The sequence below is a fragment of the Oreochromis niloticus genome, linkage group LG1 (genome assembly GCF_001858045.2).
Source record: "Oreochromis niloticus isolate F11D_XX linkage group LG1, O_niloticus_UMD_NMBU, whole genome shotgun sequence".
NCBI lineage: Eukaryota > Metazoa > Chordata > Actinopteri > Cichliformes > Cichlidae > Oreochromis > Oreochromis niloticus.
This window is the reverse complement of record NC_031965.2, coordinates 36,016,341-36,160,519: the sequence shown is the minus strand read 5'-3', so window position 1 is coordinate 36,160,519 and position 144,179 is coordinate 36,016,341. Positions and strand designations below refer to the sequence as shown.

The 144,179-nt window shown below is 41.0% G+C and overlaps 3 protein-coding genes and 2 long non-coding RNA genes across 6 annotated transcripts in view; 4 read left to right on the top strand and 1 right to left on the bottom strand.

Moving 5' to 3' along the window:
* Positions 1-13,854: 13,854 nt before the first annotated feature.
* On the top strand, positions 13,855-28,126 carry LOC109202805 (adhesion G-protein coupled receptor G5-like). Its single transcript, XM_025908146.1, has 14 exons — positions 13,855-14,001; positions 16,668-16,795; positions 17,000-17,063; positions 17,240-17,384; positions 17,971-18,090; positions 20,698-20,823; positions 20,963-21,008; positions 21,175-21,269; positions 23,238-23,353; positions 23,711-23,979; positions 24,052-24,148; positions 24,439-24,568; positions 25,416-25,572; positions 27,546-28,126. The coding sequence occupies exons 1-14, from the start codon at positions 13,961-13,963 to the stop codon at positions 27,638-27,640; spliced, it is 1,629 nt and encodes a 542-aa protein (XP_025763931.1). The 5' UTR covers positions 13,855-13,960; the 3' UTR covers positions 27,641-28,126.
* An 11,152-nt stretch (positions 28,127-39,278) lies between these two features.
* LOC100706608 (adhesion G-protein coupled receptor G2) lies at positions 39,279-96,314 on the top strand. The gene is made up of 15 exons (XM_013268368.3): positions 39,279-39,364; positions 61,754-61,893; positions 62,090-62,164; positions 62,373-62,442; positions 63,617-63,761; positions 64,250-64,369; positions 79,296-79,403; positions 79,541-79,586; positions 79,740-79,834; positions 91,526-91,662; positions 91,958-92,226; positions 92,299-92,395; positions 92,924-93,053; positions 93,935-94,091; positions 95,181-96,314. The coding sequence occupies exons 1-15, from the start codon at positions 39,357-39,359 to the stop codon at positions 95,273-95,275; spliced, it is 1,692 nt and encodes a 563-aa protein (XP_013123822.2). The 5' UTR covers positions 39,279-39,356; the 3' UTR covers positions 95,276-96,314.
* A 7,269-nt stretch (positions 96,315-103,583) lies between these two features.
* LOC106097842 (uncharacterized) lies at positions 103,584-103,950 on the bottom strand. The gene is made up of 2 exons (XR_001223895.3): positions 103,897-103,950; positions 103,584-103,664 (listed from the first exon to the last, which is right to left on the bottom strand). It is a non-coding gene; the product is annotated as an uncharacterized LOC106097842 (long non-coding RNA).
* Positions 103,951-112,769: 8,819 nt separating this feature from the next.
* Positions 112,770-116,725, top strand: LOC112847160 (uncharacterized). The gene is made up of 4 exons (XR_003220541.1): positions 112,770-112,891; positions 116,186-116,311; positions 116,453-116,498; positions 116,641-116,725. It is a non-coding gene; the product is annotated as an uncharacterized LOC112847160 (long non-coding RNA).
* A 14,988-nt stretch (positions 116,726-131,713) lies between these two features.
* The window catches only part of LOC109202808 (adhesion G-protein coupled receptor G1), a 14,248-nt gene continuing 1,782 nt past the window's right edge, over positions 131,714-144,179 (top strand). Inside the window, exons 1-13 of one of the 2 annotated variants that reach the window (XM_025908141.1) lie at positions 131,714-131,839; positions 133,113-133,231; positions 135,448-135,523; positions 135,684-135,825; positions 136,516-136,630; positions 138,007-138,134; positions 138,256-138,301; positions 139,355-139,449; positions 141,366-141,484; positions 141,749-142,017; positions 142,100-142,187; positions 142,478-142,607; positions 142,767-142,923. In XM_025908141.1, the coding sequence (XP_025763926.1) occupies positions 131,724-131,839; positions 133,113-133,231; positions 135,448-135,523; positions 135,684-135,825; positions 136,516-136,630; positions 138,007-138,134; positions 138,256-138,301; positions 139,355-139,449; positions 141,366-141,484; positions 141,749-142,017; positions 142,100-142,187; positions 142,478-142,607; positions 142,767-142,923 (1,600 nt within the window). In that variant the 5' untranslated portion in view covers positions 131,714-131,723. Of the gene's footprint in view, positions 131,840-133,112; positions 133,232-135,447; positions 135,524-135,683; positions 135,826-136,515; positions 136,636-138,006; positions 138,135-138,255; positions 138,302-139,354; positions 139,450-141,365; positions 141,485-141,748; positions 142,018-142,099; positions 142,188-142,477; positions 142,608-142,766; positions 142,924-144,179 lie in introns of both variants that reach the window. The other variant, XM_025908137.1, reaches the window with a different exon arrangement.

The window sequence follows — 144,179 nt, the reverse complement described above, 5'->3', positions numbered from 1 at the left end:
TCAGTTTATCTCAGGATGGCAAAAACATACCCTCTTAGATGAACCTTGGCTAGATGTAGAACAAGCACTTTGCAATAATCTAGAGATTTCAGATCTACCATTTATCAGCTCAAACATCCAACGACATGAATGCTTCAAAAGCATCAACATCAGCTCTTCTCTGACAGCATGGTGGGAGTTTCTGAAGTTGACAGAGTCTTCATTAATCCCATGCAAACGTACACCTATCTGGAACAACCCTGACATATTACAAAACAATAATATGATAAACTTTTCAGATTGGAGTAGTAAAGGAATCAAATATTTAGAACATATACTAGAAGGAACAGAATTTATTTCATTTGACAGACTAGTTGCACAATATGGGATCAACAAGAAAAGTTTTTTAGAATATCAACAAATTAAATCCATAATAAAAAAGAGATTTAAACCGGGTCAAGTTGAACTACAAACACCACCAAGTGTGGTTCAGTTTCTTACTCTTAAAACCCCCAAATTACTATCCAAAATATACAGAATGCTTTCTAAAACAGATGAATCAATATCACTTCCTATTGCAAAATGGGAAGCGGATTTATCAGTTAACTTTGACCAAAACTTCTGGTCTCAGATTTGCTTAAAAACCTTTCATCTAATTAGAAATCCCAGTCTTCAATTAATTCAATACAAAATACTACATAGAGTGCACTATACAGGCCATCGGATGTTCAAGATGGGCTTTACGTCTACCAACAACTGCTCACACTGCCAAACCAATTCACCGGACAATTATATCCACGCTCTTTGGTTCTGTCCACCAGATCAGAAGTTTTGGCGCGAGATATGTGAAGACTTATCAAAGTGTCTGAAATGTAACATTCCAACTTCTCCTTTAGTATGTTTGTTGGGCAGTTTAGATAATGTCACTACGGAAAAGAATATAGCCCATATGGTTTTCACTGCACTATGCATAGCCAAGAAAACAGTCCTCATGAACTGGAAAAATAAAAATAATCTTAATTCTAACCAATATAGAAATTATCTATTAGATTACATTAGTCTTGATACAGCCTCTGCCACCACATCAGATCAATTGCTCTGGGCTCCTTTGATCAGCTCCATCACCTAGTGGGGGTGGGGGGGTCATAGTTTGGTCCCACCTTCACTGTTGTGATTGGTGTGGGGGTAGGGACAGGCTTAGGGCATCGGGGGTTCCCCGGGAGCATCTTCCTTGGGGGGCTCAACCCGGGGTAGCGGTCATGGTCAATTAGGGGCTCTGTTGGCTCTTAGGTGACGGTTTCCTCGTGGCTGCGTGCAGCGGGGCTAGGGGAGGGTCTGTGCTGACGGACGTGGGTTACTGACCTGGTAGCCTGGCTGCCCCTGGGTGGGTCCGGGATGGGCGTGAGGTTCTGGGGGCGCTCCGTCTCTGGGCTGGGGCCCTGGCCGGGCCTCAGGGGCTTGGGTCCTGGTTGGTGTGTTGCCGAGGTTGTGGGCAGGTGGGTGTATGGGGGCCCGGCCCTGGCGCAGGGTGCCGCCGGTGCATCGAGCCACCTGGGGGGCTATTCAACTGGTGGGGAGGTTGTCACATCTTGCAGGAGCTTTCCTCTCTACAGGAACTCTCTCTGCAGGAGGGGGAGATACAGGAGAGGTGGAGGAAGATCTCAGCCTGGGCGTCTATTGTCTTGTGTAGTCTGGAAGATGAGTGGATGATGGGGTGGGCGCAGTTTTCTCTGTGGTGGGGTCAGGTGGACTGTCCCGGGCTCTGTGGGGCCGGGCGGCGCTGCTGCACTGGGCCCCGGTCCGGATGGGCCTGGGCCCCCTTTCCCTGGCGGGTTGCAGAGCATGGGGGTGCCTACAGGGTCAGCGGGGGAGCTGGCCCCAGGGAGGGGTCACTTGCCCCTCCCTTCCTTCCCTCCCCATCTCCAGCGGCCTCCCTCTTCCCGCTCCACCACAATCACCCACACATGCAGGGCCTTGGGGTAGGGGTGTGTCACCAGGGTGCAGGAGAGGCATCCCCCCCCCGTCCCGTTCTGGCTGCCTCTGCCTCAATTTTATCCCACAACTTAGACATTCACATTACTCACACTCTCATTACACATACATATAGGATCTTGGGGGTGGGCACGCTACACGGATTCCAAATTACCATCATGGTGTACACCTCACCCCTGGCGTCGTTCCCCACTTCTCAATTTTAAATACACGTAGACATTGAGGGCTAGCAGGAGGGGCTATACGCTTACCTGCTGCTCTGGCAGGTAGCTCCATGCCCTCCTGGGTTTTAAATGCACCTTAGAACACACATACATCAACACTACATATGCGCGGGTGGAAGGAGGTTTGGAGTCTTCCTACACCCCCGTTCTCTGCGGCCTGCTGGAGCGGGGGGGCTAGGAGGAGGAGTTGGCCGTCCGACTGGGGTCTGGTGTATGGGGCCTCCCTGCTGCTGCGGAGTCGGGGCGGTCTGCTTCTCCCCACCGCAGGGAAAAGGGTAACACCACCTGAGTCTGGGTGCAGTTTCCCCCTCCAGGGGCAAGGGTACCTAGACTCGGGGCTTAGAGTACGCTTGGGGAGTGTGATTGTGTGTACAGTGTCTCTCTATGTCTGTCTCCACGTTGGGTGAGTGTTGAGTAATTGTATATGAGAGCATGAGGGTGGGAATAGATGTTTGTATCTGTGTGTGCCTGTTTGTCTGTGTCTATATGTCAGGTTGGGTATCAGACGCCACCTCTCTGGGGACATCTCAGGCCCTCCAAGGTTTGGAGGCCTATCTCCCCCCACCACTTCCCCTGCCGGTGGCGGACGCCCTCAGACATCGGTGCGTTGGTGGTTCTTTGTGTCCGGAGGTGGGCGCCCAGGTACCCACCGGCTCACTCCTTGGCGGCTGCTTATCGGGGCCTGGAGCCTGGGGCTCGCTCGGGCCACTTCGGGGATGGGGTGCCCTCGGCCTCACGGCCCGGGCCTCGGCCACTCAGGCACAGCTGGCTGCCGGCGGAGCTCACGGGCACGTCACTGCAACCCCCCCTGGCTTCTGCTCCGCGGCTGCTGAGTGACCACTCATCTGGGACTCTCCTCAGCTCTTTCTGGGATAGTGGCGCGGCTGCCCCTCTGTTGGTCTTCCTTGGTCTCTTGTGTTCTGGGGGCCTCTGGATGTCTGGAGTTTTGATCTCCTCCATACCTGCTTCATGCCCTGGAGGTCGGGGCAGTGGCCCCCCATACCCTCTAGCAGATCATTACATGAAGGAACCTTTTAAATACAAGCGCGTTCATGCTCACAGGTGTACACACGGGTGATCACACACACAAACTACACCCTTTTTGGCTCCTACCTCAAAGCACACTGTGCGCTGTCGATCTCACGTGCTGCACAATAATGTTTAATATTTAGTATTTACTGTCATATTCCCATATATCATTGTGATCTTGTTTATTACTCTCGTTTTCTTCTGCTTGCTTTCTTTTTTCTTTCTCAACAGGTGATCCAGATGATCGATATATGTATTTTTTGTCTGCTTATTCTGTTGGTTTTTGTTTTTTGCCCTTTTTCCCCGTCCCTCTTCTCAGGTTTTTTTCTTTCCCTCTTTCTTTCTCCCCTTTCTTTCCACCAGTCAAGTCTGTCCCATATTCAGCAAGTGAAAATAAAATAAACAATAAAAGGTGAATCAAATGGACCATTACGGCAAGGCTGGGATGGTCCATTTGGTAAAGTAAATCCGTTGGGCATCTTTCTTCACCTTTAGACAATAATTCTGATGGCAAAAGAACCAAACGGGACAGGTTATTAAAAAAAAAAAAAAAAAAAAAAAAGATTTTTATTTTTACTTAATTTCATGTTTACAAAACAGAGTAAAAGAATAAAATACAAGAATCCTGGATATCTGTTAAGTGGAGAAAACTTAAAACATTTTTGGATAAATTTGGGTAAATTTCCATTGGTCATATAAGATGAGGAGTGAGTGAAAGCGATGTCTCTCCTTTCTCTTTTTCTTTTGTAAAAAGGCACGTGTGGGCAATGGTTCCACCTCTGCTGCACAGTTGTATTGAACTAGCTGGGCATAACAAGCTTCCCAAGTACCAACTGTGGCCACAAGAGGGAGCCAATTCATAGAGTTTTAGGAAGATTACTTTTTTTATGCTATCAGGGTTAAAAAAAATAAGATGGATTCACCATTGGGATATCAATAGGATAGAAATGATGTGCATATATTTTGATTGCCTTTGCTCTGACTTTCCCTGAGCGAAACAAGAAGTTACTTATATTATGAAATAACACAACGTTTGCTTTATGCATTAAACTTTGCTGCTGGTTTGCATTTTGAAATCTGTGAATCTTCATGACTCGTACTCTAGTTCCACAAATTTGGCATCATTTTGACTAACATAACTAAACAGCACTGGATGGATTACCATGAAATTTAGTATACACATTTAGGTATGTGCTAAATTACATTTAACCATTGTTCTATCATCACTGATCATTTTAGTTTGTCCTGGAACACAAAACTCATATCCATCAACCTTAGTTGAGTTTCACTGTGCTATTGTTTTGTTTTACTTCCTGTTTTTGGCACATTGATGCTGATTCAGGTAAAACCAGACAAGCCTCTTCCCAGCACTGAGTGTTCAGCTGTCAAGAGATTTGAATGTTGGATCGAAAAACAAGATTGTGTTCTGCAGTATTAAGCGGCCTGAAAAAAACTAGGTCAGAGATTAAACTTGGTTATATAAAATATAAAAACAGACTGAAAAGTCAAATCAAACAGTCTTTATTTACAACACTTAGTGCACTATTTACAAAAGTGAGGGGGGAAGGACAGGGGCTTCAGGGATCCACAGTCAGGAGGGACAAATTCTTCACACTTGCTCAGGAATCCACACTCCACTCCTTCCACTCAATCCATGCACTAGCTCCGCACTAACACTCCACACTGCTCTGCCAAACACTCACGCTTAGGTATCCAGGAAAAGGGTTCAAAGGAGGGTCCAGGGAATCTATTTACAAACAGTTGGAGGGAAAAGCAAAACTAGGAAGCTACGAGAAATACACAACAGATTGTAAGAGCTGGTGTTACACTAACATATGTCTATACAACAGTCCAGCAACGAGAACCTCTGAGCCACCACCTTAAGTAGCAGCCAGAAAACTGCTGGATGATGAGCCTCGGGTGTGTAATTGCCTGCAGGTGCGTGGACCAAAGACAGGAGCCCGTGACAGGGAGGAGACAGGAGAAGTCAAGACAAAAACAAACAAAAACAATAACATGTAGCCTCACTGTGCTGGCTGGGCAGACACAGGAACCAATTCAAAAAGCCTGGAAAATTATTGCTGAAGACTTTAAAATACAATCAAATCTGGCTCATTGGAAGCAAAGTCAATGACAAGAGGGAAGGTTCAAGAACTTTGCGCACTTATGTGTATGTGGGACTGTATTCATAACTTACAACCGTCATCTGTTCCTGTTAAAAAAATGTTAAAAACGTGGCTTCACTGAGTGTGCCTTACATATCTGTGTCATTCCTGATACTACCACTAGATGCCACAAAAGTAAATAAAAAATCTCCACATGGTCGTCTTTCCCTGCTCCAAATGACCATTTTAAAACTGATGACTGAAATTTGTATTCCTCTGTTAGTGCCATCTGTTGTCAGCCACTGTTAAATGGCTCACTGATTTGACCCAATCTTATCTGTGTCATTTTTTTAAATCTGCATCTGCTCTTTACAACATGCTGCTCACTTTAAATTTCATACAACGTCCTCAAACAAAGAAAAAAATAGTCTGTTGTCATTTTAAGTTTCTGCTGCCAAAGACTGTCTGATGACCTGCAAAAAAACAATAAACATGAAAAAGCAGACTGTATTTGACCAGTGCAGTGTTTCCCCAACCATCTGTCTGCCTCCTGCTTATGGAATTGTGTTAAATTGTTTAGCTCGATGCATTTTCTGTTGCTTATTTTGTATTGACTGTTTTACTGTTTGTGTGACTTTATGTTTTTGACTTCAACTCTCTGACTACTTGTCAAAATAGAAATACTGCAAAACAATGTGAAAATGCATTTTCTCCACAGGTGGCTGATTCCAGGTGTTAGTGTTAGAATTTCCCAGTTTAGCTTTGTATTGTTGATTCCAGGTGTTAGTGTTAGAATTTCCCAGTTTAGCTTTGTATTGTTTTGTATCCCCTTTTCCCCCATTCAGCAAATAAAGCTGTATTTTGAGTTTAGGTCCCATTTTCCGTGAGTTTGCGTTTGGGTCCTCTCCTGCCTGCACACAGCCAGTTCGTTACATTTATGGCTATGCCATTCTGGGCAGATCTAACTCTGACAATATTCCAATGTAAGAAACAAATTTCCATGCATGCAACATCTTTGTTTTGCCTTGTTTTGCTTTGCCAGCATGCAAAATCTAAATTTACTTTATATTTATTAACTGCTTTGCATATGCATCAGAGTTTCTATATTTGCATGTTGAGAAGGAAAAAGAATCTAATTTGTTTATGCATCTACATATTTGTTGATAAACTACACCTACACCTACATCTTTGCTAGAGAATGAATTTCTCACTTTTCATAAAATCATCATTACTTGCTTCTTTATAGATGTTACATTACCAAAAACATGGCGAATAAGGTGATCACAATGGGATCTTTCATCACTGTGTTCCTCTTTAACATAAATATATTTGTGGTGACAGTCAAGTGCGTTTTCATGGCTGAGCAAAGCAAAGAGGTAATTTGGTAATTATTTTTTTTATGATCTGTAAATCTGGATAACTCCATTTCTGAATTTTCTACAGCCTGTCTTATCAACATCATTCTTGATTATTTTTTTTTTAATTTAAGATGTCTGTCTTCTTTATTCATGATACAAATAATGTATGATGGTTTGTGAAATTTGGCTTTAAAAAAAGAGTCATGCACTGGTAATATTTTACAATCTAGCATGCAAACACAGTATAAGTGAACAAAAGACTGCAGAGAACACATTTTTTTTTGTTTTTTGCCTGTCCTGTTTGGTACTTAAGCAATCAGAATTGTTGTCTGAAGGCCAGGAAAGATGTCCAACAGATTTATTTCTTCATGTGGAGAAAATATGGCAATGCAGTATTGGTCCACTTGATATTATTACTGATTATTTATGTATTTTATTTTAAGTTCTTACAAACTTAAAATAAGCCCCAGATGTTGGATCTCCCAGAAGCCACAGGGGGCTGACAAGCCCGCAGGCCCTGTCGGCAGCCAGAGCAGAAAGAGCCCCGGTCCCAGTGACCCGAGGGCACCCCACCCCCAGACATACATGAGCACTCAGTCCCGGACACCGAGAACCACCAACGCACCGACGGCTGAGGGATTCAGCCTAGTGATGGTAAATTTGATTCTTTTTACTGAATCGAGTTTTAATGAGTCACTCACCAAAGTGAATCGGGTTTTTTGAGTCATTTGATTCACTGAGTCAGTTGACCAGAGAGTGCAAAAAATGTACATTTTCACTCAAACTTAATTTCTTTTCTCTTTTCATGTATATCCTACTGCTAAGATGGGTGATTCTAAAAGAAAACAACTATTTTATAGAGCAAAAAAGAGCAAAAAAATTTCTAAAGGGAACATTTATTTTGTTTATTTTTATTTTATTAGTATTTTCCTTAAATGTGTCAAATATATATTTTCTCATCTAAATGTCCACTGAGCTGTGAGCCAGGGGGCGGTAATGCGCCTTAACATTGGTTGCCAAGAAGAAGAAGAAGCTGTGAGCCAAGAGGGAGGGGGTGAGTGAGTCCTGAGTGATTCGCTTACGCTTACGATTCAGCACAGGAGGGAGGGGGTTAGTGAGTCCTGAGTGATTCGCTTGCTCTATGATTCAGCACAGGAGGGAGGGGGTGAGTGAGTGAGTGATTCGTTCGCTCTATGAGTAGCTCAAATGTGCTGTTAGCATTTTAGCAGAGCGATGCTACTGTGAACCAAGGAGCTATCGTCTTGATGTGAGCTTCTACTCAGGGTTTTTTTTTCCAGTTCAGAGCAGAAATGTTTTTGTTAAGATACTGGATGTTGTGTTTTTCTCCACAATTTTAATTATAAGCTAGATATATTGCTGCTAACAGCAACAGGGATGAGTCAGTGAGTCAGTTGGGCTTGTGAATCATGATTCATGAGTCAGTAAAGTGATTCTCAAGTATTGAACGATTCGTTCATGATTCGCGCATCACTAATTCAGCCAGAGAACACAATTTTAAACAAACAGTTTTATGGTCACTCTTAAAATTCATTTCAATGGCTCTGTTAGTTTCAGGTCATCTATAACCTGCAGTGTCACGTTTCATTCTCTATTTGTTAAATCATTTTGGACAGATTCACTGCAAAAGAGTCATGCAAAGTATTTGTCCCCTGCTGGGAGTCGGCGTTCTACTTGGCCTTATCTGGGGTCTGGTCTTCTTCATCCACACCTCTCCTCAGCAGGGCCTCTAGGCGACTCAGGTGCAACATCACAACAAATCACATGATCAAATTAAACTGCTAAAATACTCAAATATACCTATAAACATATATAACAAATCAAAATGCACTGCATCGTGACCATATTAGTGATGTGTCAGTCGCGAATGAAACGGCTCTTAGAGCCAGATCTTTTAAGTGAACGACGCGAGTCGTTTTGTTTTTTTTTCTTTCTCTCACTCTCGCTCTCGCACTTCTTTTCGCTTCACTCCGCACGTGAGCCTTGTGCTTGCGCTGAGCAGAGGGGGGAGGGGCGGTAGTTACAGTCGCAGTAGCACAGGAATAGAGTGGGAGGGAAAGAGAGAAAGAGAGCCAGGGACAACAACAACAGACAACATCGTCACATTAGAAAGGTATAGTAATCATTCACAATTATTTTCAGTTGCAGATGATAAAGGATTCAGAAAGTTTATTCATGCAGTGAATCCTATGTATGCAATTCCAAGCAGGAAAACACTCTCCCAAAAAATCATCCCATGCCTATAGGACAGAGAATGTGCATCTTGTTTTTGTTTGTTTTAATTTATATTTTATTGTGTTGTGGTTTGCAGTGTTTTGTGTTGTTTCACTTTAAATTTGTCTAAAAGGAAAAAGCTGAAAATTTAAATAGTTAAAAGTTGAAATGTAAATAGTTGGTTTTTGTATTTTATAATTTATTTATTATATTTTATGTGGAGTGAATAAATAAAAGTATATTTATGGTGGCCCCTAGAGACAAGGCACGTACAAACTATTTAACTATTTAAATTTTCAGCTTATTCCTTTTAAACAAATTTGTAGTGAAACAACAAAACACTGCACATCACAACACAATAAAATATAAATTAAAATATGCAAAACAAAAAGAAGATGCACATTCTCTGTGATATAGGCCTGGGATGATTTTTTGGGAGAGTGTTTTCCTGCTTGGAATTGCATACATAGGATTCACTGCATGAATAAACTTTCTGAATCCTTTATCATCCGCAACTGAAATTAATTGTGGATGATTACTATACCTTTCTAATGTGACGATGTTGTCTCTTGTTGTTGTCCTTGGCTCTCTTTCTTTCTGCTTTGTCTCTAGGGGCCACCGTATATATTTATATATAAACATATATAAACAAAACCAAGTGGTTTTTACATTTGTAATTCCTTTCTTGCATAATTTTATATTGTTGTTGATAATAAATTAATTAAAGCAACAAAACAACCTGAAGAGCCGGTTGGGAGCTGAAAGAGCCGGTTCTCTAAAAAGAGCCGGAATTCCCATCACTAGACCATACAGCAACAATTTTGTCATCAACAAAATTATGTTTTAGGGATGCCCCATATACCAGTGGCAATTTTATATATTTTTTAGTGATATATGTATGTATATATACATATATATATATATATATATATATTAGGGGTGCAACGATACTCGTATCGATATTGAACCGTTCGATACAGTGCTTTCGGTTCGGTACGCATGTGTATCGAACAATACAACATTTTTAATTTATTTTATCAACTTTTCTTCTGACGATGCTGTCTGTGTTGAGAGCTCAGTGGATCTGCGTTCGACTACTCCGCCTAGGCTGCACTGTCAAGCGCAGATCCACTGAGCGCGGCGCAAGCTAGCAAGACAGAAGCTAAGCTCATTGCAACATGGCAAATTGAACCTCCCCCGCCCGCATTCAGATCTGGCTTTTGGAACTATTTTGGTCTTCATGTGAAGTATGACCCTGAAGGTAAGCGCGTCATGGACAAAAGTAAAACAGTATGTCGGATGTGCCACGCAATGCTCAATTACATGGGTGGGAACTACTGCGTTGGCGCAGTTTGCTCGTTAACGTGTTGACGCCGTCCAGCCCCACGCACGGGTCGATCCGCGGTAGCTCGTTAACGGAGATTTGCCGTGTTGTGGTGTTAACGTCATTTCAGATTAACGCTGATAGCACTAGTGGGAACACAATGAATATGACTGCACATTTACGCCGACATCATCCTAGTGCAAAGACAAGTGGAAGCAGACAAAAACAACAAGCACGCATGCTACAAACTTTACCTGAGTCATTTAGACAGCCGTTAGCACATGATTCTCCTTATGGGGACCTGATATGTTTAATATGCTGCTGAGAATATACCCCAGAAGAAGCGTATAGTATAGCTTTTATTTTGGAAAGAGCCATTTCTCTGTAATAAACTCTCTTTTCCAAAGATGAGGGATTTCTCGATCAGTTAGATTTATTTTTTTATTACTTTGTTGTTTCAGCAACATTAAATTTAAAAACTGTACTTTTGAGTTAAAATATATATTTATAATTTTAATAAATGACAAATTAAAGAAGCATGAACATTTTTTTGTATCGAAAAAATATCGAACCGTGACACCAAAGTATCGAACCGAACCGAACCGTGAATTTTGTGTATCGTTGCTCCCCTAATATATATATATATATATATATATATATATGTATATATATGTATATAACAATAGGATGAAACAGTGAACATGGATTACAAAAAGAACTACAAACCAACAAAAGATATAACCAATATACATGACACAAAAAAGAGGGAGCTCACATACCTGTTGAAAAATAAAAACAAACTCAGTACAGCGACTTCATATTACTGGGATTACTGGGATCAGCAGATTAGCATGTTACAATAAAGTCCTGTACTCGACAGGGAAGCAACAGTTCACACTAAAACATTTAACAACATTGTGAGACAAAATGCATAAAGGGAACAAGCAATCTTTGAATCACTATTGTTTACTTTAACTGTGCGTAATCGCTCTGTAACCAGGAACACTAGCTTGCGCTCACCTCTCCTCAGCAGGGCCTCCAGGCGACTGAGGAGAATAGCGCAACTACATGAAGTGACTTCATGAGAAGTCAAAGGTCACACAAAGTAAAAGCTCCCTAAAATTAAACACAGAAAATAAATATATAGACATACACATGTACATAAACAATACTGACAAACCAAAATAACACTAGAGCATGGAGCTTTGGTGAAATATAAATGATTTTTTTAATACACCCATTACATCGCAAATAAATGAGATAGTATAAAAATTTCAGTTATGCTGTTTTATATGAAAATTTCTTATTCATATAAATCTTATCATTCCAAGAACTGCTTACATAGGATGGCCACACATTTGAACTTTTGTCATTTCATGAAACTTCTGAGAGTAAAAATTGATTCAAGAGAGTGACTGGAAGAGAGAGAATAGATCAAATACCTTCTTGTGCATCAACTCCCATCCAGAAAAATCCTTACTATGTTTCTCCTTGAAGTTGCATGTCCAGTTTTCTCTTGGTTTTAAATGTAACTCACTCTCCACTGGTTTAGTGCTTTGAGAAATTTGAAACATGAAGTGCAACAAACACAAAGTCAATAAATATATGGTTGGTCTATAAATCAAATTGTAACTTGGGCTCATGACTTGAATTCAAGTTCACATGATAACAATACCAGGTTCATACATCTCCCATCATAATCTTGTTTCTGGTCTGGCATCAGACTCCCGCATTTTGTTGCCACAGGGGAAAGGAGATCTCATTCACTATTAAAAAAATGTGAAAAAATGTTAATAATTTACAATGTAAAAAATAAATTGTGGTATGAAGGACCTGAAGCACACAGTGTTATGGACATCTGACTGATTTTTTTTATAATGTTCCTTACTTGTGCAGCTTTCCATCTGCCTCGCTCCGTGCAGCAGAGCTCTCTTGTCAGGTCCCATCGTCTAACTCAGAGGTTCTCAAAGTGGGGGGCATAGAGCCATTGCAGGGCGGTATGAATAAAATAAAAAGAACGCTTGGACACTGCTAGCATAATAGACAGGAATTTGACAGGGCTCCCACACAAACGCAAAGCAGAAGACGAAGCATCGCCAAATATATTTCCAAACCAAATTTCTTCCAAGCCAAATACTAGAAAATAGCTTTTGGCTTCACCTGCACAAGTGCTAAGGTAGGTCTCCCCGACAGAGTTTGTTTCCCCTCCGTCAGGAGCACGCGCAGGGCTGTCCAAATCACGGACAAACAGTATCCCACATTCTTGATTTTTAGTTCACAAACACTTCTTATAATGACTAACTACTCCTGATAGTTTGGAGATGTTAGCTCTTTATACAGTAAAGTTACAGTGGGATACAAACAATATCAGGCTGATCCTGCCACAATTTGTCCCCCCTGTCCATACTCCAGCCTCATCGGACTCTTCTTCTCCAGCTGGGATATCAAACGGATTGGTGAGGTCAAGAAGAAGTAAACCTCAACAATATGAACGTTTGAAGAGAATGTACGTGCAATGTCCAGTACACTTTGCACTGTTTTTCAGTGATTGAATGTAAGCCTATATTGCTGTTCACTCAGTGTTGATTCGGTAGAAAAAGAGATAAATGTATTTTTAGTTTTCTCTCACCTCATGCTTCCTCTTTCTTATCCACACAAAGTCATTTACATAAAACGTTAACAACTTCCTACAGATATATTTAGGGTTTCATTTGCTTATGTTCTGCTGTCACATCAGCTGTGCTCTGTATTCTTGTCAGACAAATCATTGTAACAGGAACTCTGCGACATACAAAGGTAGGCTATACTTTGGCTGTCTTTCTGTCAGAGATCTAATTCAGTGTTCTGTATTGATGCTAATATTACAGATGCAATACTATTGTTTTATACCTATACAAAAAAAATCTCTTTGCTAATATGCTTAGGTGTAAAGTGTTTGCCTGTGTGTTATATGTATTTTTATTACACACATACAAACCTATGATGTGATGTTAAATTACAATATATTTTAAAATTCAGTGGTTAGCACAGTCGCTTCACAGCAAGAAAGTCCTGAGTTCAATTCCTGCACCCTGAATTGGAGAAGTGGAAGAGGATGGATGGAGTAGTATTATTGCTACACCAAGATTTGCACAATGTGGGAGGCATCTATAAAATTTGGCTTGTTTTGGCCATTTCCTTTCCTACTTTGAAGGTTAGCTTTCTGTAGTGTCTTGTAGTTTTACTGACCTGATGTGTTAACATTAAGAGTCCTTACAGATGTGGAAACAGGCAGAAATATAATGCCGTTTGCACATATTTACTCAGCTCTGTACAGGAGCTAAAGAAGAGTCTATGCTGTTGTTCTGACAGTATAATACTCCTGAAGAACAGTAACAATAGCATTAATAAGTGACTGAGCAGCATGGTGACACTTCTCTGTTTCAGTGCCTCATGTTCAGCTGCTGCATGCCTTAACATCCTTCTCCGATTCAAGCTCTTAATACCATCTTGATGACTGAGAACCTACATTGACATACATTCTTCTGTACAGTCAGAGCAGCAGAGCAAATGTCTTAACTACAGCACTTGAAATTAATTAACATTTAAACACAACATAGGGATTTCTTTAGTCAGGATAAATGATATTCTTGTACACAGAATGGCTTTGTTAGGTCATGTTTTCTGCAGTCAATGGATGGACAGATTGACGAATGAGGTCAGGCAGAAGTGTAGTCTATGATCTTTGCTGGTGAAGCAGGTGGAAAAGAGCCTGAAAGGTTGGAGATGCTTTGTAGAGAAGATGAATAATAGTTAGTTTGTTTAGTTTGTTAATTTTTTCATAATTTACCCATATTCATTATTATGTTATTGTCTTTTCTTTGGTTAAAAAAAATTCATTTCAAATGAAAATTATTACAATGATTAAGCTAAATGTAACCCAGTCCTGAGTAAGTGCACCTTGGTTTAGGTTAAGTATGAGCCAAGTGTGAGTTCAAATGATCATAACACACAAAAGTTTCAGTTAACTCCAACTTTAGTTAATGAACCAAGTGGTAACAATTCCACAAAAGGAATTACATCCTGGGCCCTAAAAATAGAAAAAATAAATTCTTTTCCTGTGATAATTCTGGGTTTTGTACCCAGTGTTTTCTGTTTTGAACTTGATATATTCTGTTTGACGTTGTTGTAGTTTTCAGTTTGGATATTACCTTTGCCTAGGTTATGTTTTCATTTTGATCCTGTTGGTTATAAAGTTTTTCCTGTCCTCCCATTTTCCCCCATGCTTAGTCTATGTTTCTATGTTATCTTTCATGTTTAGTCAGTTTTGTCTTTGTGGTTACTTTGGCCTGTCAAGTTCATGTGCCTTAGTCTCAGTGTGCTTGTGCTTGTCACTTCCTGTCACTTCCTGTTTTATTTTGATAGTCACTTCCCAGTGTGCATCATGTTCGGTTTTGCTTCCCCTGCTCGTCAATTAGATTATGGCAAGCCATGTGCTTCCTCTCTGGCCTGATTTCTTCTTGTGTATATTGTCTGTGTCTCCCTCCATCCAGCGTTGTGATCGCTCTCATCTCTCTAGCTGTGTGCTCTGTTGGTTTGTATTCTGTTACTGGCACGTAGAATTGAGGTCAATTAGTTTGGAAATGAGGGAATTCAAATCAATTTAATTTTATTTATACAGCGCCAAATCACATAAACAGTTGCCTCAAGGTGTAAGGTAGAACCTACAATAACACAACAGAGTACATCCCAATAATCATTTGTTTAGTGTGTGCATATCCACTCTTTAAGTCTGACCTCATCACCGCTTTCTGGGTCCAAACTCCTCTTCAGGTCACAAAGTCAAACAAATGGTGCAGCATCAGAGTTAAAAGCTGTCTAAATTCTTTAATCCTTAGTAAAATGATCATTGTGGCTGCTCTACCAGGTGTAACAATTAGGTTTAACATCCAGGCATCCATGAAAAAGGGAGTTATGAAGTTTAACGGAGTTAGACATTAACGGGGAGTTAGCTCGGTATTTTCCATCTAAAGATGATATACCATGTTCTGACTTGGGGATTTCTGGTAATGATGTGCTACGTGGTGGCTAGCTACACAGCTATGATTAGTATAATATAAACACAGTGAAGCTGGAGGATGAAAGCTAACTTTTTTCCACTCGACAAAAGTTAACATGAGGGTTCCCGATGGTTGGGGACAAATGCAACTGCATGGCAGGAATAACATGCTGTAAACGGACCGAACTTCAGGCAGGAGAACTGAGATAATCCATCCACAATCAGAGGTTAGTCATAATTATGCTGCTGCATGGGCTGGGCTGTAGTTACGTTGTAAGGTTTTAAAAACGGAGCCTTAAAACATGCTGCCGGTGAATAGTGGAAATAAAAACCAAGAGGGGCCGACGGTGATCACAGACTTTTTTTAGGGCCTCGATAAAAAGCATTAAAGTGTTAAAAACACAACAGCCTAAATAAATGCAGTTTAGTTTGGACCTGGAAGCACGGTTCATACAATATCATTTAACAAACCGATAAGGACGTTTCCTGGTCAAAAATGACTCAAATCCCTCACGGTGTTTCTGTAGGTAAAAGTAATGCCATCCAGAGTTAGTATCTGTAACTCTACCTGCAAGATTTTTGGGGCCAAGTACAATAAACTCAATAAACATATTTATACAGCGTCGTCTCAAGATGCTTTATATCTTAAGCTAGACCCTACAAAAATACATACAGAGAAAAACGCAACAAGTCCTTTAGGTTCAAGCCTGTGACGAACTGGGAATAAATGTGTGTTTATTTTCAGCTACGACTTTTGTGGTTTATTTCAACTTGAAAAGGGACGTGCAAGTCCTGATTGCCAGCTAGTGTTTTTTGCAGTAACAGTCTGAATGAAATGGAGACAGCTGTAACAGTGAAGATCCAAATAGAAAAGGTAGTGAAGCTAGATGAGTTTAAATACCCGGTCAACCATTCAAAGCAACAGTGCACAAGAAAGGTGAAGAACAGTGTGCAGGCAGGCTGGAGTAGGTGGAACCGAGGGTCAGTGGTGATTTGTGGCAGAAGGAAAGTTGTGAAAGAGAAGATGGTAGTAGGGTATGCAGGGGGTTGATGTGACAGAGGAGGATATTACGGTTTGGTTGAGAGGAAGGAAGATGATCCACTGTGGCGACCCCTTAGTGAAGCAGCTGTTGCTCTTGTCACATCAGTACAGCTTAAGATTTAATGTGTTTTTCCCAAGAAAGTCTAGTAACAACTGTACTCTTCATAGACTCTAGGCTGTTAGAACCCACAGAATTCACACAAATTTGACTCTTAAATTCAAAAGTCAGAAACTTAAAGCTCATCAGGCAGTATTTGCTTTGACAAAGAACCAACTTCTTCCATAGCCCATGATTGCTTGTAAAGCACAGATACTGTTTCAAATTAATTTTATGCTTGTCACAGGATGAAGTGGTGGATTCTATGGTGGCTGATGTTTTTTCTGTCACGCCAACACTCTGCATGTCCTTGTCAAATATCGGTTAGAAATTCAGGGGGTCAGGGTTCCTGCAAGAAGCATTGTAACACAAATGGTAAGATGCTGTAATATTGACATACATCTATTGTTTTTAATACTTCAGGTTAAGTGTCTCACCCACACATCTTTGTGGTTGGATAATACAGTAATTAGGAATGTATCAGTTTACAGGTGAAACCCGCTCAGGTACATTTTCTACAACTATTAATAGCTTGAATGTAGTGAAAATGTGTATTTGATCCTTTATTGTAATTTACAGGCAGATGCTGTGGGTCGCATGTAGACAACATTTTGAAAAATGGAAACTACAATGAGCATATTGAGTAAACATTTTCATTCTAAATATTAATCTCTTGAATTTTTATATTTGCAAAAACTCTTTGATCAAATATCTATATAGGAGCAACAACAGACAGTTGATATTTTAAGGTATATATAATATGTAATTAATGAGGGATCACATCAAAATGCTAATGTTTTTTTTGTCTTTTTCCACAAGGGCCATCAAGAGCCTACAAGAGGTTCTAGAGGAAGAAGAAATAAATGGAACTAATTCACCAATGAGTTTTGACAATGTTGTTGCTCTCCAGTATAAACCCAATAGTACCTTCGAAGGCCTCAACATTTATGCCAGTAATAAAAGGGTATTTAAAATTATGGATTTCAGAAAATTACTGTGACGCTTATATTTTAACTTGCTGGTAGATTTTTAGCAGCATAAGTGACCTACTTTAAAATGATCTGCATACAGGCTTTGGTATTCTGATGATGAATTCTTCTTATATTAAAATGTGCATTATCTCTGCAAAGAAATTGGAAAATCAATAGGATACAAACAGTATACATGTATTTTGATTGCTTTTGACCCAAGTTATAGTAAGTATATTCATATATAATATACTATTATATTAAAGTATATTCATTACCAATGCTAAGAACTTCACAGTTCACACACTATGAATCTTAATGACCTGTCCTATATTTCTACAAGTTTCTCATCATTTTCGCTAAAATATCAACAGCAGCGATGGTTTCCCATGAGCATACACATTTAGGTGTATGGTAAATTAAGTTTAACCATTTCCCTAATCATCACTGTCAGATCATAATTTTAGTTTTTTCCGCAACACGAAACTATCCATTAGCCTTTGTTGAGAGTTTCATTGTGTTATTAAAGGTATTCATATGCAATGTTTCTTTTCTTGTTTTGGCATTGTGCCAATAATATAGGAAATATCATACAACCCTCCTCACAGCAGCACAGTGAGTGTTCACCTGCCGAGTGAACTGAAACCTGAACTGGGCAAAAAGATTGTGTTCCTCATGATTAAGTGGCCTGAAACAAACCAGGTCAGGGAGTATACCTTTATATTATATAATATTATTAATTTTTGTGTGTGCTTAGATTTTACAGTGTTGAACTTCTTAGTTATTTTTTTTTAGCCCAGTAAGACTATTTTTTAAAAATCTATTATTTTACTTTAAGAAAACTTTATCTCACACCTTGATGAATCCATGTGTTTAAAATCACTCTTAAGCAGGGTCAGCAGCAGACCATATGAACTACATGGGCAACCAACTTTGACAGGGGGGCATGTATACCACTATGCAACCATATACGCAGCCTAAACTCTCCAAGAAATGTAGCCCCAGTTATACGATTTCTATTGCAGAGAAATTGAAAAATTAAACATATGTCTCATTGCAGTGCAATTAAAGATATTGCACTTATTTGCCACAAGTTTTCCATTACCAAAAAATATGAATTATTTATTAACTTATGCTTGAAATGTATCAGTAGATTTCAGTATAGGAGCGCAGTGACTTTATTTGGAGAGCATAGACTCACAATAATTTAAATGTTGCTGCTTTTTGGAGCAACATTAAAAGAACTCCAAAGGACACAAATTTCCTACCACTCCTACAAATAAAAAGTTTGGCCACACCTTCTCATTTAATTGTTTATTTTTACAACTTTCTACATTGTAGATACATACTGAAGATATCAAATATATGAAGAAAGGTATGTGGAATTATGTAGCAAAGAAAGAATTGAATGGAAAGAACAGATAAATAACTGATTCCTGAAAGTAGCCACCCTTTGCTTTGTTGACAGTGCTGCAAACCCTTGGCCTTCTCTTAATGAGCTTCATGATGTAGTCATGAAATTGTTTTCACTTCACAGGTGTGCCTAGTCAGGGTTCATCTGTGGAATTTCTTGCCTTCTTAATACGGTTGGGACCGTCAGTTGTGTTGTGCAGAAGTACAAACAAAAGCGCAACCCCTAACTCCCTGCTTCACTGGTTATTTAAAAGTGAAACTACACACTATATACAAAACCTAACGATTCTGTGACGCAAAAATTTGTCACAGATGGTTTGGAGGCCAAGGGCAGGTCTGCTGCTGTTGTCAGTTACTGCCAGGGGACAACTGCTGGAGAGGGTTTTTGAAACAGCCACTTGATTATGGAAACCAATTAGCAGCTGCCAGCTCTCCAATCAAGAAGGACCTGCAGAGACACTTAAAGGCACAGGACACACACATGGAACAAAATCCAGACACCATGATCCAAAATATGGCAAGGGCCATATTAACAGTCCCCAAGTAGTCCCCAAGTGCATTTGTTAAAACCATTAACTGCTATGATGAAACTGACTCACATGAGGGCCGCCCCAGGAAAGGAAGACCAAGAGTCACCTCTGCTGCTGAGAATAAATTTATCCACCAACGTTGCAAGTTAACAGCAACTCAGACTAGAGCCCAGATAAATCCCACACAGAGTTCCAGTAGCAGACACATTTCTTCATCAACTGTTCAGAGGAGACTAATCAGGCCTTTATAACCAATTAGCTTTCATGAAACCAATTCTAAGTAAAATCAACAACCAGAAAAGAATTGTTTGGGCCAAGAAACACAAGTTGAACCAGTGGAAATCTGCAGTGTGATGGTGTGGGGATGCTTTCCTGGTGACACTGTTTGGCAATTATTCAAAATTCACAGTGAACCAGCATGGCTACTAGGGCTGGGTATCGTCTCTGATTTCTAGAATCGATTCAATTCTGATTCACAAGGTCCCAATTTGATTCAATCCATGATTCGATTCGAATCATTTATCAGTACTGACACTTGTGAGACTTCATCTGAGGTGTAAGCATCACAGCAGATGTCTTTGTGTCAAAGTAAATGAGGATAAACTGAGGATTACCTGCTCTCATTTACTATTTTAGGTGTTTAGTGATTGTTGAAATAGTTTTGTGATGTTTAACCTCAGATTCTGGCATTTCAGGCAAAATAAATTTATATTTAAAAATCGATTCAATATTGCTTTAATCAAGCTAAAATCGATTTTAATCGGAAAATCGATTATCAAAACCCACCCCTAATGGCTACCACAGGATCCTGCAGCGACATCATTTCATGTGTTCATTCATAGTTTTGATGGCTTCAGTGAGAACCTACAATGTTAATAGTCATGAAAATAAAGAAAAAACATTAAATGAGAAGGTGTGTCCAAACTTTTGACTGGTAGTGTATGTAAAAATTATTGTATTATTAGAGCAACAGAGTTTAAAGGGATCATCTGAGTTGCTTTTACTGTATGTTTATGTTAAGACCACATAAATATTATTATAAATAATTGGTTTTACCAAGGATGTATTTGGAATCTGCTGGATTTCTGCACGTCATTTCTGCAGACACATCAATACAAAACAGGAAGTGCTATATTCAAACACAGCTGTGCAGAAAGAGATCCTCTTCAGCTCTTTGCAATAATCCTCAAAAGGTGAAAACAGCAAATCCACTTAATGTACAGTTTTATGTAGGAAGGTTTGTGCTAAAGGGAAAAATCAAAACTTTTAAAAACGATGCAGATAATATTATATTTCAGAATAGACAACAGAGCTTACATTAATCTTTCCCGTGAAAACCTACTAATGAATGTGTGTTATACTGAAGAATATTTTAGGATCCCCATATGACGTGTATGATCGAGCACTGGTTGGCCTGAGTGTGCAGGGCAGGAAGATATCAGGACTAAAGGAGAGTGTCAACATCACCATCAACCTTACCAAGGAAATAAATGTAACTGCTTCTGAATTTTGACATTTAATCCAGTTTTGCCTGTTAACATTATATTATTAAATACATTTTTTTATTTTGTTCCACAAAGTTCACAAAAATTATGCATAATAAAAGCATTTTAAAGATTTTTGTTTCATAGGAAACCCAAAAGCCCTCATGCCACTTCTTTAACTTCTCCACACACAGTGAGTAACCAAGCTTCACATCATCATTAGTGTCTAACATGAATATTTATTTTTTAAACTGTAGTCATTGTTGTTTATGTTTTTTTCAAGATCACAAAGATGAGCTGATTTGACCTGGATGTAAAAGCATTTTATACATAACTGATCTCTTTGTTTGACTCACCAGATTTTAGTGAGGATGGCTGCATCACCCTATGGAAACGTAAGGAGAATCATCTCACCTGTTCCTGTGACCACCTCACATACTTTGCAGTGCTCATGGTAGGAGTCAACATTTTCATTATGCAGAGTGGAATTCAGGAGTTACATGTCTTTAGACTCAACAAAATGAAAAAAACACCTCAGTAATAAAATGTGAAAACTCTCTTCGTCCATTTTTCAATATCTCAACAACCATTTTATTATCTGCTTAAGAGCTAGCAGGTGTGTAGCTAACAGTGCTGATTTTACAGCATTAACTTAGTTTAGTGGTTCTAATGCTTTGATAAAATTTTGTTCTGTGACTTGTTTCCCAGGTAGTGACACACTGTGTGTGGGAGTGGTAAATGTGCTTCTCTGAATGTAATCTGTTTAATTGTAAAGTTAATCATAAGAAGTCCAGTGGTAAATAAAACTTTGATTTGATTTTGATTTTGATTTTTTAACCCTTTAATAGGGATTTACTGAAAAACTTGGAAAGTCAACATTTCAACCCTGAAGTGTTTTAAGGATATTACAGTACTTCTCTCTCTTTTCTTTACATTTTCACGTTGTAGAAGTTGCTCTGTATGGTTCCTGACCCATCTGGGCTAAAACATTTTTCAAAAACGCCTTCAGCCTAAACTCAAACTTTCTAGTAATAGTTGCTATTAAATAAGCTGCCCACAGGGGGCGCTCGGGAATGGATAAGACAATAGAAGAAAGCAGGAAGGTCTAGAAATAAATTCTTAATTTACAAATTTACTTAATGTAATGTTTTATTCATAGATGAATAAAACATTACAGTCCTCAGGTTTTCAAAAAATATCTTCTTGAAGGACATTCAAAGCTGTTTTGGATGTCCTTTTGCTACACTCTGTATCAGGATGAGTCTATAATAATGCTTCAATAATGCTGTGTTTTTTTTTCTATCTAGGTACTCTTTAACTGTAGTAATAGTATCTTGGAGTTCATGCTGAAATACAAAACAGTCAGCAGATGGTATTGCATGATTGATCAAAATCTGACAGTACCTTTAGTGTGTTCATAATTACATCAGCTTTGTTACGATTCACAACACCACTGGCTGAAGTGTAAACATGACAGAGCCCCCGCTGTGTCTTACAGACAGCTGCAGACACTCACTGTTGTACCTCTCTCCTGACATCTTACATTTCAAAAACAATTGAACCAAAAAATGTCATCACATCATCAGAAAGTTTACCACTGATTTTAGTTCAGTTCTTACAAGCTATGTCGGCCTTTTCTCAAGTATAGCTTCTTGACAGCCATCCGTCCACTCAGACCATTTCTTATGACACTTTTGGAAACTGAAGGATCAACTGAAGGGCAAGAAGCATCTGTCATGTCCTGTGTCAGGTCTTTCCTCTTTTTTTGTTCTACTTCTTAAAGACATTATTTTCACATACTGGCCTGCTGCTTCTTCTTCAGTCCAAGTTCCTCTTTTAAGGATGCACCACACCATGCTGAGATATGCCATGCTTTTTGCTAATAGGTTGTTGGGAATCAGTTTGTTGGTGCAAATATACTATTCAATGCCCTTAAACCTGTGTTACTTTTGCCATTTTTCATAGGTTTAACTTGATGGCTTTTGCAACAAGCTGCTACTAACAAAGTTTAATTTAAAAAGAATTATAAGAAGAATCTTTAGAAGCTAAATATAAAGAAATGAGGGGCGCTTAAGACTTTCATGATACTGATATTACTGCATGCTGTTTTAAAATAGAAAGATGTCTTTGAACTGTGTCATTCCTGATGCTACCACAATATGCCACAACAAAATCTCCACACAGTCATCTTTTCCTGCTACAAATGCTCCCTTTACATCTCATGAGTGCAGTCTTTATTCCTCTGTTAGTGCCATCTGTACTCATCCACTGTTCATATGTTCATTGATTTGTCCCAATCTTATCTGTATCATTTTTTTTCTAATCTACATCAGCTCTTCATTGTTTGTGTGTCTTTTTCTTTTGAATTTTAACTCACAATGGAGATGATGCAAAATAATGTGAAAGTGTGTTTTCTGCACAGGTGGCTGCTTCGCCATCACCTAAAGACCAAAAGATTTTAACATACATCACTCTGATTGGCTGCAGTCTCTCTCTTTTTACCCTGGTCATCACTGTTTTGCTCTTCATCACAAATAGGTAATTATCTGTTTTCTGCTTGATGACATCCTTCAAAATTTAATCCTCCCTATTTCTAGTAGCATCCTCCTGTCCTGCTCCCATCAACTCTTCAGCATCTGCTCTCATTATCCAGTCTCGCCTGACTTTTTGTCAATTAGTTATCCTTTTTTGTCTTTTTTCATTATTCTAATCTTTTTCTCTTATGCCACTGTTTCTCATCTGCATTATCTTTATTCTTCATTCTCTTTCCTTTATTTAGATTATCCATTCTTTCTTCCTTACTGGATTTTCCAATTTTTACCAAACAAAATATGACCAAATAATCTGCTTGAAAGTTGTCACTTAACCATGAATCGTATCTACTGCATTTTCCAGAAAAGTCAGAGAAGATGTTTCTATGAGAGTCCACATCAACCTTGTGATTGCACTGATCCTCCTCAACCTGCATTTCCTGCTAAGTTCCACCGTAGCAGCAGTGTCCTCCGCTGGGCTCTGTTTATACATGGCTCTTGCCCTTCACTACTCTCTCCTGGCCACTTTTACCTGGATGACCTTAGAGGGATTCCACCTCTACCTTCTCTTAGTCAAAGTCTTCAACATCTACATCAAGAGATATCTACTCAAACTCAGCATGGTGGGATGGGGTGAGTGGAATAATTTAAGCAAGAAGCTGTTATTATCGTCATCTGAATAACTGTTCAGTTCTTGTGTTTCAGGTGTTCCTGCAGTCATTGTGTCAGTGGTGGTGATCATAGACAGAGGCTTTTATGGCCATGTCCCTTTGGACACGTCTAACTCCAACAACACTGCAATGTAATTCATATTTATTCATAAAATGCTGCTATATGCATCATACTTTCTGTGTCTCTTCATGTTCACACTGTAGTCCTTTGTCATAAACGTAACATAAACGTTAGGCAGCAAACCCAGTTTCACCAAGCATCTAACTTGCCAAAATTAAAATACTGATTAGTTTCTGGTATATTTAACCACATGTATCTAAATCATCTGCAGTAACATCTCTATGAAGTACAGAATGTACTTTTTAATTTCACAGTGTGAGAGACTAAAACATGGATCACCTAAACTCCCTTTTTTTTTAGATGCTATATAACCAATAACACTGTAAAGATGGGGACTACATTGGGACCGTTCAGCTTGGTGTTCCTCTTTAATATGTTCATGTTAGGAGCGACAATCAGACGTGTTTGGATTCTACGCAAAAGCACAGAGGTACGGGCAGTTTAAAATTGACGTTTTCTCTGTCAATATGTTCTGTGAAAACTCAAAAAACATCAAGAAATGTGTCTATTTAACAAGAAAAATAAAGACTATTCCTCGTCATCACTATTGTTCATTTTTATTTAATGTATAGAGGTTCCTTTTAAAGGTTAGACTGTAGGTTGGGTTGTCTGTTAGTTTTTAAGAGCAAGTAAAATCTCAGAAAAATAAAGGAACATTTCTTAATCAGAGTTTGATGAAGTGAACTTCTGGGATATTGAACTGATCAGTTAAGTAGCAGAGGGAGTTCAGTTTCAGCTGCTTTGATGTTGATGAAATTAACAACAGGAACCCTGACTTTCATTAGGTATAAGGATGAAATCCTTGGTCCCATTGTCAGACCCTAAATTGGATCAGTGGGTCCTGGGTTCCTCCTGGTGCATGACAATTGCTGACCTCGGTTGGCAAGAGTATTCAGCCAGTTACTGCTGGATGAAGCACCAGATACCATTTACTGACCCCACACCTATCTGACCTAAATTCAATAGAACAACTCTGGGTCATTATGTTTTGGTACGTCTGCTGGCAGCACTTTATGTTTGCTGCCAGGTTGCAGCTCAACTGTCCAGGAGCTCAGTGATGCCCTGATCCAGATCTGGGAAGATATCCCCCAAGACAACATCCATCGTCTCATTGAGATCTGTTGTTTTCTTTTAACCACTGTATAATATTTTGTTGTCATTTATTAAAAAAAATAACAAAACACATACTTATGTTAGTAGAGACTCTTAAAACATATTTATATAACTGTTTTAGATGGTATATAATATCATTCGCCATTGTATATTTCCCAAATCAGTTTGGGCAGAGTAACCGTGACAGAGCAAAGAAAAACATGTGTACCCTGCTGGGAGTCATGACTCTGCTCGGCATTACCTGGGGCCTGGTCTTCTTCTCTTTTGGCTACCTGACCACTGCTGGCCTCTACCTCTTCTGCATCCTGAACTCATTTCAAGGTCTGTATAAGATTTTGTGTGTTAAGCTCAGTTGTTTTTAATTTTTTTATTGAAAATATTTTTATATCATTTTGTAAAGGAAGTACATTAGTACATTTGTGCATTAGAGCTGTGATTTAATGTTTTGGAGAACCACAGAAGAATTTGAAATTTCAAAAAAATAAAAGATAAAACACAAGTTTCTCAATATCTACTTTATAATAATTAGTGCTGTCAAAATTGATGCGTTAACGCAAATTAATCCGCCTTCACGGTCAACACGATTAAATTTTTTAAGGAATTAACGCATCTGGAATGCAGAATGACTCAAAATCCCTGAAATGTTTCCAAGTAGATTTACCTTCGCACATGCGCAAATGGGCAGCTGAACCAATCAACTCAATATGGAAGATGACAAATATGGCGTTATTTTCGTGCCACTATTCTGAGCGCACGTAAAACAATTTTGAGCACAGTTGCAGGTGCAAGTGTTGCATTTTGAGGAGAAAAGCTAAATTTGAGTGAAGAAAATTCATTGCTGCAGGCAAAAAATGTATTTCAGTGTTTGCTATTATCCATACACACACACACAATAGCTGCCCCTCTCACTCAGTTTTTGCCTTTGCGCTTGGTCACAATGTGTTGCTTGCGCTCTCAACATTTCTGCCTGTGTGCGTTCAACTCTTTCTGTACACAGTTATATTTGTGCCACAAAACCAGCCAATCACAGACTTGGATGGAAAAAAATCTGATTGGCTGTTTTGGTCTCCAATCAGCTTGAAATGACCAAATGCAATATCCCAGAATCCATTTCGTCCAAAACTCAAACGAGGCAGTGGCGGAGGAACGCAGAGTGGCGGAGTTTGAAATATTACTCTTTCTGGGTCACAAAATAAACTAAAATAAGATATTTTCATGCAAGAATGGTTGTGTGTAAACTTCAAATATCTGCTCGATTTATCAAGACATCACAGATTTGCATAAGTGCTCTAATGTTTTCGGAGATGCCTGTTACCCACTAGCTGACCGGGTGGTCACTCGGGTTAAACATAATATATAAGGCTGAAAATACAAAAAAATTCGGCCGATTACACCAGCAGGTATTATAGGAAAAACCATAAAGCCTTTGAACTAAAACAAACGCTGTTGTGACAGTGATGTACACTGTCTTGTTGTGTCTTTTTTTCATTCTAGCTGAAGTACGGGATCAATCGCGTTCCTTTTCCCCTCAATACAGATGTATTGTAATTGTATTGTCCAGCCCACAGTTGATCATGACCAATTGGCTAATCCACCACTTTTCATTGTTTATACCATTACAAAAACAAATAAACAACCAAACATAAAAATGAAAAATCAACATCGGCCCACAGGTCAAATGCCCGGTATGCCCAATGGCCAGTCCAGCTATGCGGTCAGCTGGTGGGTAACAGGCATCAACTTTTGGAGATTTACTTACTTGGATTATTGAGAATGCATCAAGACAATTTATCAGGAACTTTCAAGACTAAACAACGAGCTTTGAATTTGACAGTGTAATTTATTCCCGCTGAAAAAAAATCAAAATGCAAATCTAATCACCACTTAGCACATACGTCATCGCTGTCTCCCCTGTTCCTTTGTTAGAGCATGTATTTCCATTTCTCCCTTCCCAGTTCCCCACCCCGCAAACAGACACTCATCCACTAGTCTTGTGTATTGCCTTAGCTTTATGTTTTAATGAGTGTATTTTTCTAAATTCTAGATCTAGAGATTTCAGTTTCCCTTTGTACTCCTGAAAACCAGTCTTTATTAAATCAATGACTACCTTTGAGTTTCAACCACTCTGTCTCCACATATCTGTGTTTGGATCCTTCCCAACTTACAATCTGCACATGCTGCAGATTGTGACACATAGTTCATTTACTGCTTTCATTTTCAAATCAGCATCCTCATTGCATCTCCTGTACACAGTGTAAACATTTGTCTCTCTCTCTCTTCCTTGTGCCATGCAGGTTTCTTCATCTTCCTGTGGTTTATGATGTCACTGAGAAAGGCTAAAACCTCAGTTACTAAAACAAGCAGTGAAACACGTAGCACAAGCACCTAGCTTACACACAACTACCAATACCCCAAGAATTTCCTATTTGTGTGCTGTTGGAATGTGTAATGTAATATGAACCTAGAAACGTTAATTTTTTCTCAAGGTCACGTATACATGACCATTGTATCTGATAATAAGTGTGAACATTTTAACAGCTCCACTTCAGTTTGAAGCTTTCTTGTTATTACAATAGAATCTTTGTGGGAAAGAGTTTCTTTCCACCACAATTGTGGTCCACCAGACCAAAATACATCAAGTGTCTCTTGTGCACTCACTTTCAGATATAAGAGGTATAAAATGTACCCTTTTAAGTTTTTTTTTCTTTTTTTTTACATTTCAACTTTCTGCGTATAACAGCCGAGATACTGGTTTTAAATTAAACTCGCCTGCTATTAGTTTAGTGTTTTAAGAAGCTGTTATGTTGATTGCATGAACAATGCTTTATTATAATTTGACTGCTTTGAAGTTTATTTCTTATTAAAACACACTGTGAATCACTAAAGGCTATGGTGTCAATAGTAACAGTAATAGCTGCCTTTCATTCTTTCTGCACAATGATGATCCTTTTTGGTTAAATATTCGGTTAATATTTTTATAGAATAACTGTGCATATTTTTGAAGTTATACAGAATTTTACCTTTACTCTATGGACATTTTACAACTTATAGGCAATCTAAAGGTATAATACCAGTTTAGTTCAGTATCATTATCAAATGGTATATCATAGTTTAAATATCAAAACTGTTCTTGATTTAATTTAGTTTTTACTTAATTTCATGTGTATAAAAAATTTGCATAAACTTTCAGAGAACTAGAACTAAATCCTGGACCTTATTCAAACATCAGTGATTTGGACTGGCTACAACTAATTAGCCTAGTTAGCCTATGGGCACAGCTATCTCTGCATTGCTTTCCACCTCAACTAACTGTGCTCCAACCACCGTCCCAGTTAGTAAGGCTACACCTGCAGCTAATAGTGTTTACCCCCTGTTGTCCGGGCCTCCACTTCTGCTGTTTGGGTTACCACCTCAGCTGCTCGGGCCTCCATCTCAGCTGCCTGGGCCTCCATCTCAGCTGCTCGGGCCTCCATCTCAGCTGCCTGGGCCTCCATTTCAGCTGCCTGGGTTTCCACTGTGGTTGCCTGGGCCTCCACCTCAGCTTCGTGGGCCTCCACCTCAGCTTCCTGGGCCTTCACCTCAGCTGCTCAGACCTCCACCTCTGCTGCCTGGGCCTCCACCTCTGCTGCCTGGGCCTCCACCTAAGCTGCCTGGGCCTACATCTCAGCTAGCTGGGCTTCCACCTCAGCTGCTCGGGCCTCCGCCTCAGTTGCCTGGGCTTCTGCCTCAGCTGCCTGGGCCTCCATCTCAGCTGCCTGGGTTTCCACTGTGGTTGCCTGGGCCTCCACCTCAACTTCGTGGGCCTCCACCTCAGCTGCCTGGGCCTCCACCTCAGCTGCCTGGGCCTTCACCTCAGCTGCCTGGGCCTTCACCTCAGCTGCTCAGACCTCCACCTCAGCTGCCTGGACCTACATCTCAGCTAGCTGGGCTTCCACCTCGGCTGCCTGGGTCTCCACCTTGGCTGCTCGGACTTCCACCTTGGCTGCCTGGGTCTCCACCTCAGGTGCCTTGGCCCCCAACGCGGCTGCCTGGGCCCCCATCTTGGCTGTCTGGGCCCCACCTGCTGTACCCAAACTACAGTCTCCGGTAAAGGGTTTCTCATCATTAAATGCTCATAGCATTGTCAACAAAAGGACAAGAAATCCTGCTATTAAAAGTTACAGAGGAACAAAGATCTGCAAGACATTTAATCAGGCTAAAGTAATCTGGGACACTAAAAATAAACCAAAGGGGCTTCTATGTGGACACATTAACATTCGCAGTATGTTACCAAAGCATGAGCAACTGGAACATATTCTAAGCAATTCCAATATTTCTATTTTGGGTATCTCTGAATCTTGGCTCACAAGTTCTTCTCCTGAGTCTGCGGTTGTCTTTCCAGAGTACACAGTATTCAGAAGGGATAGAATTGGAACAAGAGGAGGAGGAATACTTGTGTATGTAAAAAAACACCTGGATTGCTCTTTACTTAGTTCACCAAGAGATGTCGAAATAGAACATATTTCTGTTAAAATCACTCTTTCCCCAGAAATGTCATTTACGTTGATCTGTTTATATCGCCCTCCTTCCGCAAAGAATATTTTTTATGAACAATTACAGATATTACTTAAATATCATACTATAAATAATAAGTCTAATGAAATAATTGTAATGGGAGATTTTAATGTCAACTGGGACTGTGAAAAGGACAGAAAAACACTCAAGGACATAATGGAGACTTTAAACTTTACTCAACTCATTGAACAACCCACAAGAATAACGAGACACTCTAAAACTAAAATAGATCTGGTTTTCAGTAATAAGCCCGAGCGAATTATTAAATCTTATAATTTTATCTCTGGTATTTCAGACCACAATTTTATATTATTTTCTAGAAAACTTATAAAATCACGGGTTAAGAATCACTTTCAAAGTTCATCTAATAGGAGATCCTTTTATGAATTTATACCAAGAAGTCAGCGACAAAATGTAGCAGAAGCATTAGCATCAGTTAACTGGGAGCCTTTATTGTGTAGTGATGATCCACAATTCTGCAGTAGTCACTTCACTGACATTGTCAAGGATGTTATATCAACATACTCCATTAGAGGTCGACAAAAAATAAAGACAACATCTAATTTGCCCTGGTTAAACAAAGAGTGCAAGAATTTAATGAAAACAAGAGATCAATTACTAAAACAGTTCCTGAAAACAGGTCTAACTCTGGATAGACAGAGATTTACTTCAATGCGGAACAAAGTAACAAGAAGTTTGAGACAGGCCAAAGCAAATTTTTTTATAAATATAATTGAGAGAGCCAAAGGTAATGGTAAACTTATCTGGCAACACTTAAATAAATTACTTGGCCGTCATTCAAACAAAAGTAAAAATACAATTGAACTTTATGTAAATAACTCCATTGTTAGAGAGCCTCTATCTATTGCCAGTAACTTAAACACTTTCTTTATTTCATCTGTTAAGGAGATCAGTCAGCGCTTTGACTCAGTCGTATGCTCTGATAATGTGAATGATGTTGGTCAAAATTTGTTCACCATCACTCATATTTCAGACACTGAAGTTGCTAAACTAATTACAGGTTTAAAACAATCAAAAGCACTTGATGTATATGGTATTAACACAAATTTCCTAAAAGAACATATGGATTTGCTTGTACATCCAACCACTCATGTTTTAAATATGTCTTTCAAACACTCCATTGTTCCAACAGATTGGAAAATTGCTGCAGTTACACCAATTTTCAAAGCAGGTGTGAAGACTGACATGTCTAATTATCGCCCCATAAGCATACTCCCGGTCGTATCTAAAATAGCTGAGAAGTGGGTGGTTAAACTCCTCACTGCTCACCTAGAAAACACCCAACCCTCATTACATCCATTGCAGTTTGGGTTTCGGGCACATCACTCCACAGATACTGCCCTGTGTATGTTAGTGGAGAACTTGAAGAGCTTGCTGGACAAGAGTCCCTGTGTTGGAGCTGTATTTTTAGATCTGAAGAAGGCTTTCGACTCTGTAAACCATCAGATATTGTTGTCCAGATTGACTCAGTTTAATATCTCCAGTCAGGCTCTTCAGTGGTTTGCCTCATATCTCTCACACAGGAAACAGTGTGTGGTGTTGGATGGGGTTAAATCTCCATATTTAGACTGTGACACAGGGGTTCCTCAAGGATCTGTTCTTGGGCCCTTATTGTTCTCTCTTTTTATCAATAACTTACCTGAAGTCTGTCCAAATATATTTGCTCAAATGTATGCGGATGATGCAGTTATATATACGCAAGCAAATAGTGTCCAGCAGGTGGCAAAAGATCTTACAGCTGCTTTAGCATTAATGAATAGCTGGCTGGAGGACTCATGCCTAATGTTGAACACCTCAAAAACTGTCTGCATGTATTTTTCCAAACGCCCCTTAAACTTGAAGCAGTCAAACATATTCCTGGATGGAGTAGAGCTTGATCTAGCACCAGAATTTAAATATCTTGGGGTCATTCTAGACCCAACATTATCCTTCAAGAGTCACATAAATAAAGTGTCCCAGGTACTTAAATTTAATAATCGAAACTTTAACCATATACGTAATAATTTAAATATGAAAGTTGCAAAAACTTATTTTTACTCAATGATCATCTCTCATATGGACTATTGTTTGACGTCCTGGTCACTTGCTTGTCCAACAACACTTAAAACTATTGAAAACATTTATAAAAGAAGTTTAACACTACTTGACAAAAAACCGACTTCCCACCATCACTGTCATGTGTTAAAAAAACATAAATTACTGAACTTTAATAACTTAATGAAACTTAAAAGAGTCTGTTTAATATATAAAGTCTTACACTCCCTTGCTCCACCACCACTAAAGCAGTTCATTAGGCATAAAGAAAGCTCAGACAGGACCACTCGAGCTACAACCCGAGGAGACTTGTTTATACCTCACAGACGGACAGCATTTGGGCAGAATGTCCTCTCTGTCCAGGGTGGCCATCTGTGGAACAGTCTTCCTCAACCCATTAGAGAATGCTCGACTTTCAATTTGTTTAAGGCAAAGCTTAAAAACTGGTTATGGACAAATCAAGTGTGTGATCATGTATGAGTTGTATAGTTTTAATGTTTTATTTGGGAACAGAATGGTGTGTATGTGTAAGTTTGGTGATGAAGTTTTTATTATGAATGAATGATGAATTTTTATGTCTATTTTTTATGTGGACAACAGATGGAAATTAGCCTTTGGCTATAATCTGGCATGTTTACATTCATGTAAATTGTTTTTACATTTATGTTCATGAGCATGCACTGTCCTAAATAAATAAATAAAATAAAATATCACCAGATATGACAAGGTCACCTCTTTAACTGCAATTTGATAGCAGAAACTTCTGTGTTTGTACAGATGCATGTGATAATATATGATATGATGATATCTTAACCTCACCTCTCTAACAATATTAGGAGATCTGTAGTTGGATAGTAACAAAGAGAGGGAAGATAGCTAGTACCATCTTGCCTTGTACTACTCAAGGCAACTTTGCACACTGAGCATAGCTACAAGTATCTGGGAATCCCACAGGCAAATGGAACCACACAGAAACCACTAGGAAAGCATCAACCACCAAATACTTGTTGAGAGTAAGGCAAGTCCTGAGGAGAACGAGAACCAGGCAATCAACACCTACGCCCTGTCAGTCATCAGATATCCAGCTGGCCAAAGGAGGAGATAGAAGCCACATCAAGACAACAAACAGCATGTACCACTGTCATATACAAAAGTGGCTGATACTGAGAAATCCTGTGAGTGGTTGGATAAAGCTGGACTAAAAGACTTCACAGAAGCACTAATCATGGCAGCACGGGAACACAATCTAAGAAGAAAATATTATGCACTAAAACATTACAGTCCAGGGTATAATTGGCAGTTTTTGACTACTTTTGATTTTATCTTTACATTTCTCCATTAAAAACAAATTATCTTGCCTTGTTTGGTATTATTATTTTCAGCACAACTTCACATGTCTGAAGTTACAGTTATTTTTCCATTTTGACATACTGTATTAATACAGCTACAGTTGTGGACAGGAAGAGAAATGGAAGAGTGGTAATCTTGTGTGAGATTCTTGAAGCTGGGAATTTAGAAGTAAGAAGAAGTAAGAGGATGAAAATGCCTGTGATGGATGTACTTTATTTAATTTATTCATTTTTGAATGAATTAAATGAATTCATTTTTCTCTGAGAAATCTTGAAACAGTAAGGTATAACCAGTAAGGTATGTGTAGTTTATGCAATACCCATTAAACAACGACAATAACAATGCAAACAGAACAGATTCACATTCAACACATTCAAACAGACTCATCAGGTAACAAGAATTCATAAAACTGCCTAGACTAGCATATGGATGCTTCCCCCCACATGGAATGGAAAGCTACAGTTAGCTTCCAAAACAGCTCCCCTCGACACAAGTTCACAGGTCTTGCAACAAACGAATAACCACATAAGTCCGGACAGGTAATAAACCTATTATTATTAAAAGTTGCTACATGAACGCACAGAAGGAAATGTTCAGTGCAAGGTAAAGAAATCGGATGGGTGCTGTAGCTGGTAGGACAACCAGTCATATCACTGCAATTAACTTCTTCCCCACAAGGTGTCACTGCTGGCTTTCTAACAAAAACAACAACAATGTTGGTGTTTGAAAATCCCCCCCCCCCAAGTTCTTCCAGGCTTCAATATACACAAAACTGGAAGATTTGTAGTTTATGGTCAACTTTTTATGTACTTTTTATGCCTTTTTATGTAATACTGGCATTTAAAAAAAAAGATAACATAGTGTTGAATGTGTGAACAAAATGTACATACAGTGTTCATTACTGAGTGTAATATTTTGTTATTCATTTAATGTCAGTCTCTATTTGCTGTACACTCAGTGGGGATTCAGAGTAAGAAAAGATCAGTGTTTTTTTTTTATATTTCTTTCAGCTGATACCACTTTTTTATTCAAAAAAACAATTTACACGAAATGCCAACAAGGTCCTACAGATCTCTTCAGAGTTACTCATTTGGTTTTTTTTCTGCTGTCACATCAGCTGTACGCCCCATTCTTCTCATATAAAATCATTTTAAGAGAAACTCAGTAACATGTGATGGTAGGCTGTTACAGATGCAATTTTTTTTTAATTTATTTCTATTATGTAAAGATATAAATGTTGTGAGTATTTATCTGTGGTTTGTTTTGGGGATCTTTTCAATCATAGGTACTTTTTAAAAATATTAAATTACTTTTTTTTTTGCAAAAATATACAGTTATATACAGTATTTTATTAAACACATATATTATATTATATTATATCCATTTAAAGCCTGAATCCACTAAGTGCCAGAAAATTAAATGTTTTCATTTTTCAATGTCAGTGTTTTCTTGAACCTCCTGACAAAAACTTGAAAAAATAAACAAAACATTAATTTGCATACTTAAATGAATATGTACCATACTTTTCGGACCATAAGGTGCACCGGATTATAAGGCGCACTGTTAATCAATGGGTCTGTTTTCATACATAAAGCGCACCGGATTATAAGGCGAATTAAGCGAAACAAAACAGTCAGATAAGTCAAACTTTACTCAACTCCTTCTTCTTGCTTCCTCCACTTTTATACCATTGATTCATTAATGTTGAATTCTCTCGCAGCAGCTCTATTCCCATGTTGTTGCAGTACATTAATGACTAACCTCGTATTGTGAATGGATTATCTCAGTTGTTCTCCTGACTGAAGTTTGGTCCATTTACAGCATCCTGCCATGCGATTGCATTTGTCCCTAACTACCAGGAACCCTCACGTTAACTTTTATCGAGTGGGAAAAAAGTTAGCGTTCATCCTCCAGCTTCACTGTGTTTATGTTATGCTAACATAGCTGTGTCGCTAGCGATAGCACATCATTATATACCAGCTGGTCCAACTTAGGGTGACCAACCGTCCTCTTTTCCCCGGACATGTCCTCTTTTCACGTTCTGTCCAGGGCGTCCGGGGGAATTTTCGAGATTGATAAAAATGTCCGGGTTTTCCTATATTCGGACAGAGGACGCACGTGTGTGACGTCATCCCCAAACTGCTGCTTTGTGAGCGCTTGTTCTGCGCTCACAGACTGGACAGAAGTGCACAGCAACGCGCCTAATGATATTTAAAAGATCCCAAAGCGCAAGTCCATCTTTCAGACAAACTGCAAAAGAAATTTCCCTTGTACCGACCATAGCGGGACAGGCCAATGGCCCACCGGGCATTGGTGATTTTTCGTTTTTATGGGCCGATGGGTTTTTTTGTAACGGTATAAACAATGAAAGGTGGTGGATTGGCCAGATGCTCGCCGATGTGTAAAAATAACTCAGTTGTTTGGTGGTGGCTGTGGGGGAGCTCCCACAGAGGCCAGCAGGTGGATGAGGGAAAGGGGAGGCAGGGGAGGAGAGACCCGAGGCGGCCGCCGGTCCGAGTGTCAGGTGAACTGAATTTCAGGTAAGAAGTTATGACCTGCAGTCTATCTGGGTCAGATATAAACCAAGTTTAGGTGTAGTTTATTTTTGTTGTGCTGACTTTTTACAGTCAGTTACAATAACTTGTACTGCGTACTAGCTAGCATGATGGAGTTTCTATACAGCTGGGCAGGTGCTATGATGTTACTGATAGTGAACTTTATTTTATTCATAAGGTTAGTTTGTAGCTGCTAACCGTCCCGTAAAAAACGGAATCGTCCCGTTATCAGAGAAAATATTACGCATTTCGTATTGAGCTGAAAAGGAACACAGTTTGTCCCAGACTTCAGGTAGAATGAAAAAGACACAAAGCTGGAGTTACTCTGTGTCTTTATGCTGTCAGCTGCCTCTTCTTCTCTCATTCTCTCCTCCTCCCTCTCCTGTTGCTACTTCAATCATGAAACTGATCAATGATCAGCTGATCGGCTTTTCTCTCTTGTTTGTTTATCGCCCACTTTGCGCCAGAAAGAGGAAACCAGCGGATGTCGCGCTAAACAACAGCAGCACGTTTAAGCTTGATCAGCTGTTGTTAGAATTTATTTAATATTAATTTCTAGTGTCAGCTGATGTTTGCTGGAGCCACAGCTGTAAAGCTGCTGGTCATGATATCGGTTTGGTTATCTGGTGAGAGGGAAACATGAAGATGAAACCAGGAGATGTCCTTACTGAATCATCAGAGCTGAACAGGTGATGGAAAAACAGGTTTACCTTTTGGGTGACATGAATGAGTTGAAGGGAAGTTATCAACTGTTTCTGAGAGACAAATAACACCAGGATCCTTTTTTTAGGTAGCTGACAGCTGGTAACTGTGCAGGGGCGGGTCTAGCAAAGTTTTGCCAGGGGGGCCAGGTAGGGCATTAACAGGGAAAGGGGGGCACAAAAAAAATACCTTTCTTTCTTATTTTCATTTAAAATGTCTCGCTTTAATAAATAATTATCTGAATCTTACAACCAACATTTTCATCTGATGTAAAATGTATAGAAATCATACATATACCAACAAGACAGTGTACATCACTGTCACAACAGCGTTTCTTACATTCAAAGCCTTTATGGTTTTTCCTATAATACCTGGTGGGCGGGTCTCTAGTCAAAATGCCCGGGCCGATTTTATGTTTCTTTAAGCAAGTTCTTCATGACTGAGCCAAGTGTCCTCTTTTTTTGGAAATCAAAATATGGTCACCCTAGTCCAACTACTACGAGCTAATCAACTAAAGTGTGCCTTATAGTGCGAAAAATACAGTAGGCTAAAGAAATAGAGGTGATGAGAAGGTCTCGGGTATGGTGTTGATACAGAAGGACAGATAATAGCAGATAGAAAGGAAGGCCATGGTCAGCATCTATTTTAAGAAGAGATCAGTAAAAGTAGCACATGTAATTGGTTAATGGACTGATTCATATATAGCACCTTTTATATATTTTATTTTATTTTTTTTATAATTTATAGCTTTTCTCCACTGCCTAAGCACTCTTAAGATTTCATACAACATGCCTCATCCAACCAGTCACACCCATTCATTCAAGAACCTTTTTAGTAAGTCTGAATAATTCTTGTACACAGAGTGGCTTTCTCCAATTGACTACATGCCTTAGCTAGCTAGGATACTAATTCAAGTTTTGATGTACTGTGCATTTAGAGATTCTCTACTGCATACCTTGGTTGTAATGACTTTGTTTTTGACCATATATTATTTTGTGCTACCATACAATGCAGATTACAGAAATGTATCTGAAACCCTGCAGTGTGCAATTCTTTGAATTTTATTTACCTGTATTATACTTTCACGAATAAAAATAGGCTATCTTGTTAGATAAAACATGAAGTGCAACAAACACACAGTCAAGCTATACATGGTTGGCCTATAAATCTACATTAGACTTGAGTTGGAGGCTTGAATTCAAGTTCATGTGATAACAGCACCAGGTTCATGCATCTCACACCATAACCTCATCCCTGGCCTGGCATCACACTCAGTGATTTGTGGTCATAGGGGAAAAGTAACACTATGGAAAAATGTGGAAAAATATTCATAATGTGTAGTGTTAAAAAAAAACAAAAACTAATAATACATTACAAAAAATGTATTTAAAAATCAAAATTCTAAATCAATATACTAGATGAAATCCATTTTTTTCTTATTCTTTCAGGCTTAAATTTGACTTTCATTGAAGAAAAATCACAATATACACAACACTGGAAGATTCATAGTTAAACATAGTTCAACTTCTTTTTTGTTTTCATGTACCAGGGCCTTGCAGAGATGTTTGAAGTGGCAGGTGCTTAAAGTTAAAAAGGGGCTCATGGAAGCAGGCTGAATAACAACAACCCACATTCATCAAGAATCTAATATGGAATCACATCACAGTAGACAGAATATGATGCCTACCACCACTCTTTAATTCATCCACTCGGGTCAGATCCACAGATGTGGAACAGAATTAATCACACCTTAACGCACCCTGTCACATTTTTACACCACGACATATATTTGCACACAGATGTGTCCTTTTATATTTATATGTATATTTACATTTATAACTATAGGTCTATATTTAACTATTTATTGTAATATTTATCTATGAATATTTCTGCTTCTGCACTACTGATAGTGTACAATGTTGCTGCTCCTGCTGCTGATAGTGCTGGAGTGCAGGACTGTGTTGATCTGAAACTGTAGACATTGAAAGGTCCATGGGAGAGATGGAAGCTGATTAAACAAGTGTTATGAGATAACAACAAAATGCAAAGATTGATGTCAGCGCTTGGAAACAGATTAGGCAACAGATTAAAAAAACTGTGAGAAAAAAAACTAGGCTCTGCCTGTGACTCACTCTTTGCATCTCTTCCTCTTTCTATCTCCTCCTCTCATCTATTATTCTCCATTTGCTGTCCATCTGAGAACAAGGCACAATTTGCTATTGCATCTATCTATATTTAATTATCCACACTTAACAACTATTACACCTAATCCATAATAAAGTAATGATAGAAAAATGATACAGAACCAAAACATTGTGATTAATAGTTAAACGAGATTGTTGAGGGGCACAAGCAGGAGTCCTTATGCACACACACATTAAAAAATAGTTTAAAAAAATGTCTCAAGAAAAGGGCACTTGGGGCATCCCAGAGAAAAGGGGCAAGTGCTCAAGCCCCTTCCTCCCCCCTCCTCTCCACATGCCTGTCATGCACTACTTGCATCTGTTGGTCATAGCAGTGACATACCACAATTTGGTCTCTAATGACAAATTTCTTTCAAATTCGGGATAAACTAGTTTATAAAAGGATGACTTTTAAAAGTTGAATGTGTGAAAGCTGAATGTGTGAACAGAACAGAACAGTGTCTAGAACTCAGTGTAATATTTTTCAGTGATTTAATGTTACCTTGTATTTGCTGTACACTCAGTGGAAGAAGAGATAAATGTATTTTTAGGTTTATGTCAGCTGATGCTTCCTCTTTTTTATTCAAATAATAATTTACATGAAATGTCAGCAACTTCCTATAAACCTCTTCAGGGTTACTCATTTGCTTTTTTTCCTGCTCCAATTTCTTTTCACATAAAATCATTTTAACACGGACTCAGCAACATGCAAAGGTAGGCTGTTTGGCTGTCTTTATGTTAGAGATTTACTTAAGCTCTCTGAATTATGCTAATATTACAGCTATAATATTGTAGTTTTAAACTCTGCATAAAAAAATTATTGTAATATATACAGATGTAAATGTTGTGAGTGTTTATTTCTGTGATTTTTTGGGGGGGGGGTTAAGCTATGTGTACTATGTACAAACTATTTTTTGTGCGTAAATGGAGTGTTATTTATTTTATTTCACATATATTATATTTTTGTAAGATAATTAGAATAATATATGTTGAATATGTAAATATAACTGAAATAACAAGAGAAAAGAAAAACTGCAAAACATCAATTTTTCATGAAAGTCTCTGTCTACAAAATGTTTATGCTTGAAAAAGAGTAGGATGACATTTACACTTTTTCTGTTCCTACCCCCTTATTTCATATGCATTAAGTCAATATTCAGAATTTGACATTAATACACACATAAAACAATTTAAGCTCATAAACCAAAACAACAACAAAATACATTTTTACATAAAGTAAGTAACCTACGGTTAACACCCACTAAATCTCTGGGCTTTGTGAAAATAATTAATTAATCATATATATATATATGTACACATACACACATATGTACATATTTATTTCTTTTTAATTTGTCCAAACATAACTCAGTTTATGAGTTATGTTTGGACTTTGCTTCATATTGTGGCATGTTGGTAGCGGCTAGTTATCTCCCATCATGCCTCGGGAACATGTGTTGCCAGTTAAGATGTTTAAACTGTGCATTGGCATTTGTTTTGGCTACGCAACTCTTATGACTGTCCCTGTTAATATTCTGGTGTAAATTCACTGATAGTTGTTGTTTTGATAGAAAGAGACGTTACACCATGAGTGAGTTCATGTGTGGGGTTATTGAGCCTCTGAAACACAGTGTAGGATGGCAAACTGTTTGATAAAGTGCTTCTCCTTTCTGCTTCAGGTGGAAAGTTAGGCTCAACCTCTGTGTAGGTTTTTTGTTGTTCTTCCTTTGTTGTGATTCCTCACCTTGCCACAATATGGAATTATATCTTTGTGACAAATACCTCAATGAATACTTCAAACTTGTGTTAATCTTCCCTTTATCTATAAAAATGAGGACAAGCCTTTATTCATGCAATTTACAGTTTTTAAACAATCGTGTGAATGTTTGTATTGATGTACTTTTCTTAACTTCATCTGTACAGGTGTTGCACACACTAACTCCTGTGACTGTAATGCTCTGATATTTTGCATTAGTCCTTACTACTGGTGTGCTGAACATAAGGATTCCTCTTAGGTCATGAGTATTTGGTCTTATTTTGAACAAGTTCTGAATGTTGTGGGGCAGAGATTGATTTGCTGTTTTGTAGATTGTTTGTGCAGTTCTGAGGTCAACCAAATCCTTAAATTTAAGAACATTAAAATCTTTCTTGAAGTGGTTTTATTTGAATGTTACTTCACATCAGGCATCCCATCGCTAGTATTATCATTATTAGTGGTGTAGCAGTTGTAGTATAGGGCGTAGAATTGGTATTAGTATAATTGCTTCAATAGTCTTAGGTGGGTTCAGTCTATAAAAGTAATGCTGGGGGATATTTGACTGCTTTTGGCCATTTCCTGTCTTACTTCGAAGGTTTGTTTATTCCTTTTCTATTTTTAGGAACTAGTATGACCTTATGTGTTTCCTGTAAAATTCATTAGAACTCTAGACTCATTTTTTTGAATATCAATTAGTAACATTGATAACTTGTGTCTGCTGTTTAACATATTGATCATGTAGCAATATGTATATAAAGCAGCAAAATAATATGTAAATATTATAACACACCTCAAAACATGTCCTTTGAATGTGACCCATTTCCTCACTTTCTGTGGAAACAGGAAGTATAGACCAGTGGTGTCAAACTCATTTGATGAGTTTGACACCACTCATCAAATGGTCTGACCTATTAAATATGGGTCAGACCAGTTTGAAATCTGTCAGCATGACTCTCTCTCGCAGCTCATTGCCCAGACTGTCCAGTTTTTTGTTGTCGTCTTCTTCCTTTTTTTGTTTGGTTTTTCATATTCAGGTCTGAGAGACTCATTTAGACATTCAGACACCTAATATAATTAAAATGCAGCCAGATGCAGCTCATTTTATGTTTTCACTCCTTTCTTCACTTTCACATGCTTGCATTTGAATCTAGCTTCCCGTTTCTCTGTCTACCTGGCCTTTACCACTGCACTTGCTTGGCACGTCTGCCCCATTCCTTTTTTCACATAATGGCATGATCCCTGTCTTTCTTTGCATGTTATTAGCTGCATGTTGTGCCCATCAAAATAAAGTCCGGCCCTCCCACATATCAACGGATAACTGACATATGAAAGTATCTTGCAGCCCAGATATAATTGTATCCTTTGTGTTTGAAGTTTTTATTTAACAACAGAATACAGAATCCATATTATTATCAACAGCTGCATTCACCCTAAGGAAAACTGAGACAGACAAAAGACCCGGATTGGGCTCTGGGGTCTGCCTTGGTCCAATGGTTTGTAGAAACTTCCTGCTGTTCTTTCATCACAGCTGTCCTGTGCCAGATCTTCTGTTAATCCTATGAGGCAGACATGTCAGAACATCAGGAGCACTGAAGCTCATTGTAGGACAGGGGTGGCCAACTCCAGGCCTCGAGAGCCGCTGTCCTGCACATTTTAGATATCACCCTGGGTCAACACACCTGAATCAAATGATTAGTTCATTACCAGGCCTCTGAAGAACTTCAAAACATGTTGAGGAGGTAATTTAACCATTATATCAGCTGTGATGGATCAAGGACACATCTAAAACCTGCAGGACACCGGCTCTCAAAGGCCGGAGTTGGCCACCCCTGTTCTAGGGATTAGGCAGGACTCACAATCTTCACTAGCAGCTCCCTCGGAGTAAAATCTTCTACAGACGTCTACCGTAGGCCTGCCCCAGAAGATGAATAAAACTCAGCACTTTATGAGCAGTGTGATAGCAACTTCTCCTTTATGAAATGTAAGAAATACTGCACGGAGGATCTGGACTTCTACTTAAAGATGTTATATTTAGCCCTCTAGAAAACATTTATATATTTATTTAAAATATGTATTATCCTCTCTGTTTATTCTAGTATTAATGGATCTTAATTACGTTACAGTAAATATCACACACTGTTAGCAAAAAACAGCAAGAAAGAATTTGATTTAACAATTTTAACTAAGCACATAAGGGAAAACCTTTGACTTTTATTTAATGCTGTCAGAGAAAATCTAGAAACAAGAGTGAATAACAGAATAAGCTGTTTGGCATTGACAACAAAGATTTGGAAAGATTTCATGAGTCCAACCCACATACTCTGCTCTTCTGCAGAAATGCATTTTCCATATAAATATGGAACCATTTAAGAAGAAATAAACAGGTTTTCCAACTGTAGCAAACAAATTTCATTCATTTTTTGTGGTATGTTTATATATCCACTACCAGTCAAAAGTTTGGACACACCTTCTCATTTAATGTTTTTTTCTTTATTTTTCTACTTCTTTTATTGTAGATACATACTGAAGACATCAAATATATGATGAAAAGAAAAAATGATAATTCTAAATATGTCTTATATTTTAGATTCCTGAAAGTGCGTTGTTGACAGCGCTGCAAACCCTTCTCTCAGTGAGCTTTATGAAGTAGTTACCTGAAATAGTTTTTACTTCACAGGTGTGCCTTGTCATGGTTCATTTGTGGAATTTCTTTCCTTTTTAACGGCGTTAGGACCATCAGTTGTGTTGTGCAGAAGTCAGGTTGTTGAACAGCTGACAGCCCTATTTGACAACTGTTAGAATTGCTTTCATGACAAGAACCAGTCAGCTAAGTAAAGAGAAATAACAGTCCATCATTACTTTAAGAACTGAAGGTCAGTCAGTCCAGAAAATTGGTAAAACTTTGAATTATGTCTTTAAACCATCAAGCGCTACGATCAAACTGGCTCACATGTGGACTGCCCCAAAGGAAGACCAAGAGTCACCTCTGCTGCTGAGGATAAATTCATCTGAGTTACCAGCCTCAGAAATCACAAATTGACAGCACCTCAGATTAGAGCCCAGATAAATGCTACACAGAGTTCCAGTAGCAGACACATCTTTAGATCAACTGTTCAGATGATACTGTGCAAATCAGGCCTTTATGATCAAATAGCTGCTAAGAAACTACCACTAAGGAAAAGCAACAACCAGACGAGATTTGTTTTTGCCCAAGAAACACAAGGAATGGACATTAGACCAGTGGAAATCTGTGCTTTGGTCTGTTGAGTCCAGATCTTTGATCTTTGGTTCCACCCGCCGTGTCTTTGTGTGATGCAAAAAACATTATCGGATGATCTCTACATGCATGGTTCCCACCATGAAGCATGGTGAAGGAGGTGTGATGGTGTGGGGCTGCTTTGATGGTGACACTGTTGGGGATTTATTTAAAATTATAGGCACACTGAACCAGCGTGGCTATCACAGGATCCTGCAGTTGGACCATCATTTATTTTTCAAATGGACAATGACCACAAACACACCTCCAGGCTGTGTAAGGGCTATTTGATCAAGAAGGTAGAGTGATGGAGTGTTGCGCTGGATGGCCTGGCATCCACGGTCCCCTGACCTAAGCCCAGTGGAGATGGTTTGGGATGAGATGGATCGCAGAAGAAGAAAATACATGAAATGAGAAGGTGTGTCCCATGTATATAAATAATGATACCAGTTATATGAACATATAATCCCTTTTGACACAAATTTTTTATTTGTTTGAGATATGTCTGTGAAGGTTCTCAGTCATCCAGGTCATCATAGTCAAAGGAGTTTGCAAAGAAAAGCGTCTGGACTTCTTTGAGTTGCTTGAAGACGTTTCACCTCTCATCCGAGAAGCTTCTTCAGTTCTAAGGTCAAATGGCCGAGAGTCCCAGATTTAAACCCAGTGGGAGTATCCCCCCAAGGAGGGACAAAGGACCCCCTGGTGATCCTCTAATCACATGCGCCAAGGTGTGAAAGTGGGTGTGGGACCTAATCAGCCAGGGTTTCAGGTGAGCTCATTGTGAAACCTGGCCCCACCCTATCATGTGATTTCCTGAGGTCAGATGGCCCAGGATGTGAGTGGGCGTTAAGGCGTCTGGGGAGGGAACTCAAAACTGGATTATAGATGGCAGACAGTTGGTGTCGTAAACCACCGCCTCTGTTCAAAGATGGTCGCTCACAGTGGACATAGATGGCCTCTTTCACTCCTCTTTCAAACCATCTGTCCTCTCTGTCCAATATGTGAACATTGGCATCCTCGAAAGAGTGACCTTTATCCTTAAGATGCAGGTGGACTGCTGAGTCTTGTCCTGTGGAGGTGGCTCTTCTATGTTGTGCCATGCGCTTGTGAAGTGGCTGTTTGGTCTCTCCAATGTAGAGGTCCGGGCATTCCTCACTGCACTGTACAGCATACACCACGTTGTTCAGTCTGTGTTTTGGAGTTTTGTCTTTCAGGTGAAACAGTTTGTGTCTGAGTGTGTTGCTGGGTCTGAAGTACACTGGGATGTCATGCTTGGAGAAAACTCTCCTGAGTTTCTCTGATACACCGGCTACATAGGGGATGACAACGTTGTTGCGTCTGTCTTTCTTATCCTCCCTCGCTGGTGTCTGATCTTCTTTTCTGTGCCTTTTTGCTGACTTTATGAACGCCCAGTTAGGATAACGACATGTTTTCAGTGCTTCCTTTACATGTGTGTGTTCCTTCTTTTTCCCTTCAGGCTTAGAGGGAATAAGTTGCTACCTTATTCCCTTGCTACCATCCTGGCACCTCTCGTGGGGAACACCCCACACCACATCAAGAACTCCACCGACTTCACCGACAAGGTTCAGAAACTTACCCTGGATCCAGATGAAACCATGATCAGATCTGCACACTGTTAGACCTCTGCCTCACCACCACATACTTCAAATACAACGAAGGCTTCTACAGACAAAAACATGGCTGTGCCATGGGCTCCCCTGTGTCACCTATTGTAGCCAACCTTTACATGGAGGAAGTGGAAAGAAAGGCTCTTGGCTCTTTTAAAGGGAGAGTACCCAGCCACTGGTACAGATATGTGGACGACACCTGGGTCAAAATCAAGACACAAGAAGTGGAATCCTTCACTGCGCACATTAACGCCGTGGATAAAAACATCAAGTTCACCAGGGAAGACACTAAGGACAACTGTTTGCCTTTCCTGGACTGCGCTGTGCACATTGAAGAGAATGGCAACCTCAACATTGAAGTTTACCGGAAGCCCACACACACGGACCAGTATCTCCTCTTTGACTCCCATCACCCTCTGGAACACAAACTTGGAGTAATTAGGACCCTACACCACCGGGCAGAACTTATTCCCTCTAAGCCTGAAGGGAAAAAGAAGGAACACACACATGTAAAGGAAGCACTGAAAACATGCGGTTATCCTAACTGGGCGTTCATAAAGTCAGCAAAAAGGCACAGAAAAGAAGATCAGACACCAGCGAGGGAGGATAAGAAAGACAGACGCAACAACGTTGTCATCCCCTATGTAGCCGGTGTATCAGAGAAACTCAGGAGAGTTTTCTCCAAGCATGACATCCCAGTGTACTTCAGACCCAGCAACACACTCAGACACAAACTGTTTCACCCGAAAGACAAAACTCCAAAACGCAGACTGAACAACGTGGTGTATGCTGTACAGTGCAGTGAGGAATGCCCGGACCTCTACATTGGAGAGACCAAACAGCCACTTCACAAGCGCATGGCACAACATAGAAGAGCCACCTCCACAGGACAAGACTCAGCAGTCCATCTGCATCTTAAGGATAAAGGTCACTCTTTCGAGGATGCCAATGTTCACATATTGGACAGAGAGGACAGATGGTTTGAAAGAGGAGTGAAAGAGGCCATCTATGTCCACTGTGAGCGACCATCTTTGAACAGAGGCGGTGGTTTACGACACCAACTGTCTGCCATCTATAATCCAGTTTTGAGTTCCCTCCCCAGACGCCTTAACGCCCACTCACATCCTGGGCCATCTGACCTCAGGAAATCACATGATAGGGTGGGGCCAGGTTTCACAATGAGCTCACCTGAAACCCTGGCTGATTAGGTCCCACACCCACTTTCACACCTTGGCGCATGTGATTAGAGGATCACCAGGGGGTCCTTTGTCCCTCCTTGGGGGGATACTCCCACTGGGTTTAAATCTGGGACTCTCGGCCATTTGACCTTAGAACTGAAGAAGCTTCTCGGATGAGAGGTGAAACGTCTTCAAGCAACTCAAAGAAGTCCAGACGCTTTTCTTTGCAAACTCCTTTGACTATTTGTTTGAGAGTTACTACAAATTTACTCCAATATTAAAATAAAAGTTTATTCAGCATAAAGAATGTTTATATAAGATTATTTGTCTGTTGTCACTGGGTGCTGCTGAGGTCATATTCTGAGGTCAGCTTGTGTAAAAGAAGAATCACCAACTGTCAAATGAGAAGTTTAATTCTCATAGCTGAAATAAAATCTAATCCTTCCCCTCCTGACCGGCTCTTCAGGTTTTGAAGTTCTGCTATTACATTTTTTCCGTCTACAGTTTTGCTGACAGGTGAAGTGCAATGTTAAAAAGACAAAGTTTTATAGACTAACAGGTTATCCAGTATAATATTTTACCTTTGATATTCAAATCAAACTTATGAAGAAGGAGGCTCCTTAAACCCAAATCAGTGTAATAAAAAGTGGCAGGAAACATCTTTGGGAAAGATTTATCGAGGGTTAACCTAACAAAGGTTAATTTGTTAATTTTCTCCTACTTCTCCTACTTTAGTAGATACAAGATGGCGCCGCGGATGGCAGCCTCGGTACTGCGCTCTCTCGCACTTTTCTTGTTTCTGTTTATTTTCTGCGCTTTTGGTCACTCAGACCACATCACTTTCTCCAGAGATCAACTGCTAAACATCAGGCAGTCGTCTCACTATAGTTCTTATCCGTTTTTCACAAACCCGGAAAGTTTTTTGGAGATTTTAGTTGGAGGTGCAGCAGCTCTCTGTGGCTCCTGGAGGAGACGTAGACGGGGGACTCGCGCTGGTGAAACTACGTCGGCGAGGATCCCGCACGGCTCTCCCCTCCATTCACCTCGCGAATCTCCGCTCTCTTCCAAACAAAGTCGACGAATTACTGCTCTTAAACTGGACTAACAAGGACTTTTATAGTTGGTTTACACAGCTTTGTGTATGTATGTGTATGCATGTGTAATGTATATATAGACGTGTGTGTGTGTGTGTGTGTGTGTGTGTGTGTGACATTTACATTGCTGTGCTTGAGAGCCACCATCTACCGGAACCAAATTCCTTGTATGTGTCTGCACATATACTTGGCCAGTAAACACAATTCTGATTCTGATTCTGATTCTTTACCCATATTTTGATTTTACTAGTGTGTATATAAATAAATTAAATTTATTTATATACACCTTTATATTATTCATTATGGACAAGCTGTTAACTCAAAAGACACGACGTCGTAGTCTCACACCAAGCGCTTTATTCGTTGCGCCATTTTCTTCACACACAACAACAACACCTCGCGGGCAACAGTACTCTCACGATATAATAGAAAATAACAAGTTAACAATCTCCCTCTTTCTTTTAAAAAAATAAAATAAAATGAAAGTATAAACACACCCCTGTAAACATTTGTGTACATATATGTATATATTTATATAAACAAAAAAACATTTCAAAGTGCTTTGCTTTACTTAAAGCACACTATCATTGCACACAATAACCAATAGTGCATTTTAATGCAAAGACAACTTTGTAAACAAAGGATTACAGTATCCAGAGTCCTTCATCTAGTGCCTTTAGAAGAGTTAAAGGTGAAACTGCCTTTTTTGTCAGACAATCAGCAAGTTGGGATTTTGAATCTGACCAACAAACCTGTCTGATTTTCTTGGCTTGTATGAGCTCTTTAATGCTGCTCATTTCTAGCCTCAGTCTCTTCTCTGTAACCTGCTTCGTAGACTTGAGTGCATCAAACAAGGAATGATTGTCAGTCACACAGATCAAAGGAAGAGCGTTCAGACCAGTGTTACCAGTTGTAAGCTCAGAAAAAAGTGTTGCCAGGAAGACAGCACTATCTATTCCATCTGACATGGCAAGAGTTTCTCCTGCCATTGTACTTCTGACCACACGCCTGATTTTTTTAGACTGCCAAAAGAGAGGACAAAACTTTCCTCCTTTACCCATAAGGACGATTAATGCCCCTCCTTGAGTACCACCATCAGGAAGGTTGCCAAATGAAGCATCACTGAAAACAGCCAATGCCAAATCCTCACTGTTACCCAAGTGCTGAAACTTAAGAGTCACTTTCTCTGCCTTAAGTTTACGGATAACTTTGTTCACTTCATGAATAGACTGTACAAATGTCCATACCAACATAAGAAAAGCTGTCATGTTCTTCACGGCCCACAAGGAAGGTAGATTTCAGTACAGGAATGATATGAGTTGCAAAGTGACTTGAACCAGCCCAAAGGAAATCATCAACGTGACATGCAAGCACTCCTGTAATCTCAGATTGTTCATTCTGCCAATAGAACACTGCAGGATCAACCTGTGATATTTTACCACCAGTTTTGAGCATAATGTCTTTGACTTTATTGTACCAATAAAGTGAAGCATCTGCAAGTCCATAAACACACTTTTTCAGTTTCCATAGAACATTGTCCTTGCCAGCTTCAAGTGGGGGACGAAGATAAATGTCTCTTGACAGTTCCATTCCCTGCAAGAAGGCAGATTTAATGTCCATTGAATTTACTCTCCACTTGTTTTGACATATCATAGCTAGCACCAGTCTGAGGGACTCAGACGCACATGTTGGAGAGTCTTTTTGTAGTTCTTTAGTATTTACCTCTTCAAACCCCCGTGCCACAAGTCGAGCCTTTGGGACAACACCATTAGTAGTTTCTTTGAATGTACAGACCCATCTAGTAGACACACATTTTTGACCCAGGTCTTTCACTTCATCAAACACACCATTACTTTGCCAGCTCTCAATCTCCTGCTGCTTAGCAGAATCAAAGGAAATATCTTTTGTTATGAGTACATCTGCATCTCTGTTTTCAGCTTCAGTGCAAAGACCATCAACAAGTGACATGTCTACAGCTTTCTTTTCACCTTCACTACCATCATGCTCAAGATATTGCACATTGTACCAGTTTTTGTATTGCCCTTTTGCTTTTCCCGCTCTGCCTAGCACTCTGGCTGTGTGTTGAACACCGTTGTCTCTGTTGGTAAAAGTGATCAGCTGTCCTGCCCTTAACTTTACATTTGCAGAGGAGACAGGATCAGTGGGTGTAGAGGGCTCATTTGCAGTATGTGTGACAGACATGTTTTCTGTAGTGTTAGTTTCTCTGTCAATAGTGATCTTCTTCCTCACTAATACTCTGTTCACCATCGGGTGTGTCAGTGTCATCATTTTCAACTGTGTCTTTGTTGTCAGTGTCATCATCAGTAGTACTGTGTGGTATTTGTTTATCTCCACTCTGTGCATCCACTTTACTCAACCTTGACTGGTGTACTCTTACAAGAGTCCCCCCATGTCTTACAAATACAACAGTTCCATCCTGCCCAATAACTACACCTGGACCCTTCCACTCTGTACAGTTGACTCGTTTGTAGTATACTTTATCTCCTGCCTCATATTTGTCATCTGTGGGCCTAAGTTGCTTGCGTAGTGCTCTCCTGATCCTTTCTGAACACTCTGCCTCAGTAAATGCTTTCCTGGAAGCATGTAATGCTGATATATGTTCAGCTACTCTTGCACTTACAGTTGTGCCCTCTAAGACAGGTGGCTTATCCATCAACACAGAAGGAAGGTTGGGGTTTTGGCCAAACACAAGTTGATGTGGACTATAACCATGAACATTAAGCATACTATTTTTGGCCATAAGGGCCCAGTCTAATGCAGTGTGCCAGTCACATCCTCGTTCCTTTTTTACCTTCAGGAGGATTTCTGTAAGTGTCATGTTATGTCTCTCCAGTAGTCCGTTGCTCCAGGGACTATACCCCGCCGTTGTCTTTACCTCAATGTTGAAGTTTTCAGCCATGTCCCGAATCTCTGTGTTGTTGAACTCTCCGCCGTTGTCTGTGTAGAGCCGTCTGGGGGCACCGTGAATGCTTATCCAGGTGTGAATGAAGGAGTTGACGATCTCTGCAGCTTTCTTTGTCTTTATGATGCTGCCGGCACTGAAGCGTGTGAAGTGGTCGATGATGTGAAGGTACCACACATTGGGCTCCAGCTCATGTAGATCTATCGCTACTGTCTCATTATACTCAGAAGCCAGGGGTAGACCAACAGCAGGTCTCGGCTTGGTTTTGCAATATCTCTGACAAATGTCACAGTCACGAACTATCTCTTGTAGAATAACTGCACATTGTTGGTCTGTATTGCCAGAGCTTTGGATGAGCCTCAATAACCTCTCTGCAGATGCATGACCAAACTGCTTATGAAGCTTCACAAGAACTTTCTGTTTCTCTTTTGTAGACATTTCAGCAGTTACCATGAGAACTTCATTTTCATTGCAGCTTTCTGTAGTATTTTCATCTCTAATGTCCACACAATAGTGTCCCGAACTAGTGAGCTCTAGGGGAACAGGCTGCTTGAACATGACAACACTGTCATTCTCCATGTCTAGAACCGTCCCTGCTTTCTTGAGAGACGTTTTGCTCAGTAGTAGTGGAATGTCAACAGGAACTACTTCACTTTCAATGTCACATTTCGTTTGTCCAATTTTGGCTGGAAGTTTCACTTTTCTGCTGGAATACACTACAGTACCATCCCCAAAGCGAAATGGTCTGGAACTGGGGGCTTCTGATTGCAACAACTTGTTTACTTGGCCTTGGCTGAGGTCACGCATGTAACTATCTAGCCACTTCTGACCACAAACTGTACGTGTACATGCAGTATCAATAATGGCTGACCCCAGTGCTTCAGTCAGGAAGATTTCAGAGTCTGTCATTGAGGCTTTAGTGTACAAAGTAATGTTACACTCCTCCACTTTCCCATCTTCAGTTAGCTTTACTTGGTCACCATTACGATGAGGACAGTCTTTAGCCCAGTGGTAAGTGTGGCTGCCGTCAGCAGCAGTCATGCAGTTAAAGATAATTTCATGGTTTAAGTTGCAATAAATAAGTTAAAAATATTTTATTTTAATATATCAGATTTAATGTATACATCGTTGGGTTTAAAAATACACATTTAAATGGTTTACAGAATGTTTCCAGGGTGGAACCAATGTTCAGTCTGTTGTTTTGGGGTTGACAGTATTTTCAGTTGCACGCCACACTTGATAGAGGGCAGCATGCTTTCTTCTGTCACTCGGTGGTAGAGCTATGCAGACGCATGCAACGAAGTTTTCCAGCTGTGAAAAGAAGTGACACTGCAAGATGTGTTTTCATTAACCCCTGCAAGTTAATGCGGCCAATGAGGTATGCAATGTGCGTTTATGTCGTGATAGGGAAATAAGATGTTTGTTTGTAACTGAACTGTCGAGTTTATGGTGGTCACGTGTAATTTGTAAATGTAAAATTGTGAGTGTTTTATCTTGTTTAATAATGTGCTTTATTGTTTATTCTCTATGAGAACAATTTATTGTGGAAATTGATTATTCTATGTTGTTTGTATAGTTCTCACGGCATCGTTGGTGGCACCTGTGTGCAATAAATGCCAGTAAAAATCAAGAACGCCTTGTGTCCGTTTTTCAACTTGGAGGGAGTTACAGTAAGTGCTCTGACAAATAGCACATCTTGTTCGCTTGCCAAACTTGTCAAGTGGGTTGGTACCTTGTAGTGGTTGTCGCTGTCCACTCCGCGACGAAGTACCGTTGTTTCGTTTGTATTTGGGACCTTTTTGTTCCGTAAGGAAAACTGCATCTTGATTCAGTTGAATTCCGCTGAAAACTCCGGCTACTTTCCCTCCGAAAATCCGTTTCAGTGCAGACTTCATAGACGCAAATGTTAAGTCCGTGCACGCTGTCAGTGCAAGCTGTCGACTTTTCTCATCAAGACAAGCCGTATCTAGAAGCTTAAATGCTAACACAGCGTCAGGCAGCGTCATGTTGTACTTGTAGGCTACAAGTACAAATAGGCTTCATAAGCGCAGTCTTTCTCTTCTCTCTGAAACACCGCGTCAAGTTTTGCAAGTAGTATTTCCATACCGTCATCTTTGTTCAAATCTTCCGCGGGTATCTCCATGGCCGTTTCTCTGGCTCTTCCCTCGAGCCCCAGCGCCACCGCGAGTGCCTGTTTCTTTTTATCCAGCTCCGTAACTCGTCTCCAGATATTGACTTCATTCTTCCAGCACTCGTATGGCCTGGCTTCATCAAGCTTTGGTGGTACTTTGTAATTGGTAACCATCCTCTGCTACCAATGTTAACTCAAAAGACACGACATCGTAGTCTCACACCAAGCGCTTTATTCGTTGCGCCATTTTCTTCACACACAACAACAACACCTCGCGGGCAACAGTACTCTCGCGATATAATAGAAAATAACAAGTTAACACAAGCGAAATGTAACCCACTCCTGAGTACACCTCTCTCTAGGTTTAGTAGGAGTCAAGTATGAGTGCAAATGATGATAACACACAAGTTTTTGAGTTAACTCCAAATAATCTTAATGTAACAGCAGATAAAAATTATACAATAGAAATTACAACCTGAGGCCTTCACAAAAAAAATACGTTTTTCTTTATCTCTTGAAATGACCCTTTAAAGGGTATTTGGTTAGTTGCAACTATATCTTTCAGTACAACCCAATATACTTAGTCTAACAAAGTATATTTAGGTTATGCACACAAACATGAATAGACAAATTTCATTATCAAAAAGGAAAGTTTTAAGCCTAATCATAAAAGTAGAGATAGTGTCTGTCTCCCGAATCCAAACTGGAAGTTGGTTTTATAGAAGAGGGGCCTGAAAACTGAAGGCTCTGCCCCCCATTCTACTTTTAAATACACTAGGAACCACAAGTAAGGCTGCAGTGCGAAAGCGAAGTGCTCTAATCAGGTGATACTGTCATGGTCCTGGGTCATTTTGACCCAGTGTTCTTAGTTTTCCTGTGGTTTTATATTTTGTTCTTTGTGTTCATAGGATTGTTTGGTTTGGTATTTGGATTCCCCCCGTGTCCGTGCTTGTATTGTGGTGTTTGTTCTGGTACCGTGTTCCATCCTTTGTGTTCTGTATTCTCCTCATCCCCTCGTGTATTTCTTCTTGTTCTCTGCCTCTCTCTGTGCTCCTCTCTGTGTACTCTGTGTTGTGTTTAAGGTCCACATCTAACGGTGCGTTCACACCGAACGCGATAGAGGCGGCCAGAGCGTCAGGTTTACATGTAAAGTCAATGGAAAGAGCGCGATGACACGCGATTGCGCGTCCGGCGAAAATTCGGAAGCAGATTTGCGTCACCAAAACGCCAAAACGCCTGAAACGCGCGTCAGTGTACACTCGCGAAAAAAAACACGCGCGTGAGTTTTTATGTTGCATTTTGTGCATACGCGTGTTTCGCCTCTACCGCTCGAGTTGGAAAATCTGAACTCCGGCATCAAATCGCGCCGCGACAACCAATCAGGAGCCTGGTGACGTGGCTCTGACCTAGGTACTGACGCGTACTGTCCCGCTATTTTCCCACTGATGTACAAATACCTTTCCGCCAACAAGATAATGTGTTTATTCAGAGGACATCTGCAGGAGAAAGTGGAAGAGCCTCAGGGACACATATAATAAGGAGAACAGGACAGAGAAGGAGAAGAGGAGTGGGTCTGCAGCAGGATCGGGGAAGAGATGGAAGTTCTTCGCGGTCATGGGGTTTCTGGACCCCTTCCTCACCCCGCGGGAGACTAGCGGCAATATGGTGCGGACCGTGGAGAACTTCCCCCCCCGAGGACCAGGGACAGCCCGGAGAGGCAGCAGGGGAGTGTCAGTCAGAAGGACAAGGTTTACAGTGAATTAATGTAGGCAGTTAATTTATGCGTGTTGTCATATAGGAATATATTTTGTTTATTAATAAAACAGTATACAGTGGTCCCGCTGTTCACCCGTCACATTTCGCTGATTTTTGTTATTGCACCGTACAGCTTTCAACAATGCGCATTGCATTCTGCAGCCTGATTGACAAATCTCCTCCGTGTCGTGTCTCCTGCGCTTGCCAAACTTATCATGTTTGGTTTTGATAACCATCACGTCCAATAGAAAAAACAGCACAAAAACACTCATAACTATGACCCTCATTCGGAGATACACACCTGCACCGCGAGGGAAAAAGGCGCACGAAAGTGGCGCGCAGACGGAGAAAAAGCACAGCATAATAAAACTTCCTCCCACATTCCTCCCACATTTCCGGTTCACGCGCGATGGATTTTTCTTGGACACGCGTTGAGGTGCGAATGTGCACGCGTCAAATTAGGGGCGCCGCCGTCGCTCCCGTACAGCCAAGCAGGCTGCACCCGTGGGAGAGAGTGACTGTGCTTCACACACTCAGCCCAAACGTTCTGAACCTGGACTTCATGACTTATCCCCCGCTGTGAGTAGCACTGTTTGGCCCTCCGTGCATATTGTGCAGCCTAACTCAGACAATTCTGCCATTTTGTGTTTGGACTCTAAAGACAGTCTTCAGCGAGGCACCTCCGTGTCAGATAATTCACCAGTTGCTTTCACTAGTAATCTTTGTGTTTCTGAGCCCTCAGATTTTTGTAATGCTCGCAGTGTTTCCTCTGAGTTAGCTAGTAAGAATGTTTCACCAGTAGAGTTAGCTGAACCTAAGGCTGTTATTCCACACCAGAGTCACCTACATACTGCTACCAGCATTTTAGCCCAACAGAACTGTTTCACTCAGCCTGTACATTCAGAGGTCTCCCAGTCTGAGCTCAGCCACACACCACCTCCATCATCAGCTCTAGATGTAACCGTGCATGATGAGCAGCACAAACCATCCGGGACTGAGTGTTCTCTAGGTGATGCTCCTTCCAGTGACTGTCTCATGTTCCAGCCTTTATTGTCTTCAGACATTTCTGATATTCCTCAGCCAACCCCTCAACCAGCTATTGCTCTCTCAGTTCCCCAAAGAGTTACTGAGAATGAGACCTGTGTTGCTGAGCAAGCCAATGTAACGTCTACTCCTAGTGTTCTGCCTGAGCCAGGTGACACAGAGACTATTAGCCTTTCCTCTGCTATGAACAGTTTAATCTTTGAGCCAACTCTTGTATCTGTGACTCCCAGTGTTGCTCCGTCAGTTTCTCAGGCTGTGGTTTTTTCTGTGCCACAACTCGAAAGTGCTAACTCGGACACTACCTGTGTAACCTCGCCTTCTCCCATGCCTGCTAAGCAGGTGACTGTTTCTGTTTTTCCTCGTGGACTCCTTGAAACTGTGTATTCAATGCCTGCTAAGGTTGAGAGCCGCAAGGTTTCATCTGCTATACATAGACTGGCAAAAGAATTTAGTTTGAGCACGGCAGAGCTGGTTGCACAGGTTAACTTTTCTGTTCCCCGGTCATGTCAGTTTAACTCTGTGCGCCATGCTTTTTGGCCAAGTTTCATGGACTCTGTGTGTACTACGTCTCAGGCTACATCCTGTATGACTGTGTGTAGTGTTATTTCACATCCAGGTTATCCAGACACTGCTTGTGTGAATTCTCCAGTACCTGTGAATGTTCCTGAACTCACTCTTCCTAAGACTGCTAACTATAAGATGGACAGCTTAAGAACAGCAGAGTTGCTGAAATCAGCCTGCCATAAGTCTCTGATAGCTATTACGGTGTTCGGCACCATCAACCTAGTTTACCCTGTGTCAGTTGCTGTTCCCGTGCTTCGCTCTCCACCTCCGGTTCCTGTACCCAGGGCAGCGCGGGCCCAGCTTTCCCTTGTACCTGTATCAGTTCCTCGGGTGAGGGTGGCTGAGGTCCAGCTGGTCCCTGCTTCTGTCTCCAGCCTGGTAGAGGCTCCATTCATCCCGGCGCCCATACCTGCTCCTCGGGTAGGGTTGATGGACACCCAGCCATTGCCTGCACCTGTTCCGGCTCCCCGGGTGAGGTCAGCTGTGACCCTGCCGACTCCTGCACCCGTCTCAGTTCCTTGGGTGGGAGCAGCAGAGGTCCAGCTAGCTCCTGCACCTACGCCGGCCCCCAGGGTTAAGGCTGCAAGAGCCCAGTTCGTCCCTGCACCCGTATCTGTTCCTCGGGTGGGGATGGCTGGTGTTCGGCCAGGCCCTGCACCCGTTCCTGCTCCCCGGAGGAGAGCAGCCAAGAGTCAGACACCTGCTCAGTCACCAGCTCAACTACCTGCTGATCCACCATCACTGCAACCACCGCTACAACTTGCACTTTTGTCCATAGCGCAGTCATTAGCTCAGTTATTAGCACAGTTTCCTGTTTTGTCACCAGCTCAGTCTCTTGCACAGTTATCAGCTCCATTGCCTGTTCAGTTATCAGCTCAGTCATTAACTCTGTCACCAGCTCAGTTAGTTGCTCAACCACCTGTTCAGTCACTGCCATCCTCTGCTGAAAGCTCTTGTGTGCTCACTCAGCCAGCTGAAGACTGCGTGGTGCTGACACATTTTGGACAGACTGTTTGCCCCGCACAGCCCCAGCTGTTGCATCCCAAGCCGACTGCGTGCCCTGTGCAGCTACAGTTGGTGTCCGCTGAGCCAGGGGTCTCCGCACCTGCTGGCTCTGCATCTCTTCTCGCTGGGGGTTCAGGAGAACCGCTCCAGCCATCCCTCGTCTCTGCTGGGGTTCAGGAGAACCGCTCCAGCCATCCCTCATCTCCGCTGGGGGTTCAGGTGAGCCTGGCCAACACTTCCTCGTCTCCGCTGGGGTTCAGGTGAGCCCGGCCAGCACTTCCTCGTCTCCGCTGGGGGTTCAGGTGAGCCCGGCCAGCACTTCCTCGTCTCTGCTGGGGGTTCAGGTGAGCCCGGCCAGCACTTCCTCGTCTCCGCTGGGGGTTCAGGAGAACCTCTCCAGCCGCTCCTCGTCTCCGCTGGCGGCTCTGGTCAGCCCGGCCAGCACCTCCTCGTCTCCGCTGGAGGGTCCAAGTCGCCTTCGCCCGGTCCGGCCTCTGCTTTTGCTCCGCCTGGTCCAGCTCCGGCTTCTGCTTCTGCTCCGCCTACGCCGTCGTCTGGTCCAGCTTCTGCTTCTGCTCCGCCTGGTCCAGGTCCAGCTCCGGCTTCTGCTTCTGCTTCTGCTCCGCCTACGCCGTCGCCTGGTCCAGCTCCGGCTTCTGCTCCACCTACGCCGTCGTCTGGTCCAGCTTCTGCTTCTGCCCTCGTCTGGTCCTGTGCCCACCAAGCCTCGACCAGTACGCCTGACGCTTGAGAGCCGCCACCGTCTTCCACGCGGCCGGCCTCCGGACCCGCTCTGCAGCCGCCGCCGTCTTCCACGCGGCCGGCCTCCGGACCCGTTCTGCTGCCGCCGCCGTCTTCCACGCGCCCGGCCTCCGGACCTGTTCTGCTGCCACTTCTCACGTGGCCGGCCCCCGGAACAGCCGGACTATGAACTTTTGTGCTGTCGCCCCCCGGGTCGACTTTCTGTTCTCCATGGACGCTGTTTCCCTGGACTCCAGCATCTTTTGTTTTGGACTGTTTTTGTATGTTTCTGGGCTCGGTTTTGGTCTCATGCTCCATGTGTTCTGTTTGGTTTCGGTCCCTCCGTCCTGGTCCCCCGCATCCTGCCCTGGTTGGGTTGTTTTCAGTTTTCTTGTCTTTTGGTTCTTGGGTTTGGGCTGTCTGGAGTCAGCCCTTAAGGGGGGGGTACTGTCATGGTCCTGGGTCATTTTGACCCAGTGTTCTTAGTTTTCCTGTGGTTTTATATTTTGTTCTTTGTGTTCATAGGATTGTTTGGTTTGGTATTTGGATTCCCCCCGTGTCCGTGCATGTATTGTGGTGTTTGTTCTGGTACCGTGTTCCATCCTTTGTGTTCTGTATTCTCCTCATCCCCTCGTGTATTTCTTCTTGTTCTCTGCCTCTCTCTGTGCTCCTCTCTGTGTACTCTGTGTTGTGTTTAAGGTCCACATCTTAGTGTCAGTATTTTCAGTTTCGTGTCCTCCCCGCTCTGTCATAGGTGATTGTCCTCAGCTGTGTTCCCCGTGTGTTCCCACTTCCCTCATTACCTTCTGTGTATTTATGTCAGAGTATCCCTTTGTTCCGTGTTGCGTCGTCCCTCTAGGTTGTGTGCATTCCCTCGTGTCTTCCCAGTGCCTCAGCTCTAGTTTCTCCTAAGTATAGTTTTGTATGTCTATGTTCCTATTAATAAAGACCTGCCTTTTGAGTTATCCCCGCGTGTCCTGAGCCGTGCATTTGGGTCCTCTCTCGCCTTCACACAGCCGCCGCATGACAGATACGGTACTATAAGGTCATTAAGATAAGATGGGGCCTGACTATTCAAGACCTTGTATGTGAGGAGCAAGATTTTGACTTTAATTCTGGATTTCACAGGGAGCCAATGGAGGGAAGCCAATACAGGAGAAATATGATCTCTCTTTCTAGTCCCTGTCAGGACTCTTGCTGCAGCATTTTGGATTAACTGAAGGCTTTTCAGGGTGTTTTTAGAACATCCTGATAAAAACGAATTATCAAGCAATATCAGTATGTGCCATTGTCATAAGGTTTGCTGTGTCTCCCATCAAAGTCTCAAGAGCATGGAGGGGGCAAACACTTTTACACAAGGCGATGTAGGTTTGGATTTTTCCCCCTTAATAATAAACACCTTCATTTAGAGACTGCATTTTGTATTTACTTGTTGTCTTTGTCTAATATTTACATTTGTTTGATCTGAAACATTTAAGTGTGACATGCATAAAAAAAGGAAATCAGGAAGGGGGCAAACACTTTCACACTGCTGTAAATGACAAATGTGTCTGTTTACCACTTTTTATTGTAGACATTTATCTTTTTTTTATGACTACAGTTTAAAACAAAAAACAAAAAATTGGATAGTCTGGGCAATGAGCTAATAGAACTTTTTCTGTGATTTTACACATTTTGTGTAGAAAAACAGTTTAATGTGCAACTCCTTTACCCTAACAGAAAGGAGAGTTTCACTGGTCCGGCCCACTTAAGATCAATGTAAAATGAGTTTGACACCCCTGCCTCTAGTGTTTATACTCGGAAGTTAAAGTGGGCTGGAAGGAGTTCAGGTGTCCGCAAGTTTTGATTGTGGTACTTAAGAATCTAGTTAGTGATACATAAGGAGATTTTGTCACACAGTGTGTTGCTAGCTAAAGGTAAAGCTGCTGTATTTCATGGGGAGAGAAAGTGTGAGATAAATTCATTCAGAGATCCAGAAAGTTGTAGGAAGACAGACAGGATAGGAGAGGAAGAAGACAGGCTAGAGTTAAAGATAAGCACTGCTCAGTGAGGCTTGATAAACTGCAGATTTAAAGCTTGCAAGTGATGTCACAATTTTAATCAAGTACCATAAGGTGAACCAGATTATAAGGCGCACTGTCGATGAATGGGTCTGTCTTCATACATAAGGCGCACCGGATTATAAGGTGCATTAAGCAAAACAAAATAGTCAGATAAGCCAAACTTTACTCAACTCATTCTTCTTGCTTCCTCCACTTCTGTACCATTGATTCATTAATGTTGAATTCTCTCGCAGCAGCTCTATTCCTATGTTGTTGCAGTATATTAATGACTAACCTCGCATCGTGGATGGATTATCTCAGTTGTTCTCCTGACTGAAGTTGGGTCTGTTTACAGCATCCTGCCATGGGATTGCATTTGTCCCTACCCATCGGGAACCCTCATGTTAACTTTTATCGAGTGGAAAAAAGTTTGCATTCATCCTCCAGCTTCACTGTGCTTATGTTATGCTAAGTCGCTATGCTAAGTCGCTAGCGATCACGTAGCACACCATTATATACCAGCTAGCCCAACTTCAGTAACCCTACAAACGTCACTGCCGTTTAGTTTTCTGTCTTCATTTATGTTGGAAGTGATAGCAGAGCTGTACGTTTTAATTTTTTCACAAATCCCTCAGTCAGAACATGCTATATCATGTTTAGGTCGAAACTAGCAAGCTAACTTCCTGCTAACTTCTAACTCTGTTAAATTTAATAGATTCTGTTTTCATGGAAGCCTGGATGTTAAACTTAATTGTTACACCGGATAAAGCAGCAATTCTGATCATTTTATTAAAGATGAAAGAATTTAGACAGTTTTTAAATCTCAATCATGCCGCAGTGTTCGTTTGACTTTGGGAGCAGAGTTTGGACCCAGATTACTCCGCAAGGCTCCTGACTACGATAGCTGTAATGCTCCTATAATCCATCAAGTGGAGCGGTCTCGTAGCTTACCAAAGTCGTACTAAAACAGTTTTTTTAATCCATGTACTAATGTTGTTTTATTATTATATTAGTATAGCGTAAGGTTCCGTTACCTTTGTACAAAAATGTTTAGTAGAATTTTTCTTCAACAAGCTACTTTTTACTTACTACTTTGAGTGCATTTCAGAGACTACTTTTTCACAGTAAAGAAATTACTTCAGTACTTCAACCTTTACAGGAGTATTTTTTAACCCAGGTATCTATACTTCTATTTAGGTAAAGAAAGTCTGTACTTTTGCTACCTCTGAAGGTAGCTGAGTTAAAATTCACAAGAGAGGTGCAGGACGGGTGGAGAGGAGATGAGTATCAGGAGTGATTTGTGACAGAAAGATACCACCAAGAGTGAAAGGGAAGGTTTACAAGATGGTTAGTGGGACCAAATAAGATGTATAATTTGGAGATGGTGTGATTTTTATTGGGAGAGAGCAGAATGGACAAGATTAAAAACTAATATATCAGAGGGAGAGCTAAAGTTAAGTGATTTGGAGACAAAGGTAGAGGGGCAAGGTGGAGACGATAGTACATTAATTGCACAAAGGATGTTGAACATTAAGCTACTAGGGAGGAGTTAAAGAGGAAGACCTCAGAGGACAATTATGTAGTAAAGGAGGACATGCAGAGGGTTGGTGTGAGAGAGGAGAAGCTATGGATTGGGTGAGATGGAGGAAGATGATCCAGTGTGCCAAACCCTAAAGCAAGAAGTCAAAAAAAGAAAACAAAAATGTTGGTGATATTGCTCCATCAGTACTTTTAAGGATTACACTTTTTTTCCCCAAGAAAAATATCAGCGTCCTTTATAGACTTTAGACAGTTGTTAGAACCCACAGTCTTCACACAAATATGTATCTTAAATTCAACAGTCATATGTTCTGGTGCATCTTAATAAAACTTAAGCTCATTAGGCAGTATTTGCTTTGACGAAGGTTGAACTTCTTCCATAACCTAAGCCTATTATTGTTTGTAAAGCACAGATACTGTTTTAAATTAATTCTCTGCAATTCGCAGGATGAAGTGGTGGCTTCTCTGCTGGCTGGTGTTTTTTCTGTCACACCAACCTTCTGCATGTCCTCGTTCAACACCAGTCTGTAAGAAGAAACCACGTTCACAAGGTCAGGGTTTCTGCAAGGACAAGTGTACGAAAAGTGGTAAGATGCTTTAATATTAATATTTAAGGCTCATGTTTCCATGCTTCAGGTTATAAGTATCCCCCCACACACACATCTTTTTGATTGGATAAAACAGCAATTAAGAATATACAAAAGTTTTCAGGTGAAACTGTGGTTCATTCTCCAGGACTTAATAACTTGAAAATGTGCACATTTCCTTTATTTTCATTTATAGCATGTCCTGAGCCAAAAAAAGACTGTAAGACAGAACATGATAAAGATAACGGTTGTAGCAGTAAACAGGAAAATGGTAAGGAATTTTAATTTTAATAGATTTTTTAATTAAGTGTCCCCCACACAAACACACACAGACACACACACATACTCAAATCTCTGTGATTGGATAAAACAGTAATTAAGAATGTACAAAGGTTTTCAGGTGAAACTGTGATACATTCTGTAGGACTTTAAAATAACTTGAATGTATTGAAAATGTGTATATGATTTTTTTTTAACAGGGCGTGGCAAATGCTGTATGGACCTTTCAGACAACATTTTGAAAAACGGAAGCTGTAATGACGCTGTCAAGTAAACACTTTCCTTCTAAATAGCAACAAACTTTTAATTTTTTGGAGATTTATATTTGGAAAAACTCTTAAATCAAACATGTATATAGGAGCAAAATCAAAAGGGTTGAGATGTTAATGTATTTAAGATGGTTTATGGCAAGTGTGTCAAACTCAATCACACAAGGGGCCAAAACCCAAAGCACACTTTAGTTCACAGGCCAAACAGGATATGCATTTATTGAACAGATTATTTAACTTAAAAATAACAAAAAAAAAAAATACATCCTGTCAAATGTATACAAATTTAAAATATGAACAAAAATAATGAAAATAAAAACAAACATTGTGCTTTTAGGTAGTAGTTAAAATAATAAGTCAAAACATTCTGTTTTCTCTGCTCTTATGCCATTCTGTCAGAGCTGCATGCTTGGCATCTTTTCTTGGCAGAGTTCATTTATGTTTGGATAGTAAACCTAGTGTTAAGGAGATTCTCAGAATGGACTGCAGGCGTTGATCAGTGACACAACTTCTGTGTGATGTTTTGTTAAGAGAACAGCTTCTCACACAGATATGTGATGCCAAACATGGAGCATTGCTTCAGGAATGAAGCGAGTGACCTGTGTGGACCCCACAGTGTCGTACTACTCACTAGTGTCCCATTCTACTGCCACTCTATCAGCTCCATCTGAATCTGTAAAAATGCAATTTCAAAAAAAATGCAATTTCCAAAGGGTTGTGATGCAGCTCAAAATTACTTTTCTGTTCCTGGCTTTCTTTCCAAAGCATCCTGTAAACTCATAAGTGCAGCTTCACTTCAAACTCCTTCACTGCATCATACACATCAGTGATCATGCAAGTCTTGTCCTCAGAGTTGAAGGTTTAAGATGCTGAGATGATTAGTTATGTCAGCCAGAAACACCAGCTCACATTTCCCCCTCTTATCCTGCAGAGCTCTGCCTTTTACTTTACTGTCCATGAACTGGCAGATTTCCTCATCCAGCTCACAAACTCTTTTCCCTAACTTAGTCACTGCACCTTTGTAAAATACACAATGTTGCCAAACTCTAAATCTATTTTTCCAGGTTGTGACCCGCTGGCCTTGAGTTTGACACCTTTGTTCTGTGGTGTGAAATTAATTTAAGATTTTTAAACAGAATGAGGCATTCTAATGTTTTCTTTTCCTTTTCAACAAGGACCATTGAGGAGCTACAACAAATTCTAGAGGAAGAAGAAATTAACGGGACCAGTTCATCAATGATTTCTGACAGTGTTGTTGCCCTACAGTATAAACCCAATGGTACCTTTGAAGGGCTTGACATTTATGCCAGCAATAATCAGGTTTTTAAAAAATAATAATTACATTAATTAAAAATAATTGCAGACTGTAATTTTTGTGACACTGACATTTTAAGTTGTTCACAATTTTTTGGCAGCAAAACTGCCAATATCTGTTTTGTCTACAATTTTGCTCTTGAAAACTCCTGGGAATATTTGAGTTTATATCCTATTGATTTCCAAATGTGCATGTATTTTCCCTAGGCAACAAAACAGCTTGTTAATTATTGCTTATACTATGAAATATCTCAACATTTGCTTTATGGGTTAAACTTTCCTGCTGCTTTGCATTTCGGAGTCTGTGAATCTTAATGACTTTCCTCTAGTTCCACAAATTTGGCATCATTTTGACTAAAATGGCTGAACAGCAGTGATCAATTTCCATTAAATTTATAATACATGTTTAGATGTATGCTAAGTTAAGCATAATATTACTGTTATTCACATCCAATTCTGCTGTTACTGTTTTTGGCACTTTGATGCTGATGCAGGTAAGCCCAGGCCCGCCTCCTCCCAGCAGCACAGTGAGAGTTCAGCTGCCGAGTGAACTGAAAGCTGGACCGAACAACAAGGTTGTGTTCTGCATGATTAAGTGGCCTGAAACAAACCAGGTCAGAAATTAAACTTTGTTATACAAAATTTTGAATTTATTACAGGCATAGATTTTTCACTGTAAATTAAACTACTATTGTTTGTTGATTTAGCTTGTTTTAGCCAAGTAAGATTACTAAAAAAATATTTGTAAATTTGAGCCATATTTATTTTACCCTCCGTTTATTAAATATTATTTATCATTAAGAAACCTTTGTCATACTATCTTGATGACGGACCTTCATCTGAGCACTCAAACCTGCCACCAAAATCTACATGAGTCCCTAACAGTGTAGTAGACAGGACACCACAATTTAAACTATTTGCTTTCTAACTGTAGACTTAACAAGCTCACCTAAACCATGTACACCGAGCAGCCACCTGCTGTTTTAGGCTCTCTGTATGTGGTCAAATCACCCTGAGGGTTGGCAGCAGACAATATAATGTGGTTAGACAGCCAGCACTGACAGGGCTCAGCTCAAGTCACTTTATTAAAAAAAAAGCAAATAAACATATAAGGATATTGTCACGGCCGCTGGGGCGAGCTGTGTGGTGAAGGAGGGAAAGGACCCAAAATGCAGGCAGTTGACTGGTGATGAGAGTGATGTTTTATTTACAGAAGTGGCAGTGACAGAACAGGCAGTGAGGAATGACAAATGACTGGAGAAACCTAAACTGGGAAAACTAAGTAACGAACCTGAGAACATACGAAACGGGGTGCGGGGCAGAGAGACGCAGAGAGAGGAACGAAACACCATGGAACACAGACGAACCGGCAACAAGCAGGAGAACACACAGGGCTTAAATACACACAGCAGTAATCAGGGGATGAGAGACAGGAGGGCAACACACCAGGGAGAAGTCAGGGCTAACGAGACAGAGGGAGCGAAGCTGGACACACAGACATTAGACAGGAACATGAACCTCCAAAGTAAAACAGGAAACAAGACACACTTTACTAGGACACGGACTCGACAGAGTGAGACAGACTAGACACTGAACTAAACCTGCAATAACAACAAAATACAACCCAAACATTAATCCTAATACAGAAACACACCAGAATAACAGAAACACAGATTCATAATAAAAATCAAAGCACCAGAGAGACATAAGGAACAATCCATCATTCAAAAATAAACCAAAACATAAGGAACTCAAAATGCTGGGTCGAACCGACCCAGAACCATGACAGATATATGCATAACTGACGCTTGAGAAGTAAAGCAGGAGACAAATAACAGATTTTTTTTACTCAGTGCAGACCTCTAAAGAAGCTAGAACAGCTTAAGTAACACCGACATAAATGCTCCAGGGTCTCATAGTTTTCTGTAGTAAAACACTGCATTGCAATGAAATCAATTTTACACACTTCACCTGTCAATTGTTTTGATTTAGCTGCTGTTGGGAAATCAGTTTTACCCCGGTTCTTTTTTATTCCTCGGGCCTCCAGAGACGCACCGGACCCAGTAGTCATTTTTACAAAATCTTTATTCATCTTTATTCATCTTCATTTAAGCATGCACTTCTAGAAGGGAAGACGAGGCCGGTGTCCCTCTGAAACAATCTTCACCTCTTTGTTAGTTACAGCCAGCTTTATAGAAACGACCCCATCATAAAGCCCCCACAGTGTGCTGCAAACTCTGTGTCTGTGTCTATGTGCACGAGCACGTGAGTGACTGTGTGCGCATACCTGGTATGTGTGTGCACGTGAGTGTGCATGTGGATGTGTGAGTGTAACAGTTTAAGCACTGTGTGTGTGTACGTGACTCCCTGCTGGTCATAAAAACCCCCTCTCTCTTCCAGACCACAGTTATCAAGTTACAAATGTTGAGACCCCCACACAGGTATCCCCGGAGGAATTTCCACTTAACATTAACTCCTCTTTGTCTTACTTTCACAGTTCAATTGGGGGAGGGTCTCCTAAGATCTACTCCTAAGTTCATGACACAGTCAGGCCTTTATTTATATCCAGGGCATATATAGTAGTGTCTCCACCATAATTCTACATTCTATCTAACACATTTCTAAACTTTAAAATAAGCTAAACATTCCTACAAATCCCCCTTTTTATCTGCCCTATGGCAGATAAAACTACACTAAATCTTTCACCATAATGTTTTCATACTGTGTCTCCCCATTTCCCAAAAGTGGCATCCTGGTGTCTGCCTTTGTATCAGATTCTCCCACAGCACGATTAATGTGTCTTATGAACAAGGCTCTGATACAAGGCACACAACGACACCCACACGTCGCTAATATTGCAGTAAAAACAGACAAAGAAACCATAATTGACATAAGGAAACCTTTCCATTGCCCAAAGACAGAGGTCATCCACGCTTCCAGCAGGTTATCCACTCCCGAATGCCCATACATTGTGGTGGACAACGTCCTTAGGCCTTCCAGAACTCGGGTCACAGAGCCATCGGGAACTGTGTTATTTGGAATAAAAGTACAATACATATCCCCAAACATAGCGCAAACGCCCCCTTTTTCTCCCAACAACATATCTAACGCCATCCGATTTTGTACTGCCATTAAAGATGTTGGACCCAACTGCTCAGCAGGCCCTTCAACTGCGTCCCTGGTAAGGTTTGCCAGTCTCAGGACATTATAGTGCACATAATTGATACGATCCACATTCTTATTTGGAGTTACTGGAAAAAATGCAGAAATTATGGGAAGCTTTTCAAATCCTCCACCAATTTGGTCCGCTACCTTAAATTCATTAGGCACACCCCTAGGAACCCCAATAGCATCTATGTATGTTGGTGATCCTATTGTAAGGTCAAACGATCCTGGTGACCGTTTGGCCAACACATGACGTCTGCGCGTGACTGTCAGTTGAGCGGTGCCGGGCTTACCCAGCCGCACCCCCTTTTCTCCTACTAAAACGAGAGGTGCACCTATACGTACCATGGCACAGAGACCAAAAGTCCCACTAGGAATTCTAACATACAATCTGTACCCACCACAATAATAATACAAACCAGCACGTGCCCACAGGCTTATTTCGGTGCCGGTGTCTCTTGATAGCTTTCCTCTGGCCAGGTACGTCACAGTGCACCAATCGGCGTTAATCTCCCCGGCCTCATGCTCATGTCTGTTTCACTACGTTTGGTTCGCTTCACCGTGGCCTGTGATGGTGGAGTCGCCGGAGTGGATTCAGGTCTGTCTCTGGGCAATTCACTTAGAAGAAAAATCACAGTTACAATAACAACAGTTGTGTAAGGAGCTTGGAAAGAAAAGCGTCTGGACTTCTTTAAGTTGCTTGAAGACGTTTCACCTCTCATCCGAGAAGCTTCTTCAGTTCTAAGGTCAAATGGCCGAGAGTCCCAGATTTAAACCCAGTGGGAGTATTCCCCAAAGAGGGACAAAGGACCCCCTGGTGATCCTCTAATCACATGAGACAAGGTGTGAAAGCGGGTGTGGGACCTAATCATCCAGGGTTTCGGGTGAGCTCATTGTGAAACCTGGCCCCACCCTATCATGTGAATTCCTGAGGTCAGATGGCCCAGGATGTGAGTGGGCGTTAAGGCGTCTGGGAAGGGATCTCAAAACTGGATTATAGATGGCAGACAGTTGGTGTCGTAAACCACTGCCTCTGTTCAAAGATGGTCGCTCACAGTGGACATAGATGGCCTCTTTCACTCCTCTTTCAAACCATCTGTCCTCTCTGTCCAAAATGTGAACATTGGCATCCTCGAAAGAGTGACCTTTATCCTTTAGATGCAGATGAACTGCTGAGTCTTGTCCCGTGGAGGTGGCTCTTCTATGTTGTGCCATGCGCTTGTGAAGTGGCTGTTTGGTCTCTCCAATGTAGAGGTCTGGGCATTCCTCGCTGCACTGTACAGCATACACCACGTTGTTAAGTCTGTGTTTTGGAGTTTTGTCTTTCGGGTGAACCAGTTTGTGTCTGAGTGTGTTGCTGGGTCTGAAGTACACTGGGATGTCGTGCTTGGAGAAAACTCTCGTGAGTTTCTCTGATACACCGGCTACTGATACACCCTATGTAGCCGGTGTATCAGAGAAACTCAGGAGAGTTTTCTCCAAGCACGACATCCCAGTGTACTTCAGACCCAGCAACACACTCAGACAGAAACTGGTTCACCCGAAAGACAAAACTCCAAAACACAGACTTAACAACGTGGTGCATGCTGTACAGTGCAGCGAGGAATGCCCAGACCTCTACATTGGAGAGACCAAACAGCCACTTCACAAGCGCATGGCACAACATAGAAGAGCCACCTCCACGGGACAAGACTCAGCAGTTCATCTGCATCTTAAGGATAACGGTCACTCTTTCGAGGATGCCAATGTTCACATTTTGGCCAGAGAGGACAGATGGTTTGAAAGAGGAGTGAAAGAGGCCATCTATGTCCACTGTGAGCGACCATCTTTGAACAGAGGCGGTGGTTTACGACACCAACTGTCTGCCATCTGTAATCCAGTTTTGAGATCCCTTCCCAGACGCCTTAACACCCACTCACATTCTGGGCCATCTGACCTCAGGAATTCACATGATAGGGTAGGGCTAGGTTTCACAATGAGCTCACCCGAAACCCTGGATGATTAGGTCCCACACCCGCTTTCACACCTTGTCTCATGTGATTAGAGGATCACCAGGGGGTCCTTTGTCCCTCTTTGGGGGATACTCCCACTGGGTTTAAATCTGGGACTCTCGGCCATTTGACCTTAGAACTGAAGAAGCTTCTCGGATGAGAGGTGAAATGTCTTCAAGCAACTTAAAGAAGTCCAGACGCTTTTCTTTCCAAGCTCCTTACACTACGATGACCTGGATGACTGAGAACCTTCACAGACAATAACAACAGTTATCACACCTAACACTACCGTTTCTCTCCAATTACCCCTCAACCAGCCTAGAGAAGTTGACATGATATAAATGTAGATGAAAGGCTTGTCTGTTTACATCTCTCCCTCACAAAAGGCTTCTCTGCAGTGCATCAAATCATTTGTGCTGTTCACAGAATCACAATTCCATCGCTGGACTTCCTCTGCGCTGTCACTTTTAGAGCTTGGCACGCTTTCTCCATCCCTCGATTCTCACGTTCCAATGCTGCTGAAGATTTTAAGGTAGAGCACGTCGTACACCTTAGTTGTCTTCCTCAACGTCAACGTTGACACTCTTTCATTTTATTTAAGATTTTGCTGTGCAGAGTCTCCTCATGACGATCTCCTGCGCAATGTCTGCTGTGCTGAAGGTGATCTCTGATCCTCCTGAAGACTCTCTCCTGGCCTCAGCTCCCATCTTGTGGACGATCCTCTCAGTCACTGCTTCTCATCATGGCACCTCACGACATCTAGAGATTAAAAATAACACTCCTCTCGCCACATAGCTTTCACCATGTGTCAACTCCCCAATGAGACATGTACAAGAATGTTGCACCGTCTCTCTAAAACAATCTCCAGGGTTTCCCAGTTAGAGCAGCCATACTCCAGCCTGTAACCCTGTGTAAAAACATCAGTCGGCAGTTACATGTTTAGCTTATTTAACTCCCAGCTCCACCTGGAGCCCGTATCCTGGAAGACAACGTCTGTTAAATCAAACTTCACATTTTCAACCAACTATAGATCATAAGAATAATAAAGTATTCAGCATAAAAGACAAGTATCATGTGCAGATTTTCTCAAATCATCAAATCACTATTATTGCCATAATTTGTCCCAAATCATGAATCATCCCAATTTAGTCCACAATTTAATCGGTGACCTTCCTTAAGGCTTAAGCAATGTCACTCCACTCATTTTATCATTATGAGCTTAATAGTGGCCAGCTAATGAGCCCATATTAAACTATTCCATAAACACTGCATCTCTTATTGTTTTCTCATGTCACTTGTCTGTTTTCTGCTGAATCCTCTACATGCACTCTTAGAAAAACAAACATTAACAACACACATGGACAATCCTGATGGTCAGGCGCAGGTCGACAGGTTCCAGAGGTGCTGTAAAAGGTCATAAAGTTAAGCCTGCTGTAAAAATAATGACACTGGTTTCAACACAGGATGTGTTTCACACTATTTTCACTTCTCCCCTGTAATATTCAACATTTTCCCAACAACACAGTGTAATAGCATAATCAACTCATAACCTGTAAACACAGTTTTCTTCCCACATAAACCCAGCAATCCTGTAGTAGAAAGAACATCAACCATTAGTGTGTCCTGCCGTAACTCACATAATCAAACACATGATTAACTCTCTGCTGTAGAAAATAAATGTAAACGTTAACGGTGTGCACAAGCCCATGAATAACACACCCCTGATAGATTCATAAACACAGAAAGTGGCATTTAAAAGGTTAAATCGTCACACAACCTAGGATGCTGCTGTCGTCTTCCCGCTCCTGTAAAAGGAAACACACATAAATTCATCCACCCTTTTGTCCTGTCTAGGTGGAGGTTAACCTTGAGTAGTGGTCAAGTCTTGTCAGCTTTTGTCAGCTTTTACCAGTCAGTCAGTTTTTTCTCTTTCACTCATTCATTCATTCATCCATTCTTTCTTTGCTGATAGTGGAAATTATCGTCGCATTTTCATTTCCACCCACAGCAAAATGACGTCATTTCAAAAAGAAAAAGAAGAATTTTAGGTCGGATTACCTCGGTCAATCCTTTTTGGGCAGGGACTCTCATTTTCTAATTGTTCCAAATAAGCGGCTTTCTCCAGAGCCCATTGTAATTTTTTGGAGAAACTCACTTGCAACGGTTTTCTCGACGTGTCGTATAGCGCTTTTAATTCCCGTCGTGCGGATCTGCTTAAAGAAAAGAAATTCACAAACACAAGTCAGTGCACTGTTCAAAAACAAAAAATAAAATAAAATAAAAATAACAAACAAAACTGTCAAACAAAACTCCCAGTGCACTGTCCAAAAACAAAATAAAAATAAAAATAACAGATCAAAATGAAAAACAAAATTAAATAAAAATACAGAAGCCCGGTCTTAGGACTTGTCCCAGAATATTCTTTTTCTAATAGGTGAAAACACACCAAGTCTAAGAGTTGGTGCCATGGTAAAACCTTCCCCATACATTAGAAACAAAAAAACAAAACAAAACAAAAAATCTGCTAGTTTTATTCATTTAAACTCTGGCTGCAGGATTCTGTTCACCCCTGTTATCATGTTCCCCAAAATAATACTAATTCAGTTGTCTATGTATCACTTCTCAACCCACTCAATAAACCAGACAGGATGATGGTAACAGGATTGCCTACTTAAAATTGTGTTTGATCCTAATGACCTTCATTGTGTGTGTGTGTTAGTCAGGTTAATACATTTACTATTTCTGTGTGTCCATTTATGTACCTTCCCCCTTTTTTCTGAAACAAAACTCCGTTCAATCCAAGTTTTGTTTCAGAAACATCTAAATAAAAATCTCTGTCATAGTCAGGCACAGCTAAACCCCAGATGCTTGCAGGTTACCATTGGCAACCACGCTGTGTGTTATTAACCCCTTCTACCAATACCCTCTTTTGATGTGTAACACTTTATGTATGATTTTGTATTCTCTGTAGTGCATATCATGTACATGTGTGGTGTTGTCTGTCCATTTTCTCTAAGAGTACACTTGAATACCTCAGTGCTTGTCTTCCTCCCCCTTTTGTGGTGGTCTGGACACTTTGTCAATTCTCCACTTCAAGGCAGTCGCTTGTCTCCCTGGATTCCTTAACCCAATTTCATTCCCCACACTAAAACAGCATTCATCTGTCCTCACCTGCTCCTTTCTCCTCTCCCACTTTGCTGTCCAATGGCAGTCAGTTCTCTTCAGCTTTGTCCCGTGTATTCTCCCACTGTCTCTTTCATTGCCATCTTGCTCCAAACATGGCAAGTGTCAAACTCCAACAATCTTCTCAAAAGTCCTTCACACACCGTGAAGTTGCAGCTTGCTGGAAACGCGTCTCCATTCATCCAATCAAGATGATGGATCTTCTCTTTCTGATGCCGTCTGCCCATAGTGCTGCTGGAACTCTCTGCTCAGGTCTCTGGTATTGTCTCTTGGACTGCTGTCCACTGTTGATGTTCATGCTTGTGCTTCTGGAACTGCACTCTGTGTCTTCAGGGAGAGATTAGCTTCCTTGGAGCTTGCTTTTTCAGGATGAGGACGGGAAGCTGCAAAACAATTCAGCCATAAATTCTGGCTGGGTGTTTCTATTTTTTTTGTTTCTAATGATCTTAACCTACAATTTTCTTCCGACTGCTGCCCGTGGAGAATTGATCCAGGTCCGTTCCCCACCTGTAATCGACAGACTGAGAGACTTTCATTATTCACTGTGACTGCATATGTTTTCATCACTCCTAAAGCAACACATCGCCGCTTATTTGGTTTTGAACTCTACTGACTTTAAACCCCAACAATGAAATTTTATTTGTTCTTAACCACAAACACAAAAACTTCTTGATGTTATTGTTAATTATTTTCACCCACAATACTCCAAATTATGTTTTCTTTTGTGTCCAGCAGGGGAAGAAGGTGACCTGTAGTGTCACTGCTTCCCCCAGTTGGAGACAATTTCCCACTCACACTTACACACTTTTATTTTCTTTTTCTTTTTTTTTCTCATTATTTTCTGTCTCTTTTCTCTCTCTCTTTTTTTTTAACCCATTGTTTTACACCCACACATTAATCCTGTTTACTCACTCCTCCAACCTCATTTTCCTTTCACCCCAACAGCTCTCACACAGTCAGCAATCAAATTCTCCATTCATCCTTGAGTACTTGGTGACATTAAATGTCACTGTTAATTTTATCAATTTTATCAATTCATTTATCATTAACTTAACACTAATCCACTGTTTAGTTTTATTTATTTATTTTAGTTCATTTTCTCCTATTTGATCACTTTGATTTCTTAACTATTCTTATTTCACAGAAAATCAACTAATCTACTTTGTCTCCCTTTTTGTCATCAAGTAATTCACACACACTCACAGCCTGGTCACTCGCCCCCACCTTTCTTTCTCTCTCACTCACACACACACACATTTTACTCCTCCTTTGTTCCACCTGTGAACCCACCCCTCGAGGCTGGCTCACACACACCTCATGCTTCTCACAGTCCTATTCAAACTTTCTGCGAGACACCTTCTCCGCTGTGATTCAGGACAACGCCCTAATCAGCACAAAGAGTGGAAACAACCAAACAAAAGGCAAGAAACAAAAAAAAAAAAAAAAGCGCAAACACCGGAGCCCGGAAAGCAACACAACAAAATACAGGCTCACAACAGGCACAGGCGACCAGGAAAAACAGTTCAAACAAAAAGTTCAGGGGGCCATCCACGACGGCAATGACGTCCAGTCATTGGCCTGGAAAGTGGCCGGACAGGACGTGCAGGGCGAGCAGGCCAGACAGGACGTGCAGGGCGAGCAGGCCGGACAGGACGTGCAGGGCGAGCAGGCCGGACAGGACGTGCAGGGCGAGCAGGACGGGCAGGCCGGAGGGGCGAGGACGTGCAAACGGAGGCCTGGAAGGAGGCCGGCACTGTCGAGGCGCAGGCGCCGGAGCCAGAGATGGTGGCGCTGCAGGCGACGCTGATGAAGCCGGAGCTGGACCAGGCGACGCCGGAGCTGGACCAGGCGACGCCGAAGCCCCGGAGGCTGCAGCTGGACCAGGCGACGCCGAAGCCCCGGAGGCTGCAGCTGGCGAGGATGACGAGGCTGCAGCTGGCGAGGATGACGAGGCTGCAGCTGCCGGCCGGCCGGGCTCCTCGGGCCCTCCAGCGGAAGAGGCAGGAAGCTGGACGGGTCCCTCGGACTCTCCGGCGGAGACAGGTGGCTGTGACCGGACGGGTCCCTCGGACTCTCCGGCGGAGACAGGTGGCTGTGGCCGGACGGGTCCCTCGGACTCTCCGGCGGAGACAGGTGGCTGTGGCCGGACGGATCCCTCGGACTCTCCGGCGGAGACAGGTGGCTGTGGCCGGACGGGCCCCTCGGACCCTCCGGCGGAGACAGAAGGCCGGACGGGCCCCTCGGACCCTCCGGCGGAGACAGAAGGCCGGACGGGCCCCTCGGACCCTCCGGCGGAGACAGAAGGCCGGACGGGCCCCTCGGACCCTCCAGCGGCGGCAGGTTGCTGTGGCTGGACGGGCCCCTCGGACCCTCCAGCGGAGACGAACAAGGGCTGGTGCGGTTCTCCAGAACCCCCAGCGGGAACAGAAGGCTGGACGGGCCCCTCGGACCCTCCAGCGGGAACAAAAGGCTGGACGGGCCCCTCGGACCCTCCAGCGGAGACGAACAAAGGCTGGTGCGGTTCTCCAGAACCCCCAGCGGGAACAGAAGGCTGGACGGGCCCCTCGGACCCTCCAGCAGGAACAGAAGGCTGGACAGGTGACGGAGGAGAGGAGTGGCGGTGGCGAGGGCGCCGTTTCCTTCGGGATGAGGGAACCGGAACTGGTGGAGAAACAGACACCACCTCCTCATCCTCTGACCACATAGCTGCCAGGAAAGAGGCTGGTGAACGGACAGGCGAACAAGGTCCCAGCTGGTGTGTGGAAGGAGAGGAAGTCCATGGCAGCGTAGAGGCAGGTGGGGAGTGTGTGTCTGACTGAGGCAGCGATGGGGTAGATTTAGTGAGTGAGAGAGCAAGCTCACTAGCCCTGACTTGCTCTCTCCAGGCAGTAATGGTGCTATCCAACTTAGTGTCCTTAGCAAACTGAGAAAGCTGAGGGTTATGCCGTATGATGGCATCTACTGCACTTAGCCCGACTGCCATAGTCCGTAAATCCTGTGACTCGGCAATGCGGTCGAGCAGACTCACCATCCGCTCCATCTCAGCGTAGTACTCCGAGGAAAAAGAGTCTGCGGGGTCCATGTTCTGGTCGCGTTCTTCTGTTAGGTTAAGGCTGTGTGCAGACAGGAATAGGACCCAAGGTGCAGACTCCGGAGACCAAAGGTGAACTCAAAACAGCTTTAATACTGAACTCAAAAAGGGGTAACATAACATGACTGGAAAAAATCAAAATAAACTTAAACCAGAGGACTAACAGAACACACAGCTAAGTAAACGGTAGAACGCGACAGAGAGCACAGGAAAACACAGGGCTTAAATACGCAGAGGGAGTAATCAGGGAATGGGCAACAGGAGGGAAACACAGCTGGGGCAAATCAGGACTAACGAGACAAGGAGAGCAAAACCAGATACACTAACATGAGACATGGACTTTCAAAGTAAGACAGGAAACATAACAGACTCACAGGCAGGCATTATAACAAAGGGAACAAAGACGTGGGACCAGGGCAGACAGACACTGACTGGACGTGGGGATACAGCAAACAGGGGAGACAGCAACTCAGAATCACAGACAGAAAACCAGAACACTAAAACTCTAACAGAACCCACCCAGAGAATCTAAACTAAGAATAATCCAAAAACCCAAAAAGCAAAACTAGAATATAATGAAATAACAAACTCAAAGAACCAAAACACAAACCACTGGGTCGATGACCCAGGGATCCTAACAGCCCCCACTCTCATGCAGGTTATCAACCGCGACTAGGATCCAACACCTAGCTTTAGTTATTTAAGGCGCCCCCGGTGCCCAGGTCTCCACCCCGGCAAATCCCACGGACGCGTCCGACCGTGGGTGGAGTTGCCAAACTCGGAGCACACAGCTGTCAGCCGCGACGAGGCCTTAAACCCCGTTTTCTAACTAATAGTAACACACGTTTCCTGCTTTAACGCACGGAGGACGGATCACAACACCGCCACTTTTTTCCTAATAACTAAAACGGATGAAACACCGATTCTATTAATCCGTAACAAGCGTCTCCTGCTTTAACGCACTGAGATTTTCTTTTTCTTTTTTTTTTAACCTGTCCCGTTTGGTTCTTTTGCCATCAGAATTATTGTCTAAAGGCGAAGAAAGATGCCCAACGGATTTACTTTACCAAATTGACCATCCCAGCCTTGCCGTAATGGTCCATTTGATTCACCTTTTATTGTTTATTTTATTTTCACTTGCTGAATACGGGACAGAGTTGACTGGGGGAAAGAAAGGGGAGAAAGAAAGAGGGAAAGAAAAACAGCTGAGAAGAGGGACGGGGAAAAAGGGCAAAAAACAAAAACCAACAGAATAAGCAGACAAAAAATACATATATCGATCACCTGGATCACCTGTTGAGAAAGAAAAAAAGAAAGCAAGCAGAAGAAAACGAGAGTAATAAACAACATCACAATGATATATGGGAATATGACAGTAAATACTAAATATTAAACATTATTGTGCAGCACGTAAGATCGACAGCGCACAGTGTGCTTTGAAGTAAGAGCCAAAAAGGGTGTAGTTTGTGTGTGTGATCACCTGTGTGTACACCTGTGAGCATGGACGCGCTTGTTTTTTTTTTTTTTAAGGTTCCTTCATGTAATGATCTGCTAGAGGGTGTGGGGGGCCACTGCCCCGTCCTCCAGGGCATGAAGCAGGTATGGAGGAGATCAAAACTCCAGACATCCAGAGGCCCCCAGAACACAAGAGACCAAGGAAGACCAACATAGGGGCAGCCGCGCCACTATCCCAGAAAGAGCTGAGGAGAGTCCCAGATGAGGGGTCACTCAGCAGCCGCGGAGCAGAAGTCAGGGGGGGTTGCAGTGACATGCCCGTGAGCTCCGCCGGCAGCCAGCTGTGCCTGAGTGACCGAGCCCCAGGCCGAGGGCACCCCACCTCCGAAGTGGCCCGAGCGAGCCCCAGGCTCCAGGTCCCGATAAGCAGCCGCCAAGGAGTGAGCCGGTGTGTACCTGGGCGCCCATCCCCAGACACAAAGAACCACCAACGCACCGATGTCTGAGGGCGTCCGCCACCGGCAGGGGAAGTGGTGGGGGGAGATAGGCCTCCAAACCTTGGAGGGCCTGAGATGTCCCCAGAGAGGTGGCGTCTGATACCCAACCTGACATATAGACACAGACATACAGGCACGCACAGATACAAACATCCATTCCCACCCTCATGCTCTCATAAGCAATTACTCCACACTCAACCAACGTGGAGACAGACATAAAGAGACGCTGTACACACAATCACTCTCCCCAAGCGTACTCTAAGAACCGGGTCTAGGTACCCCTGCCCCTGGAGGGGGAAACAGCACCCAGACCCAGGTGGTGTTACCCTTTTCCCTGCGGTGGGGAGAAGCAGACCGCCCCGACTCCGCAGCAGCAGGGAGGCCCCCACATTCCAGAGATTTTCTTACGGGGCGCTAAACATCAACCTGAAGTTCTAAACAAAAGTCTCTTGCTTTAGTCGTGCCGGGACGGACCTAGCCGCCCCTTTATGCTACTGAGTGAATTTACACTGAGATACGTTCAACTCAGCGAACAGATAATTTAGGCTTTAAAAAATACGCACTGTTCAAAAATAAACAGGTCGTGCTTACCTTTTAATCATGTGAGCTAGCTCTCTGTTCGCCTCGTTTCACGATCTCAGCTCTGCCAATTCCTCTCTGGGCCTCGAGCGAATCCCGGGTTTCGGCACCAAAACTGTTGGGAAATCAGTTTTACCCCAGTTCTTTTTTATTCCTCGGGCCTCCAGAGATGCACCGGACCCAGTAGTCATTTTTACAAAATCTTTATTCATCTTTATTCATCTTCATTTAAGCATGCACTTCTAGAAGGGAAGACAAGGCCGGTGTCCCTCTGAAACAATCTTCACCTCTTTGTTAGTCACAGCCAGCTTTATAGAAACGACCCCATCATAAAGCCCCCACAGTGTGCTGCAAACTCTGTGTCTGTGACTATGTGCACGAGCACGTGAGTGACTGTGTGCGCATACCTGGTATGTGTGTGCACGTGAGTGTGCATGTGGATGTGTGAGTGTAACAGTTTAAGCACTGTGTGTGTGTACGTGACTCCCTGCTGGTCATAAAAACCCCCTCTCTCTTCCAGACCACAGTTATCAAGTTACAAATGTTGAGACCCCCACACAGGTATCCCCGGAGGAATTTCCACTTAACATTAACTCCTCTTTGTCTTACTTTCACAGTTCAATTGGGGGAGGGTCTCCTAAGATCTACTCCTAAGTTCATGACACAGTCAGGCCTTTATTTATATCCAGGGCAGTGTCAGTGTCTCACAATAATTCTACATTCTATCTAACACATTTCTAAACTTTAAAATAAGCTAAACATTCCTACACTGCTCATACACCAAAAGTGCCTCATCCTCCGCTTCATTGGAAATATATGATAATTATTGGATAGAGTTGCAGGCAGAGCAGTAAAGTGGAAATGAATTCTCTCGATTGCCTTTTTGTTAATGTCAAGAAGACACAGGTGCGTAGATTTAATAAAGATTTATTTGGAACCTGCTGGAGCTCTGCACATCAAACTAGTGAGAAAAAATATAATTTATTTTGAGTTAACTTGCAACGTCTTCATGTGGAGAAACAGTTTTAAAACTGCAGTGATCATTTACCCTGCTGTGTATTCAAAATACCTTTATACCATATAGTTTCTCCCACTAAACTACAAATTTTAATTCAGATATACAGTACATGAAAACTCCAACACATATAACATGTACAAATAACTTTGTGTCCAGTACATTATTGCCTCTGTGATTTAATAAATGGAATAGTTGTGTCTCATGAAGGAGTAATAAGTTTAGACTTAACATTGTTCTTTATGGTTTAATGTCTTCATATTTTAAACACAAAAGAATGTTTTTACTGCTCTAATTAGTAAGAGTTAATCAATTTGTTCAACTTTCACACAGGAAGAGGAAGAGTTATATCTTTAACAATAATGCATAAAATATAAATGCGGTATATATTTAAGACACTTTAACATATATTTTTATGTAGGAAGGTTGGTACACCAGGGAAAAATCTCTACAACCTTTTAATAAAATGTAAATGATATTAAACTTATTTCATAATAGACAGCAAATCTTAAATAAATATTTCCTGGAAAAACATGAATGTGATGAATTTGTATTTTATTGTAGGATGAAGTGTATGACGGAAGACTGATTGGCCTGAGTGTGCAGGGCAAGAACATATCGGGACTACAGCAGCGTGTCAACATCACCATAAACTTTACCAAGGAAATAAATGTACATAATGTGGTGATTTACTCCAGATGTGCCTTTTAACAGTATTATATTATTAAATACATTTTATCTTTTGTTCAGCAAAAGTTAATAAAAAAGGCATATATAATATTAAAACATGCAATATTTCTGTGTCATAGGAAACCCAAGAACCCTCGTGTCAGTTCCTTAATTTCTCAACAAACAGTGAGTAACCAAGCATCACATCTGCCTAAATAATGTAGAACATGAATATTTTTTTTATAAACTGGAGTGATTGTTGTCATCCAAAGCTGATCTGATCTGACTTGGATGTAAAATCATCTTATGTATAATTGATTTCTTTGTTTGACTTATCAGCTTTTAGTGAGGATGGATGCATTACCCTACGGACACGTGGTCAGAATAATCTCACCTGTTCCTGTGACCATCTCACATACTTCGCTGTGCTCCTGGTAGGAGAGAACTTTTTCATTCAAAAAAGTGGAATTCGGGAGTTACATGTCTTTATAGGTTAGGGCAACTTGATCAACAAAATATAGACAAACACGACAGCAAGGGCGTAGATTTGGTTTTGGCATTGGTGGGGACGGATGATTCAACCACCGAACCCTGCCCTGTTTCTTTTTTTTTCTCCTTTTTGTCTTTGCTTCTTGATAAAAAAAGGAGAAATATACTTGCCTACATATGCTATTCTACATGCTTTTAAACCATTTAAAATCACAATTCATAGTTTTATATGTGAATTATATAATGATAAATTACTATTAAACAAATGACTGACTAAGTATTTTAGACTTTAGTTTACTTCAGCCATATTCCATATAAATCAGGTATCATACAAAAATAAAAATAGCTTCAAATACAGTCATGACAATAAAAGAATATGACTTTAAGGACTCAGCAACATTACTTCAGTTATAGTACACCAACATCTCTTATACATTAGCACTAAGGGAACACTGAATGACCTGGTGGTTTTTGTCCATAAAACTACTGATCTAAGATTACCACAAAGTAAAAGATCTCTCAGCAAAATTATGCAACATTTTAGGCACTATTGCCCCGATCAAATCAGTGAGATGGGATTTTTTATTCTAAACATGAACTACTGTTACAGCAACAGACATGGACTACTGGTGCCCCACACAACAACTCAATGTCCACTATGTGAAGAAGCCAAACACATGCCTTCTCCTCTCGTTAACTGAGATGAACTGCTGGCATATTTGTTTTACAGCTATACTGTCCAGTCTCTCCTGGTGGACATGGCAACACGTTATTCATGGTTACATACAATTTTAGACTGATGTGGGCCAAAGCCTAGCACATACTTGCCAACATTGAGACCTCAGAATTAGCAAGACATTCAAAAGGGCTGTTGGGGGGAGGAGTGGTATACAATATATATATCTATATATAGATATATAGATATATCTATATCTATCTATCTATCTATCTATCTATATATATATATATATATATATATATATATATATATATATATATATATATATATATGTATGTACACACAAAAAACTTGAATCTTACAGTGATAAATAAGTTAAATGTCACCGTTATTATTGTCCGGCCGGAAACAGGCTGGGGGTGTCCAAATTCAGAGGCTGTGTCCACCTGAGGACCTTGCCTTCGCGATCTAAGTGGGCCGGGTCCTCCGAAAGCCAGGTAGACTAGAAATGAGCAACTGTGAAATTGGACGGGAGATTTTCGGGAGGGGCACTGAAATTCGGGATTCTCACGGAAAAATCGGAAGGCTTGGCATGTATGGCCTAGCATAGCCTGTAACGTTATTATGGCAGACACATTTTATGAGTGAACTTGAGTTTAAGTGACTTACAAGCAGTAGCGGTTTTTGATACGGGCGACATGGGCGGTTGCCCGGGGCGGCATCACGGGCAATCAGTTTTCTATCGCCCATTTGCTGGGAGTAAGGGCGGCCTCCGTTTGCGAGGTGCGCCTGCTGCTTGCGGCACAGGGAGGAGAGGGTGGGGCGGCGGGGGATTCTCTGGCTGGCTGGAGCAGCATCTAATAACCAACCCGCAAAATAAAACAAAATAAAAACAACCCAACAAACACGAAAACACCAGACATTATAATACAGACTTACATACATACATACATATTATGATACATACATAATTTGCACCGATGTTTTTTCGATATTCTATACGCGAAAAGTGAGCGTGAGAGCCCTCGGTGCGCCTGCTCGCTGCTGAAGTCAAAGTAAACTTTATTGTCATCTCCGCTACATACAGTCCAGTATATAGAGAGACGAGACGCCGAGGCTTCAGTTACAGCACTGCAAGTAAACAAACAATATATATAAGAAGAGTAAGAAAATAAATATCCACTTTAGGACTAGGGGTAAAGGGATCAATGACAATGTAAAATTTATAATTTACAGTTTGATGATTTAAAGTCTCACACACAACCCCTCGAAAGGGGAGGGGGCCCTGCTGTTTCCAAATAGAGCACATTTCATTCATAATGTTGTAAATCCAAGCCCATTCATGATTTGAATCCTGGGTTGTGCAAAATCCCAGAAAAAAACCCTTGACAAAGTGAATCTGTGAACTCAGGTATAGGTCTATTAGGTTATGTTGTGGTGATCCTAGAGTTGGGGGATGGGTGTTCATACTGGAGTGCAAAATTAAAACCAATGGAAGATGGACAAGAAAAGTTCAAAGAAATCAGGTGCTCAGTTTAGAAAAAAGAGAAAAGAAGGGGAGGGGAAACGAGCAAAAGATACAGGTAAGCAGATGTGTCATTGGATAATGGCAGGTCATGTATCCCGAAACAATCAGAATGAGAATACTTTATTAATCCCTAATGTAGCGGCAACCTTCGGTCCTTCTCTGCCGCTTCTGCAGGACGTAAAGTTTCTGACTCGTGCTCCTGTTAAATCGCTTGGATGCGTTCCGGTAACAAAAACGAGGCGAAGGAAAAAAGGGCAAAACATTTATTCTCAGTACAAACCAAAAAAATACAAAACAAATGCCTCCGGTGGGAGCTCCGTTTACTTTCCATTTATGCTACAACGAAAACAACATTAAACGGCGACGGTCAGAAAACTGTTGCTCCACGTCCTGCTTGCTAGCCTAACCTGACTCCCCCCCCCCACATGTGGGCAAAATACACAGCCCCTTTACGACATCTATCAACACTTTACAACAACACAAAAGATTAACAAAGCAGGATTAATTTATGGAGCACAGTATACTACATTATAACATAAAATAATGAAGATTATAACTAGAAACTCAAAGATCATGACAAATACTTAAATATGGCATGATGTAACTAAGTAAAATATTGGCCTGAACTGTCTAAGCTCCAACATCCTGGCCCCTAATTGTTCTTGTAAGCCAAAAAACAATTACTCTTATACATATATATTGTTCAGAACACCAAACTTTCCAGATAACGAACAGGCAAATATACAAAGTACTTGAACTGTCCATATGGCACATTAATGTCCTTATTCCAACAGAAACTTCGCTCTGCCTTGTTACAGCAGGAACTCTTCTTAAGCTGGAACATATCTTCATGGATGCGTGCATGTGTGTGTGTTTTGGGGAGATTAGGGAATGGAGTCAGAGGTTCAAGCACATGACTCACCGTAGGAGACCAGCCTTTACCGCTGTCTCTCGAGTGATATGTAGAAGGGGCGCTACATATCACACTCTAGCAGCACACAAAGCTTCGTCACAGGTCGTAGGAGAACGTTTTTGCTGGTTTTCACCTTGGCCTGACGAACCCGACCTTTGGCATCCTCAAACGTCTGAATCACTCGACCCATTACCCATGAATTTCTTGGAGCGGAATCATCCACGATGAGGACAATATCACCTTGACTGATATTCCTTTGTGGCTGGGCCCACTTTTGTCTCCTTTGCAAGTCTGGCAGATACTCCTTAATCCACCGTCTCCAAAACAAATCTGCCAAGTACTGGACTTGACGCCATCTACGCCTCGAGTACAAGTCGCTCCTGCTGAATACTCCAGGAGGCAGCGGAGTTCTGGCTTTCATCAAAAGCAAATGGTTTGGCGTCAAGGCCTCCAGGTCATTCGGATCGGTAGAGACTCTTGAGATAGGGCGGCTATTGATAATCGCCTCTACCTCACACAGCAGTGTGTGCAGACCCTCCTCATCAAGGACCTGCTGCTCCACAACGGAGCTGAGCACTTTGCGTATTGACCGTATCTGCCGCTCCCAAACTCCTCCAAAATGCGAGGCAGCTGGGGGGTTGAATATCCATGTGATGCCTTTAACCAACAAGGCTTCTTGAATCTTTGCATTATCCAAAGCACGCACTGCTTCCCGCAGCTCCCTCTCTGCACTTACAAAGTTTGTTCCATTGTCAGAACGCATCAACTGAACCTGTCCCCTCCTAGCAATGAACCTCCGCAATGCATGAATACAAGAGTCCGTGTCCAATGAATTTGCCAGTTCAACATGCACAGCCCTTACTGTCAAGCAGGTAAAAACTACGCCATACCTTTTGATCATGGACCTACCCCTTTTGACTTCAAAGGGACCGAAATAGTCCACACCAACACTCGTGAACAGTGGCTCATCGGGCGTGAGCCTTTCAGTAGGAAGATCTGCCATGATCTGACTTGCCGCTTTCCCATGATGCCGTCTGCAGACAACACACTGGGACAAAATCTTCCGGACAGCAGCATGGGATCTTAGTATCCAGTACTTCTGCCGTACCTTTGATAGGACATGATTCCTGCCACCATGTCCAAGATCCTCGTGAGCAGATCTGAGAATGAGAGTGGCTATATGCTGATCCTTAGCCAAGATTGCAGGGTGTTTTATCTCCTCTTGCATGCTAGATCTGCTCAATCTGCCGCCCACTCTCAGAATGCCATCTTGTACAACTGGCGACAACTGACAAAGAGGGCTATCCTTTGACACTGTCTTTCCTTGTCGCAGCTTGGCAATCTCTTCGCCAAACCGCTGCCCTTGACTGAAGCGCACGATCTCTACTTCCGCCTCAGCCATGTCACTCACAGAAAGTGGCAAGATGGGAAGGTTAGCTTTGAGGTGTGTCATTTGCTTCTCCTGCTCCAGCCTTTGACTTCCTACATCCAACCTTCCAAAATAGAGATTCGCTTCTAAATCCTTCCTCTTTTGAGCGAGAAGCTTCAGCACACCTTTTAATCTCAGGACCCATGCAACGGCTCTTTTAACCCGATGCCAGCTTGAGTAATGATGAATGAGCTGAGAGGTGGCGTCTGCACCTTCTTCAACCATAAGACCATATACTGATGCTTCTTTGACTTCTGGGTCATTACAGATTGGCTGGCATACACTGTCTGGCATTTCTGGCCACTCCATTTCTGGTTTCATGATGAAATCTGGACCTGTGATCCATGTCTTTGCCTTGAGAAAGGCACCAACACTGAGCCCTCTGGAAGCAAAGTCTGCAGGATTGGCCAAGGTGTTCACATATCTCCACTGAGAGACAGCTGATCTATCCTTAATGGCAGCAACTCGATTGGCAACAAACGTACGAAACCTCGCTGTTTCATTCTTGAGGTACTTAATCACGGACGTGCTGTCCGTCCAAAAGACAGACTCCTCCAGCTCCAACTCCAGTTCGGCTCTTACCATCCTGTCCATCTTTGCTGCCACCACTGCAGCAGTAAGCTCGAGTCGTGGTATGGTAACTGGCTTCAATGGTGTAACCCTGGCTTTACCAATAATGAAAGCACTATGTGGCTGGTTCAGATTGTTTTTTGAAACCAGGTATGTGGCTATGCCATACCCCCTTTCACTTGCGTCGGCAAAGTGGTGAAGTCGAGCTGAAGTGATCTTGCCAAGGTTGACTGGTCTCACACATCTGTCTACCTCAAACCTAGCTAAGTGGTGCAAACTGTCGACCCATTGTTGCCACTGCAGAGACAGAGCTTCTGGCATGATATCATCCCATGCATGCTTTGTTCTGCTTAGCTCTTGCAGGATGTGCTTCACTGGCAAGATCAGAGGGGATAAGATCCCAAGTGGGTCATATATAGTGCTTACCATCGAAAGCAGACCTCTCCTTGTGAGTGGTTTGCTCTCAACCAGAACTCTGAATTTCAGCGTGTCAGACTCCACGCACCACTGAACCCCTAAAGCTCTTTCAATAGGGAGGCAGTCCCTTTCAAGATCGAGCTCCTTGACTTCTTTGGCCCTGTCATCCTCAGGTATAGATGCAAGCACGACTCTGCTGTTGGAAATCCACTTAGTGAGCTTGAAACCTCCTGCAGCGCATAAAGCCCTGAGGTCCTGAATCAGTGAGATTGCCTGCTCTTCAGTGCCAACAGATTTTAGGCAATCGTCCACATAAAAGTTCCTTAGAACAGTGTTTGTTGCAATATGGTTGAACCTCGCCTGATCGTCCTCAGCACACCTTTGCAGCGCGTAGCATGCACAGCTTGGTGAAGAAGTTGCACCGAACAAATGAACTACCATTCTGTATTCCTTGAGGCCTTTACCAAGATCTCCCTGTGGCCACCACAAGAATCTCAACAGATCAGCATCCTCAGCGGGAACCCTGACTTGATGAAACATGCCTTCAATATCAGACATGAAGGCAACTGGCTCCTGCCTGAACCTGATCAAAACACCTATAAGGGAATTGGTTAAGTCTGGCCCCTGCAACAGCTGTGAGTTCAGTGACATGCCTTGATACGTGGATGCACAGTCAAATACCACTCAATTTGTGCTTGGTTGGGTGGTAGACCCCATGATGTGGGAGATACCATATTCTGCTACCACTTTTAGAAGTTTCTGCCGCGGGAACTTCTTCGGCATAGCCCCTTTCCAGTGTCTCTGTCATGAACTTTGTGTACTCTTGATGAAACTCACTGTCTCTTAACAGCCTCCGTTTCAGGCCTTCTGCTCTTCGCACCGCCACAACACGGTTGTTTGGAAATACAGCCCCCTTGTTCTTTAAAGGAAGGCCAATGGTGTAGTGACTGTGAACCTGCTTCACTGACAGCGACACAGACTCCATAAATTGTCTGTCTCTGGCTGACATTTCCATTTTCTCGGACGACTCATGCTCAGGGAAGTCATACTTCATTTGCTGCTGCGAGAGCTCCTCTAGCTTTGTCACCGATATCCTGTTCACCATCACCGGTGGCCACTCAACAGCTCCTTGAGCAATACCCTCTTCTCTTAGCAGAGGTCCATTAATCGTCCAGCCTAGTGCAGTTTTTACAGCATATGGGCCGTTGCCCTCACTGTTGATAACCTTCCAGGGCTCAAGCGCCTTTGGTACATTCGTTCCTATTAACATACCAATTTTTCCATTAATCTGCTTGAGCTGAACCTCCTTCAAATAAGGCCATCTGTCCACATCGCTCTGTTGTAGAATGTTCTGGAATCTCTGCCTGTGTGAAAACCTGGGGAATCTTCAAAAAGTTGTCCTCATCCAAACCACTGACCTCGAGACCCATAATGACATGAGTACTGATTGTCGCTTCTTTTCCCATGGTGCGGAGCAGAATGTTGGACCTTTTTCCTGTGACGTGTAAATCCCTCATCAACTCGTCTGTACAAAAGGTTCCAGTGCTTCCTGGGTCTAAGAATGCATACGATTCAACTGTTGCGTTGCTCCTTGAACATCTGACCTTCACAGGCACAATTGAAAGCGCACAGACTGCTTCGCCAGCCCCGGTGCAACCGCATGTTTCACTGCCTGCTGCTGGAGAAAAAATTGCTGCTGGTTCCCTGATACTTTTAGCGTCACTATCAGGAGGAGAGTACTGCTCCTTATGCAGAATGGTGGGATGTTTCTGAGAACAAGTCTCACACGTGTGTCTTTGCTGGCAACCCTTACTCAAATGCCCCTGTGACAGGCAACCAAAACACAAACTCTTTGATTTGAGGAAATCAAGCCTTTCTCTGTGGGGCTTTTGCTTGAGGAGTCTGCAGGTATTGAGGTTATGCCCTCCCTTATGACAGAAAAGACACTGTCTTCCACCTGTAGAGCCTACATTTTCCCTTTCCCTCTTTGTCTGCTCAGCACTGTTTGACACAGGTGTCGTATTAGTAGCAAAGATGCTTTCCCTCTCCTTGAATTTCAGTGCATTCTCTCTGCGTACATTTGGTTTGCCCTTGTCTCTTGACAAAGTGGTGTCCTGAATGTTACCAAACAATGGGTGAGAAGCGATCTTTGCCTGCTTCTCTACAAAACTGACCAAATCAGCGAATCTAGCTCTCATTGCTGTGCGTTCTTGAATGTCACAGGCGAAAACTTTTCGTCAACACGTAAACGGCGTTACGATTCACCGAAAACGGAGATTATTTAAAACTCCTTTTTGTGCGTTTATGTGTGGATGAGGAATACAGAGTTCGTCACGCAACGACAAAGGTATGTGCCTCTTTTCACGTCACGCTGTGCGCCACGTTATTGTTTACATGAGATGAATTGCAGAATGGCAGATAGAGACAAAATACTGTTACTGTTAATCTGACTATCTTCAGGTTTTACACGCTTACATATACACACGCAGTTACTGTCCCTCCATTTAGAAAGGCAGAGGCGTCATGGTGTAATTATTTTACATGCAGTTGTTTTTTTCCCTATGTAATAATATTCAACATTGCTGTCAATACATTTTTCAAAAAATGCCTCTCTGTGCAAAATGGCTTCAAAAACAAAAACAGCTGTGGGATACTGTTAGTCCGTGATTTGAACCGAGGGAACAAATTACGGCAGGATCAGCCTGATATTATTTGTATCCCACTGTAACTTTACTGCATAAAGAGCTAACATGTCCAAAATGTCAGGAGTAGTTAGTCATTACAAGAAGTGGTTGTGAACTAAAAATCAAGAATGTTGGATACTGTCTGTCTGTGATTTGGAGAGCCCAGCGCGTGCTCCCGACGCAGGGAAACTAATTTTGCAGGGGAGACCTACCTTGGCACTTGTGCAGGTGAAGCCAAAGGGAAGATATGCTTCACCATATTTTCTAGTCTTTGGCTTGGAAGGAAGTTGGTTTGGAAACATATTTGGCGATGCTTCATCTCCTGCTTTGCGTTTGTGTGGGAGCCCCGTCAAAAACCTGTCCCTTATGCTAGAAGTGTCCAAGCGTTCTTTTTTTTTTTTTTTCTTTTCATACCGCGCCCCCCTGCAATGGCTCTGCGCCCCCCCTAGGGGGCGGGCCCCACACTTTGGGAACCTCTGTTATAGACCAATCTCCAACCTTCCTTTCATATCAAAAATCCTTGAAAGAGTAGTTGTCAAACAGCTAACAGATCATCTGCAGAGGAATGGCTTATTTGAAGAGTTTCAGTCAGGTTTCAGAGCTCAGCACAGCACAGAAACAGCTTTAGTGAAGGTTACAAATGATCTTCTTATGGCCTCTGACAGTGGACTCATCTCTGTGCTTGTCCTGCTAGACCTCAGTGCAGCGTTCGATACTGTTGACCATAATATCCTATTAGAGCGATTAGAACATGCTGTAGGTATTACAGGTACTGTACTGCAGTGGTTTGTATCATATCTATCTAATAGACTCCAATTTGTACATGTAAATGGAGAGTCCTCTTCACACACTAAGGTCAATTATGGTGTTCCACAGGGTTCGGTGCTAGGACCAATTCTGTTTACATTATACATGCTTCCCCTAGGCAGCATCATTAGAAGACATAGCATAAATTTTCACTGCTATGCAGATGACACGCAGCTCTATCTATCTATGAAGCCAGGTAACACACACCAATTAGTTAAACTGCAGGAATGTCTTAAAGACATAAAGACCTGGATGGCCGCTAACTTTCTGCTTCTTAATTCAGATAAAACTGAGGTTATTGTACTCAGCCCTGAAAATCTTAGAAATATGGTATCTAACCAGATTCTTACTCTGGATGGCATTACCTTGGCCTCCAGTAACGCTGTGAGGAACCTTGGAGTCATTTTTGACCAAGACATGTCCTTCAACGCACATATTAAACAAATATGTAAGACTGCTTTCTTCCATTTGCGCAACATCTCTAAAGTTAGAAATATCCTGTCTCTTAGTGACGCTGAAAAACTAGTTCATGCATTTATTACTTCCAGGCTGGACTACTGTAATTCATTATTATCAGGATGTCCTAAAAACTCCCTGAAAAGCCTTCAGCTGATCCAAAATGCTGCAGCAAGAGTCCTGACAGGGACTAGAAAGAGAGAGCATATTTCTCCTGTATTAGGTTCCCTTCATTGGCTTCCTGTTAAATCCAGAATTGAATTCAAAATCCTGCTCCTCACATACAAGGTCTTAAATAATCAGGCCCCATCTTATCTTAATGACCTTGTAGTACCATATCACCCTATTAGAGCACTTCGCTCTCACACTGCAGGCCTACTTGTTGTTCCTAAAATATTTAAAAGTAGAATGGGAGGCAGAGCCTTCAGTTTTCAGGCCCCTCTTCTGTGGAACCAGCTTCCAGTTTGGATTCGGGAGACAGACACTATCTCTACTTTCAAGATTAGGCTTAAAACTTTCCTTTTTGCTAAAGCATATAGTTAGGGCTGGACCAGGTGACCCTGAATCCTCCCTTAGTTATGCTGCAATAGACGTAGGCTGCCGGGGATTCCAATGATGCATTGAGTTTTTCCTTTCCAGTCACTTTTCTCACTCACTATGTGTTAATAGACCTCTCTGCATTGAATCATATCTGTTATTAACCTCTGTCTCTCTTCCACAGCATGTCTTTCATCCTGTTTTCTTTCTCTCACCCCAACCGGTCGCAGCAGATGGCCCCGCCCTCCCTGAGCCTGGTTCTGCCGGAGGTTTCTTCCTGTTAAAAGGGAGTTTTTCCTTCCCACTGTCGCCAAAGTGCTTGCTCATAGGGGGTCATATGATTGTTGGGTTTTTCTCTGTACCTATGAAGCGCCTTGAGGCGACTTTTGTTGTGATTTGGCGCTATATAAATAAAATTGAATTGAACTGAATTGAATGTTGTGGTAAGGCAGAGGTCTAACAGTGTGCAGATCTGATCGGGTGTGAAGTTGGTCACACTGTGTGTTTTTCTATCCAGGTATTCTTTAACTATAGTAATATAATCTTTGGAATCATTTTAATGCTAAAAAATAAAACAATTAGAAACTTTCCAGATGGTATTGCATGGCCAATCAAAATCTGACAGTACCTTTACTGTGTTCATAATTACATCAACTTTGATAAGATTCACAACACCACTGGCTGAAGTGTAAACATGACAGAGCCCCCACTGTGTCTTACAGACAGCTGCAGACACTCACTGTTGTACCTCTCTCATGACCTCCTCCATATAATAAAATTGAACCAAAAAATGTCATCCCTCCATCAGACATGTTACCAGTGATTTTCAATACAGTTCTTATGTAATTTATTGTGCATCAAGCTTTTCTGAAGAATGGCTTTTTGACAAGCTTTTTTTTTTACTGACCCCTTAGAAGCTAAATATAAATACTTAAGGGGTGACTCAAGATTTTCATAGTACTGACTTTACTGTATGTTTAATATTGCTATATGTTAAAACAGAAAGATTCCTTTATACTGTATTCATAACCTACAACACTCATCTCTTGCCAAAATGTTTCCTCAACCATAGTGTGTTAAGAATGTTGCTGCACTGGGTGTGCCCTGCCTACCTCGTGTGATTCCTGATACTGCCACCAGATGCCCCAATTTAAAAAAAAAAAAGTCATCTTGTTCTGTTACAAATGCTCCCTTTACACTCATGACTACAATCTTCATTTCTTTGTTAGTATCATCCCTATCTTATCTGTGACTTTTTTTTCATCTACATCTTCGTTTTACAACACCTATGCTGGTCACTTTAATTTACTGAAACTCCCTGAAATAAAAATCATGTTCAGGGTGTCGTGATTTTAATTTGATATAGCCAAAGACTTGAATGATGACGAAAAGAAATATTAAAACTTGACAAACGACTGTATTTCCCAAATCATGCGTCTGTCTCCTGCTTATTGTACTCTATCAAACTGCACTGTTACATACACTTCCTCTATTCTTGTTGCTTATTATGTATTGACTGCTTTACTGTTTTTGTGTCTTTTTGTTTTTAATTTATATTCACTGACTACTTGTCACAAATGAACTGCTGCAAAAGTGTATATGTATTTTCTCCGCAGGTGCCTGTTTCTGACACAAATGGCACTGGGTCCCTCTCATCTAAAGACCAGGAGATTTTAACATACATCACGCTGATTGGCTGCAGTCTGTCTCTTTTTGCCCTGGTCATCACTGTTTTGCTTTTCATCACAAATAGGTAATTTATTGAATGACATGATTCAAACCTCAATCCGTTCTTTCTCTGCTGTTCTTAGTAGAATCCTCCTACCCCATCGACTCTTCAGCATCTACTATCATCTTCCAGTCCTATCTGACTTTTTTAACACCACTGTCAATGAATAACCTTTTTGTCTTTTTTCTTTATTTTAGTCTTTTTTCCTTATGCCATCATATCTCTGTTTATATTGTCCATACTTCTAGATTTGGTCTAATTTTATCCCTAATAGAACAAAACCAAAAAGTTTGTGAATCACATCTCCTGTATTTACCAGAAAAGTCAGAGAAGATCTTTCTATGAAGGTCCACATCAACCTCGTGATCGCCCTGATCCTCCTCAACCTGCATTTCCTGTTAACTTCCACCGTAGCAGCAGTGTCCTCCACTGGGCTCTGTTTATACATGGCTCTTGCCCTTCACTACTCTCTGCTGACCACTTTCAGCTGGATGGCCTTGGAGGGATTCCACCTCTACCTTCTCTTAGTCAAAGTCTTCAACATCTACATCAAGAGATATCTGCTCAAACTCAGTGTGGTGGGATGGGGTGAGTGGAATAATTTAAGCAAGAAGCTGTTAATATCATCATTTAAATAACTGTTCAGTTCTTGTGTTTCAGGTGTTCCTGCAGTCATTGTGTCAGTGGTGGTGATCATAGGCAGAAGCTTTTATGGTCTTGTCTCTCTGGACACGTCTAACTCCAACAACACTCATATGTAAGGAAAATATTTGCAAGCATGTAAAATTGAAAAAAGAAAATTTAAAATAACAATTCATATTTATTTATTAACTGTCGGTATACGCATCAGAGTGTAGAGGAAAACTGTCATAAAAGGGATAGAAATCAAACTCAATTTTACCAAACACTTATTTGCCTATACTGAGTAGTCTCTGGTATATTTTACTACATGTATCTAAATTATCCGCTATACCCACCCCCAAAAAGTTAATTCTGTTCATCTGGATGTAATGTTTTCAGTAGGAGAAACATTTCGTCACTCATTCAAATGATGGGAAAGGCTTGAGGAAACCTGCAGTCAGCTGAGACTGAAGAAGTCACTTGGATGAGTGACGAAAAGTTTCTCGCACTGAAAACACTACGTCCAGATGAACAGAATCAACCTTTTGGGGCGATTTCCCTACCTGGATGATTGAGCATGCACCAATACACCTGCAATAGGATTTCTATTACAGAAAGTACTTCTTAATTCAAACACGTATTATCTAAACTCCCTTTCTTTTAGATGCTATATAACCGATGACAAGGTAAAGATGGGGACTACACTGGGACCATTCATCTTGGTGTTCCTCTTTAACATGATCATGTTTGCGGTGACAATCAGACGAGTTTGGATTCTACGCAAAAGCACAGAGGTACGGGGCAGTTTTGTGTTGCTATTGTCAACATGTCGTATGAAAGCTCAAAAAATAATAATAAATTAGTCTTATCAACAACTGGTAGTTTTACATAACAAGAAAAATAAAGACTATCTCTAGTCACCACTATTGTTAATTTTTATTTTACATTAGTCATTCCTTTTAAAGGATGAACTATATGATTGTCTGTTAGCTTTTAAGACCAAGTACATTCTCAAAAAAAATAAAGGAATACTTTTTATTCAGAGTGTAGCATTAAGGCAACTTGATGAAGTGAACTTCTGGGATACTGATCTGGTCAGTTCAGTAGCAGAGGGAGTGTTTCATCAGTTTCAGCAGGTTTGACGTTAATGAAATTAACAGCGAGAGCTATGGATGCCATTAGGTATCAGGATGAAATCCTTTGCCCCATTGTCAGACCCTAAACTGGATCAGTGGGTTCTTGATTCCTCCTGGTCCATGGCAATGCCTGGTCTCATTTGGCAGTTCCTGAGGAATGAAAGACCTGATACCTTAACTGCCCCCCACACTTTTCTGACCTAAATTCAATAGAACACCTCGGGGACATTATGTTTTGGTCCATCCGATAGTGCCAGTTTCCAGCTCAACTGTCCAAGAGCTCAGTGATGCCCTGGTCCAGATCTGTGAGGAGATCCTTAAAGACACCATCCATCATATCATTTTTTTTTTCCATTGAGATCTGTTGTGTTTTCAAAGTGTTCCTTTAAATCTTTTGAGCACTGTATTACATTTTGTAGTAATTTATTTAAAAACAATCAAACAAAAAACATAGTTTAGTATTGACTATTTAAACACATTTATCTAACTGTGTGAGATTGTATATAATCTCCTGTGTCATTGTATATTTCCCAAATTAGTTTGGGCAGAGTAACCGTGACAGAGCCAAGAAAGACATTTGTACCCTGCTGGGAGTCATGACTCTGCTCGGCATTACCTGGGGCCTGGTCTTCTTCTCTTTTGGCTACCTGACCACTGCTGGCGTCTACCTCTTCTGCATCCTGAACTCACTGCAAGGTCTGTATAACATTTTTGAGCATTAAGCTCAGTTCTGTCATGATATTAGAGCTATTGTAGGTCACAAGTTTCTGTGTGGCCCCCTCATGGGAAACAAAGTAATGCAGGTGTGCAGGTCATTTACAATACATTTTAAAAAATATTATTTTGTAGTGATTCAAGATTTTTGGAGAGTCACAGAAGATTTTGAAATTTTAAAAATAGACCAAAGAATTCAAAGGCTTCTAAATGTCTACTGTATAATATTGGTTGCACTGCATTTCTGAGAGGAGCACATTATGTTTAAGGGAAAGCGCTTTCTATTGGAAAAAAAAATACTTAGGTCTCTCATGGCAAAAAATCCATATTTCTGTTTATAGTTGCTAGTGTTGTATTCATCTGTGTTTACTGTGTTAATTTCACCCTCTGTGTACTTTTCTTTTTATTTTGGGCACCATGTATTTAGTTCATTCATGTTTCCGTATTTTCCCTGGTTAGTTATCTCACTTCCTGTTTTATTTTAGAGTTTGTGTTCCTTGTTTGTTGTCTTGGGTTTTATTCCTCTTGTCTTGTCTGATCATTCTGTTCAGCCATGTCTTGTTCTCCCCAGCTGTCTTCGCTCCTCTAATCAACCTTCAGTGTATATATTGTCACTGTCTCCATTGATCCTTTTTCAAAGCACCTGTTTCTGTTACTCGCTTCCCAGTGAGGTTTTTTCCCCCTTTCTTTGCTCCTCCCCAGTCAAGCCTCTCTCCTTGGCTTCATGCTCTAGTTAGTGTGATTTTCTAAATTCTAGATCTGTAGACTACAGTTTCCATTTGTACTCATGGAAGTCAGCCTGTGGTGTTTTTTCATTGTACATGTACAATGAAAATAAAGGTCTATTCTATTCTATTCTATTCATTAAATGAATTATTCGCTTTAAGTTTCAATCAATCTGTCTCCAAGCGTCTGCGTTTGGGTCTCTCACAACTTACAATCTGTACATCCTGCAGATTCTGACACATAGATGAATTACTACTTTTATTTTGAAATGTGCATACTCATTGCATCTCCTGTGCACAGTCTAAACATTTGCTTCTCTCCCTCTCTCTTCCTTGTGCCATGCAGGTTTCTTCATCTTCCTGTGGTTTATGATGTCACTGAGAAAGCCTAAAACCGCAGTTACTAAGACAAGCAGTGAAACACGAAGCACCAACACCTAGCTTACACACAACTACCAATACCCTGAGAAGTTCCTTTGTGTGTGCTGTTGGAATGTGTAATGTAATATTAACTTAGAAACATTGTTATATACTTGAGTTTAAGAAGAAACAGTATCAGATAAGATACCAACTGACACAAAAAAATGTATATGGATGTATGAAGTGGGAACATTTTAACAGCTCAAATGTAGTTTGAAGTTTTCTTGTTATTTCAATAGAGTCTTTGCGGCAAGCAGTTTATCTTAGAGATTAGACGATAGATCAACTGTCTTTTCTGCACCTGCTTTCAGAGATCAGAGGCAAAACAAGAGAAAATTGCTGTTTTGTCACATATTCACCAGTGGCCTGGTGAATATCAGATGTTAGTTTTAAATGAAACTCATCTGGCATTAGTTTAGTGTTTTATAAGGCTGTTATGTTGATTGATTGCACATACAGCGTTTTGCTTTATTGTAATAGCACTGGTTTGAAAATTATATTATATTAAAGCACATGGTGAATCACTAAAGGCTGTGGTGTTAGTAATAACAGTAATAGCTGCCTTATTGCACATGAATCTTTACTCGCACATGTATTTTCTGATATCATTCCAGGAAAAATAAATGAACAAAGTTTCTTTATAGCTTATGTTTTTGTAAAATAACTTTGCATATTTTTGAAATTAAACAGAATTTTACCTTCACCCTATGGATATTTACAAGTTATGTGCATTCTAAAGGTGTCACGGCTGGGGCAGCAGTCGTGTGGTGTGGTGAGAAGAAGGATCCAAAATGCAGGTACTGGCTGGGGTGCGAGTGAGCTTTATTTACAGAAGTGACAAAGTGGCAAAACAGCAAGAGCAGAACGGGGAGTCAACAAACATAAACTGGGGAAAACTAAAGAACTAACCTGAAAACATAAGGACACAGGATGAGGAGCAAAATGCACAGAGAATGATGGCAGAGAGATGCAGAATGAACACTGGGTTACACAGAGTAATGCAGACGACGCGACAAGGAACATAGGCAGACACGCACTATAAATACACACAAGGTAATGAGGGGAAATAACACGCAGGGGTGGACACAGCTGGAACTAATGGGCATAACGATACACAGACCTGGAAGTAAAACAGAAAAATCACAGACTGCTTTACAACACAAAACTCCGGGACACGAACAGAGCACAGAGGAAAGACGCAGGTAGGGATGATAAAACACTAAACACCAAAACCAACCCTAAGAACTAATACAAAATCAGAATTAACCCAAAACACAAGATGAACCCAAAAGGAAACACAAAACGCTGGGTCAAAATGACCCAGGATCATGACAAAAGGGAAAATCTCAGGTTTGTTCAGTATCATTATCATATGGTAAATCATAGTTTAAATCTCAAAAGTGTAGTAATTTAATGTCTACAACACAGAATAGCAGAAAAAAGCAGCGTTACCCTGCATTTTTCATAAGTAGAGAACCCTTTAAAAAGTGGATTTTAGGTAAACAGTGGTCATATCACCATGTGGGACCGGTGGCTGCTCAGAGAAACTTACAGCATGAAAGGTCTCTTCTTTACCCACACCATGATAACAGACACTTCTACCTGTGTTTGAAGATTCATACAATATATGATAGGTTTTCTTCATTGTAGCACACAGGCAGATTACCCCAAGGCAATGTTGTGCAATAAGGCTTTCCTTCTAATAAATGTTATTTTAAATAAATTTTCTCAAGCAAACTTTCTTCTCACTTGTTTTTTTACCCTTACTTTCTAAATGTATGTGATTCTGACATATTCTTTGTCCTTGTCCCAGTTCAATATCTCATGCGCCTCCAACCTATCCCTAACATCACACCAACCCTCTACATGTCCTCGTTCACTGCATCCATGGATCTTGTCTATGGTTTTCCTCTTTTCCTCCTACCTGGCAGCTTCATATTCAACCTCTTTTTTTCCACTATACCCACTACCTCTCCTCTGTACATGTCAAAACCATCTCAACCTTGCCTTTCTAACTTTGTCTCCAAACTGGTTAACCTGAGTTGTCACTCTGATGTACTCCTGTGTTATACTCATTTTGAATTCGGTCCATCCTGGTCACTCCCCCCAAAAATCTTCCTGTCTAATTCTGGCTACTGTCTTTTTTTCAGAGCTGCTGCATCCAAACCATACATCACAGCAGGTCTCACGGCCATCTTGTAACCTTCCCTTTCTAACTTTTTCACTCTTGCTGCTGTCCTTATTTCACAAATCACACCTGACACTCCTCACCCCATTCAGCCTGCCTGCACTCTCTTCTTCAAAGTGATTGTGATGGACGTAGCGATACCGAATCACAGCAACATCAGGAAGGAACATGAAAAGCTGGTGAAATACCAAGGGCTCAGAGAAGAGCTCGAGAAGATGTGGAGGGTGAAGGTAACAGTGGTCCCTGTGATATTTAGAACACTAGGTACAGTGACTCCTAAGATCGGCAAATGGCTCCAGCAGATGGCTAAGGGGGAGTTTATATATACACACACATATATATATATATATATATATATTAGGGGTGCAACAATTCATGTATCTGTATTGAACCGTTCGATACAGTGCTTTCGGTTCGGTACGCATATGTATTGAATGATACAAAATTTTTTATTTATTTGATCAACTTTTCTTCTGACGATGCCGTCTGTGTTGAGTGCTCAGTGGATCTGCGTTCGATTACTCCACCTAGGCTGCATTGTCGAGCGCAGATCCACTGCACCAGAAAGGTGCAGGACTCGGGCAAGAAAAATTAGGCAAGCGTTAGTAAAAATGTGAGACAAGCAAAAACAGACCTATACTGAAATTGAAAGGACCAAAGGAAAATATGCTCACCTACTGCACTTGTGACCTCGTTTCCTCATCAGTATTATGATCAGTGCTGACTTTTACATTGTCTGGACCCTTTTGAAGACACTCATACAAGAGTTCAAACAAGAAACATGGACTCTGTCCCACATGGGCAATTGACATTGCCATGATCTGGCCATCATAGTAGTATCCATTATCTTTCATTGCTGTTAACAAATAAAATAAAACATAATCTCAAAAGCTTGCATCATTATTTTTGTTACTGTGCCATTTTTTATAGTATAAGTCACCAAATGTTATTTCTGAAAAAAGTATTGCCCATACAGTTGCACCCATAAGAGTTTGGATAATGACAAAATCATCTTAATTTTGCTGTGCACCACCACCTTGGATTTTAAAACCAAACAATCAAGATGATACTGAAGTGCAATTTCTTCAAGGTATTTTATTAAAAAAAATGGAACCAGCTAATTAGGAATTGCAGTCAATTTTATACATTATCCACCATCTTTAAAGATAGTGGCTTTAGACAAGTGATTGAAAGCTAACACCATTTTATGTATTATTTTTAATACAAGGATTTAAATTCTTTAATATTCTTTACAGCCTTACAGTCAGATCAGGTAACTGAGCTGGCTTGGTATGCTTTGGGTTATTATCAATTTACACTGTCCAATCAATTTAGCATTTGCATTTGGCTGAATCTGAACAGATTGCCCTTTACACAAATCACCAGTGATATCATTGACAACACTGCTTCCACTATGTGTGACTTGAGCTATTCTTTTCTTTACTATACTTTTCTCCTTCCATCATTTTGGTTAATCTTGGTGTCATCAGTCCATATCTTCATAGTAGCATAGCATAGTTCTTTTAGATGTTTTCTGGCAAAGTCCTTCCAGTTATTTACTATTGCACCTTGTTTTAAAACATCTGTGTTTCCATTCATAAGTGCATCTCTTGATTGTTGAATTACACCATATCAGTCATTTGACTAATTACTTTTGAGACTCTGAAAATGAGAGAGCATGTATAAAAATGGCCAGAATTTCTAAATATCTAGGTTTAATTTTTTAAAATCCTCTGTGGTGGTACAAAAATTCTATCATGGCCAAAAAAATGTGTTTAGTTAACTGTATGAGATACTAAACTCATACATGTAATCACAAACCAATTGATGTATAATGTATTGATGTAAAATAACTCAAATGGCAACAATTAATTAAATCATAAGTACCTTTAGAATTGCACGTAAGAACTTTAGCATTGGGTGGACCTTCAAAGATGCCAAGTTTGTCCTTGACTTCACGGAGGCAAAGTCGGAAGAACTCCCGAGTAGGTCCTCCATTGTCAACAGCACCCTCAGATATTCCATAGTCATCAGTAAACTTCACATCTATTTTTTTCTCTGGTGAAAAATTGGATCTGCCCATGGCTCTGGGTGCTCCATCCCACACATTTCGCCTTATGATCTTGAAGCGTACAGTGCCGCATTATTTACTCTGGTAACAATCTGCTCCAAGATTCTCTCTAAGCTCTCGACATCACTAAAACATAAGATAAGATAAGATAAGATAGATAACTCTTTATTGTCATTGCACAGTCATACATAGTACAATAGTACAATGAAATTGGAAAACTGTCCTATGTCGGCACTACATGTAACACAACATGACACGATACGACACATCACAACGCAACACAAACAACACAACACAGTATAATAACTTAGTAATAAAAAAGAAGAATAAGTGTATTTGTATTGCACACTGTTATTATTGCACATTAATTATTATTGCACCTTGTTATAAATATAAATATTATTATTATTATTACTGTTTTTACCGTTGTTAACGGTAAGTCCAGGTAGGTAGCCAGTCAGCTCAGCTATTTGCGTTGATCAGGGCTATTGCCCTGTTGTAAAAGCTGTCCTTGAGTCTATTTGTTCGGGACCTCAGCAGCCTGAACCTCCTGCCAGACGGCAGCAGCTTAAACACCCCGTGTCCTGGGTGTGTGCAGTCCCGTAGGATGCTGCGTGCCCTCTTGAGACAGCGAGTGCTGTACAGGTCCTTCAGGGAGGGAAGAGGATGTCCAATGATTTTTTGGGCCATATTGATGACCCTCTGGAGTGCCTTTCTTTGTGCTGTGGTGCAGCTGGAGAACCACACAATATGTCAGCACACTTTCAATGGAGCAGCGGTAGAAAACGGTCAGCAGCTCCTTCTTCAGGTCCATTTTTCTGAGGATTCTCAGAAAGTGGAGACGCTGTTGGGCCTTCTTTAAAACAGCAGAGGTGTTAGAGCTCCATTGGAGGTCTGTGTCTATGTGCACACCCAGAAACTTGAAACTGGAGACCCTTTCCACACACTCCCCGTTGATGCTGACAGGCTGCAGCTCAGACTTCCTCCTTCTGAAATCAAGTACCAGTTCTTTTGTCTTGTTGGTATTGAGGTCCAGGTTGTTATCTACACACCAATCTGACAGCCTCTGAACTTCAGCTCTGTACGCCGTCTCTTCTCCCCCCCAGAGATGAGCCCCACCACGGTGGTATCATCTGCAAACTTGATGACTGCGTTGTCTGGGTGGGAACTAACACAGTCATGTGTGTACAAATTGTACAGTAGGGGACTCAGTACACAGCCTTGTGGAGAGCCGGTGTTAAGGCTGAGGGCTGGGGAAAGATGAGGCCCCACTCTAACTCTCTGTACACGGTCTGAGAGGAAGTCTCTGATCCAGCGGCAGGTGGTAGAAGGAAGTCCGATTTCCAGCAGTTTAACTATTAGTCTGTCCGGGAGTATCGTATTGAAAGCAGAGCTAAAGTCAACAAAGAGCAGCCTGGCGTAACGGCCCTGCACTTCCAGGTGAGAGATGGTGGTGTGGAGCGTTGTAGCAATGACATCTTCAGTTGATCTGTTGGATGTGTATGTGAACTGGAGCAGGTCGAGTGTGGGTGGCAAGCAGGACATGATGTGACGTCGGACCAGTTTCTCAAAGCACTTCATTATAACAGGTGTTAGAGCAACTGGTCGGTAGTTGTTGAGGCTGCTAATGTTAGTACGCTTTGGCAGTGGGACAATTGTGGCTTACTTTAGGCACGGCGGGATGCAGGACTGGGACAGTGAAGTGTTGAAGATCTTAGTGAAGACCCCAGCCAGCTGGTCTGCACACTCTTTAAGGACCCTTGCGGTTACCCCATCTGGTCCGGCGGCCTTCCTGGGGTTCACTGCCCTCAGTGTGCGCCTCACCTCATATTCCTTCACTATGAGGCTTGGGCTGCTGCTGCTGTCCGATGTTTTTGCTGCTGCTGCCTCTGGTCCCTTCACCTCAAAGCGTGCGAAGAAGTGGTTCAGCTCCTCCGCAAGCGCCGTGTTACCCTCAGTCAACGTGGTATTGCAAGGTTTGTAGTTGGTTAAGTGCTGAACTCCCTGCCATACCTGTCGTGAGTTGTTGTTGCTGAAGTGGTCTTCGATTCTTCTCTTGGCTTCTCTGATGCCTCTTTTCAACTCAGATCTGGCATACCATCACCGGATCTAAAAGCGGCGTCACGTTGCTTCAGCAGGACCTGGACCTCTTTAGTCATCCAGGGTTTCTGGTTGGAATACACCCGGAGACGTTTGTCCACAGTGACACTGTTGACACAGAAGTTAATATATGAGAGCACTGATGTTGTGTGCTCTTCAAGGTCCTGATGTTCGAACACGCTCCAGTCTGTGTTTTCAAAACAGTCCTGCAGCTGATGTGATGCGCCTACTGGCCAGGTTTTCACGGTTTTTGTGACTGGGGGGGGCTCTTCTCCTAACGGGAGTGTATGCAGGGATCAGCAGCATGGACATGTGATCTGACAAACCTAGATGTGGTAGAGGGGTTGCTCTGTAGCCTTTTTGGATGTTGCTGTAGGCTTTATCCAGTGTGTTTTTCCCCCGCGTTGCACATTTAATATGCTGTTCAAATCTGGGGAATACTGACCTTAAATCAGCATGGTTGAAGTCCCCAGCTATAATGTGCACTGCGTTTGGATGGGAATTCTGCTGCTTGCTTATTGTCTTGTGCAGCTCCTCCATAGCCGAGTTAGCATTAGCATCGGGTGGTACATACACGGCCGTTACCATGACAACAGTAAACTCGCAAGGTATGTAGACGGGTCTGCACTTCACAGTCAAATATTCCAAATCCGGGGAACAATGGCTGTCTACAATCTTTGTGTTTTTGCACCAGCTGTCATTGGTGTAGATGCATAAACCCCCTCCTTTGTTCTTACCGGAGTGGCCGTTCCTGTCGTGACGATGGACCGTGCAGCCTGCTAGCTCAATAGCCGAGTCCGGAATTGATGGCTGCAGCCAAGTCTCTGTGAGTAATATTATGCTACTGTCCCGTACACACTTGTTGACTGCAATCTGTAATCTCAGTTCGTCGATTTTGTTGGTTATGGACCTGACGTTGGAGAGGAAAATACTCGGAAGCGGTAGCTTAAATGGCTGTTTCTTTAGCCGTGCAAGTGGGCCCGCCCTGCAGCCACGCTTTTGCCTCCTTTGTTTACGTTTCCTCTTTGTCTTGCCGCTGGGAAGAACCAACCACGGAGACCCTGGAGCTCTCATTATGTCCTCCGGAATGCTGTGAAAGTTGTGGTAGTCCGACGTAATGCTCCTTGCACAGCGTAATCCCAAGATCAGAAGGTCCTGACGACTGTAGGTGGACTCTACTCGATGTATAATAATAAAAAACACACTCATCCACACAGATACACGTAGAAAAAGTAAAAAACGCTGAACGTGAGGAGCAGTGAGCCGCTGCGTCTGTGCGCGCCGCCATCTTGTGCCTTACACACACGCACACGCAGACAAAAAAAAAAAAAAACGGTAAAGAAATATACTAGTCTCAATGGCAATAACCCACCAACAGAATAATGATGTTCCATCCTTAAGACTGTAATTGATATTTAACAAAAAAGAGATACAAATCAAGAATGTTTGTGATAATGGAAAAAAAGATAAGTTTAAATTTTTATCTTGTCATAAATACACTAGTATTTATAAATAGTATAAATACACTACATAAATACAAGTAGAACAAGAAAAAAAAACCAAGATCCAACACTGACAAACAACCTCCATTCAAAAAAGTAAAAATAAACCAAAACATATATCAAATAAAATTTAATTAATCTGATAGCCTTGGTAATCATCAAATGACAACAGAAATCGCAGGTTGCAGTTTGTAGTTTGCTTATTCAAACTGATCCAAAACTAGACAGTAGGTGACTCCTTTTCCGCAACAAACATCAAATAATGGTAAATATGTTGACCTTTCAACATGACAAGTAAAAGTTTTTGTTGTACTGACCTTTCACTTGCACTTAAGTCTAAACATCTTGAAATGGCTTCTTGGAGGTCGGGGTCTGAAATGCTCAGGATTACTTACTGATTCATTGTCCTCACATAAAATGACCTTGTCAGGTCTGACATAAATTGACTTCTGATGAAACAGTTTTTTCACAAGGTCTCCATTCAAAGTCTGTTTGGAAGTGAGTGATGGCTCAACTAGTTTGGTGTGGCATGCCAGCAAAATCTGTAGCCTAGGGGAGGAAGAAAACATAGTGTATATGAAATTTTTGTTAAGGGTAACAGACTACAATACAATACAGTACATTAAAGGTTAAATTTTTGTTTACTCTAAAAGATATCAATCCAGTCATCTGATCAGTGCTCCCAGATCCGTAACGGAAATACCCAAAGTTGACCTTTAATAGTATAATTATCTAAGTAACAAAAAATAAATCTTTTTATGAAAAAGGATCTAAAGCTTACCTGCATCCTTCAACAACTGGCTGGAAGGCAGTCCTTATTGCCTGCATTACTTTGAGTCCCAGTCACAGCTAAACTCCAGTGCAGATTTTATATGTCCATTTTCAAAAAGTCAAGCTTTTTTGTTACGCCTTGGCACATGTGCAGTTAGATGGTGTTGATATGAGGGAAATATTTTACTGCTACTATTCATAACCATCATCATTACCATTGCATTAATCATCATTTCATCAAAGCATTTATTGAAGCTGTTGGCATTATGTTAAAACTTGTATTACAGGTGTTATCATAATCACATATTAACATTTTCATTACAGGTGCAGCTATAACCATTTTATACGCACCCTGCAGTTTGTGCTTATTAAAGAGTTGAAGCTCAGTCAGTTAATTGAAGGTCATAAGCTTCGTCCGGCGCTATGTCCAGACGATCTATTGTGTAAGTGACTTAGAGCCATGGAAGGATTGCCTACACGCTTACAAAACACATATGCCATGTTATTCATTATTATCTTTTATTCGTTTATATTCTTTTTATTAAGTTTTGAGTAGTGGCATTTGATTAGAACATTTATTCAATATATTACATATATAGTTTCAATTAGGTTATTACACATATTAGAGTTGGCCTCTGTCTGGTAAGAGGTCATAAGTTTAGTTGGCGAGGTGAGACAGAGTGCATTGAGGTCGAGACACACGGTTTTCCTGCACACACACACACACACACATAGTAGGTAGACTCATTTCTAGGTAAGAGTTCAGACATATTCTGCTTGCAACTGCATTTTGTGCCTGCATAAGTGATAGTTTGTGGTAGGACGTGCTTCTGATGTTCCAGAGATAAGCGAGAGTAAGAAGATCTACAGGAAGCACCTGGCGTGGAGATGGAGAAAATGTTCTTTTCAAATGTGTCAAAAGTTGTCAACAGAACAGTTGTGGTTTTGAAACTTATGCATGTAATGTATCTGCTTTGACGCATGAGGGGGCGTAATAATACCCTGATGTTATAAAAACAACTGCTTGTGTATTTTTGGGCGGAGATCGATGCTGATTGTGTGACAGTGTCACACAATCAGCATAAAGAATAAAGATACGTTGAAACCAAGCACACCATTGTTTTTCATGTGACATTACCAATAAGTTTGATGTGTCTCATGGCCCTCTTCCTATTGAAAAAACAAAAGTTGTATCCAAGATGGCCGACTTCTAAATGGCCACCATGTTCACCACCCATCGTGAGGAGTTTGCCCCCTCACATATACTAATGTGCCACAAACAGGACTTTAATATCACCAACCATTCCCATTTTATTACGGTGTATCCATATAAATGGCCCACCCTGTATACTCTAAAAGAGATAAGGGTTTTTAAAAGGCTTTTTGGGGGGTAATTTTTCTTTGCTAGGTTTTATTTCACTTTATTGTTCGTCTTCATGCATTGTTTAATATAATTGAGTGCTAAACACACAACAATAAAGTTTTATCTCAAAAGTATTATCTCAAAAGAAGTGTAATTTTTATCACCAAATTCCATAAGACTTCTTTAAGACATCATCAGTGCATGAAAGTAATAGCTTTCATGTTTTACAAAACGTGAAAGAAAATTAAAAGAATTACAAAATACACACTGATATATGGTCATATTTATGCATGTGTTATACACCGAAAGAAGACAATAATGTTTGTTCAAGTGCACATTGAGGTTTTGTCATGGCTGCGATGGCAGACGTGTGAAGGTGAAGTAAGGACCCAAGTGCAGGCAGAGGTTTGTAGAGGAGTGAGTTTAAGTGGAGAGGGTGAGGACAGGAACTAAGAAATAACTAAACTGGGAAAACCTAAACATATGAAACTTAAGGCAAAACTCACGGGATGACATGTAAAGGAACACAGGAAGGAACACAGGAAGGAACACAGGAAGGAACGTGGAGGAAACACAGGGAGGCTCGGGAAGACATCACAGACAAACCAGCAAACAGCAGGTGAAAACACAGGGCTTATATATTCACAGGGTGATTCAGGGAATTGGAAACAGGAGAGAAACACAGCTGGGAGAAATCAGAACTGACGAGAAAGGAAGCAAAGCAGAATACACTAACATGAGACACAGACCTTCAAAGTAAAACAGGAAGTACACAGAGACAGCCTGGAGGGAGAAAGAAAACATGGAGGAGCACATGACGGGATGAGGAAACACAGAACACAAGGAGTGGGAACAAAGCAATACTCACATCACTATGTCCACTTAGACACACAGAGGTCAACTACACAGAGGGAAAATTACTAAACAAGGAACAGAGGAAACTAGACCCTATAGAATAACTAAAGACTAACACAGAGGACTTAATATATAATTCATAATGACAAAAACACAGGAAACTCAAAACACTGGGTCAAAAAACCCAGGACCCTGGCAGGTTTATTACTCTGAAACATAGCAAAATAGCATCTTAGTTACTGTTGGCTTCCATAACTATCATTACATGTCTGGCCTGCGTAACACTTTAAAGGCATTACTTGTAATGGACCTTTACACTTAAAAAAGTCAGCTAAGGCATTTGTTTGATTACTGATATATAAAAATACTTTATTAATATAAATATATTTATGGTCATTAAATGATTCCTTCTTGTTGGTTGTATTTCAAAGAATATTCAGATCAACTATATCTACATATGTTCACCCATAGAGAAGTAATTACCTCAAAACAATGACTCTTTCATTGTTGGTGAACAGGCTGGCAGTAGTTACTTAACTGTTACTTAAAAAGCCATCAATTGATCCAGTTGTCTTAGGTCACTTACTCCTGACTGCTGGCTTGCCAGATTATGTTACACACTGAAGCAAGACAATGTTCATCCAGGTAGACATTGAGATTTATTACTCTGAAACACAACAAAATAGCAGTTCTATGTTACTGTTGGTTTTTTGCCATGACTGACCAGCATTACTTTTTTAAAGAAATTACCTGTAATTGCCCATTAGTAATCAATCCATACTACCAAGGATAACTGATAGACAATAGACAATTAAAAACACAACATACATAACAGAAGATTGCATGTTGGTCTCTACCAAATCGTTTCTTATAACATTCACCCAAAGCTGTGAATTCTTTTAAATTATATTTCTGATGGAACAACACAGTTAAAAAGTCACTAACATAGGGCTAATGACATTTAGATAAAGCATCCACATTACTCATCACAGCTTGCACGCAATATTTTCCTTACTTGGTCACATTAAACACCTTTTAAACAGGAATTGCACTCCAAAAGTGTTACTTTAAAGAAGTACAAACTTATATACATAAATGTATATAGTGCCTGAATACTGCTCTCATCTATGAGATCAAACTATTGTCACAACATGTAGATGCATGCTCAATTATCCAGGAAAGGAAATCCCAAAAAGTTGATTCTGTTCATCTAGACGTGGTTTTTAGTGGGAGAAACGTTTCGTTACTCATCCAAGCGACTTCTTCAGTCTCAGCTGACTGCAGGTTTTCCCAACCTTATAAACAGTACAATTGCATAAAGACGGAGACTAACAATGGGCTAGAGGTCAGTTTCATGATCATTAATATGCAAATTGTCTCAACCATCGATCAGTTGCAATGTGTACCATGGGGAGTCAAGGATGCTATTTACATGAAAAGGGAAGGACCATCTCTTTCACCACCTTACAGTGCTCTAATTGCAGCCATTCCCCAAATCTCTGTGAATGGTATCTTGGCTATTGATTAATGGTCATGACAATTTAAGTATTAATAATCATGAAACTGACCTCACCGCCATTTGTTTGTCAGTGGTGCTATTTTAGGTTGTTGTGCAAATTTAGTGTTCATACTGTTCAGGCTGAACACTGAAGAAGTCACTTGGATGAGTGATGAAACATTTCTCCCACTGAAAATGCCACATCCAGATGAACATAATCAACCTTTTGGAATGTCCTTACTTAGATGATTGAGCATGCATCAAGACTTTTTTATGGAGTGTATATTCTGTTATTGATATTTGTGACACGTGTCAGAACCAGTCATGAAGCGTGTTCCTAAAATAAATGTTATCTTAAGTTTACATGTGTTTTTTCTTTTAATATTTGGCAGTGAGAAAAAGGAAAGACCATCTCGGAATCAAGGAGGGCGTCTAAGGGTACATTTTTCACCATCTTACAATGACGTGATTGCAGCCACTCCCCAACTATCTGAACACACGGAGCCGGAAATCAAAACAGGGAACACAGGAGCCCAGAAACTAACATAAGAACAAAAAATAGAAAAAAAAGAAAAAGAAAAAAAAAAGGCTCACAAAAGGCGCAGGCGGCCAGGAAAACACTCCTAAAAAATTTCAGGGGGAAGGCCCGGAGGCTGAAGGCATAACAGTCCAAACCCGGGCAGTTCAGTCGGCCGGCCCGGAGGTCGACGGCTCAAGAGTCCAGAACCAGGGAGTTCAGGGGGCCGGCCTGGAGGTCAACAACGCAAAAGTCCAAAAGACAGTTCAGGAGGCCGACTGCGAAGCCAGCGACAGAGCAGGCCAGGAGGCCAGCCGTGCGGGAGGCAGCGGCAGCGATGGAGCCGGTCAGGAGGCCGGCCGTGCGGGAGGCAGCGGCGGCGACGGAGCCGGTCAGGAGGCCGGCCGTGCGGGAGGCAGCGGCGGCGACGTAGTTCAGGGGGCCGTCCATGACAGCGATGACGTCTAACCAGAGGCCTGGAAGGAACCCGGTGATGTTGAGGTGCAGGATGTGGACCGGACGGCGGCGTTGCCGCCGCAGGACCAGGCAAGGCGGGACCAGGCAAGGCAGGACCAGGCGATGTGGAGACCTCTGGCGCAGACGAGGCAGGACCAGCCGATGTGGAGACCTCTGGCGCAGACGAAGCAGGATGGGGTGAGGCGGAACCAGATGGCGCCGAGACCTCTGGTGCAGAAGAAGCGGAACCAGCCCATGCGGAGACCTCAGGCAGAGATGAAGCAGCAACAGATAGCAGCACGGCAACCACAGGCGGCGGAATTGGTGGTGGCACCGCAGGCAGCAGTGTGGAAACTGCAGGAGGTGGCGCTGCAGGCAACGGCGTGGGAGCCGCAGATGGAGGAGCAGGTGGTGGCACTGCAGGCAACAGTGTGGGAGCCACAGCTGGTGGCGCTGCAGGCGACGGCGTGGAAGCCGCAGCTGGTGGCGCTGCAGGCGACGAAGGCTGGACAGGGCTCTCGGACCCTCCAGTGGAGACAGAAGGCTGAATGGGCCCCTCAGACCCTTCAGCGGAGACAGAAGACGGCTGGAGCGGTTCTCCAGAACCCCAAGCAGGAACAGACGGCTGGACAGGCCCCTGGGTCCCTCCAGCAGAGACAAACAAATGCTGGTGCGGTTCTCCAGAACCCCCAACGGGAACAACAGATGAAATCCGGACGAGCCCCTCGGACCAGGGTTTTAATAGTTTTGCAATTTTCATTAGTTTTTATTTTTATTTCGTTTTGACTTCAGATTTTCAATTTTATATTAGTTTTAATTAGTTTTTACCATTTGTTTGCTAGTTTAGTTTAGTTTTTATTTTTTTGAAAATCCTTAGTTTCAGTTTAGTTTTGATTAGTTTCAGTTATAGTTTTAGTTCTGTTTGCAATAATTAAGTGTAACAAAATCCCAGTTTCATCATATCAGTCATTCTCTTCTGCTTATCCTTGGGTATGTTGCTATTCCAGCTACCATACTCTGCACCCTGCACAGGTCGCCTGTCTGTCGCAAGGCTAACACGCAGAGACAGACAACTCACATTCCCACCTATGGGTTCTTTAAATAAATAAATAAATAAAGGCAGATGAACAACCGTTGACACCAGGCAACTATAAAATGTATATCTTGGCCCCAATGAGACTATTAACTCTTGCAGCACCGGGTGTTAAGGCAATTGACTCACACCGTTATGTAGATATCCCAGTCCTGTTGTCTCAGGATGCATCACGCTGCCTTGCCTGGTGTTAGCTTCTGTTTCTGGGGATGAGGGTTGAGTGTGCTCCCTTACCTTCTCAAGGTAAGCTAGGTTAGCCTTCTTGTGTAAGCTTTTCAAGTGCACTTTAAGGTTTGTGGGATTTTTTTCCTTTTAGAAATGTCCCTCATAATTTGTCTCTTTCCACTACAAGACACTTGCTTTATCCAAAACACAGTCATATTCAAAGTAATCCCAAATTGGACTCTGGCGCTTTCTCCAGACTTTTCCTGACATGATTCTGCGCGTGGACGGAGCAGCGACACAGACGACTCGACTAACGTACTGCCACCTGCTGGCATAATAAGACACAGCAAGAAAAAAACCTGGAAACTAAACTTCTTTTTCACCCTTGACTATTGTATGACACACACACATCAACGAAAACTAAACACATTTTTGCTATAAATTCAGTTAATTTTAGTTAGTTTTGTGAACACTCATTACAGTTTTAGTTAGTTTTCCTTTTTTTGTTTTTATTTTTATTTCCGTTAACGAAAATGTTTTTTCACTTCTAGTTTTCGTTATTTCGTTAGTTTTCGTTAACGATAATAACCTTGCCTCGGACCCACCAGCAGGAACAGGTGGCTGAACGGGCCCCTCGGGCCCTCCAGCGAAGACAGAAGACGACTGGAGCAGTTCTCCAGAACCCCCAGCAGGAACAGACAGCAGCGTGGGAGCCGCGGAGTCCCGAGCAGACTGTTGAGCAGCAAAGTCCAGGGGTGAAGCCACACCCAAAACAGTTACCTGAGGTGCAGCTCAAACCGTGTTAACTTGGTCTGACTCCAAAACATGGTGAATGAGTTTGAACATGGCTGGCTGAGGCAGGCAGGTAGGCAGGCAGGTTATCTTTGTATGTACAAAGATAACAGAGTTATTCTCAGAACTCAGAGCTGAGGTTCCCCTTTTCTAAATCTGTATGTTCTAGGAGGAAGCTGTAAGTTGTTTATCACAGAAGAGTTCATGTCAAAAGTTATTAGGTGAAAAGTCATGTAGACATGTGGTTTGCTTAGTGATCAATAAAAGAATTCATTTCATGTAGCTGATCACATATACACGATTTTCCTTTGACACATACCTTTTGTATGACTTTTAAATTATTTAATAACTTGAATTTAGTGAAAATGTGTATATGTGTTATTTATTTTATTTTACAGGTGATTCCTGTTGCTGTATGAACCATGTAGACAACATTTTGGAATGTGGAAAACGTAGACAGGCTATCAAGTAAACCTTCAATTCTACATTAGTGTATACTTTTTTAATTGTTTGGAGCTTTGTATTTGTAAAAACTCTTTGATGAAACATGTGGGAGTAAAACACTTATTTAAGATGCTCTATGGTATGAATTTAATATAAGGATTTATATCAAAATAAGGCATAATAATGTTTTCTTGTGTTTTTCCACAAGAGCTATTAAGAGTCTACAAGAGTTTCTAGGGAAGGAAGAAGTAAACGAGACCAACTCATCAATAAGTTCTGACAACGTTGTTGCCCTCGTGTATACACCCACTGGTACCTTTGAAGGCCTCGACATTTATGTCAGTGATAATGAGGTATTTTAAAAGAAAATTGGATTTCAGAGTAATTAAAACCACTGTGCTAAATGTTTACCAGCATAACTGGCAATATCAAAATATTTTAGTCTGGACCTGCTAGGTGATATGCTTTAAAATCATGTGCATCCATACTTTGAATCATTCTTAGATTAAAATATGATTAAAATGAGGCGGGGTGCCCTCGGCCTCTCGGCCTGGAGCTCGGTCACTCAGGCACAGCTGGCTGCCGGCGGAGCTCACGGGCACGTCACTGCAACCACCCCGGCTTCTGCTCCGCGGCTGCTGAGTGACCACTCATCTGGGACTCTCCTCAGCTCTTTCTGGGATAGTGACGCGGCTGCCCCTCTGTTGGTCTTCCTTGGTCTCTTGTGTTCTGGGGGCCTCTGGACGTCTGGAGTTTTGATCTCCTCCATACCTGCGTCATGCCCTGGAGGACGGGGCAGTGGCCCCCCACACCCTCTAGCAGATCATTACATGAAGGAACCTTTAAAAAAAACAAAAAAAAACAAGCGCGTCCATGCTCACAGGTGTACACACAGGTGATCACACACAAACTACACCCTTTTTGGCTCTTACCTCAAAGCACACTGTGCGCTGTCGATCTTACGTGCTGCACAATAATGTTTAATATTTAGTATTTACTGTCATATTCCCATAGATCATTGTGATGATGTTTATTACTCTCGTTTTCTTCTGCTTGCTTTCTTCTTTCTTTCTCAACAGGTGATCCAGGTGATCGATATATGTATTTTTTGTCTGCTTATTCTCTTGGTTTTTGGTTTTTTGCCCTTTTCCCCCGTCCCTCTTCCCCGCTGTTTTTCTTTCCCTCTTTCTTTCTCCCCTTTCCTTCCCCCAGTCAAGTCTGTCCCGTATTCAGCAAGTGAAAATAAAATAAACAATAAAAGGTGAATCAAATGGACCATTACGGCAAGGCTGGGATGGTCCATTTGGTAAAGTAAATCCGTTGGGCATCTTTCTTCGCCTTTAGACAATAATTCTGATGGCAAAAGAACCAAACGGGACAGGTTTAAGAAAAAAAAAAAGATTAAAATATGTGTTGCCACTGTAAAGAAACAGGATGGGTTGTTTAACATTGGGATTGCCTTTGCAAATTTGGCATAATTTTGACTAAAATATCTAAACAGCATTGATGGATTCCCAAGATATTTAGTATACACATTTAGGAATATGCTAATTAACATTTAACTATTGTCCTAATCATCACTGTCAGTTTATATTTTAGTTTGTTCTGGAACACAAAACCTCAACCTTAGTTGAGTTCATTGTGTTATTGCAGGTGTTCACATGTAATGTTGCTCTTCTTGTTTTTTGGTATTGTGGTGATGAATCTAGATAATATCATATGAGCCTCTTCAAAACAGCACAGTGTTCAACTGCCGAGAGAATTGACTGCTGGACCGAACAAGATTGTGTTCTGCATGATTAAGTGGCCTGAAACAAACCAGGTTAGAGATGTCTTTTTCATTTTTAAAAAGGGCAACACATGAGCCTTATTTGTTACCCTGTTTTAATTTCATAAGAAATCTTTCTCTCACTTTCTTGATGATGGACTTTCATCAATCCCCAAATGTTCCACCAATATCTACATGCATCCCTTACAGTGGAGTAGACAGGATGACACAATTCAAACTATTTGGTTTCTTACTGCAGGCCGATGCTATACAAACATATACTCATTGTACACCCTTGAGAAATGGAGCCACAGTTATAAACATGCAAAATATTTGTCTTAGATTGCAGAGGCAATCTTTTCTCAGTGCAGACCTCTACAGAACTAGCACAGCTTAAGTAACAACCACATGAATTTCAAGCCCCAAGGTTTTGTAGTAAAGCACTGCTTATATACCATATATGTTGCTGCTTATATACCAAAATGTACCAGTCAAAAGGTTTAGAATACCCCAATTTTTCCAGTTATTTATTGCAATTCAAGTTCTTCAAGTCCATTGAATAGCTTGAAATGATACCAAGGTAAGTGGCAAACTGCCAGAGGTTAAAAACAAATAAATAAATAAAAAGGTAAGGAACTACAGGGGGATCACACTCCTCAGCCTCCCTGGGAAAGTCTATGCCAGGGTGCTGGAAAGGAGAGTTCATCCGCTAGTCGAACCTCGGATACAGGAGGAACAATGCGGTTTTCGTCCTGGTCGCGGAACACTGGACCAGCTCTTTATCCTCTCAAGGATACTTGAGGGTGCATGGGAGTTTGCCCAACCAGTCTACATGTGTTTTGTGGACTTGGAGAAGGCATTCGACCGTGTCCCTCGGGGTGTCCTGTGGGAGGTGTTGCGGGAGTATGGGGTGTCTGGCCCATTGCTAGGGGCCATTCGATCCCTATACAACCGTTGCAAGAGTTTGGTTCGCATTGCCGGCAATAAGTCGGACTCGTTCCCGGTGGGTGATGGGCTCCGCCAGGGCTGCCCTTTGTCACCGGTTCTGTTCATAATTTTTATGGACAGGTTTTCTAGGCGCAGCCAAGTGGTGGAGGGCTTTCACTTCGGTGGCCTCAGAATCTCGTCTCTGCTTTTTGCGGATGATGTTGTTCTGTTGGCTTCATCAGGTGAAGGCCTCCAGCTCGCACTGGAGCGGTTCGCAGCCGAGTGTGAAGCAGCGGGAATGAGGATCAGCACCTCCAAATCTGAGGCCATGGTTCTCAGCCGGAAAAGGGTGGAGTGCCCACTCCGGGTCGGGGATGAGTTCCTGCCCCAAGTGGAGGAGTTCAAGTATCTCGGGGTCTTGTTCGCGAGTGATGGGAGAAGGGAGTGGGAGATCGACAGACGGATTGGTGCTGCGGCTGCAGTGATGCGGACGCTGCACCGGTCCGTCGTGGTGAAGAGGGAGCTGAGTGTAAAAGCGAAGCTCTCAATTTACCGGTCGATCTACGTCCCTACCCTCACCTATGGCCACGAGCTGTGGGTAGTGACCGAAAGAACGAGATCGCGGATACAAGCGGCAGAAATGAGCTTCCTCCGAAGGGTGGCTGGCCTCTCCCTTAGAGATAGGGTGAGAAGTTCGGCCATCCGGGAGGGGCTCAGAGTAGAGCCGCTGCTCCTCCACATCGAAAGGAGCCAGTTGAGGTGGTTCGGGCATCTGACAAGGATGCCTCCTGGGCGCCTCCTGGGTGAGGTGTTCCGGGCATGTCCCACCGGGAGGAGGCCCCGGGGCAGACCCAGGACACGCTGGAGAGATTATATCTCTCGGCTAGCCTGGGAACGCCTTGGTATTCCCCCGGATAAGCTGGAGGAGGTGGCTGGGGAGAGGGAGGTCTGGGCTTCTCTGCTTAGGCTGCTGCCCCCGCGACCCGGCCTCGGATAAAGCGGATGAAGATGGATGGATGGATGGATGGATGGTAAGGTTACCCAAAAACTGAAAAATAATGCAAATTTCAGAATTGTACAAAAAGCCCTTTTTTTCAAGGAACACAAAATGGGTTAACAAATTAAAGCTTTCGTAGCCTCATGAGCATCAGTTGAACTGTATGGTACTGCAGAAAATAGTGCGTTGCTGCAAAAATGGTGAGAAAAAAGGCAATTAGCAATAGAAGAGAGACAGACCATCATAATACTTAAAATGTAGGTCAGAGAAATTGCAAAAAAAGTCAAGGTATAAGTAAGTACAGTTTCCTTCACCATCAAATGGCAGAACCAAAGCCACAACTGTATCAGAGGACAAGTATCTGAGAGTTAACAGCCTGCGTTATGGTGGCTCACAGGACAACAGCTTCAAGCACAGCTTAACAGTGGTCTGAGTACGCAAGTCTCAGTTTCAACTGTGAAAAGAAGACTTCGAGCTGCAGGTTTGACAGGACGAGCCATTGCTAAGCCAAAAATGCTTGCCTGGGCCACGAAACACCACCAGTGGACTACTGAGGACTGGAAGAAGGTATTATGGATCGATTAATTCAAATTTGAAACCTTCAGTTCATCACACAGGATGGTTCCACAGTGTGTGGCATCAAATGTCAAACGTGTAATAGTCTGAGGCTGTTTTGCTGGATCCAGCGTACAGAGTGCAAGGCACCCTAAACCAAGATGGCCACCACAGCATTCTGCAGCTCCATGCAATACCGTCTGGTATGTGCCTGGTAGCTCAGGGGTTCATCCTACAGCAAGATAACCACGCAAAACATATGTCCAAGCTATGCCAGAACTACCTCAGGAAAAAAGAACAGGATGGCAAACATGGAGTGGCCAGCACAGTCTCCAGAGTTGAACCCCATCGAGCTGGTTTGGGATGAACTGGACAGAAAAGTGAAAGCAAAGCAACCTACAAGTGCCACACATTTATGAGAACTTATGCAACTGATATGGGAAGAACGTTCTGAAGAAATTTTAATTTCTATTGTAGAAAGAATGCTGTGGGTGTGTTCACCTGTTATATCTGTCAAAGGTGGCTACTTTAATGAGTCAAAAGTTTAGAATACATTTCGGTCTGTCAGTTGATTCCATGATTTCTTTTTTAACTCCAATTGCTTATTTGTACTATGCTTTCAATTCAGAATGCAATGAGACATTAAACTGCATAATTTTCAATTTAAAAAAAACTGGAAAAAATGGGGTGTTCTAAAACTTTTGACTGGTAGACATATATTTGATGTAGGAAGGTTGGTACACCAGAAAAGAATCACCACAACCTTTTAATAAAATGGAAATCATAGTAAACTTATTTCATAATAGACAGCAAATGTTATATAAATATTTCCTGGAAAAACCAACAGATGAATGTGTGTTATATTGTAGGATATTTTAGGATCCCCATATGAAGTGTATGATGAAAGACTGGTTGGCCTGAGTGTGGAGGGCAAGAACATATTGGGACTACAGGAGGGTGTCAATATCACCATGAACCTTACCAAGGAAATAAATGTAACTAAAACTTAATTTATCATGTTCTGTTGTTATGCCTGTTAACATAATCATATTATTAAATACATTTTATCTTTTGTTCAACAAAAGTAAAAAAAAAAAAATTTGTATGTGTAATATTAAAAATTTCTGTGCCATTAGGAAACTGAAGAACCCTCATGTCAGTTCTTTAACTTCTCAACAAACAGTGAGTAACCAAGCTTCACATCTGCCATAAATAATGTCGAACATGGTTTTTTATTTTTGATTGTGGTTTTCCTCAGGATCACAAAGTTGGTATGATGTAAAAGCATTTTATACATAACTGATCTCTTTGTTTAACTCACCAGATTTTAGTGAGGATGGATGCATTACACTGTGGACATGTGGCCAGAGTAATGTCACCTGTTCCTGTGACCATCTCACATACTTTGCTGTGCTCATGGTAGGAGTAAACTGTTTTTTATCATAAAAAGTGGAATTCAGGAGTTACATCTCTTTAGACTTGAGGGGAATTTCATTAACAAAATATTGACAAACCTCAGTAATAAAATGTGAAACCTCTCTTCAGTAATCTAAACAACCACTTTCTGATCTGCTTCAGAGTTGGCAGGTATGCTGCTAACAATCCAACAGGTTTATGCTGAGTTTGATATAGTTTAACTATGTGGCTCTCATGCTTTGGTAAAAAGTTGTTCTGTGTTACTGTTTTCGACAGTAGTGACATTCTGTGTTTAGAGGAAAGTCAAACATAAAAACACAGATGTGTTTCTACGTCTTTGTGAAGAAACTCACTGAATTTAATTTGTTCCTAAGTCCTTTAACCCTAAATTTAACCATCATAAAAAGTCTCATCCTAAATAATACTAACTTTTATTTAATCCTTTATAGGGTATTTATTGAAAAACTTGGTGTGAACCGCAGTCACCACTCCCAGACAGACCGTGCTTGTAGTCGCTGTTTTTATTTTTCTATGACACTTTTTGGCTGGACCTTTTAAGTTCCCGACTGACGATTCTTCAGTCAAATCCCCTCCTCTACAGCAGTGTCCCTGACAAAAAGAAGTCTCTTGATTAGTAGATGCCCCCACAGCTGCTCTGCCTGCCAGCCTGGCACTGCCCCTCAAGCTCGCTGCGCCACCCCTCACCTGCAGCGGAGCCAGAGACCACACCTCTGCCACACAACCCCACCGCCCGACTGAGGCTGGGGAGCCATCTGGCCGAATCTACCTACCACCATGCTGTATCTGTTCTCTCTCTCTGTCAGTATCTGGCTGATGTAGAGGCCCGGGCGGTCGACCCCCTTACCTGCTGGGACAAAACAACCCCCAGGCCTCAGTTTGAGGCATCTGTCTGCAAAGTAAAAGGGAGAGAGAAGTATGTGTGAATAGGTGTGAATGTGAGTGCGAATGGTTGTCTGTCTCCGTGTGTTAGCCCTGTGACAGACAGGCGACCTGTCCAGGGTGTACCCCTCCTCTTGCCCTATGACAGCTGGGAAAGGCGCCCCTCGCACCCCTGAAAAAGATAAGCGGAAGTGAATGGATGGATATGCCAAAGCAGTGCTGCTGCACACATCTCTGCAAATTGGCACAATTTGGGGAGGTTATCACAAGAGAATTTGCTCCAGGCCCAGGAACGTCAGCAGTGCTTGTACATCTGTACATCCCCACACACTGACCCAAACAAGTTATTAAACCCAGGCAAATTTGTTCCCAAAATAATGGGAATATGGTCGTGAATAAGGTCTCTCCACTGCGAACGACCATTATCAGATGGTGTGAATGACCATCGCGAACTCTCTGGTACCTAAAATGCAGTTTTGAGATCCCAACCCTCAACTCCCACTCACACATTCTGTCAGGTGATCTCAATAGGTCACATGATAGTGTGAGGCAAGGTTTCTCAATGGTTTCACCCAAAAACTCTCCTGATAATGACCCATTCCTTTTTTTCACACCTTGTTTCATTTGATGAGGCACAAGATCAACAGTGGGTTAACCCTGTTAACCCCCTATTCAGGGAACCCCACTAGGGTTTAAATACCTGGGACCCGTCACCATTTGGTTTTAGAACTGAAGAAGCTTCTCAGATGAGAAGTGAAATGTTGCCACTAATTTTGGCAAAAGCATCTGTTATTTGCAATGTGAAGTGTTTGCTCTTTTGCCCCTGCTTCTTAAAAACGTGATTTCTATGATACAGTTCATTTTTTGACCTGCCACTTCTTCTTTTGTCCATTTTCCTCTTTTAAGGATTCACCACCTGGCTCGAGGGGTGGCTCGAGACTTTCATAGTATTGAGATTACTGTATAGTCGAAGTGGTACTGTTTGTTAAAAGAGAAAGATGCCTTTGTACAGTATACATACAACAATCATCTCTTGCAAAAAAGTGAGGTTCAACCATAATATGTTTTTAAACATGGTTGCAATTGGTGCTTCTCTGTGTCATTCCTGATATAACCACTAGATGCCACAAAAGTTCAAAAAAATCTCCAAATAGTCATCTTTTCCTGCTACAAATGCACCCTTTACTATTCATGATGACTACCATCTTTATTTCTCTGTTACAGCTGTTACAGCTTGGTTCATTGATTATTCCCATTTCTTTCCTAATCTAAATATTTTGGAACTGTATTTTGTCCACAGCTGCCTGTTTCTGGCTCTGGCACAAATGGCACTGTCTCATCTACAGACCAGGAAATTTTAAAATACATTTCTCTCTTTTTAATGTAAATTAATTATCCTTTTTATGTTTTTTCCCATGATTTTAAATCTTTTTCTCTTATCTCATCATTTCGCTTCTTAATTCTCTTTATTCTGTATTCTCTTTCCTTTTTTATTTAGGCTATCTATTTTTTATTCCTTTCCTGGAATTGGGCTAACTTTTTCCAAACACGATATGACCAATTTGCATGAAAGTTGTGACTTACCATGAATCACATCTCCTGTATTTGCCAGAAAAGTCAGAGAAGATGTTTCTATGAAGGTCCACATCAACCTCGTGATTGCACTGATCCTCCTCAACCTGCACTTCCTGCCCAGTCAAGCAGTAGCAGCAGTGTCCTCTACTGGGCTCTGTTTGTACATGGCTCTTGCCCTTCACTACTCCCTGCTGGCCACTTTCAGCTGGATGGCCTTGGAGGGATTCCACCTCTACCTTCTCTTAGTCAAAGTCTTCAACATCTACATCAAGAGATATCTGCTCAAACTCAGTGTGGTGGGATGGGGTGAGTGGAATAATTTAAACAAGAAGCTGTTATTATCATCATTTCAATAACTGTTCAGTTCTTGTGTTTCAGGTGTTCCTGCAGTCATTGCGTCAGTGGTGGTGATCATAGACAGAGGCTTTTATGGCCATGTCTCTCTGGACACGTCTAACTCCAACAACACTGCAATGTAAGGAAAACATTTGCAATCTTGTAAAATGAAAAATAATAATTCACATTTATTTATTAACTGTTGGTATATGCATGAGAGGTTCTCTACATTTGCATTTTTCAACTGAAAAAGTATCATAAAAGGGACAGGCAGGAAACCCCATTTCACCAAACATCTAATTTGCTAAAATTGAGACACTGAGTAGTTTCTGGTATATTTTACTACATGTATCTTAATCACCTGCAATAACATTTCTGTTACAGAATGCACTTTTTAATTTCACAGTGTGAGAGACCGAAACATGTATTATGCACACCTCCTTTCTTTTAGATGCTATATAACCAATAACAATGTAAAGATGGGGACTACATTGGGACTGTTCAGCTTGGTGCTCCTCTTTAATATGATCATGTTTGGGGTGACAATCAGACGTGTTTGGATTTTACGCAAAAGCACAGAGATATGGGCAGTATTGTGTTGCTATTGTCAAAATGTCCTATGAAAGCTAAAAAAAAAAAAAAAAAACTATAAGAAATTAGTCTTACTAACAACTGGTAGTTTTATATAACAGGAAATATAAAGACTGTCTCTAGTCACCCTTATTGTTTATTATTATTTAATATTTATAGCTTCTTTTTAAACGAAAGACTGTATGGTGGGTTGTCTGTTAGCTTTGCTGACCAAATAAAGGATTAGAGGAACCTGGGCCGTTTACTCTTTGGACAATATTTCCGGTTTTTTTGACACACTACTAAAAATATAAAAAGCATACAGTACTTGGTTGAGACGTAACATTTTAACAACAAAAGTATAGATATCCCCCTCCAAAAATGGTTTGTTCCAGCTCGCCTCTCCCCTACTCTACCCCTACTTTCTGCCAGAGCGATGGTGGCTGAGACGCAGCGGAGTGGAGGTGTGACTGCCTGGCTTAAAACAGGACATGTTAGCTGCATTTAACCTTAAGTTACTCTTTATATAGTTAGGTAGGAGTCAGACCATGTTTCTTTTTAGCTGAAAAACATTACACCCAGGTAACCTGCAGTGTTGAAAACGTGTTTTCTGTCACGTCCGGTGTGGCAGACGTGTGGAGTTTGTAGAAAAGGACCCAAAATGCGGCAGCTCTGGTGCAGGTGAGTATTTATTGAAAGGAGTGGAAACAAACAGCGATGGCGGGGGAACATGAAACTGGAACCTAAACTGGGCAGAGCTAACAAAACAAACCTGAACGAAGATGCAGGGAGGTACGGGGAAATACACCGAGAGGCGGACGGAGAGACGCAGGAAGAGCGAGGTGAACAACACAGACGAACCAGCAACGAGGACAGGTGAATACACACTATAAATACACACCAGTAATCAGGGGATGGGAAACAGGAGGGAAACACACCTGGGAAACATAACAGCTGACGGGGCAGGGGAAACGTAAACAGAACGCGCTGACATAAGACAGAGACCTTCAAAGTAAAACAGGAAACACATGCACGTAATGACACAGACCCAGAGACGCGGACTAAACATAGAGACCTACTACACTAAGGGGATGCACAAGCAGGGAAGACACCAAACAGAGGGAACACCACTAAACCATAGGAAACCCAAAACAACAGTCATAATACAAACCAATAACACTGGGTCACCGACCCAGGACCATGACATTTTCCAACTATGTTTGCTACCCTACAATCCGTCCTACTCTGTAGTAAAATCAGTGACATTTGACCGTCCTGTTGTTCCCATTGAAATTTATAGAGCCTATTTAAAATCTAAAACTTAAACTTGTCCGTAGCCTACTGTTGTTACCAGTGTCCTGTTTGAAATGGAATGAGAGAAGCTGGTTATTTTGTCATATGTGCATGTGCCGATATTAAACCCAGGAGCCACATTCAGGTAAAAGTGTAAGATCAAATGATCCGTCAATCAAGAATAATGTTGGATCAGTGTTTCAATATTTATACCTTTTATTAGATGTTCATGTGGTTTGGTTATTTACCTTTTGGTTAAAAGTACACTGAGAGAGGACTTTTTCATTAGTGATCTTAATAGTATTTTTTTTCATATTAATGTAATTTTTTCATCTAATTGAATACAATCTATTTGTATATGATTGTCAGTGCAATGAGGGAGAGAGGAAAGAGGGCAACGTGAGGAGAAAGTACAAGGTCAGGAAGAACCAGGTAAGAAAACAGACAGGGAACAGTGACAGGCAAAACAGACTGTTAAACTGCTTGAGAGAGTTGACCACCAAAAAGTGATTTGTCAACCTCAAGGTGAGGCGACATAGGTTAAAATAAAATAAAAAATCTGCAGAGCCGTAGTAGTATCTGCAGTAAAGATCTTTTCATACATTGTATACATTGTACCATAGGCAAAATTGTCTCCATTTTTATAATTTTTTTAATTAATATTTTGTACATGTGAACATTTCAAGGACTCTTCTGTTTTTGGAGTGTATTTTTTATCTATCTGTATTATATTATACATACACATTAAAATTGAATCTCTGTCTCTGTCCGTTTACTTTTTACTCACTATGAGCATCATTCATTATTCTCCCCCAGTAATTAAGGTTAGGATATGTATTTTTTTATTCCAATTCATTCTTCTTTTGCAGCTTTTAAATAACCTTTATCAGATTTGATGGTTTTGTTACAGACTTTTCAAAAAAGTGTTTTGCTTTTTTTTCACAAATGTGGGGATTAAATTGTGTTAAAATGTACAAAACAGTGATGTCATGTTTTGTGACGAGGACCCAGGCACAGAGAGACTTGATGAATTTAAGAATCTTATAATTTAATAAAGAAATTTGCAGACTTGCACAGAGATGGTAAAATTATGATGACTGATAATGGAGACGAAGACAACAGACGACGAGGACAGGGAGGAACAGGGGTTTAAATGCACCAAGGAGACAGTCAGAGAGAACTCGGGACAACTGGAGACATTTAGGGATCCACAAACTGACAGAGACAGGGAAGAAGTCTCATTATGATGAGTAAAGTTTATCTTGCCTGGCTGGGCAGCTCTCTGGGAGCTCAGCACCCCAAACCTCTGATCCTAGAATCACCCCTGAGAGGAACCCTCCTAATCACAGTGTAGCATCAAGCCAACTTCAATTCAATTCAATTCAATTTTATTTATATAGCGCCAAATCACAACAAAAGTCGCCTCAAGGCGCTTTATATTGTACAGTAGATAGCACAATAATAAATACAGAGAAAAACCCAACAATCATATGACCCCCTATGAGCAAGCACTTTGGCGACAGTGGGAAGGAAAAACTCCCTTTTAACAGGAAGAAACCTCCGGCAGAACCAGGCTCAGGGAGGGGCGGCCATCTGCTGCGACCGGTTGGGGTGAAAGAAGGAAAACAGGATGAAAGACATGCTGTGGAAGAGAGACAGAGATTAATAACAGATATGATTCGATGCAGAGAGGTCTATTAGCACATAGTGAGTGAGAAAGGTGACTGGAAGGGAAAAACTCAATGCATCATGGGAATCCCCGGCAGCCTACGTCTATTGCAGCATAACTAAGGGAGGATTCAGGGTCACCTGGTCCAGCCCTAACTATATGCTTTAGCAAAAAGGAAAGTTTTAAGCCTAATCTTGAAAGTAGAGATAGTGTCTGTCTCCCGAATCCAAACTGGAAGTTGGTTCCACAGAAGAGGGGCCTGAAAACTGAAGGCTCTGCCTCCCATTCTACTTTTAAATACTCTAGGAACAACAAGTAGGCCTGCAGTGCAAGAGCGAAGTGCTCTAATAGGGTGATATGGTACCACAAGGTCATTAAGATAAGATGGGGCCTGATTATTTAAGACCTTGTATGTGAGGAGCAGGATTTTGAATTCAATTCTGGATTTAACAGGAAGCCAATGAAGGGAAGCCAAAACAGGAGAAATATGCTCTCTCTTTCTAGTCCCTGTCAGTACTCTTGCTGCAGCATTTTGGATTAGCTGAAGGCTTTTCAGCGAGTTTTTAGGACATCCTGATAATAAAGAATTACAGTAGTCCAGCCTGGAAGTAATAAATGCATGAACTAGTTTTTCAGCATCACTCTGAGACAGGATATTTCTAATTTTAGAGATGTTGCGCAAATGGAAGAAAGCAGTCTTACATATTTGTTTAATATGTGCGTTGAAGGACATGTCCTGGTCAAAAATGACTCCAAGGTTTCTCACAGCATTACTGGAGGCCAAGGTAATGCCATCCAGAGTAAGAATCTGCTTAGATACCATATTTCTAAGATTTTCAGGGCCGAGTACAATAACCTCAGTTTTATCTGAATTAAGAAGCAGAAAGTTAGCGGCCATCCAGGTCTTTATGTCTTTAAGACATTCCTGCAGTTTAACTAATTGGTCTGTGTTACCTGGCTTCATGGATAGATAGAGCTGCGTGTCATCTGCATAGCAGTGAAAATTTATGCTATGTCTTCTAATGATGCTGCCTAAGGGAAGCATGTATAATGTAAATAGAATTGGTCCTAGCACTGAACCCTGTGGAACACCATAATTGACCTTAGTGTCTGAAGAGGACTCTCCATTTACATGTACAAATTGGAGTCTATTAGATAGATATGATACAAACCACTGCAGTGCAGTACCTGTAATACCTACAGCATGTTCTAATCGCTCTAATAGGATATTATGGTCAACAGTATCGAATGCAGCACTGAGGTCTAGCAGGACAAGCACAGAGATGAGTCCACTGTCAGAGGCCATAAGAAGATCATTTGTAACCTTCACTAAAGCTGTTTCTGTGCTGTGATGAGCTCTGAAACCTGACTGAAACGCTTCAAATAAGCCATTCCTCTGCAGATGATCAGTTAGCTGTTTGACAACTACTCTTTCAAGGATTTTTGATATGAAAGGAAGGTTGGAGATTGGCCTATAATTAGCTAAGACAGCTGGGTCTAGAGATGGCTTTTTAAGTAAAGGTTTAACTACAGCCACCTTGAAGGCCTGTGGTACATAGCCGATTATTAGAGATAGGTTGATCATATTTAAGATTGAAGCATTAATTAATGGCAGGACCTCTTTGAGCAGTTTTGTAGGAATGGGGTCTAAAAGACACGTTGATGGTTTGGAGGAATTAATTATTGAAGTTAACTCAGAAAGATCAATTGGAGAAAAAGAGTCTAACTTAACATCGATGGTACTAAGAGTAGCTGTAGATAATGTTACATCTGTGGGATGATTATTGGTAATTTTTTCTCTAATGATAAAAATTTTATTTGTGAAGAAGTTCATGAAGTCATTACTAGTTAACGTTAAAGGGATTGTTGGCTCAGTAGAGCTCTGACTTTTTGTCAGCCTGGCTACAGTGCTGAAGAGAAACCTGGGGTTGTTCTTATTTTCTTCAATCAGTGACGAATAGTAAGATGTTCTGGCTTTGCGGAGGGCTTTCTTATAAAGCAGCAAACTATTTCTCCAGGCTAAATGATGATCCTCTAAATTTGTGACACGCCATTTCCTCTCCAGCTTACGAGTTATCTGCTTTAGGCTACGTGTTTGAGAATTATACCACGGAGTCAGGGACTTTGGATTTGAGGCCTTAGTTTTCACAGGAGCTACAGTATCCAGAGTCGTACGTAGTGAGGAGGTAAAATTATTAACAAGATAATCGACCTCTGTTGGAGTAGCGTTCAGATAGCTGCTCTGCTCTATGTTGGTACAGGGCATTGAAGATGATAACAGTGGGTGGATTATATTCTTAAACTTAGTTACAGCACTTTCAGAAAGACATCTACTTTGATAAAGTCTACTCTCCACTGCTGTGTAATCAATTATTGTAAATGTAAATTTTATCAGGAAATGATCAGACAGCAGAGGGTTTTCAGGAAACACTGTTAAATGTCCAGTTTCTATGCCATATGTTAAAACAAGATCTAGAGTGTGATTAAAGTGGTGGGTGGGTTCTTTTACATTTTGAGAGAAGCCAATTGAGTCTAATAACAGATTAAATGCGATGTTGAGGCTGTCATTTTTAGCATCTACATGGATGTTAAAATCACCCACAATAATTATTTTATCTGAGCTGAGCACTAAATCAGATAAAAAGTCTGAGAAATCAGAGAGAAACTCTGTGTAAGGCCCAGGTGGACGATAGATGATAACAAGTAAGACTGGTTTCTGAGTTTTACAGCTGGGGTGGACGAGGCTAAGCATCAGGCTTTCAAATGAATTAAAAGTCTGTCTTGGTCTTTCGTTAATTAATAGACTGGTGTGAAAAATTGCTGCCACACCGCCCCCTCGGCCTGTGCTTCGAGGTTTCTGGTAGTTAGAATGACTCGGGGTGTTGATTCATTTAAACTAACATACTCATCCTGCTGCAACCAGGTTTCTGTAAGGCAGAGTAAATCGATTTGTTGATCAATTATTAAGTCATGTACTAACAGAGACTTGGAGGAGAGAGACCTAATATTTAATAATCCACATTTCACTGTTTTACTCTTTGGTTCAGATGTGGATACTGTATTGTTCTTTCTTTGTGATTTTTTATGTTTAAGTTGTTTATTGCTGGTTTTTGGTTTGTTTTTTGTCTTTTTGGGAGCTGACACAGTCTCAATGGAGATGGGTTTTTGGGGGGGTAGCAGGAGGAGAGAAGCTGCAGAGAGGCGTGTAAGACTGCAACTCTGCTTCCTGGTCCCAACTCTGGATAGTCATATTTTGGGGGGTTTAATAAATTTGTCCATATTTCTAGAAATGAGAGCTGCTCCATCCAAAGTGGGATGGATGCCGTCTCTCCTAACAAGACCAGGTTTCCTCCAGAAGGTTTGCCAATTATCTATGAAGCCCACATCGTTTCTGGGACACCACTCAGACAGCCAGCAATTTAAGGAGAACATGCGGCTAAACATGTCACTCCTGGTCTGATTGGGGAGGGGACCAGAGAAAACTACAGAGTCCGACATTGTTTTGGCAAAGTTACACACCGATTCAATATTGATTTTAGTGACCTCCGATTGGCGTAACCGGGTGTCATTACTGCCGACGTGAATTATGATCTTACTGTATTTACGTTTACCCTTAGCCAGCAGTTTTAAATTTCCTTCAATGTCGCCTGCTCTGGCCCCTGGAAGACAATTGACTATGGTTGCCGGTGTCTCTAGCTTCACATGTCTGAGAACAGAATCACCAATTACCAGAGTTTGACCCCCGGCGGGTGTGTCGCCGAGTGGGGAAAAACGGTTAGACACATGAACAGGTACTTAACCTAACAATAATACTTAACCTGACAGTTAAAGTTTCTGCAGTCCCCTTCAGCCTGTTACCCACTACACTCTACCTCACCTTTGGACTATTAAAGTTGATTTATCAATAATTTATCAATAATTACAAACAATAATATAAAAACCAATCTCTACTTGATAATACTTAACCTGACAGTTAAAGTTTCTGCAGTCCCCTTCAGCCTGTTACCCACTACTCTCTACCTCACCTTTGGACTATTATACAAAACAGATAAAGGCTAGGTGACATCCACTACAATATAGTGCAGGGTTTTTTTTCCTTGAAGGGGTTTATTTCATTTAAGTGAACTTCTGGGATATCGAGCTGGTCAGTTAACTACTAGAGGGAGTGGTTAATCACTTTCAGATGCTTTGATGTTAATGAAATTAACAACAATTGACTGCCATTAGGTGTCAGGATAAAATCTTCAGCCCCATTGTCAAACCCTAAACTGGATCAGTGTGTCCTGGGTTCCTCATGGTGCATGACAATGTCTGGCATCATTTGGTGAAAAAATGCAGGCAGTTCCTGAAGGATGCAGAATTTGATACAATTGACTGGCCCATACTTGTCTGACCTAAATATAATAGAACAACAATCCGATGCTCCCAGGAGCTCAGTAATCCCCCAGGTCTGTTGTGTTATCAAAGTGTTCCTTTAATTCTTTTGAGCACTGTATTATATTTTAATCATTTACTAAAAACACATACTTAAATTGATATAGACAAACACATTTCTCTAACTGTGCTAGATTGTATATAATCATATTTGTTATTTTATATTTGACCAATCAGTTTGGGCAGAGTAACCGTGACAGAGCCAAGAAAGACATTTGCACCCTGGTGGGAGTCATGACTCTGCCCGGCATTACCTGGGGCCTGGTCTTCTTCTCTTTTGGATACCTGAACACTCCTGGTCTCTACCTCTTCTGCATGCTGAACTCACTGCAAGGTCTGTCACCATCTCTGGGTTTTTATTACTGGGTTTTTAGTAACACTGTTTATCTGCATCTAAAGCTCAGTTTTTAAAGCCTTACGATGTAACTACAGTCCAACGGCTCATGGTTTGCCAGACACCAAATATTTGAACTGGTCAAAAAGGAATCACTCTGAGGCTAACAAACATATGAATGGGTACATGAAGGTGAGAATCATACATTTTTCATAGCAAGCAATCCAAACCATGCAGCAGTGCATTAATGACTAACCTCGTGCTTGAGACGAATCATCTCAGGTGTTCTCCTGACTGATGTTTGGTCTGTTTTCAGCATCTTTTTCCTGCCGTGCGATTGTATTTGTCTTTGCCCTCTCTTAGCGTTCTTGTGTTTATATTATCCTAACCATAGCTCTGTAGCTAGCCACCACGTAGCACACCATGATATACCAGCTAGCTCAACTTCATTAACCCTACAAATGTTGCTGCTGTTTAGTTGCTTTTCTTCATTTATGTCCAAAGTGACAGCTGAACTGTACATTTTAATTTTTCAGAAATCCCTCAGTCAGAACATGCTATATCATCTTTAAACGGAAACTAGAGAGCTAACTTTCTGCTAACTTCCAACTCCATTAAACTTCATAAATCCTGTTTTTTACAGACATCTGGATGTTAAATTTTATTGTTAAACCAACCACATTTATCATTTGATTAAAGATGAATAGATAGTTTTTAACTCTGTTTTTTTGAGTTTGGGAAAAGGAGGAGTTTGAACCCGGAAACAGATAATGACATCGGACTTAGGAGTGGGATAACATTGTTTCCAATGCCTTTCTGTTTAAGGGAAAGCACTTTCTATTATACATGGTGCTTGAGTTTTTTATAAGAGAGAAAACAAATATGCTCAAATGATAAGTCTTGCGTCTCTCCTGAGCTTCATGCTCTAGTTAGTGTGTTTTTCTAAATTCTAGATTTATAGACTTCATTTTCCTTTTGTACTCACTCAATAAATGACTAACTTTAGGTTTAACGCACTCTGTCTCCACATGGCTGCATTTTGGTGCTTCACAACCTACAATCTGCACCTCCTGCAGATTCTGACACACAGATAATTTAATACTTTCATTTTCAAATGTGCATACTCATTGCATCTCCAGTACACAGCCTAAACAGTTGTTTCTCTCGCTCTCTTGTGCCATGCAGGTTTCTTCATCTTCCTGTGGTTTATGATGTCACTGAAAAAGGCTAAAACCGCAGTTACTAAGACAAGCAGTGAGACACGTAGCACCAGCACCTAGCTTACACACAACTACCAATACCTCAAGAAGTGCCTTTGTGTGTGTTTTTGGAATGTATAATGTAATATAAACCTAGAAACATTCTTTATTTTTAAGCGCAGGTATAACACAATGTATAAGATAAGACAACGACTGAGACTAAAGAATGTATGTGAATGTATTAAGTGTGAAGATTTTAAAAGTTCCACTTTAGTTTGAAGTTTTCTTTGTATTTCAATAAACAAAATGTTTGTGGCAAGGGGTTTATCTTTCCACCAGAGCATGTAAGATATGATAATAACGCATTTTTACATTTTTCACTGTTGGGGCACTTCTGAGAGTGAAAATTGAAATAATGATGCAGTAAAGAAAGTCCAGAAAAAGTGGAAGACAGACAGTAGATCAACTGTCTCTTCTCCACCTGCTTTCAGAGATCAGAGGTAAAACAACAGAAAATTGCTGTTTTGTCACATATTCACCAGTCTGCATATCCGATCTAGGTTTTAAATGAAACTCATCTTGCATTAGTTTAGTTTTTTAAGGCGCTGTTATGTTGACTGCACATACAGTGTTTAGCTTTATTGTAACTGAACTGGTTTGAAAATTATTTTATATTAAAGCACATTGTGAATCACTAAAGGCTGTGGTGTCACTAATAACAGTAAAGGCTGCCTTATTGCAAATGATTTTTTACTTGCACATGTATTTTCTGGTATCATTCCAGGAAAAATAAATAAACAGGGTTTCTTTATAGCTGATGTTTTTTTTTAAATATTTTTGGAATTAAACTGAATTTTACTTTCACCCTATAGACATTTACGAGTAATGGGCATTCCAAAGGGAAAATCTCAGTTTTGTTCAGTATCATTATCATATGGTAAATCATAGTTTAAATATCAAAAGTGTACTAATTTAATGTCTACAACACCAAATATCAGAAAAAAAGCAGTGGTTTTTACCACATATCACCACGTGGGACCAGTGGCTGCTCAGAGAAACAGACACTACTAGCTCGGTTTGTGAAGGTCCATATGACAATATATGATAGGTTTTCTTCTAAGCAAACTTTCTTCTCACTTGTTTTTTACCCTTAATTTCTAAATGTATGTGCTTCTGACATATTCTTTGTCCTTGTCCCAGTTCAATATCTCATGTGCCTCTACCCTATCCCTAACATCACACCAACCCTCTACATGTCCTCATTCACTGCATCCATGAATCTTGTCTGTGGTTTTCCTCTTTTCCTCCTACCTGGCAGCTTCATATTCAACCTCTTTTTTCCACTATATCCACTACCTCTCCTCTGTACATGTCAAAACCATCTCAACCTTGCCTTTCTAACTTTGTCTCCAAACTGGTTAACCTGAGTTGTCACTCTGATGTACTCCTGTGTTATACTCATTTTGAATTCGGTCCATCCTGGTCACTCCACACACCCAAAAAAAATCTTCCTGTCTACTTCTGGCTACTGTCTTTTTTTTCAGAACTGCTGCATCCAAACCATACATCACAGCAGGTCTCACGACTATCTTGTAACCTTCCCTTTCACCCTTTTTCACTATTGGTGCTGCCCTTATTTCACAAATCACCCCAGACACTCTCCACCCACTTCAGCCTGCCTGCACACTCTTCAATTTTCTTGTGTGCTGTTTGTTGCTTTGGATGATTGACCCAGGTATTCAAACTGATCTACTTTTGCTATTTCTGCTCCTTACAGCTTTACTGTAACTGTGTGGGCACATCCACTTGAGATACATGCGGGATAAGTCTGGGTTTGCGTGGCCCACATAGATTCAGAATTCATCTGGACCGACCCACTTTGGGCCTGCACCTTTTTTGATGGACCATATTATTAAATAGGAAAAGGTCACTTAACTGTGACCAGCTTGTTACTGCATCTGCTTTTAATCAGTCTTCAATAGCAAAATATTTCAATGAAATCACCAGGAAACCATTTCTTTTTCCTTGTCCCTAGTCATCCTATTTTTACTCTAAATAGATGAAATGACACAAACACACACAGTCATTAAAGGCATGCAGGGTAGAGACACTTCAGATTTGTCCAGTAGCCTTTAGTATGAAGCTTTAGTTTAGGGTATTGACAATGTCAGGTTTCATCACCTCACAGCATGACTTTGTTGTTCATGATTTGCAATGCAAATCAAGGTTTTTATGCAAAATGCAAAACTTTAACATGAAGCTGTGAAATTAGATACAGCTATTTTCTAACAGACTTTAACTTTGAATTCCATTCTTGTAACAATGGGAGAAAATTCCAATGCATACATAAATTGTTCAGCTTTCTATTTTTGAAATCAGAATTTGAATCAGTTTTATTGCCAATTTTATACACAAATAAGGTATATGTCACAATTTCATGGTACCACTGCTTTCTATTGTCCACAGTGATATTGCAATTTGACCTGCTTTAAGGGAAAATGTAGCTTCAAAAGAATGTGTTTTAGTGCTGAACATGTGAACAGTGTTCAATATAATAGTTTCAGTGACATCATTCGGTATTTGCTGCATGCTCAGTAGTGTCAAGGAAGGTAAGAAATGTATTTTTAGCTTTCTTGCTAGTTGATACTTCCTCTTTCTTACTTACTCAGAATGTCATTTACATGTTTCATCAACTTCCTTTGCAACTCTTCAAATTCAGCTCTTTTTTCCCCCCTGCTGTCACTTCTGCTGTGTTCTCTGTCCTCAGAAGAACTGATTTCCGCAGCAACATGCAAAGGTAGGCTACGCTTTGGTTCACTTTAAAAAACATTAAACTTTTTGTGTTGATGCTAATAACAAGGGTTAAAAATGATATATATATATATATCATTTTTAACCCTTGTTAGTAGCATCAACATACATTTAAACCTTTTTTAATGTGCACATTTTATTTCAATGTATTCATAAGGATTATTTGTAGTAGTACTAATAATACAAGTAGGAGGAGAAGAAGTTAGTTTTATTTTATTGTTAGTTTTATTTCTACATCTATGTTTTTTATAAGTTGCAGTCTCTAAAACTCAACATCTTTATGTAGAAAACATCTTGTGGAGTAGCACTGTGACTGACGAGTCTTCAGGGTGATAGTGTGAGAGTTTTGGTGGCTGTCTCAATATCTCTACATTGGCTAAAGCTCTTACTTTATCAAATAGACCATAATGATAATTTAGCTTTAAATATCTTTGTAGTATTTGAATTTAAAATTGTTTAACAGTATAACATTAAATCTTTCTGTGTGCTACAGTACAATGTAAGATGCTCACATGTGTCCAGTGAGACAAATTAGAACATGTCAGCCTGTTAGTCATTTACAATCAGTTTGCTGAATTGTTATAAACAGTGTTGATACTGATAACATGTAATACGTTCTGGTCTGTTACATTTTCAGTGCATTCATTACTCATACTGCATTCCAATATTGAATATAAGACGTGTGAACATTCCATGAATTATTAGGCCTACTTTTAGTGGAAATGCAAAAGTAGCACTAATATTTAAGAATGAAAACAAAGAATTAGGGATCACAAGAATAGACATGTAGTTAGGGGTATGGGGTGACCATACATCAAAGGAACATTGACTTTCAGTTTGAAACAGGAACAAGAGCCGTTTCCAGTGTTCTAATTATCCATCCATACCGCGTGACCACCTCTTATGGCTCAGCTATGTGGTTATATTGCTCTGTACCAACTTAATTCTTGCTTTTCTCCAATCATAAATTCTATAAGACAGTAAATTGTAACAGTTTTTCACTCCCCATACTGTACACTCAAATTTCCTTTTTAGTCAATTAGAAACATTAAATGCGGTGGGAATGCCTTTCTGTCTACCTTCAGCAAAATGGCAACAAAATAAATAACATAATGCTTGAATAGCATTATGTTTAGCATTATGTTTAGCTAATGCTAATCTAAATGAATCAACCAATTTGAATCAGAAAGGAACTTTGACAACATTTGACTGAAAAGGAGAGATTTTTTTTCCTTCTAAATGTGAGAGTCTCTTCACAGGAAGAAGAGCTGGTTATTCTGGTGGCTGATGTCTTTTGTGTCTTATGACATGCTTTCTCAGAATTGTGTGTCAGGACAGGGTTCCTGTGAGACTAAATGCAATATAACATCTAACATAGGTAAGTTGTTAACTGCTGTAAGAAAAGAATTACTTTAATCTGGGGACAGCGGACAATTTAGATTGTAACCCAAGAAACAAAACCCGGTTGTGAGAAACTTTTTCTTTTTGCTTTTTATAAGTTTTTTTAAAGTAAACTGTCAGACATAAAATGTTATGTCCCTTTAAATCACTTTACTACATTTTAGGGCTGTGGTAGAATATAAGTAGGAGTAGAAGGTAGGAGAGTAGGAATAGGAGCGAAATAAACAAATGTAGCTAAAAGACTGACAGAAAACAAGCTGTGTTTACTTTCTACTCCTACTTCTATTCTACCACAGCCCTAAAATGTCAGACATAAAATGTTATATCCCTTTTTAGAAGAAAGCAGTCAATCCTCATTTAAATGTTCTTTAAATTTGAACAAAATGAAAACTAAAAGACTTTCAAATCACATGAGCCAATATTTTATTCACAACAGAACATAAATAACATAACAGATGTTTAAAATGAGAAATTTTACAATTTTAATCACAAAATTAGCTCATTTCAAATTTGATGCTTGTTACAGGACATGTTTACCATAGCGTAGCATCTGCTCTTCTTTTCAAAACAGTTTGAAGACATCTGGACATCGAGGTTTTGAGTTTCGGGGGTTTTGGTGTGGGAATTTGGTCCCCTTCTTGCCTGATATAGGTTTCCATTTGCTGAAGAGTTCGTGGTCATCTTTAATGTAGCTTTTATTTAATGATGCACCAAATGTTCTCTATAGGTGAAAGATCTGGACTGCAGGCGTGGCAATTCAGCACCCAGACTCTTCTCTGATGAAGCCATGCTGTTGTAATAGTGGCAGTATGAGGTTTTGCAATGTCCTGCTGAAATACAAAAGGCCTTCACTGAAAGGGATCATATGTTGCTCTAAAACCTTAATGTATTTTATTTTATAAATCTTTTTGTGAGGATTTTGTTCATACACAAAAAAAAAACATATTGCAGATGACAATTCCAGTGTCCTTGGCTCAACAGACATTATATTGCAAATATATGATATTTGCAATATTAGAAGTCTGTTGACAATGGTAAAATCATTTCTGGTGATGCATTTATTCCAACCCATATCATCAAAGATGCTGGCTTTTTAACTGAAAGCTGATAACACGCTGGAAGGTCTCCCTCCTCTTTAGCCTGGAGGACAAGGCATCTGTGATTGCAAACAAGGATGTCAAATCTGGACTCATCTGGCCATAGAAAACTTTTCCATTTTGAAACAGTACATTTCAAATGACTCTTGGCTCAATAATCTCGCCTCTCAACCATGTTCAAATATGGCTTCCTTTCTGTATGACAGAGCTTTAGTTAGCGTCTGCAGATGTCATATCAGATTGTGTTAATCAACAGTGGTTTTCTGGGCCCCTTAGTAATGTCAGTGACACAATCATGCCGATGAGTGATGCAGTGTTGTCTGCCCGAAGACCACAGGCATTTAATAAAAATCTTCAGTCTTGTCCTTTACTCACAGAGACTGTAACAGCAACAATGTAAAAGACTGTTACAGACACATCTCCAGTTTCTCTGGAATCTTTGGATGATGTCATGCACTGTAGATGATGAAAGTTGCAAACCCTTTGCAATTTGATGTTGAGGAACATTTCAAGTATTCCTCAGTCTTTTCACGTACTCTTCCACAGATTGGAGAGCCTATGCCTATCTTTTCTTCTGAGAGACTTCCTCTCTAAGACCCTTTTATAGCTTATTATGCTAGATGTTCTCCCAGCTTAAACTTTTTGATCTTTCTTGCTTTTTCAGGCATTTGTTGTGTGCATGCCAATTTTTTGTGACATGTAGCAAGCCTCAAGTTTGAAATGAAAAATTTCTCAGTTTAAACATTTATTATTTATTTTCTGTTGTAAAAAAATATTAGCTTGTTTGATTTGAAAGTCTTTTGGTTCTCATTTTTGTCAAAATTTAATGAACATTGTTACTTTTCTGGAATTCAGGTTTTATATATTATAAGTTGTTTTGAACAGCCATTTTTCTTACATGGTGATATTGCATTTAAAAATGAACCTCTCATCCCTGCCTCTCACATCTCCATTTCCCTATAAATGTCTTCATAACGAAATATGAAGTTGTATAATGGCTGTTTTGAGATTAAACTTTCATACATTCTGGGCACATGTGGGTGTTTTAATGAAACTTTACAAGGGTACAATGTGTGTTCTTCCATTTTCTCTACAGGTCGTACTCATACCGAGTGTTGTATGAATTATACAGACAATGTTTTGAGAAATGGAAACCTCGCTGACACTATGACGTAAACATTTTAATTATTACACAAAATTTTCAGTAATTAAAGCCAAGATTTCAATTTTGTGTGGATTTTTTGTGTTTATGAATTATTTTGAAAAAAATTACATTAATGAAACAATGTAAATCGTTAATATTGTTAATATTTTCCTATCCTCATCCCCAAGAGCCATTAGGACTCTCGAAAGTGTTCTAGAGAGAACAGAAGTGAAAGTGACCATGCAAGTATGTGTCAAGACTTTTGTGGCGCTTCTGCACAGACCCAATGATACCTTTGGAGGCCTTAGAATTTATGCTGATGACACACAGGTAAAAAACAAAAAAACAAAAAAACAAAATCAGCTGATCCTATTGAACAATAGTTTGTAGTCAGACTCAAATTGTAGCCAGAAATACCTACCAACTAGTGATGTACTGAACTGATATTTGGATCCAATATTGAGGTTAGGTCAGATATTGGTTAGGACCTGCTTTTTTAAAGTCTGATACATTGTAATCAGTCTAATGTTGTTCTGTTCAAGGTAATTAAAGTGAACTTAATTACCTTGAACAGGTAATTAACTCATTGTAAAAGAGGAAATAAATGTCAAAACTCGGAAAGCCTTTATTAAATTTCATTTGTTCTTGACAATGACAATAAATACTTGAATTGAAAATTTATGACAACATCTTGCCATTACCTTGAGTAATATTGTTTTACTCCACTTCTATTTGTCAGCTCAAATGTGCAAGGAAGTGATGAAAATTTTAGCCTTCGTTTCATTACACATTGCTTATTTCACTGAAGTTTGTGGGCATTAGTTTATGCGCAGATTGATGTCTGGATAGTTATAAATTATAATTATATCATCACTTTTAAATTTAGTTCACTTTCCCAACAGCAACACCGTGAGATCAACATCTTTTATTTACAATGTCAATAGCAAGAGTTGCATTATGTTACTTCTATTCACATGCAGTTGTTCTCTTTCTATTCTTGGCATGTTGATGCTGATTCAGGCAACACCAGATGTGCCTCTTCTCAACAGTAAAGTGAGTGTCCAGCTGCCAAGAGAACTGGGTGCTGGACCGAATAACAAGATTGTGTTCTGCATGTTTAAATGGCCTGGAACAAAGAAGGTTATAAACTACATCTTCTTATATAACAATATGTAGGAAAAGGATTTGGTGAGCTATAGAACGATAGGATTTTTGCCAATTTTGTATTTACACATTCAATTTAAACTACTGCTCATGGAGCTCGTGGGTTTTGCTTGTTTTAGTCTAATAAGATAACATTTGGGTTTCAGGTTATGTTTTTTCTTATTTTTACCACTTGTTATGAAATGTACCGTTGTTTATTTTCACATCATTATAAAAGCTTTTTCATTATGATGTCATGGTCCTGGATCTGGTGACCCAGTGTTTTTTTAATTGTTAAGATTCTATGATTTAGTGGTTTTTCATGGTTTAGCTTTGTATTTCTAGCTAATTTAGTCATTCTATAGTGTTTTTGGTGATTTCTAGTCTTCTGGTTTTGTTACTGTGCCTCCCTTGTGTCCCTTGTGTTATATGTAGTCTCTATTTCCGTGTATTTTCTGTTTTACTTTGGCAGTCCTGTGTCCTGTGTTAGAGTATTCTGTTTTGCTTTCTCCCTGTCTCATTTGTCAGATTAGGTTCAACTGTGTGTCCGTTCTGTTACGTATTCCCTTGTTAGCCTCTGTATTTATTATGTATTGACCTTTGTTCCTCATCGGGTCATTCCTGCCTTTTGTTTTGTAGTGTTTTGCAGTGGTCGGGTCGTAGTGTCACGTCTGCAGAGGCAGACGATTAGGAGAGGCTGAGATATGGGACTGTCAAAGTAAATCAAGAACTAAATGAACATAGAGACAAGTGTTACTAGACATAACACAAGGAACACGAGGGAGGCACAGTAACAAAACCTAAAGATTAGAAATCACTAAAAACACCAAAAGAGCTAGAAATACAAAACTAAACCATGAAAAACCACTAAATCACAGAATCTTAATAATCAAATAACATAAACACTGGGTCTCTAAACCCAGGGTCATGACATATGAACATCAAATCTACATGTCCTTAACAATGGAGTAGTGTATACACATGGCATACAGTTCAACAATCAGATTTTAAAAACCCATCCTAACAAGCCTAACAAACTTACTTACACCAGCTACACCTAACGGCCACAAAATTAAACCCTCCCAGCTTCTAAGTTTGCTGGATGCTTGAATAATTTGTCCAGGGTGGAATTTCTACTCTTTAGCACCGTGTCATTATTTTATTAACAAATAAAATGTAAATTAGTACACATATTTTTGAAGGAAGCTGGGTACACAAGGAAAGAATAATCACATGTTTTAACTAAATGTAAATTACTTGAATATCAAACAGTGGATCTAGATAACTGAGTAGTGTTTTCTCTGAAAGTAATAATAAAACTGTCTTTGCAAAACTGTTAAACCAGCTGACGATTCTGAATTTTATTGTAGAGAGTTTTTGAAAGCCAACATGAAGTATATGATCAAACACTGGTTGGTCTGAGTGTGCAGGACAAGAAGATATCAGGACTGCAGGAGCGCATCAACATTACGATGGAGTTTACCAAGGATATCAATGTAACTATCCTTTTTTGATCATTTATTTCAGTCCTACAACCTGTAACTTTATTGCATAATTAATTGATACATATAATATGCTGTACATTTTGTACAAACATGAAATATTTTTGTGTCATAGGAAACTCAAAAACCCTCGTGTCATTTCTTTGATTATTCAACATGCAGTAAGTAACAAGCATCACATCTGTCATGAACAGTAGTGTACACTGCTCAAAAAATAAATAAAGGAACACTTTTTAATCAGAGTACAGCATCAAGTCAGTTAAACTTATGGGCTATTGGTGTGGTCAACTAGGTAGCAGAGGGGGCTGTAAACCAGTTGTAGATAATTTGGCGTTAATAAAATTAATACCAGGTGCATAGATGGATAATAATGAGACAATCCCCAAAACAGGAAATGTTTTTACAGCTGGTGGACACTGATATCTTTCCATCTTCATCTATTCTGACTGTTTTTTCATTAGTTTTGCATTTGACTGGGATCATTGTCATTACTGGTAACATGAGGAGATACATGAACCCTACAAAGTTTGCAGGGGCAGTCAAACTCCTCCAAGATGGCACATCAAGACGTATAATTGCCAGAAGGTCTGCTATGTCTCCCAACACACTCTCAAGAGCATAAAAGAGATTCTAGGAGGCAGGAGGTTACTTTAGGAGAGCTGGACAAGACTGTTCTTAACCCATAAGTACCACCAATCTCCTTTGTGTAAGGAAGAACAGGAAGAGCACAGCTAGAGGCCTACAAAACAACCTCCAGCAGGCCCGACATCCTCAAGTAGGCTCATTGATTCCTTGGTCCAGATCTGGGAGGAGATCTCCAGGAACACCATTCACAGTCTCATTAGGAGCATGCCCCAGCGTTGTCAGGCAAGCACACAAGCACGCGAACTACTGAGTACCATTTTGAATTGCTGAAATGGAATTGAGCCCACTGTAGGTTTATATTTCCCTTTCTATCAATACATGTGGAATCTGTTCATTCTTAACACATTACCCAGTTGATATCATTGTAGACAACCAGCGTGATTCTTTTCCCCCTCAAACTCTGATCTGTTTTTAAAGTGTTCCTTTAATCTTTTTTGAGCAGCAAGACACCGATTTCTTTCATAAGTTGGACTCAGTGGGGTTTGTGTTTTCACTCAGGGCCCCGAAACTGAGTTTATGTTCAGAAATGTGATCTTTTGCTTAAGGGATCTGTTTGTTTTGCTTACCAGATTTTAGTGAGGATGGCTGCCTCACACACTGGACACGTGGCCAGACTAACATCACCTGTTCCTGTAACCACCTCACATACTTTGGTATCCTCATAGTAAGACTGGACTCATTCATTATATAAAGAGGAATTCAGTGAACTGAAAAACAAAGTATAAATACAACATCCTGTAAAGAATTTGAGAGCTCTCTTGTCCTTCTGTCTGTCCATCTCATCTCACCTATGTCAACAAACACTTATCTGAACTGCTTCAGACTTTGCAGCTGAATTTCTGGGGTCTTGAGTTAATGTGTTACTGAGCTGAATGTCCATCAGATGAGTGGTTCTCATATTAGTCGGTTTTAAAAAAAGGCAGCCATTTTCTGTCAATTGGTTTTCCCCTAGATGATCTATTTCTGGCACTCCATGCTTGGGAGGGGCCCATTAACACACAAACATGTTTTTTGGCTATCTTCACAAGGACATGCCAGACCATTACTCACTCTACCTTAATTCTGCCTCAAACCTTCAAACAGCCTTGTCAAGTGGTGTGGGGCAAAAGAGAGCAAGCTTTAAAAAAAAAAACAGCAAAATTTAGTGTTTTAGATTTCTTTTTTAGATCTTAGATCCTCAGTTTCCTTTATCAGAAATGGTGATGAACTCCTAATAAACCCATAAGGTTGCACAGCTACACACACACACACACACACACACACACACACACACACACACACATACATACACACACACACACACACACATACAAACATTCAGGAAGTCCATCTTCTTAGCTACTCTCTTTTTAAAACAACAGACTCTCTGCATGTGATATAAATTTATAAATTAAAGTGACTAAAACACGGGTAACTGTGCGCTCATTGTATTAGTACAACTAAAGAAAGAAAAAACCAAAAGCATCTTTTATATGTTAGCAAATCTCTTTATCCCCGCAATACTGAATCCTGCCTACAAGGATTCAGTAAGGACCTTTTAAAGGTTTTCAGGTCAAGTACAATGTCCCATGTGAAATCAAGCGCATGCATTATCAGTAGTTATTTATCCCAAATCCTTAAACCTAACCGGTGTGCGAAAGTAAACGATGTAGTTTGCTCTTTGCATGCAAAGAAAAGAAACATTTTTGCCATGTTACTGCACAGTTTATATAGCCTACACATTCATTGAATGTAAAAATTATGCATGCAAATATAATAACAAATATGATTTGTTATAATTGTAGATACATTAGTTGTGCATATCCTTCTTTTTCTTCTTTTCAGTTTGGTGTCATTCTTGATGGTGCCACCAGATGACACCAAACTGAAAAGATTTCTTGTACAGAATGTGTTCTACCTTCACCTGCTCTGCTCAACTTGTTTTCATTCAAATTACCATCCTTCCCTGGTCAGAGCATGGGAATGTTACATGCAGCCCAACTGCTAAGGGCACACTTAAGAGCTATCTGTCTGGCTTGCGGCATAGCTCATCATTGCACTCTATTCCTTTATTCCTCTGACCACCCTTGAAAACACTGCAGCTAAAACTGTCCACACACACACACAGGAAGTGTTTGCACTACTCACACACACAGGAAGTGTACAGTGCTGTCTGTTATTGCATGCCTTTCCTGTATTGCTGCTATGTTGTATTGGTTTTCATGTTAACTGTTTGTGTGTGGTGCTCGTGCTTACTTACCTATCGTTTGCCTACCTTAATTCTGTGTATTTCATTGCATACTGTTGTTATGTTATGCTTGTTATGACTGTATGTTGCATATTTACTTAATCCTTTATTTTATTTTTCAGTTGTATTCAGCTGTTCTTTTAACTCTCTTTTTAGCCCTTCCCCCATTTTCTTCAACTGACTTGTACCATTAAAAATAACAAGCATACTTATTAACTTAATGGGTTAAAGTTAAAGTTACATTTACAGTGTAAAAAAATAATAATAAGTAAGAAAGTATTTGCTTCTGGAATGTGACTAATTGTTATAATACAAAAAGTGAAAGATTATATAAACATGTGTTTTCTCCACAGATACCTGATCATTCCATCACAAAAAAAGACCAAGAGATTTTAACACACATTACTGTGATTGGCTGTAGTATTTCCCTTTTTGGTTCGGTCATAGCCATTTTGCTCTTTATTGCAAACAGGTAATAAATTCATTTTTCATATTCTTCCCATCTTCATCAGTCCTTCCACTCCTTTTTAGTACCTCCGGTAATCTGATTTGCCTCAGTTCCTGTCCTCTTTTTCTGAATCATCCCTCCTTTCTATCACAATCTCTCTTACAGCAAATGCTCTCTTTATTCTGTACTTATCGCTTCATCTTTTCTTTCTTCTTTTTTTACGGCCTACTATTTCTCCAGTTGTGATACAGTATGTTAGTTATAACACATCACTTCTCTGTGTGACAGAAAACTCAGACAAGATGTCTCTATGAAGGTCCACATCAACCTTGTAATTGCCCTGATGCTCCTCAACCTGCACTTCCTGCCCAATCAGGCAGTGGCAGCAGGGTCCTCCTCTGGACTTTGCTTATACATGGCTCTTTTACTTCATTATTCCCTGCTGGCCACTTTCAGCTGGATGGCCTTGGAAGGTTTCCACTTATATCTTCTCTTAGTCAAAGTCTTCAACATCTATGTCAAGAAATACCTGCTCAAACTCAGCATGGTGGGATGGGGTAAGTGGAATCGATTAGTCAGGAACCTGTCATTATCAATCTGGAAATGGTATGGTGAATAATCTTTTTTTATTGGCTCCAGGTTTCCCTGCAGTGATTGTGTCAGTGGTGGTGATCATAGACAGAAAGTTTTATGGTCAGGTTGCTCTGGAAACATCTAACTCTACAATGTAAGATTTGCTAGCATGTAAATTCAGGAATAGTATTTTACATTTACTTATTTACTTATTAATTGTTTTACACATGAGTTTTTGTTTACATGCATGTTTATTTTTTTTAAGGGAGAAGCAGAAAGCTTCATTTCACCAAGCATCTAACTTGCTAAAATTGAAACATTATTTCCTTTGTAGCCCTGGGGATGCTTTTACTACATAGATCTGCATTAATGTGTCTTTTACAGAACACATTGTTGATTTTTCAGTTTGTGAGGTTAAAACATTACCTGATCTTTTTTTAATAGATGCTATATAACCAATTACCATGTGAAAATATCGACTACAGTGGGACTGTTCAGCTTGGTGTTCCTCTTTAATGTAATCATGTTTGGGGTGACAGTCAGACGTGTTTTGATTCTCCACCACACCAGAGAGGTAATTCTGTAGTCTTAAAAGAAATATTTAAGTAGTAATCCATCAGTGTATCCATTGGAAACCCAAAACCAGCAATGAAGTTTTTTTTTATGACAATTCAAGGTCTCAAATTTAACATTGTCTGTAACGTGCTATGTCATTTTATATTTGGCAAATCAGTTTGGGCAGAATAACCTTGAGAAAGCAAAGAAAGACATTTGCTCCCTGGCTGGAGTCATGACTCTGCTCGGCATTACCTGGGGTCTGCTCTTTTTCTCATTTGGCCTCCTGACCACTCCTGTCCTCTACCTCTTCTGCATCTTGAACTCACTGCAAGGTCTGTAAACACACACACACACACAATCATAGCGACAGAGGTGACAATGTGGATTGCGCCCATAGAAAAACTGTGATTAAAGTCTCTAGAAACTAGACATATTGCCATTTTCACAGTTTATTTATTCAACAAACAGGGTTCTCAGTCGTATGTGCTAAATCTCGCTTTGTGGAAGTGCATGTTGCTATCTTAGAAGATAGAGTTCTGATCCCAGACTGTGGAGATATGGGACTGCCACTGGTTGCAGAATCTCATCTCAATATCTCTGTTCCTTGACACGGATGAAACTGATGACAAGGTTGCTTTTCTAGTAAAGGAGCTGCTGCTGCCTCACACCATCACGCTGATTCCACCAAACACTGTCACCCATCGTGCAGCAATCAGCACATCATTCTTTGTGTTTGCTCCACACTTTCACTCCATGCCTTAGGCAGATTCAGGACACATTGCTGAACAGAACATTCCTCTGCATGTTCAGGTTCTAGTGCAGATGTTGATGACATCAGCTTAAACTGGCCGGACTGTGAAGTTCAGTCATATTAAGCCCTGTGAGACTGGTTCAGGATTGTCTGAGGACAGAGTTGTCAGCCTTATTGTCCTTCAAACCTTGACTTGAAAGTCTGCCTGCAGGTCCCAAGTGCTGACAGAATGAGGAAACAGTCTTTTTTTGGTGTCATCTTCTTTGGACGCCCACTTTGTTGGTATTGACAGAGAAAATTTGTCAAGTTTTTTTTATGGGTGGACACACATACTCAACTCTGCTGCTTAATACACAAATGCATTTTCCTTATAGATACCATTTAAGGGGAAATAATAGTATAAGATTTATTGCCAAGAAGTGTTATTACAACAAAGAAATAATAGAGCAAATATATAGTCTTTGTTTGTCCTTAAGGGTCAGGTCCTTGCTCAGAGGCCGGAGAGATCCTTAGTAGATGTATGCCCGGCCAGGATTCTAATTAAATCTACAACAAAAATTTTTGTACTAAAAAACAAAAAAAGTCATGTAATGAAGATCCTTCTCCATATAAATTACATTTACATAACATTAAAAAAGAAAATCTCATGACCTATCAGTTGATTAGAGTTAAAAGGTTAAGTGAGCAATAAAGGATTTAAAATATATTAAAAGATAAGCCACAGCATTCATAAGTTTAGGGCACGCATTGCTCAGTAGGTAGAGTGGTGGCCCCCATAATCGGAAGGGCGGGGGTTCGAATCCAGTGAACGGCTACTCTGAGGTGCCCCTGGGCAAG

What these genes read in the sequence shown, in the direction of transcription:
- LOC109202805 (XM_025908146.1), top strand. Translation starts at nt 13,961, where the DNA reads ATGATCTTTGCTGGTGAAGCAGGTGGAAAAGAGCCTGAAAG. An exon ending in GAAGCATTGTAACACAAATG is followed by an intron (nt 16,796 to 16,999) that starts GTAAGATGCTGT and finishes TGTAATTTACAG; the next exon opens with GCAGATGCTGTGGGTCGCAT. An exon ending in CATACTTTGCAGTGCTCATG is followed by an intron (nt 21,270 to 23,237) that starts GTAGGAGTCAAC and finishes TTTTCTGCACAG; the next exon opens with GTGGCTGCTTCGCCATCACC.
- LOC100706608 (XM_013268368.3), top strand. An exon ending in TAGCAGTAAACAGGAAAATG is followed by an intron (nt 62,165 to 62,372) that starts GTAAGGAATTTT and finishes TTTTTTTAACAG; the next exon opens with GGCGTGGCAAATGCTGTATG. An exon ending in CCTTAATTTCTCAACAAACA is followed by an intron (nt 79,587 to 79,739) that starts GTGAGTAACCAA and finishes TTGACTTATCAG; the next exon opens with CTTTTAGTGAGGATGGATGC.